This window comes from Poecile atricapillus, chromosome 12, assembly GCF_030490865.1.
Source record: "Poecile atricapillus isolate bPoeAtr1 chromosome 12, bPoeAtr1.hap1, whole genome shotgun sequence".
In the NCBI taxonomy this organism is placed as follows: Eukaryota; Metazoa; Chordata; class Aves; order Passeriformes; family Paridae; genus Poecile; species Poecile atricapillus.
In genome coordinates this window covers 12,174,557-12,308,604 of record NC_081260.1, presented here as the reverse complement: position 1 = coordinate 12,308,604, position 134,048 = coordinate 12,174,557, and the positions used below count along the sequence as shown (strand labels likewise).

The window sequence follows — 134,048 nt, the reverse complement described above, 5'->3', positions numbered from 1 at the left end:
CTCGTTTGCTCTTCTGCCTCTCCTCTTTGCTTCAGCATGGCTGAGATGCTGGAATAAACACCCTGGGAGGAGCCTGGAGCTCAGCCTGGCCTCCTGTGAAACACACACCTCCATGGACTTCATGGGAAAAGGAGCTGACCTTTAAATCTTGTGTTACATTGGGCTTGGAATAACTCAGAGCTCTTTCTGGATGAGGATTTTCAAGAATATTAGTAATATATAACAATTCATGGAGGGCTGTGTTAGTTCACTGCTTTCTTATTTCCCCAACCTCCCAGCAAATGACCTCTTCAACATCTGGTGGTGTCTGGAGTCAGATGCTCTTCAGGTGCTGTGCTCATTTCTTGCCAGGGAGTGAGGGATGTTTTACACCTCACAGTGAGGGGTTTTGTTACCTTTGTAGAGATGTTCTGCAAAAGCTTCAGCTCCTTTTAAAACTAAAATTAAGCCTCTCTCACTGTGTGTTTAATTAACTTTTATTTGCTTGACATTTTATTTTTATTATTTTTAAGCAGTCTGAGGTTTTTCGCTTTAAGAGCACATGTAAACTAATTCAAATGATAGATTATCTTCCCAAAAGACTTCTTTTTTTTTTTTCTATCATCACACCACTAGGAATATTTTTCTGAGGAAAGAAATTGGCTGCAAAAATTCCCCTTGATTGCCTCAGTACAATGGACACTTTGCAAGGCAATAGCAAGGGGGGAGAAAGTACCTGCTGAGAATATGTGGACACTAAATCAGTCATTTTATGTTTCTGGTTGAGCTCCTCCAGGTACCAGTAAGGAAGAGGAGAGGCTGCAGAATATTTATATTATTGGGGGGGGAAAACATTTATCTCCTCAGTGGTTTAAAGCCTGATTTTAACCTGGTTCCCTAAGGACTGAAGGAGAAAACAATCTCTGCACTCCTCCACCTGGTTACTGCCAGGCTCCTCCTCCCTTCCCTTCTATTTTGGGCATATTTTGGGAAGGCTCTGGTGTCTCTGAGATGTGAAGCCTCTTCTGCCTGAGTGGCCATCAGTGGCCCCAGAGGAGCAGGAGCAGGAGCCTGTTATCACCATGGAAAGGGAGCAGGGAGCAGCTGGGCATTCATTCATCTCACCCAGGCCTCCTGCAAGAGAAAACCTTTCACTGCACCAACACCTTATGCAGTGGTCACATCAGCTCCTAGCCCAGGCATGGAAGACCCAAAAAAACCAAACCAGAAAAAAATGTAATCAACATGAAGAGTAAACTCAGTACAAAATCCTCTGCTTTGGATAATAATTGTGTACACACACACACACACACAAACACACCTAAGAAGCAGATGAAGATTTTAGGGGAAATGTTCCCTATTAAAAAAAAAAATAAAAAAAATATAATAATAATATACTGAGCATTATCAAGACACCAGCTTGCTGAAGTGCCCTCATGAGAGTCAAGAAAAAAATACTATTTTTGCATTTACAGATCATCTCAACCCACAATGTTCCATCTATCCTTCTCAAAGCACTCATAACTCAGCGAAGAAAGAAAACCTGGCACTTACTGCATATGAGATATGTTTACAGTGGCACAGTTGGTATATTGATTACATTACTTTCTTTTAAATATTTTAACACAGTCTGTGGCTAATGGAGTATTTAATTAAAGAGAAATAAACATTAGTTTTCAATTTATGGGTAAGAAATGCCCTTACAGTATGGGCTGCAGGATATGATCCTCACTGTCTTTGCAGATTTATCACTTGTACCAGACACGGAGGATATAAATAACATCAGCCTTAGACTGGTGGCTCTCAGTTTCAACCCTTCATAATATTCTGCTGAAAAATTGGTGTTCTCTGAAATCCCAGTCCTGAATTGCCAGCAATGTCTTCTCAGCTCCAATTAAAAATTGTTGGGAGATATACAGTGGGGGTACAGAAATCATTATTAGGCTTACAGACAGCAGTCTGGCTGATAATAAAGTCAACATGCTGGTTTTGAGAATAGAAAATAATGTTTAATAAGCATCATGTTTGCAAACACACATTCTATTCCTTTTTTTTAAATTAATTTTTTGCTTCCATTTCCTACAATCTGATGGATTCAAAATCAAAAATTTAATTTTTCTAATTCGCCTCCCTTTCTGAAAAGAATGGTGTTTTGATCTGCATGGATGTGGAAAAGAACTATTCAAAGAGTTTCCTGCAGAAAAATGGGCTCTGGAGATTTTTCTTTTTGCCAACATCTCCCTAATTTCTTCCTAATATCTGATCTAAACCTACAATCTTCAGCTTGAAGCCACTCCCCCTTGCCCTGTGCCCCCTGCACGCCCTTGTGACAATCCCTGGTTGTTCTCCAAATGGCAGGAGCAGGCATCTCTCCCCAGGCACCCTTCAGCTTTGGGCCTCCTATTTAGCAGTGTCACTGTAACATTTTGAGGGCTGTCACCTGTCCCAGGATTTGCAATGTGACATTTTTACTTCTGCATTTTGAGACGTGGCTTTTCACCCAGCTTCCAGCAGCCTGGCCCAGGTGTCTGCAAGAGCTCTGTGCCTGCGGTTCAAACTTGTTCAAGCTGCTCCCTTCTTGTGCAGCACCTTGCAATTGTCACCATTGATTTTCAAAGCTTCCAGGGCAGCATCAACCAGGAGTTGCTCTTTCTAAGGTATTTCTGCTGGCTGTTTTTCTTCTCCTTCCCTTTATTTTTCTCCCCTCAGACAGATCTTTGGGAGGGAGCGCCTCAGCACAGAATTGCTTTGTTTAGGTGCCAATTCCTCCACACAGTGGGGTGTAGTCAGGAGGCTTGCATCCCTCTGCCAGAAAAACTCTGCTTTTCAGTAGCTCTCAACCCCCTGCATCACTCTGGCAGCCAAGGCAAGAAACCTTATTCCCAACTCAAAGCATTTATTTTTTTCCTCCTTCCCCTGCAGGCTTCATCTCCACCAGTCACAACCCAGCTCAAGCCGCTGCTCTGGTCCAGGTCTCTCCCCACACTCTTCACACAACTGGCCTCCAGGTTGCTGCTCTGGCTCCAAGTGGAGCTTTTAAAACCAAAAGGAAAGCCAAGCATGGAGGGAGAAGGAGCAAGCCAGCTCTCAGTAGGAGCTAGCCCAGCCAGCCTGCCCAGTCCTCAGCTCTGGATCCACAGACAGGGCTCCCCCCACGCTGCTGGCTCACAGCCCCGCTTCAGAGAGGGTTGGGAATCCAGAAACAGAAGAGACTTTTCATTTGCTGCTTCTCTGGAGATCTCTTGAGCTGCTCTGTGAGCAGCTCTCATTTAAGAGCTGGCGTGGCAGCCATTCGATTTCTTTTTAAGCAATCAGTGGTGGAAGCAATTTTAGAAAAGGAACATAATTCTTGTAAGAGGACCTTCTGCCTGGGCAAATGCTGCTGTCAGCAGTGGCCAAATTAAAATGGGAAAAGAAAATCCTGCCTCTAGAGTGGGATGGGAACAGCAAAAGCTGCACCAGTGCCCCATGGCTTTGATCTCCCAGGGGCCACAGCACTGCTCACAGGACAAGTGAGCTACCCTGAGCCAGGGAGGTGGCATCTCATCCAACAAACTCCACTGAATGTCCCACAAGTCTTTCCCACCTTGTAAAACAAGCAGATTATTTGCCTTTCTTTTCAGCCTTCCTTTACTGGCATTTCTTTCCCGATTTTCCTTCCCCAGCAATGAAGCAAAACTCAGTTTTTGCATCAGTGCATCGGGTCAGAGGGTTTTACCCCTTGCACTACGGACCATTTTCAATCATGTTGGTAACTCAGATACCCTGGAGAATACCTGGGTGGCAGAGCCCCTCTGGTTCTCTCTGAAACACTTCTCTTGGGAATAGAAATGGCCCAGGAAAATCCAACACTCTTTTTGTTCTAGTAGCACTTTCTTTTGTGCTTTTAGACAAACACAGTGGTTTGTGTGGTTTTGTTCACATCCCTCTCACTTTCCTACCCCTCTCATTCATTGCTGGGTGCTGCTGCCAGAGAGTCCAACAGAACAGCTTGCTGCTGAATGAGATCTGAATGTGGCAAATAAGCAGCATTTTAGATTATTAAATTGTTGGGGATTATGGGGGGATTTATACATACAATTATCCATTGTACTCATTCTTTCTTACTATTTTCAAGGAATATCTGTAAAAATGTTGAAAGGCAAGGAAAAGTAGAAGAAAAAATTGAAAACTGCAGGCAGAGCTGGGTGTGGTATTCATGACACAAGACAGCCCATGCCATGTGGCACCAGGCAGAGGAGCCCAGCAAGATCCTCCACTGGGATCCCATAATCCACACCCCACAAACAGCCCCAGCAGCCACTACCTGCAGAGCTGGGGCAGCACTGCAGCTTTCTGAGAGGCTTGGATCAAGCTGTTGCAGCTATTCTTTTCTAGAAACAATGCAGAGAGAGTCTTAATCCACACATCCACCTGGGAAGGAACAGCATAGGAAGCAGCATAGAAAATGCCCCTGAAAAATAAACATTAATGTCCCAAGGATTGGTCCAACCTTTTGCATTTGCCAGAGACTCACTAATTAAGTAGTCTAGAGCCATTTTACTTTGCTTTCATTGTTTTCTACTTTAATGGCAGAAATCTCTGAAGATCAGAAGGTGAAGGAAGTCTGGCCCTGATGTACAGCAGCCCCACTCTATTCCTTCCTCATATTCACTCCTATCCCTCACCACTTGACAGCTTCTAGTTATTACTAATTTCAGCTGGTAAAAGAGGGCAGACCTCTCCCTCCCCAGTCCAAGAGCCTGACTTTTAAAATTGTGTGCAATGAGATGAGAAAATGAACCTCAACACCTCACATACCTGATCTGGGCTATGGAGGAAGAGAGCTCTGCCAATGGCATTTTCTCCTAATAAACTTTTGTAATGGTGCGTTTTTGCAAAAAATATATCAAGCCCCAGGAAAGAACTAAAACTGCTCAAGTGGCTGAGTCTCAAACACCCACATTTACAAGGTTAATAGCTGTGAGAAACAGAGCATGCTGCACCATAGAGGAGAAAAAATGCACCACTCATGAAGCCAAACATTGAAAACCAGTGTGAAATTTCACTTTCCAAAGGGATTTGGATATCACACTCTGCATAAAATCTAGGAAAAAAAATAATTTTACACCCTTTCTTTCCCCTTGAAATGCATGGCTCTGGGGAATCTGATGGCACCTGGACCCACCCAGCAACAGCAGCCATGTGAACCTAACAGAGACACAGGCACACAGTGACCAGGCTCTGGACACCCTTCTAGCATGTTTTGCTTGTGGAGATCTTCTCCTCACCCCCAGGCCCCTGAATTCAGCAGATACACTCCTGAAACTACACTGGAGAATTGGAGTTTGCATACTATTTCCTCTCCCAGATGCCTCTGGGAGCAAGGAGTCCTTTGGCAAGGAGTTTGAGAGGTTTTGCCTCTGCTTAGTGCCCACATTAAGCTTATCAGTGAGTCCAGGAAAGATCTGGTGTTTGCTTCAATCCCTCCCTCATCACGCCTGGGGGTTGGCAGCTCAGACCAGGCTTGCCCCAGGCTCTGCTAAGCTCTACTAGTGGTGGAATTTTAAAAAAAATATACTTGCTTCTATCTGCCACATTTCTCGGCTGGCAAAATACAATAGCAGAGATGTGTAGTGCCAGAACGAATTCCATTTGCCAACTGAACCTATTCTGCTCACTAAAACAGCTTTGGAACTGTGTTTGTGTTTTGCTACAGTGGCCAAATTTGGCAGCACAGACAAAGCTGGGTTCCCAGCTCCCAGCACTGCAGACCCTGGAGCAGCCTGAGAGCCTCTCCCTCTCCTGCCTCTTGCATGATTTCTCTGCTCCCTGGCTTCCCTACTCATTCCAAAGGGAAGAACTGGCCTCAGATGGGAGGTTCAAGATTCAAGAGAGGACTTTTCACACCAAAGACTTACTGTTTGTATCAGCTAAGTGTTGCCTTTCTTGCAATTTTGCTAATTAAAATATTCCCCAGTAAAACCCAGACATGACTCTCTGTTTAATACAACCTAGATTCATTATCTTTTTAAGGAAGGCTCCAAAGTGAAGATGTATTTTAGTTAGAGCAGCAAGGACAGGTTTAATCAGTGTTGAACAATTGAGTTTCTCCCCTAGCCCTTGATTAATGAGTGTGAAATACCATGTACCTTATAACTACTCCCAAACACTCAAGTATGTTAAACAGACTTTTGAGTCTCTCCAGCTTCTTGAGCATGTGTGAAGCTGCAGCTGAATCCAATTTGTACCATCAGCAGCTGGAGTTATTCTGCATTTGTCACTGGTGCTACATTTGGCATCACACTTTTCATAGCTGCAATGGGGTGGCACTGAATGATAGATCTTTTTATACTGTGTTAATACTGTGACTCTTCAGGTGTTCTGAATCTGTTAGGGCACTTAAGCTGTGTGTCTGCCAGGACAAAAAGGTAGGAGTGTTTCCAAGGAATTTTGACTGGGCAAGTTGAATCACAATTGAAGCCAGAGATGGCTCTCCTGCACCTCTCCTGCAGGCAGTCAGGAGTGTGTCCTTTGAGGGACTTGCTAAAACTTCTCAAATAAATCTCATTAGTGGGAGCAATACAGGTCTATGGAAAACAGCTTTTGTCCAGAAGCACTCAGGTCTAGTAAAGCCATGCCCTCCGAGGGTGGCTGAAGACACCTTCCTGGCAAATGGAGGGTCCTGAAGGTGAGGGGTGAAGCCTTGCTAAACCCCACAGATGGATGCCCTGACCAATAAAGCAGCTGCAGGATAGACACAGAATGAAACAGTGGACAGGAACCAACATCTGCATGAACCTCTGGCCATAAGCACAGCACGTGCTGCCCATCAAAGGTGGAGGCAGGTAAAGGGAACTGTTTTTAAAATTTCTGCCAGGAAGGGAATCTGTGCTGCCTTCCTACTGAGAAGAGAATGTGAATATTCACAATAAAGCCTGAACAGAAAGAACTACTAAATATTTTAATCTACTCAGTTCTCCTATGAAAAAGAAGTAATTTTCCTCTCTCAGGACCACGTGGATGGGTGCACACTTGCTGCCCAATGTAGCAATGATCATTTATTTAGACTGCTTTAGCTTAACAGCTAAAATTCAGCTCTTTGACTACCTGTGCTTAGGAAAGAAATTGATATACATTTTTTAAACCTTGAAATAAATAGAGGCTAGTATAAGCCATGGAGAGGGGAGGAAAAAGGGAGCATTCCATACAAATCAGCCTAGGGTGATCCAGAGTAGGTTTGAGCATGTTTCCCCTCATGTTACCTATTTCCTTCTGGACAGTTTTTACTGTCTTGTTGTGCACCTTTCACCCAGTGCTTTTTGTATCTCCAGCATTCCCTTGCCTACAGGATTAAATACCAACCTCTTCCACAGTCCTTAACTCACAGCAACTCAGGGAATGCTGTTCCTTGCCACCCCAGGTATATAAATAAAAACAATAAATCAAATAAATAATAAATAAGTAATAAATATATAAATAAAAAACACTGGAGCTCCTTCCCTGGCTTGTTCCAGCTCTTACCCAGCTTTCTTTAATTTGTGCATGTATTTTCTAATAGTTACCATGTGTGCACAGTGTCAGGTCTCCTTTAAAATCTTTAATCTTTCTGTTAATCTAACTTGAGATTTTTGGTTCTCATCTGCCTCTCTATTCCCCATCCATTGCCAAAAAAAGGAAAAGAGCAAGTAGAAACCTACCACTCATTAATTAATCTGGACAGCAGAGCACTTGGAAACAGTCTGTCCAAATGCAAACTACAGGACACATAATTTTCATCATCTTTCAGGAAAACCACATGTGATTCTTACTGGTAAATCTTTAATATTAAATCCATAAAACTAGTTAAACAATAAATGAATGAGGGAAAGCAGAGGTAACGGGAAAAATATATTTTCAGACGAGATACATAAAAAAGACATGAAGTATTCCAAATTTTGGGCTGTTTTCAGAGGTTCTGTGTATGGTGAAGCCATTTCAGCCCAGCTACTGCCCTGCTGCCCCCACTAACTCCAGTGACACCCCATAACACTGCAGAAATAGTTGGCATCAGTATTCCCCAGTGCTAGGCACTGACTTGCATTATTAACTGCCTGTTCTCCACTGGAAACACCAACATGGAAAATTAGCTACTTATCTTTAGAGAGGGTTTCCCTTTCATCTTGAAGACACACATCAGACTTTACATTTTGCTTGGATGATAAGAAGTTTCACAGCAGAATCACAGCTGCAGACAGATTGAAACAAGCTTAGAGAGAGAGCCATGGGCAATGAGCAATCATTCATTGAAATGTTCATTACCAAATTCATGATTTGTCATATGAAATTTAAAAAAAAAATTATCTCTTTATAGTGGATTCAAATACAAATCAAAAATTGCAACTAAAAAAATCCCCCAAACACTACAAAAACCCTGCAACCAACCAAACAAAAAACCTCAAACACTGCAAGCTGCATTTAGAATAACCAGAAACTGGATTTTTAGATTTCCATTTAGGCAAGTGCTCTGCACAAATATTTGTCTATACAGCATGCACACAAACTTTCATTATCTCACTTCGCTGAGGAGAGGATGCTATGGGATATATTCCAATTACATTCACCCAGAGCTCATATATGTCATACCATTATTACTGATTCAAATTTGTTGTATAGTAATATGGATTGCAATAATAACTTTGACTAGAAGGTATTTGTGGAATTCTCTAGTCCTTCCCCTGCTCAAAGGAGAGTCAAAGTCAGAGATGGACCAAGCTCCTGGCCTTGCATGCTCAGAGAGAACATTTCCATTTGAAACCCTGGCAGAGCTGCATTCAGACAACCCTTTACAAGTTGCATGTCTGGCAGATGTCCAAGCAGATTTTCCACCTCACTACCATGTTCCAAGCACATTTCCATACAGGTTGAATAATAAAGCAGGGACAAAAACATGACAGTCACCAACCAAGGTTCTTTCTGCAGAGGTAAGAAAAAAATGCACCTGAAATGTGTCTTACCTCAGAGACCGTGGAAACCAGTCCAAATGGGACTGAGAAACCAGCAGGGGCCAGATGTAAAGCCTATCTCCATAAAGATAAGTGAACCTGAAGATGTAGATAATTAACTTCCATGCAAATGAGACATCGAAGCAGCCAATTTTGGCTTAGCCTGCCTGCTCCTGAAACCAGTCAGTGCTTTGCCATTGGCTGTACTGGCAGTAAGACCCAGCTGTCAGCTCAGTGTGAAGCTCATTGGAATTCCCCAAGGCTCGCTGTGCCATGGGCTGTGTGCCCTGTGGCAGCCCCACACATCTGGACTGTGGCCCCTTGTCCTGGTGCTTACCTGGACCAGTTCTACCTGCTCTCATCAGGCCCCTGGGGGGAATTACTGAGCCTTGGATGGAGGCTGCCAAATCCCTGCAATCCCCTGCCCAGGAACACATTTTATTTTGGCAGCTGCATGGCAAATCCCCAAATGCACAAATACTCAAACCAAAACAAAGCCCTCCATTCTTATGGGGAAAAAAAGCCCCAGAACAAAATGTATCACTTTTTGCTTATTTTTCCCTTTTCCTCTGTGCGAGTCTTCCTTGCCAAGCTCTCTAAAGTCAGTTTTCCCCCTCAGATTTTGCAGCATTCCCAGTTTTCACTAACAGCAGCCAGACTGGCAGTCCATGAGGGACTGCTCAGTCCATGGGACTGAGCAAACTAGCAAAAAGCTTAAGGGCTGTGTCTATAACAGGATGTTTCCCTGGCAACATGGAGAACTTGGTACATCTCATGATTTGCTGTGTGCACAGATTTCCTCACTGTAGCCTCAGCCCAGGGAGCTGCAGGGAACCTGCTGGAAACAGGAAAGCCTCCATCCCAGCACAGGTCAAGGCTCACTGAAGAAGCTTTTGGGGGACACAGCCTCCTGTCATGGCTTGTGTCCTACAGAAAGACTACACAAAAGCCATTAGATTTGTAATGCTCTTTGTCCCAGCACACAGCAATGCCATAAAATTAAGAAAACATAGCTTGAAGCACAGCTTAAACTAATTTCTTCTTAAAAAGATATTGTATATATCTTTACTACAAGGACTTTGAAACCACCTAGCAACTTGGCATTTAGTAGAGCAAAGCCTGTGAGAAAAACAGATCCTGAATCCTTAAACTATATAAATGGAAAACTCAGGCATATATATCATCACTAGGAAATTAGTCCCAATTCCCATAGCACAGCTGGAAGTGTAACAACAACTCCTGATCCAAGGCAAATTACACAGAGGCCTTGGCCTTTGATAATGAGTCCTGGCTTCCCAAGCTATCACGTCAGGCAGTGGTGGTAAATGTGTATTTGGAGTCAGTGTTTGTAGAGGAAAATGCACACCATGCAACTCAGGTAATCAGAAAACAGGAACTGACATGATGATATGCAAGAAACGAACAAGAACTAATCCAAACTCATCTCCTTTGCTGCTTCCCACTGAAGATGTTTTAGCATATTGTTCTTCAATACAATTCAAATTATCAGCTGATAGAACAATTATCTAACTAAAAGATTTAACCGTGATTAAAGTCTAAACAAGCTGCTGAACAAACACCTTACTCAGCCTCACTTGAACTTCATTTCAATTCCCTGCACGTTGAGTGCTATGGATTTTTCTGAGGATCAGGCTGGCAGGGTTCTAGGCAGCATCTCCTACCTGGTCACTCACCATTTATAGTGTAACCCCCCTAGCAAGGCAGGGTCACCTGGAGCAGGTGACACAGAAACAGGTGGGTTTGGAAGGTCTCCATGCAGGGAGACTGCATGGCCTTCCTGTTCCAGGGCTCAGCCACCTTCAAGGTAAAGAAGTTTGTCCTCATGTTCAGGTGAAATTTCTTATGCTTTATGGCACTGCTCCTTATCCAGTCACGGGATATCACAAAAAAGAGTCTGTCACCATCCTCTGGTACCTGCCTTTGACACATTTTAGTGCATTAATCAGACCCCAAATCGTTCTTCTCCAGATTAAATCCTGTGCTAAGGGGCTGTCAGAATGGTGCTTTCCAGCAGTCCAAGGGAAATCTGGAAAACTTCTTGAAGCTCCCATTATAAACCACACCATCTGAGCTAGATCCAGGTGGTCACTGGTACCTGTACACCAGCAGGTCCCACAGAGCCCATGTGCAGGTATCCACATGTGCCATTTTCAGCCCAGTATCTGACCTTAGAAATCACATTCCTATTTTCAGTTTAAAATCTCTGAAATGATAAAGCTGAACTGGACACAAAGGTAAGAGCAGGGACCCAGGCATTTACACGGCTCAGTTGCAGCTGGGAAGAAACCTTGCATTCAGGTGAGTGCAGCAAAGGAGGTTAAGGCAAGACTGGCCACGCAACAAGTTTTTCTTCAAAAGTCTTTCCACAGCCATCAGAATGATTTTAAATGGAAACTTATTCAGTCACTTGAATCTGACAGTGCCAGAACAGCTGCACTCCCCAGCAAAGCCATGATGTCAGGAGCCACTCGCGCTGCCGGTGCCACACAGGGCAGCCAGCTTGGTCATCAGAGCTGAAAGGATGCACAGATGTCACCCACAGCCAAGATGACAATGTTCTTCCCACAGAGAGGCTGCAATGTCCCCTCTGTCCCAGTTAATGGCAGACCCTGTGTTCCAACACCCTTTTCCAGGAGTCCTGCAGAGCTCTGTGGGTCCCTTTGGAAAGGACAGATGCGTTTAAGAGATGGTTTCTGCAGAAAGGGCCACTCTGTGCAGGCCTGAAGCAGAAGATAATTTCATAACCTTGTGTAGTAAACAGCACCCCAATGAGGGCTGGCAGAAGGAGGAAGAGCCAGCACTCCCCTCACCACACCCCAGTGAGGCAGCCACACATCCCTGACCTTTCCACGGACAATGGGAGAACGGGCACAGCAATCTGTCTGTGACAAATGACAGAATGCATTAAATGGAGAGTTTTACAGCAGTGAAATGGCAATATGCCAGCAGGCACTGGTGGGTTTCTGTATCACTGAACAACAGGTCCACATCCAGGAAATGCCCCTGCCTTGTGGCAAGAGCCAGGGTGTTTTTTTAGGCCACACTCATCATTACCTGCCACACACACAGCTCAGCCAGAAGCACGCCAGCAAGGAGCAGGGAATCCACTCCTGAGGGAAATAAAAAATACAAACACAGCCTGGGCTTGCTACAGCTTCTGGGCTAACTCTGAAGCATTTGAGAAAATGCTCAAGTGCTCATATCAACACAGTATTATCTCGTGGGTGCATCAGCTAAGAACAGAGGAGATTAAACTGACAATCTATATCCTGATTTATGACAAAAAAATGGCAGGATCTTTAATCATTGAGCTTGAAAAACAGTTATGCTGCTTGACTTTTTAATTAAATTGTGAAGACTATTTATTATATGACCATAAATTGTTTGTATAAATACTTATGGTTTTGAGGAATCTTAGTGCAAAGGACAAATAAAATAAAAACTAATAAAAATTTATTTTTTACCATTAAATCAATAGTAATTTATGCATGCCAAGGGCCACAATTCTATTTGAGAAAGATTGATCATCCCACAGGAAGAATTGTTAACTATTTGGCTGGTTCCTCGCACTTTCCTTGAATCAGCTTCTCTCAGGAAATCAGCAGCAAAATGTTAAAACCTGTTGATTTTAAATGGCTGAGCTTTTGAAAATCACCCCATTTGCACATATCAGGCAAATGATGAATAATAGATATCTAAACAAAATGGCCCACAAGCTTGCTAAGAAGAGTGGAACACACCACAGTGGCAATAAAAGTAATCTGCAATACCTATTTCCCCATCTCTGAATTCCATAACAGGTATTAAAAATGAATATATCATAGAAGAGGATCTACAGGCACAATTACAGATCTGAATTTGTACCACTGGTATAAAAAAAATCTGTCAACCTACAATAATGTGAAGATACTCTCAGTGCCATTTGGATGACAGAAAACTGTAAGGAAAAACTACAGCTGAAAGAAGCTAATTATGGAAAATCCTGTACAACATACTGCTGAACACAGAAGTGAGTACAGCTTCCACTCTTTTCTGCATTGCAGATGTACAGATTTGTTTAGGTAAATATCCCTGAACAGTAAGGAGAAATTTGAGCATAAAACCAATAAATTTTGGTAGAGAAAATAAGAAGCAGCAAGATAACACTGCTTGGGAATGCCTCCCTTCAGTGCATCTTCACACACACACCAGGGGCACCTTCCCCACAAGGACCATGTCTTGACAGATACAACAGGCTCAATATAATTGCTTATTTATGTGCACAAGTAAATAGAAAGGGCTGGAGGAAACTTCACATCTTACAAAACATTAGATATGCAAGTCTAGGGAGTGCAGCTTGAGGGGTGTCAGATCATTTAGTCCCTAACAGGAACACAGGAATCATTACCACACCTCATGCCTCAGAAGCTGTTATTTATGGGCACTGTGTTTGAAAGCAAACCAGCCCAGAGCACTCACCTTTCCCTTGAACCCATTTCTGGGGTTTGTCTAATACTTCCTATTAGAAATTATGCCTGTCACCTATTTTTGAGAAGGTCTCACACCTCTGCCACTTGCTGCCAGACACTGAAATTTAGTGGGGAGAGAAGCCCCCAGCGAAACAAGTTCTTTTTCTTCAGTTCATTCTGTTTGGGGCTGCTCATGTTCCTTCTGCTCCTGGTGCCAACAGCAATATTTTCTTTGCAGCCTGTCAAAACAGTGATTAAATCCAAGAGTGCAATCTAAAGCCAGCCCCAGCGAGCCACAGCAGAGGCAGAGGGATCCTGCCTGTGCCAAAGGTTTCAGTGGGCACCTTGCACAAGGAGGGATGGGAAGGATGAGGGGATGGAGACCAGAAGCACATCCCACCCCTTGGGTTGATTATCCCGCAGCAGTGACAAATCCACCTGAGGGTCTCACTTCTCCATGGACATTGAACCAGCAGCCCTTTGCAGCCTCACCTCTGCTGCACACCTCTTTATGGATTCCTGCCTGATCCAGACTGCAGCAGAGGAGCCCCAGCCATGCACAAGCAGATTTCCCACCTCACCCTCTGCAGGAAGTTGTCTGAGATGTGAAGAGGGGTGGCAGCAATGGCAGCATCCCCAGGGCATGAGGGAAGGAATACATCTGCCAGAGAAACCTTTTTCAGAGAGAGAGAAGATGCTGCTGGTGGCTTGGGGGGGCCTGCACAACAAGGCAGTGCAGGGGGAGAAGTACTCAGAGAAATGTTGATTTACCAGGAGGCAGAGGCAAAACCTGCTACCTGCAATGATTGCCCCTGGATGAACAGGAGGGTCTGCAGCTTGTCAATCCTAGAACACACCTCAGCAGCCTCTCAGGACATGCCATTCATGGCAAATTATTTGCCAAGGGTCCCAGTGCATGTTGCAGCCCATCTCCGGGTGCTGAGCACCCCCTGATCCCTTTGGGCTTGTGCATGAGCTCTGCACTGCTGCTCTTGTGCCAAGATGCATCTGAAAACAAATCATCTGAAGCAGACCCCTTTCTCAGGCCACAACACTCAAAAACCCACGTGTACTCACTATCCCTCCAAGGTGCCATCACAATAAAAAAATCAAGCATTAGTATAGAAAATATTAATATATAAAATTATACAAATCGTATTTATTATATAAATTATTAATATAAATAGAATTATATTAACACAAATAGAAAGATAATATATAGTAGAGTATATTACAACATTGGAAAACATGGACTTCTGCAAAGCAGAAAAACAGAAAGGGATGCTGTGGCTTCCTGAGCTTCTCTAATGTTGTGATTCCTCCCACAGTTCCTCGTGAGAAAGCAAAGGTTTTGCATTATGCAGGTCACATTCTTACACTAATATTTCTATTCAGAGGCTAATTGATGCACTTCTAAATATCTTGAAGCTGTCTCTATATTCACACTTGTTTTATGGTGTATCTTTCTCCCCCTTAAAAAACTTAATAATGCCAATTAAATTTAAAAAGCTGTGTAAGCTGGATTGGTGAGGCTTAAAAATGTTTTGGATGATTAAGTTTGGAAAGATGCCTTGCTTTGAAAATATTTTCCTTGTCCCTGTGCATAGAGCCAAAGGTGACTCCACTTTGCAGCATATTCCAGCTGAGCTCCAGAGAAGTGGGCTGATAGCACAGCAGGCGTTCGTGAGGAAAATACACATTCAGCCTCCCTCTATCTTTCTTCCCTTCCAGCACCCACCTCACATTCCTTACACTTGCTAAGTCATATCTGTCTATGCACAAAGTCCCATGGGGGGACTGTTCAGCACCAGGTTTACAGAATTTGCCCTTTACCACCTCCTACAGAGATCTAAAAGGATACATGCAAGCCAGGGCTCCAAGGAAAGTGGGCGTAGAAACCCAGGAGTCTCAGCATCATGACAACTGGAAGAGCAATAAGGAAATCATATGTCTTGGCCAAAGTTCTGTGAAACCTTTCATTTTCAATGAATTGGCATTTTCCAAGGAGAAAATGCATCATCACAATATTTCTCTTCAGATCTCGTACAAAGATGCACCACAATAGTTTCATTTGCAACAAATCCCTCCATAAAAAGTGCTGAGCTTGCAGAGCTGTCTGCCTGAGAGGTTATATGGAAGATTTGTAGGAGCACAGTCAAAGATGAAATGACATGTTAACTTCTGGATTATAACTAATCCCTCTGGAAATAATCATTTATTCAATCAACAAAATAAGATCAGTTACATTAACCTTGAAAGATCTACTAACAGCTAGTCTCCAAGCTTCACATATACAGATGATGATGTTTAGCACTGACAGTCCCCACTGTCTGACTTTTCACTCTGTTTTTGTCATAAAACAGTGAAAAATATCCTCAGGCCTTCTCACTGTTTTGCTTACAGGGAATGAAAGTTTATGGTAGGTAATTTTCTTCTCATATGCCCCTCCTTATCTCAGGCTTGGTGTCAGCAGAGTTGCTGTACTTCATTTAAACTCAGCTGGGAAAGAACACAGATGCAATTACTCCATGCAGCACCTGTGCACTGTTAAAAAAAATGAAATCAAAGTGTCTGCTGGAGTTGGATCCTTGTTTGAGGTATGTGTACAATTTTTTCAGGTGTTCAGGAGACCTTCCCAAACTTCTCATAGAAACCGTATCTGCGGCTTCTCCCCAGCTGCCAAAAACCAGGCTGTGCTAAACCAGCACATTCTATAATGTATAACTTAATTGCAGCATCCAGCCTGGTGTATTTTTGTCTGAAAACCAGCTCTGGCTGGAGATAACTTCCTGTGGCAAATGTCTCTCTGCGTTGTCCTTTGATTCTTGGTGTGCTGGTGCTCCCATACAGGTGATGCTGTGCCTTCCCACACTGCACCAAACACCTGCAAAATGAGAGACTTACAGCAATCCCAAGCTCAGCATGGCCATTTCTGGAGTGCAGCCATTCCCAGCACTGGAGCACTCCATGAGGCCTAAAAGGAAGAGCTCTGAGATCTTGGATAGAATCCATCTTCACGGGAGCAGCACACGCAGCTCTGTGAGCCAGACAGAGGAAAAGGAAAGAGCATTCCCCCAGGCATCTCTTCTTTCTTGATTTTTTCTCAGAAGGGAAATTCAGAACAAATGAAATGGAAAGGGTGATTCAGACCCACTGGTAGGCAAACTACAGGAACATCATGGCTTTTTGCAAAATCAGGTCTGTACACTGCTGGAGTTTCACGAGTCCTCCAGAGAAATAGATTGACAACAGAAATTGCCAAGAAAAGGTTGGTTCTAGAAGAGTCAACAACAAACTGGGAGTCAGCATGAAGCTGTGGTGTACTGCAGTCAACCTTGAGCCACACTCACAAAACTGCAGCATTGCTCAGTATTGCTGTAAAGCAATGCCGTTTAGCTACTGGCTGTGAAGAGGCCCCAGGATGGCAATTTCCTGGGATTACCTGGGGAATGGTCACCAAAGTCCAGATCCACAGAAGGACTTGAGTACTGACTGCAATGTAAGCTGACACCTGAGGAGAGTAGGTGGCCACAGGATGGTTTCTACAACAGCTGGGTGGTTACACACAGGAGCTGCATGCAAGAACCTGAAAGAAAAGCAGACATCTCCTGTTAGCCAAGACTTGGCCACAGCATTCTCATGTCCAGGTGCAAGCTGTAAATATTGAAAAATGTTGTATCTCCAGTCTCTGGAGACAGACAACAGCCTGAGCAGGGGCTGGATGTCAGTCACTGAAGTCCAAGCCCAAAGGCTCAGCTCCTGGATGCTCAATCCTGCTCTGACTGAAGCCAAAAGGAAAGCTAGGAGAGCTCTCTGCAATGCACTAAAAAAGCCAAGTTTACTGGTGTTTATGTTTATAAATATATAATTAATGTTTCTGAAAAATTCATTCTGGGAGCCATGGAGAACAGCAACATCAGAAGAAAGCTGACTTGAAAAGAGAAGGGAGAGGTTGAGTCAATAACAGAGCATCTTTATGATCCATATATTTAACAACTGCACCTTTCTGTGCTGTTTTTAAAAATCACCCTCATTTGTTATCTCTGCATTTGTGCAACACCTTTACTCTGCAATCCTCCAGGAAAATTATTAAATTTAATAGAATCCACCCACGTTTTAAAGCTGAGATGGAAAATACTCATATTTAATAAAAAGTACAGTTTCTAAATGGTTATGGTATTTAATTTGCATTCCCTTTGCTATTTTAACTGCAGCTTTATTAGAAGAGCATTGTTGGCTGCAGTGTTTATTTTTCACCACCATTGTCATTATAAGAAAAACATGGAGAGCAGATGAAAAGCAAGGAAAATTTTAAAAAACAGAGCATGAGCAGAGTAGGCTGGAATGTGTGTTTTGGGGAAAAATATCTCAGAACTCTGCAAAGCTCAAATCCCCAATCACCCTCTCTATGAGCTTCCAGGAAGAGAAAAGAAGATGTAGGATGTTGCTGGCTTATTTCCATACCAATTAAACATCCTTTTGCTTTGGCAGAGAGGCACAGACAGTCAGCAGGTGAAAACTCAGCTCTCCAGTGAACTGTGCCCGTTGGCACTTGTGGAGGAGGCCTCTCCCAGCCTGCCTGTTTCCTCCATCCTTAGATGGTGGGAATAAAAATTCCCTTTTCTGCTCTCTCCCCCTCAGGATCCACTAAGCTTTGTGGGTTGGATCTGGTGCCAGATGTCTGTGTTTGCCCACTTCAAATCCCCAAGCAGATGATTAGACACGTCTGCACCGAGAGGATCATCCCAAGCTTCTGTTAATGAAATCATCACAGAGATCAAGAGGTGAGGTTGTAACGCTGGCCCAGAGCACCCACAGGACTTGGCAGAGGTGAAACATGAATTGGCAGGAAGGGAGACAGGGAATGGGGTGGGTGAGCCAGGTGGGGTGGGTGCCCAAAGCCCTCCTGAATCCACAGCTCTGCTTCAGCCACAGGGATTATCAGAAGTCAGAGGACAAACTGCAGAGGGAGAATTGTGAGTAGAAGCAGCAGCTTGATCACAGACCCCAGTAATCACTTTCTGAGCTGGAATCAAGAGGGTATTTACCACTGAGGAGGTAAATAATCATGTGGGTGAAAACGATGCAATGAAATGGTGCTGCAGGCTCAGCACCCACGTTCCCCACTGTTACTGGTTCAGTACCAAACCACAGACACTGTTTACACAGCCCTGCCAGCTCCCCTGCCTGTTTTCCTGCCCAAGGGCAGATGCACCTCTGCCTGCCCCTGGCAGCATAGCACCAGTCCTGTGCAACGCCTGTGCAGCTGCCAGGGGAGGAACATGGATCAGATCAGCTTCCTAAAAACCAGCACAACTCAGGGCTGAGCAAAGGGCCATCACTGGCCAGCATCCTGCAAGCCTGAACCAGGCTGACAGCAAGGAATGCATTTAAACAGGGAGGGTGGAAAGACTCCAGTAAATACCACAGCACAAGACACTGGGAAAACTCAGCCAGAGCACCCCAATAGCATTTACAGCTCAGGATGATCCAAGTGCATGCAGGTGAAAGATGGTCCCTGTCCCAAACCCCAGTAAGAGAGTCTAGTTAAAAAAGGAGGGAGATAAGAGGAAGCATTCTGGAATTACTCAGATCTTTGAATCTGAAGGAAATGTGATACTGCACAATGAAAAACAAACTCATACAGGAGCCTTATCTCTGCTGATTCAGACAAATTAGTCATTAAATTCTCCTTTGACTTCATCCATAGATAAGGATACACTTAGATTCATTTAATCATCTTTGTTTGCTGGATGGAACAAGGAGCACCAATTCACCTTTCTATAGATGTCACTGAGTTTATGGCCCCATGGGCTAGGAAGGCCAGGCACACAAAAAAATGTTATGCCTTCATTTGCTAAGAAATCAGATTCAAATTAAAATGTAATAAAAGTGCTATGATTTGTTAATTGGTTCTCTTTTTAATAGAAAAAAAAAAAGAAGTTACTTTAGTGAATTATTTAAGCTGGTTTTGATGAATAACAGACTTATTGGGAGAATAGTGTGCCCACTGGTTAGGTTTTGGGAGAAGGGACATGGGTTTTTATGTTAACTAGTCCTTTTGCTCACTGCTGTCATGAGTTTAGACAGATCCCCACCAAAAATCAAACTTTGATCCAAAATAATACTTACTAAACATGGAGCAGAGCCAAGAGTGCCTGCAATTACAGGGCAGCAATATTCCTCTGTCCTGGGGTTCCTGTGCTACAATACACACAAAACACTTCAGACGGAGTAATTCAGATAATATTTCAGATAGAATAGCTAACAACAATTGTTTAAATTAGCCCTTGTCAAACATGACAGAACAAAGCACTGTAATACCAAGACTGGTGCAGATGCTTTAAGATTTGCTCAAACAGGTTCAATTAACAACTTTGTCCTGGCAGGAAATTCAAAGAGGAGAGGACAATTAGTACATTTATGCAGAGACACGTGAGCTTGCAGCTATTAAATACAAACCTACCAAAGAGCTTACTCAAAGGAGCACCACGGATTCAAACCAGAATTATTGCCAACTGAAAAGAGCTCTTCAATAGTTCCTCTGTGCCTACTGAATGTCTGTCTTCAGCCCTTCTCTAAATATATTCCATGTCATGTTGGGAGAAATACTAGAAAGGCAAAAAGATCTTCAGTGCTTGTACTCTTTCTTGTGAAAGGGCTGCTACCACCTCTAGCCCCTTTCTTAGATCTGCTACACAAAGTGGCCCTGCTGAGAGGGTTTGCATAGCAAAACTTCTTAAGATGATGATGCCAGAGCATGAGTGCAGTGGGCTCACCCCTGGCCTTTGTTTGGCAGCAAGAGAAAACAAGGTGCCTTCAGCTTTTGAAGTCTTCTTTTAAGCAGGATGGTTCATCTGATCAGAGGCAGGCTAGCTACTCAGATTTTATAGGCAATTAAAATGGCAGAGAAATAAAATTTAAATACCACACTGAAGTTTAATTAATTGATTTGCAATTATGCAGGGTATTTCATCCACAGTTCTGCCAGGATGGCACAGAAGGTGCCTTGGCAGACCAGAGACAGACATGTGTGACCTCAGGAGTGCCCACACTGACCCAGTCAGCCCCAGAAACTCAACTGGGATTCAATCTGAAGAACACAAACCTTGAAATGCAGAAAGGTTCAAATCCTCAGTGTGTCTCCTTCCCATCTCACAGTCTGAGCACCACAGGCCGTTCTCCAGGGCTGTGCTGGGTCCCACAGCCAGCAATGCACCAAATCCCTGCACTGGCAAGGCTGGCTGAGCCAGCTCAGGGGTGCCACATGTGGAGGTGGTGCCTGGAAGGTGCCTTGGGTCCAGAAGAGGTGCTACAATGCAAAAAGACCCTGTTCCATTGCACACACTGCCCCAGTTCTGGGGATCATGGCTGCACCTACCTGGCTCCAGCTGTACTTTGTTCTTTCCCAGCAGAGTTCAATGCTTTGTGTTCCCTTCAAGGTGAGCTCTTCCTTCAAGTTTAATTGGACGTGTCGGTGTGTTTTTGTGCTCACATTAAAGTGAAGCTAATTTTACATGGCAATATGCCAGTTCAGGAAACCAATACGCAAATTTGTAATTATTCATGCATAATTCAGGGATTATTTGCATACAGTAAACAGGCCATCATCCTGATGAAGTGTCAAATGATATAAAGTGCTAATGAAAGAAAAGAGAATAGACAAGAAGAAATCATGAGATGGAGAGAGAGAAAGTGGGAGCGGAATATATCCTCTAATGAACTTTCAGAAGTCTCCCTAGACTGCTGTGCATGACAAGAGACAGTAAAACACCTTTAAGCACAGCTCCAGGAGCCATCTTCTCTCCTGCATTTCAGTCAATCTTCCATCAAGCAAAGGCACATTTTCAGTCTGGTCCAGGGTTTATCTGGGTGTAAATCAGACCATTCCAATCAAACCAGAAATTAGTTCTTCCAAGGCCTAGTAATTCAAAAGGCCCATCATTGTCAGAGGTGTGATGTATCATTATTAAAGGGCTCCTCAGCTGTCCCAGAAGGGTACCTACACTTTCATTATGTGTTATGTATGGTGGGATTATTTTAATCATTTCAGCACAAGACCAAACATTTCCCAGTCTCATTCAAGTACCTTTTTCTTACCCTGGGGTCTATGAGGGAGACAGAGTCCTCACCTCCAGAAACTGCATTATCAAGAGTGCTTGCCAGTAACATGATAGTCACTGAGGAAGAAAGGGAGAAATGGATTCACATGCTGATACTCAAGCACTGGATTCATTCCATCATTTTACAGTGAGTGTTGCATCCACTGGAGAGGCACAACTCTTACTGAAAGCACTCTCTTTGCAAGGAAAAACAATCAAAGGCTTTTGCTGAGAGTAAATTCTTTCTTCTTAATTATGCAGACTTCATTACTATTACCTTGAGCTTTAAAATGTAAATATTTCAGAAAAGGGTTTCTAGCTTTCAAGATTCACAACAAATGTGTTTTTTAACGTGTTATATGCAAATAATATTTCTACCAAACCATAGGTGTAAGTAGTTACTATATACATCTTAAAAAAACCTCTGAGAAGAATTACAAAAACTGTTGTAAGCATATGCTTTTAAAAGTTTTTTTCAATATTTGATTTTAAAAACTTGACTTTTTAATGATAACTGCTAATGAAAACTTGAGCATGGAATAACGTGAATGCAAATGAGAAAGGAGAGCTCCCATCCTAATTTACGCTGCATTAACCTGTTGCTTTGAGCACATTACAGTTGGCATAAAATTCAATAAAGTGGTGATGGTACACACCTGGCAGTAACTCCTGCTTGACTGAAGCTCAGCCAGACTGGTTTAGGCTTCCAGAGGCTATTGGAGCTTCTAGTGCTTTTTGTAAACATGTTATTGTGTGGTTTGCCATTGATTAGGTGTCATAAAACACCTGTCAAAGAGCCCTGACTTTGCTATCTTCTTCCACTGAAGTGGAAATCAGTGAGATCTACCCAGACTTGCCATAGATTTATTACATTTTCACTGAACTGCAAACACACCTATTGTTAATGAAGGGGCAGTCACATTCTCACTAAATACAAGTACCAAAACATTAATTATTTTGATCATTCTGTGGTTTGTTAATTTCTACCGTCACACCAAGAACAGCAAGGTGGCTTTCAGAGGACAAAAGGAGAGACAGGCTTTCTTTGTGTGCATTCCTGTTTGTTTGCTTGCTTCTTAAGCAGATAATATTGCCTCTCCACAAAACCTATTTATAATCAAGGCTTCAGTCTTGCTTTCCACTTGGGTTTTTTTGGGGGGTGGGGGTTGTTGGGTTTTTTCCCCATGAATGGACTGCCAGGGGGAGCTGAGCCTGGGAGATAAATATATCAGCTGCAGTAACTCTTGAGCAGAGCTGAGGCTTGGCACAGCACTCTCTTTCACGCTGCTATATGCATGATAAAAAGGATTTTTTTCTGGTGAAGATGCTTTAGGAGAAAATGTTCAAAGCATGGTGCACAGTGGAGAGAGAGGGAGGGAGACAAAGTCTGGAAAAGAAGGCAGGAGGACTTTGTGCCATAAGAAAAGATTTAAGCTTGTCAGAATGAAAGACAAGTATTTTCAAAGTGCATAATTCCCCGAGAATTACATGGGATGTGGGTGGCTTCAAGGCTATAGCTCCTGCTCTGCCACATATAGGTTTCAAGGTCAGAGTCTAATTTTATCCTGTGATATAACAGCCTGTGCTGGAAGCTGCTGAAACAAATCTGAGTGCCTGTCGCCCCAAGTGATTAGTGCTTTGCTTTCCTTGTTTCTCTGAAGCTGAGGACAGGGTTAGAATGGGGCAATTTGGGATCATTCCATGGCTTCCACATCCACAAGTGACACAGTGGCAGCCACAAACACTGCTCCAAGCTGCAGAACATCTTCTACTGCCAGCTTTTAAGGTGAGCTGAAGGTGCTGGAGGGGAAGGAATGAAAGCAGAAATTCCTGAGGTGGGCACAAGCTGTGGAAGATGCCGGTTTCTTTTTCCAGTTAACCCACAGAAAGCCTCAGCTTCAAAATTAAGACTTCAGGGCAGGAATCAGAAGTGCAAGGCAAGGAGGGAACATGGCAAGGCAAGGAAGCAGTGATTCTGTGCTCATGAATTCAAGGGTTCACCTCAGATGAGCTTGGCAGGAGCCTGGGAGAAGCACTAGGATGAAATCTGACTTCAAGAAAACAACCAAAAATAGGAAAGGATGGAAAATGCAAATTAAAAGTCAGTGAGACAGACCCTGAGGAACCTGAAAAGGGTTAACACTTCTGATGCCTGTTCCTCATAGAGGAAAGGAGGGTTTGACAGGATCACAGGGATGAATAGTTGTGACCTCTGGAAATTGGACCCTCAGAGTTCCTGGGACGGGGTCCTAAGATGAGGGCAGAGATCTGTGCCTAAGCAGTTCCTGCCTTGGAGCAAACACAGGGCAAAATGTCTTTCTGCATTGTCTGCCAGTCCTGCTAATCAATCATTTCACAAATTCCCCCTAATGTATCTACTGGCATCTGCAATGGGAGGGAGGGAGGGAGGGAGGGAGGAAGGAAGGGAGGAAGGGAGGAAGGGAAGCTTCTTCCTTTGTTACTTTTCCTATAAACAACAGAGACACTTGCCAAAAATGAACATGTGGGTTTGGGGCTTTTTCCCCCCACACAAAAGTATGCTGACAGATCACAGAAAATGCTGGAGAGCCAAACACATCTCTACAGCCCAGGGCCACTGCTCTGCCATTATCAGACAGAAAATGTCAGGTTTTGCTGTCACCACAATGTTCCAGGGCTGGATCAAATTATGGATGAAGAGAAAGGCAAATTCTGGCCAGTGCTCCCTTCCCAGTGAAGTACACTCCCATCAGGAGAGGTCTTCTCTGAGCACCCACAGCTGTTGCTCAGTCTTGTGCTTGCAGCCCCCAGATTCACACAGGGTTTTTCATACAGTGCAAGCCCTTTCTCTCCTGTGACCTCACCTGTAGCACTATTAAAGCTGTCTCCTAATGACAGTCTCAGAGACAGATTTTTCCTTGCCTAAGCAACAGCACTGCCAATTCCACCCATTAAAATTATTGACTGCCACAGGGTGACGTGTGGAGTGGTGAGACCACAGAGCTGCAAATTGTAAAAGACAAATTAAGTCCCCACTGCCAGTTCTGAGCACCAGCACGGAGAGAGCTGTTCCTACCAGCAGAAGGCTTTGTAAGAGTTTGCTAGATTGAAAACAAAAACAACACATGGTGATGGTGACCTATGGGCTAAGGAAGAGCCAAGGATGAAGTTCTTGCATCTGTAAAGGCCAGAGGAGGTGCAGGATGATGCTGTGGGAGCACTGGTGGTGTCAGGAGCTGTTCAGCCACCTCTCCCCTCAGCAGCACGGATGAGAGAGCAGTTCAGTTTTTTGGCTCTCACTGAGCAGACACCAGACCCCCAAGTTAGACACCCAGGGCCATTGGAAACACTAAAGCATCTGGTAACTGTAAACCATAAATTTTCCTCTGAAGCACTCTGTTGGAGCAACAAATTCGCTATCTTTCCTACACAGCCTACATTATTTTGCCTTGCACCTTGCCTTGCATTTAGCTGCATTAAAATCTGCTTATTCTACACCAGCCCAATGCTGACTACAAAGTATATTGCTGATGATTATAAATTCTTCATGATGTTTTTTTCAAAGTAGGAAAGATCCACAAGTCTGGGAGGGACTCTCCTACAATCCTTTTACCTTAGTCAATCACATTTGCTATAAACCTGTTACAAACTTGCTATGAAGAAAACAATCAGAAAACCAGTATCAAATTTGTCTGACAAGGTCATCTTGCCCTCCTTTAATACTCTGTTCGTTATGAAGTAGGATTTAAGATAATGATGCCTTCAAGGTACCTTCACCCCTAGCAGATGGCAGAAGTCACAAGGCAAGGGCTGTAATTAGAAAATCAATGGTGGTCTCATCATTTATTGCCTTCTACCTCAGTGCTGGAGAGAAAAAGAGGGGGGGTCTGTTTGTTGGTGCTGAGGGCACCCATTTTCCAGTTTGATGCTCCTTGTCCCTGGCCTCCACAGAGAATGGTAACACCCCACTTGAGTTGCTTTGGAAGTCTCCAAAGTGCTCAGTTGTTTCCAGGACCAAGGAAAGGGGAAGATGTGTCACTTTGCCTGCTAATAAGTCCCCAGTTGCTTTTCTTTAATGCCTTTGGAGCTGATTCATGAAGATTGGCATGGAAAGGGCACTAACAGTGGGACTGTGCCTTTGGCACCCCCCTGACAAGGTACCAGGCTCAGCCCAGATATTTCTCTAACACTAAGGGGAGTATATGCAGAAACCCTGCACTCCAACAAATGCCCTATGTGAATATGGGTCAGACCAATTTTAAATACATCATTCTTTTTTTTCCTACCAGATTCCTTATGCTTATCCTTATCCTTACCAGTCTTATGCTGGACATGCTGCAGAGGTGGTTCATGATTTACACATTTAGAAGGAGCTCTATTCATAAACCATAAGGATGAGGTTTATGCTCCAGGTCTGCTTCCTAGGGTATCCAATCTTTAGTAGTAACATGGAAAGCTCAGGAATGAGCAGCACCTTGCCAAGCTTTTCAGCAAGGGCTGAGACCAGCTGGCCTGGCTCAAAAAGAATGCAGAAGTATCCAGAGCTGCTCTTTGGCTGCAGCTGCCCCCAGCCACAGTCTCCAGCATCTCCTCTTTTTGCAACCTGTGGGCATGACCTCAGTGCACTGCAGGCTGGAGGGGCGGGAAACCAGCCCAGAAGAGGGGCACCAGCTAGCAAAGAGAGCATCCTGTAAGTAACAAAGCAAATGATGCAGGGATACAGGCAGCATTCATTCAGGAGCAATTCTGGAAACATCCCACAGAGTAGATAATCCAGGGAAGAGCATTTTCCTTTAATGGCCTCTTCATTTCTCTTTTATTGCATCTGAAATATGCAGTAAAAGGAAAAACATTTGAAGCCATAAACAACCACAAAGAAACAGCCTGGCATCTCCTGAAATGCACTGCAGGATTGGAAGGAGGCAATTTTAGGAGGGAGCAGGCTGGTAGCACGAAGGAAGAGTATTGATGATCCCATGCTGGGGAAAATCTCATCCTCCCATGGGATGTCTGAATGAAAATCCCACAGTGTACTCCTCATCACTTGTTCTGCTCTGGGAGACTTGCCTGCTGGCTCCATGGGCATCAGACCCCAGGGGTCATGGTGTTCCTGGGGGAAACAGAGGTGGTGCATAGACACAGGGACAATCCTGCAGCAGCACCACATGTTGCAGGTCCTAAGATGTGCTGAGGAGATAAGCCAAGACAAGGTTTGTGCCACTGCACTGCAGCATAAGGAAGCCAGCCGGCAGAATTCCACCCCCATGGACAGTAACAATGCAGTAATGCCAGAGCATCCCTAGCTGAACTGCACCTCACTGGCAAAATTTTGTCCCTATATCTGAAATACCAAGGAAAATGATCTTTTTTTTTTAGGGACTAATAAGGTACCAAACCCCCACAGTGTACAAGATGATACAGAGCCCATCTAGGGGGTTTGGATACCTGCTTCAAGCAGCACCTGAAGCAAAGCTGCAGGATGAGAGCAGCCTGTGCTGCAGATACTACAGGACAGCATCACTAAGGCTCAATGGGATCAGCAAGCTCCAAAAGTGAAAGGTTTCAGATGAAACTCTCAGTTTCAGAGTCCATGCTGAGCTCACTTGCTATTTACAAAAGCTCATCTCTAGCAAAGACATGATAAGCAATTTCTCTGCCAACACACGAAGAACTCTGATGCAGGTGAGGCAGACCTGTTCTCTGCAGCTCCAGCACATGCACCTTCTGGACAGATCATGCAAACTGCAGAGCCAGAAAAAGCCAGAAAAAGGGGAAATTAAGGTTTGGCTCTGCTGTGCTAATGAGCAGTCATTATTTGAAGCACCAAAGCCAAAGGAAGGAAATCCTGGAGCAGGGTGAAAACACACAGAGGTGTCAGGGAGAAGGATGATAACCTTCCCTTCAGAATCAGGCTACTCTCACACTAAGGCTGTCACAGCATATCCTGAAAAGCAGCTGAAATGAGAGTTACCACTGAAGGTAATGAGGAAGTGGATGAACTGGAGATGAAACAGCTACAACCCAGCATTTCCTCTTTCCTGGCTCAGCTCTGCCTTGAGCCAAGGATCTCACCAACTCCAGGCAGTGGGAGAGGCTACAACAGGTGGGACTGAGTGTGGGGGTTTAATCGGTGTCATCCTGGGACTATGAAGTTTGATCTTCTCATACCTTTCAACTACACCCTTTTCATCTATTCTGTGTAGGTGCATTATTATAAAAACCTACTGATTTTTAGAAGAGCTTCATAAATCCAAGAAGGGAGCAAACAGTGTAATTAGCAAGCAAATTACACACTGCAATATGATGAAGAGTGAATATAGAGGGGTAACTTGTTGAGATCTATCTGCAAATAAGTTTCCCATTGGAGCAAGGTACATAAACAACTAGTCAGAAACTTATTACATCTGCATGAGTCACTACTGGCTTGAATGCTGCAAAAAAAAGTAAGAGTTCACTGAATCCTAATTGGTAACAACCATGTGATCAGCCCCAGAGCTAGTATAACAACTTGTCTTGGCATCTGCCAAGGAAGGTGGGAATCTCCCTTGGAAAGGAAAATATGACCCCTTCCCCTCCAAATTATTAAAACTTTGAAATTACGGGGTTTTCAGGCACAGTTCTGGGACAGAAGCAGCAGTTCTTTCCCAGTGTGTGTATGTAAAGCAAGGCGCGGCAGCAGCAGCGCGGCAGCCCCGAGGAGCAGAAGCCAAAGCCAGCCCCAGCCGCTCTGGGCTGCGGCACCTTCCCCTTGGCTGCAGTTCCGCTCCCGGCCGGCAGGGGCGCTGCTGGCTCCCGGCCGGGCAGGCGCTGGCAGGATTCCCCCGCGCCTGCAGGGGGCGCTGTGGCGCGGCCGCGGCTCCCTCAGGCGGTGATGGCGGCCGGGCTGGATGGCGAAATGGGCTGCGGCAGAAGCTCGGAGCAGAGCTGGCACCGCAGAGACGGGCACACCCCGGGGTGGCAAACGAAATGTGGCAGAAACTCCTCAGCCGTAGCAGGAGCTGCGGGGTGTCCGGGTAGGCAGGGGCTGTGGTGTTACAATGTAGTGAAAAGCCCGGAGCAGTGGCAGCCCAGCTCCCAAACACAGCCGGGAGAGGCTCCTCAGAGGGGGAAAGGGCTCAGGGCCCCGGGTTTTCCCTGAGGCACCCGAGTAGATGGTGAAGGTCCCTTCCAGAGAGATCGTGTGTTAATAAGGTCCCAGTTCAATGGCCACTCGGACGAGAAGAGCCTCACTCGAAGTAGAAAACAGAACCCCGTCGTGGTGGCGGTGAATTCTCCCCACAGTGACCGCAGCCTGTCTCCCCTCAACATTGAGAGAAATAGGAGCTGCACCCAGCACCTTCCCCCAGCACAAAACTTGAGGTGTCTCTGGCCCTCCAAGAGAAACCCCTCAGCGAGAGTGGCCAGCTGCACCCTTCCCTTGAACCATGGCAACTTCTTGGGTCTCTCTCATGCACCGATCATTATTGTCTCTTAGCAACAGATGCAAGAAAATTCCCTGAGAGAAAGAAAATGAAAGGAGCAATCCTAACCTCCAGTACAACTCCACATATGTAAACAATGCTGCTTTCCTATAAAGTTTGTAGAAAGATGATTAAAAAAAAAATATATACTGTTTTTAATTTAGCTGGTTGCTGTAAAATAATGCCAAAATAGGTAAAAACCACAGAATCCCAAACAATCCAAAATACCAATTTCCAGTGCCCAAGAGTCAGTAACCAAGGACGTGAAACAGGTTAATAATAACATTTAGTGTAGATATGCATCACACTGCTGGTTGTCCAGTCAGCAACACCTAATTGAACTAAAATTATTCACTGCATATCTAATGAGAAGACACAGTCTCAAGGCTGTGATACAATCAGTCACTCAGCATTAGGCTTTTCTATGAGACATAGCTGATGGCACTCACTTGTGCAGGGCGTGGAGGAAATGCCAGTGCTGGACCAGCAGCTCTGGTTTGCGGCAGATATTACTGTTTATGACGGCCTTGATCTTTTTGTTGTATATTTACAGACCCTACTGCTGTGCACAGACATCCCACACTAAAGCTATCAGAAAACATTACCCACTGTAGCTCTTGGCAACACCAACTCCACTGTGTCAACCAGCCAAAACAGGGCTCTAAACGAGGAGAACAACTCAGATCATATGTTTTGCTAATTATGCATAAGAAGAAGACGTAAACAAGCTCCATTAAGATTATTATGCATGAGTTCATGTTTTTGCACAATTCACAAATTACCTATAACTGCTTTTCTCAGATAAATAAGGTTGGAATGATACAGCTGACATTTTTTGCCAAAGTCTATGACTTCACCACAGCTTTCAGAGAAATTACCCTGAGATTTACAGTCTTACTAACCCATGACCCTGATATTGTCTGACGAGATTTGATTATCATCCTAGTCTGGTGGCTGAAAAGAGTCCTTTTCTTGATCCAGAAGACTCAGAGCAGAAGCAATATGTCTCTAAACTGAATCTGAGTCTGAAATAAACTCTCCCAGCTGTGTATGAGCATGGATAGCTGTGCTCTGTCTAGGAGGAAAGCTGGGTCAATAGGATGAACATATAAGATGTTTTTCTTTTTGGATTCAAGCCAATCTTATACAAACTCGGAGTCCTAAAATAGACAAAATTACTAGAAGACATTGATACCTGATTCCCTGATCACACCAAGTTCACAATGTTCCTGCAGAGAGATGCATGGAGAGTCTGGGGGATCAGGAAAAAAAAAAAAAAGCAGGTTTCCTGCAAGCATCATTTCCACATCATGAACAAACACAACTCCAAATGCATAAAGCCATGGCCTCTCTCTTAGATCACAATAAACATATTGCTTGGCAATGCCATTCCCTTTTTAAAGCTCTCCATTCCCCAGCACTTCTGGCTTCACTCCTAACTGCATGCCCACTTGGGATTTCCTGTTGAAAAATGTTGGGAAGCAACTGCACTCAATTTCTCAGTCCCTTTTTACATTTTAATAGTGCATAATCAGATCAGGGCAGACTTGTTAATTTTTAAATTAACCATATTATTATTTTGATATATTTTCTTCTGGGTCATTAGATGAGAGGAATACCTTTCTAACCCCATGTTTTTCTGCTAATTGCTTCAGTTGTACCTACTGAGCACTGTCAAACACTGCAAAGAACAAATTTGATATGAAGAGGTTGCCTGTTTTTCTGTAGTATCTCTGGGCAGAGATAGAATGAAAATATCTCCCTGAGATGAGAGTAACATGGGGCAAGTCCATTGTTTCAGCCAGCACTGCAGACAGCTTTACTGGGAGGAGAGCAGTGATCAGCTTCTTCCCTTGACCGGGCTGTACACAAGCAGAAAGTCTTACCTTACATCTGCTAGATTTATAAATCCCTGAATGACCTTCATGGATCTCTTTAAACTAGTTTCAAAGCACTGCCAAGTTCACCAACCCTGCATCATTCCCAAAATGATGCTGAGAGCCTTTGCTTAAATCAGCAGTGGGGTAAGAGCACCTTGTCCCAGAAGCTCTCTTCACACCTGAAGTGCTTTAAAAAGGTAATTTAAGGATTTCTGCAGAAATCTCATCCATTTTCCTAAAGTGACCATTATGAAGGACACAACTACTGTAACACTGAGGGCCCAGTGGACTGGAGGGCAGAGGAACCCAACAAGACCTGTGTTTTAACCCAAAATTGACCCACGACCATGAGCTGCTGCTACCATTGAGTCAGAACAGGCATGACCTTTCCTATGGATGTGTTCAGGCATTCAGCTTCCAAATCCAGCTTGCTCAGGGGCTCCTGCTTGTGCAAAACTGTGCCCAGACCACAAATTAAGGTTTGCCAGTGGCATCACGTTCTCCTTGACTCTGACATTCATAGCCTTTAACTACAGGTATTTAGAATCATATTAATGTCTCCTGTATTATGTAAGGCAGATTAGAGTTCTGTTCCATTTAATCTTGCTCATCCATCATTTATTTAACTTTGTGTATTGTCATTCAAGGCAAGTATTTTGAAATCAAAGCTCCATTAAACCTATTCAATTAACTGTTGTTCTGGGTAACTCTTATCACTGGGTGCAATAGCTTTTATTAACTGAAATAGAACGTTATGAAAATGGAAAATATGTGATTGTTAACCTTGGAGCATCCCCAGGTCCTCATTTTAAAGCAGCTCAGGTATTTGTCCTACAACTTATAAATAAATTATTATTAAAAAAAGACAAGGAAAAGTTGCAGAAACAGACAACTAAGCAATGTCTTCCATCATTGATTCTGCTTTTTCAAGCAGGTAGATCTTTTTTTCCATGCAGCACGCAAAAAGGCTTTGATGTTTTATGTAATGCTGTCACTCACTGAAAGGCAACTTGAAGTTCAGTATAAAATTCAGACTGCACAGAGAGCCCAACTTCACAGCTCCTTCTCTCTTATTTGTGAAATGCTTTATATTTAAGGATATTAATACTGCTTGAAAACTATGCTCAGAAGAGACATATTGTGGTGACTTTGTCTTAATCACTTTGTAATTAGATGTACATTTAGTAACTTCAAAGTAAGAGGAAATATTGGTCTATTTCCGTACTATTCTTATTCTATGTCATGCTTGTAAAAACTTCAAAGTGTGTAAAAAATCAGCCTGATTTCATACATAATTAGGTATGGAACTGATACTTCCAAACAGCAGCCTAAGACAATAGCAACCCGCTTCCAGCCCTTGGCAAGAAACAAATCAAGACAGAGACAACAGCAAGAATAGCTGATACCTGAAATCACCTCCTTGCTTTCTAGAGTGAGAAAGCTTAGGATCAGACAACCCATGTGGTCTGTGTATCATCAAATTTCTCATTTGTTCCAGGAAGTTATCTAGGAAATCTTACAGACTGAAATATATAAATTATATTTAAATATATAAATTTATATATTATATATTATTATATTATTATATTATATAATATATTATATAAATTATATTATATTATTATATATTATATTATTATATATTATTTATATATTATATATAATTATTTATATAATTATATATATCGAGATATATATATAAATATAGGCTAGATCCAGAAACATGCTTTAAACAGGATGTTGCAGACAAGTAAGAGGCTCTAAGGGAAGATGCCCAACTCTCCCAAGGCCAAAGATACCTGCTACAGGATCACATAAAATTGCCAGTAACTTGGCAGTAACTAGGCAAAATTGCACTGTGAAATTCCACTATGCTTAGATACAGTTGTTAGCTTTATCCTGGGAGAAGTTTAATCCAGGCTTCCTTGTAATCCTTTTCCTATTGCTGACCAACACCACCTCCCCCAAACAGCCCTTCAAACACTCTTCATGGACAGAAGTGCTTGCACAGCACAGCCTGCCATCCCCTCAGCAGTTCTCTGGTGCAGGAATCAATACAAACTCCTATTAAGGCGTATCTTTTTCTGTTGTTCCTCTGCCACAGTGCAGAGAACCAAAAAATACCATTGAAGAGATGTACACATGAGACTGGATGACTTATAGGCAGCATGAACAACAGATGTACGTGGGTATTGACAACCTTTCTTACTCCGAGTAATTACTGCAGGCTACAGTGAAGAAACTGCAGTCTCTCAAACACCTTCAGACACATCTCATTGGCCTCCAGCCAGATCATCCCACAAGAATCTTTTCAATTACACAATCCTATAAAAACCATTCGGTTTCATGATGGTGATGAATCTGTCCTCTGACTAACCTTATTATTTGCTTGCTTGCTTTGTGAAGAGCCAGATCAGGCAGCTTCCGATTTATCCATACATTTTTAGTGTTTTGTTAATCACCCTATTGCTTTATTGATGTTCCCATACTGGACAATCACCTTCATCTGAAGAACACTTGCTAATTGTCAGTACTGGGGAGCCTGGACATTTGTGTTAAGTCTGATTAGCAGAGCAGCATTTCTGTTGTTCTGTCAGAATGTAATGATCAGCAGTAAAACAACAGGATAAAACAAGTGTGAAACAAAATAAAATGCTGTGTGTTTTCATCCATGGGAAATCATGCCTGATCAATAGCATATGATTCCTTATAAGAAAGCTTCCTTGTTGAGCTGGGGAAACATACTTGTCCTCACCCATCCAGAGTGTGCAGTCAGTGAAATCTCCTTAAATGAGTTACTGCTTGAAGACAGAGTGGCCGGGAATTAAGAGCAGGAACCAGCTCCATTGGGATTACCAGCAGGCTGTGATGAAATGAGACTTCCCAGAGCAAGGGCATCATCCATGATGATGATCCAGTTCATGGTTGTCATTAAGGATCCTGGTCCATGAAGCAGCTGTGGTGTTCAGGGAACATGCCAGGCTCATGTTCAAGGCAAGAGCTGTCTTACAGAGGGAGACATAACATCAAACCTGTGTAAAATTGCACTATATTAGCAGGCTTTTCTTTTTCTAAAACCTTGAAACGGTCAGGCTGGGAGTCAGAGAAAAGGTGACATCAGAGGGACTGGTACAGATAAAACAGAGAATGCCTTGCAAAGAGGCACAGCTTGGCTCAGCTCTGCTTGACATTGAGCAGGCGATCACTGACATAGGCCCATGTGAAGGAAGAATAAAAAATGTACTTCATCTCCTGAAGACTCAAGATCTGGGGGAAAAGAAAAGCAATCAAGAGTGCAGTTGATTCTAATTCCCAAACTTTTGAAGGCTGCTGCAGTGAAATAGTTCATAATGAAGCAATTTCTACCACCACCCTGAAGAGGAGAGATGTATGGGCCAGGAACAAATCAAAAGCCACTCTACCAGAACCATTGCTTTTGAAGAGCCATCAGAATTGCTGCTGAAGTGTCTTCAGTGCACATGACTTTGCATTCAATCGTTGCCCAGGCTGATGCCAGCCTAACCAGCCCTGCACAGGTCAGTGTATTGCTGCTGTTGGGGCTGAGTCTGGGGCCAGGTGACTTTTGAGCTTCTCTGTGCAGGACAAGGAGAATGAGATGCTGTCATTTGACTCCCAGAAACATTTCACCTCTAAATAATTAAGCAGTGGAGGAAAAAGGGGTTCTGAAGCCTATGTCTTCAAGGGCTCTCTCTCATGGGGTGCACCAAAAAGGCTCAGATGTTCAGTCCGTACAGGGTTGACAGCAACTCCTGCACCAAGCCAGGAGTCCCTTTAGTGACCTGTCTGTGGTCACAAAACCCCTGGAAGTTCACAGGATTTCCTCAGCTCAGCTGGGACAGGGATGAGCAGGAGCAGTGGCACAGCCACAACAGGCACCTGGGGCTAAGGCAGGTCCTGCCCTAGTGCCAGGAAGGCTCAGCCAGGGCAGCTTCTGGACCAGAACACCACAGTGAGACAAGCTTGGCACTAACCCTAATGAGCTACCTATTACAGGAACAAACCCCATTAATTTTAATGGTCTCCCATTTATGCTGGAATAATGGTGTTCCCACACTCCCTCACCTGACAGTGTCCACTGAGACAAACAGCAGTTAATTCCTAAAGCAGCAGCACCTCTGTACCCCACGAGCCCTGGGCTGGGGAACCAAAGCTCAGAAAGGAGCTCCCTGACACCCAGATGCAGCATGAGCGATGCTGACACCCTGCTCACTGCCACTGCAGGACTTCCCCAGGGCAGGATTAGTGCCTGGCTGAGGGGAGGTGATGGTTTTGCTTCCAAAATCTCTCTTCCAATCTCTGCAAATTCAAGGTGGTCTGAGGGACCTGAGCAGGATCCCAAACTGCAGAAATCTGGGGTGCTGAGACTCCTGAGCTCTTCCAAGGGCAGGCAGAGCCACCCAGCCTGGTAGAGAACATCTGCTCATCTGAAACTGCAGTTTTCACAGAGAAAAAGAAGAAAAACAGGTGGCATTTTTCGTTCTTTCCCATTGAATTTTTAAACTGAAAATACCACAATTTTCAAAGAAGGCTGAAAAAAAATAGATTACAAGACAGAACATAAAGAGAAATTAATAGAAGTATTTCCACAGGATTTTTTAAGCATGAAAACCTTCTTGTAAATATCTATGGAAAGATTACTGCTATTTTGGATCAGCTGTGGAGTCAGCATCGAGCAACAGATTTTGCTGAGCATCCGCTCCTCTGGAAGCATTTCCCAGGATAGAAAGCAAAACACCCAGAACTTCTCAGCACACTCAATTTGCTAATTTTGTCCATGGAAATCTACCCTCCAAAATGATCCCTTCATGTCTTAGACAGAGCAGTCCCAAGGAAGACCAGCAGCGCTCTGTTCCCATCAGCCCTTTGTACAACACACTGCACATACACTCCAGAGCCTTTCCCTTGCCAAATACACATTTTTATCCATTTTAGTGCTGATCTTCCCTGCAGCCCCTAGGCAGTAATGAGTGGCTGAAGTGGGCAGGGAGGCAGCAACAAATCCACTCTCGAGGTGTTGGGGAGCACTGAATCTCACAGAGATCACTGGTGGGACGTGAACTCCTCCTCGGAACAAGAGTGGAGAAAGCTCAGGGAACTTGTTCCTGCTGCCCAGATGTGTTCAGCATAGCAGGCAGCTGTGCTGAACCAGGGCTATCCTGGAAGAAAATCCATCAGACAGCATGGAGAACGAGACCCTGGAGAGAGGGTGGAACAAACATCCATAGCCATGGATGCTGACTAATGAACACAGATTCATTATGTAAGTCATGCTCAACAGTGTTAAAGCACAAGGCCCGTCTCATTGCACAAGCCAGAGGCAGCAGCATGTCCCTTCAGACCCTACAGCACCCAGGTGCGCATGTAAAGGCTTTTCTTCAAGGGAATTACTAGCAAAGCCAGCAACTTCTACCATGCAGATGAAACAATATTTTTAAATAATCATTGAAATAGTGGAACTAATGAGATTTAACCACAGCTTTGGGTTTTTCCCCTCCTGGATAAAGCCCTTGTACTATAATTTATTTATTAACATAAGCCCTTATTGCAATTGGGATTAACCTCCTGTTTTGAACTGCTGGGAACTGAACAGGCACAGGGGATGTGGATCCAGCACAGGGAACCCATGCCCAAGGAATCCAGGGTTTTGTGTAAGCTGTGGGGACTGGAAGTGTTACCAAAATGGCAATGCTGGTCACAAGGAGGAAAACAGCATCCATGGTGCCTGTGGATGGTGCTGGAGAGATGCTGGCAGATGCAGTTTCACCCTAGATAGGTGCTGCATCTTCTGGATAAAGACAATATGCTCCCCTGAGCAGGGCATTTGTCCTGAGAAGCTCCCCAGGCTCATCTTCACTCACACATTCACGCACATTTTTTGCCTTTACCATGATTAAAAACAACTGCACTACTAATCATCCACATGCACATGTGAACACAGGAGAGAGAACAACTTTCAAAACCATTCCAGATTTTGGGCATAAAAATGCTTTTGGGGATAGAGAAAGTCAGCACACAGAGACAAATCTCCACGTCTACTAGAAGTTTATTTCCTGACAACATGCATATAGCAGAGCAGAACTCACTCCTAGCAATTCCAGTTAAATCAATGAAAATAAAATAATTTAGTTTCAGGAATTGGTTCATATTCAGCCAGACAGGATGAGTGACAGTGTGGTTCCACCCTCAGCTGGTTGCTTGGATTTTAACAAATATATTATCTAGAATTGAGCAATCATCCACCACCTGGACTCTTAGCAGAGTTTTGATGGATTTTTGGTCCAGCCCTGAATCTGCTCAGGACAGAAGTACCATTTTTACTGATTTACTGATTTTGGAAGGTGTTGGTCAGGGCTTACCTCCCAGAGGCTGTGCTGCCCCAGGCACAGGGAATGGGATTTGGAGCTGGTCCATTCACCAGCCTGGGTGAAAGCCAGCACCCACCAGTTTCAGCTATCACTCTGCAGAGCAGGAGATCCACTTTAAACCCCAACTGATTAAAGTTTATACAAGCATACTTTTATTTTTTATATTTTTGCCAAAATTAACTCTGTAAAGTGTCAATGCTACAGCAGAGCTCTGCAAAGCAGGGCATTTGTAAGGCTGTTTTAAAGATTTTAAAAATTGGGAAAGTGAGTTTAAAAAAGGGAGCTTCAGATGAAAACTTTAAAGCCAGATTGCCAGCTAAATTGCACAAGGGGAAAAATAAAGTTATCATGTTTCTAACACTACATTTACAAGACAAGCTAAATATAGCAGCATTAGACTAAAGCATTGTCTTTAGCACACTTAAGTTTCAGCAATTCATTTGCTGATTAGCATCTACATGAAATCACTCAGCACCTTGATTTTTGGAAAAAAAATACAAATAGTGAATTTTTATCTTTTAAGGAAACCCAAATCACAGTGGGCTAAACATAGAAAAGGCGAGCGATAACGGAGAATGATGTAAAACCTAATTAAAGACCTTTGGCTGCCACAGAATTGAAAACCAATTAAAAACCTCTTTTTGCCTAGGAAGGTCCCAGAAGAAATTCCTAAATCTTAATTTGCTTCTGTCCTTATCTGCACTGTGACAGGTCTCTGAAGCCTCCTCAGCCACGTCAGGAAGATAAGAGGGCAGTGAGCAGAGGCACTTGGAGTCTGCCTCCCTCTCCACAGGCAGAGCCGCCGGGACCGTGAGCTTTAATTACGGAGCACAATCGGGTGCTCCATTAGAGAAAGGGTTTTTAAAGCCCCATTTAAAACTTGATACACCAGCCTCAATAGCTCGCTGCCAGGCACAGCCCTGGTGGAGGATGAAGGATGATGCTCAGCCCAGGCCATATCTTGAACCCACCTGCTCCTGCCAGCACTTCCAGATGCTCCCAGCTTGGTCTGTCTCCTGTCCTGCTCCACAGGGATAGTGCCTTGGAACTTTGCCAGACACTTGACACCATTTTGTTTTATTGTTGTAGGGAATTATCAATGACAGAAGCTGGGAACACTCAGAAAGACTTTTTACAGGTTTATACTTAATTTTAAAATCTAATTTAAATCCTTAATAGCCTTTCCTTTTTATAAAATTAACACTTAATTCTTTCCTTGCTACTTGAATGAATTCATATCTGTGGTCAGCCAGAGAAGATGAAATAGGAAATTACAATTCTGGGGTGTCATACTAATAGAAGGAGGGAAAATGCTAAAATACAAATACTGTTTTAATAGTGTGAAGATGAAATATTTAATATATTTCCCTGTTTCTCCAAGCTTGTTTTAGCACTTAGAGGAGAGTAACAATTTTTTTATAACTCAGGCTGAAACTTCATGGATGCTGTTAATGATAGAAATCCTATGAATTAGATAGAAACCTATGAATGGTGTTAATGATAGAAATTAATAAACTGAAATATAAACCGTTTCTTGATAGCCTTCAATTAATGAAATATTCTCTTTTAGTAGAATGCATTTAAAAATATATATTTTCATTTTTATCAGCATCATTAACACATTTTTTAAATTCAGTGTCCATCTTCAGTAACAGAATTACCATAACTGTTTAGCAGAAATATATTTTTAAAAATAAGCCAATCCTAATTAAGAAAATCAAGCATGAAAAATATTTGAATTTCTTCCAAATTCCATTTGGGGTGCAAAAAGCCAGAGTTATTTTATTTATTCCTGAGAAGTAGGAAAAGAAACAAACAAGGAAGGATTTCTCTGCAGTTATCTGGTGCCTGGAGAATTTGGGACCAGTGAAGATGTCAAGATCTTAGGCTTTAAAAGACTTCTGTGGATCACAGAGGACTGACTACACCTCAGGTAAATCAAGGCTCTAGAGAGTCAACACGTCCTTACAAAATTTCAGGATCAGAAATTAATTTACTCATCACTTCCATTGTGAAAAACTGAGTTACAGCCGCCCCTTGTAATTCAGACTTTTACATTCCTTAAATTACAAATAAAATCTTGCAACATGTCTGGACTATATAATAACAATTATATTTCCCACGTTGGGTCTGCCTCAGGTGACACAACACGAGCTCTGTGTTTAACCAGGACACCGCTCCTGGAGCTGGCCATGGGCTCCAGAACCGGCTCCAGAACCGGCTCCAGAACCTGAGCTAGAACCCAATCTAGAACCCGATCCAGAACCAATCTAGAATCTGCTCCACAACCAGATCTGGACCCCCAATCAGGAACCCGCTCTAGAACCCAGTCTAAAACCCAATCTAGAACATACTCTAGAACCCGCTCTAGAACCCAATCTAGAATGTGCTCTAAAACCCGATCTAGAACCCAAATCTAGAACCCAATCTAGAACCCAGTCTAGAACTTGCTCTAGAACCCGATCTAGAACCCAGTCTAGAACCTGATCTAGAACCCAGTCTAGAACGTGCTCTAGAACCCGATCTAGAACCCGGTCTAGAACCTGGTCTAGAACCCAGTCTAGAACCAGCTCTAGAACCAGCTCTAGAACCCAGTCTAGAACGTGCTCTAGAACCCGATCTAGAACCCAGTCTAGAACCTGATCTAGAACCCAGTCTAGAACGTGCTCTAGAACCCAGTCTAGAACATGATCTAGAACCCAGTCTAGAACCAGCTCTAGAACGTGCTCTAGAACCCAGACTAGAACGTGCTCTAGGACCCAGTCTGGAACCGCTCCAGAACCAGCTCCAGAACCAGCTCCAGAACCCAGCAAGAGCTCCCAGCCGTGGGTTCAGCAGGCTGGGTGTTGCACCAGTCCTGTTCCTCAGGGCGAAGGAAAATAACCGGCCAAACCTTGCACAAACCTTTTACTGTGAGTGCAGAGATGTGACCTGGAGCTCCCACATCGCTGCGTTTTGGAGGTGACACGGTGAGAAGAGAAGCCCTGCAGAGAATTATTGTTGTAGTTAATTTATTTAATTTTGTTAAGAATTTGTTAAAGCTTGTTAGTATGTTCTTGTTTCCCCCTGTTGATTGTATTGGTTTAGCCCCAGTTCTGTAAACCCCTCCCAGTTTATCAAGGATTCCTCTTACACCTGATGTAGGAGGGTGTTTCAGCAGTTTCCATTAGGGCTGCAATGACAGCTGCTCCCAGCTGCTGCTCCTGACAGCTCCACTGCACTGGCTGTAAATCTGGAGAAAATGCACCCCTAAAAACCAGCTGGTTACATAAGGGAGAATCCACAACAGCCTTGAAAGATACTAAAATAGGTTCTAAGAGCTTGCTTTTACGATTAGGATATGTATGCCAAAATATATATTACTCATTACATGTTGTAAAGACAAGGTAAGTAGGATATGAATCCACATCCTACGTTACAAAATAGTATTTAGGGCTAAGCTGCCTTATTTCTAGCATGGAAACTTCAAAATCCATCACGCTTTACACTTACGGAGATGCCAGAGAGAAATTTAAGGAATGGAACCCTCAGAAAGAAAGTCTTGTTAAAATGTTTGTAATCAAATTTAGAAATTCTTTCTAAATTATAGTGTGATAAATAAAATTCATCTTATTGTCATTATGGATATATGAAGTACATCACAAATCTCTCCAACAGCTGTTCTTTTACTGTAAAATTATCTGTAAAAATATCTGGATTTGTTTTGTTTGCTCTGACTACCCAGGAGTTTATTTTTCTGAGTGTTACAGCTCTGCATTTATGGGAGGCAGAAAGACAGACTCATTGATATTCTGAGGCCAAAAAGGCACAGATCACTCAAACCTACCACAAACATGCCATGGATAACTTCATTATTCTCATTGAAATTAGGTTCAAAATATAACAATTTGGGCGCTGCATTTGGAAAATCATATTTATGAGAAAAATCTGCTTCATCAAACTAATTTCTTTCATTTTACTTTTTATGGCTGATTTCCCCTAACCAAAATGTCCTTTGTATAGCGTAATTTGACCTGATTTGTGGGAGAACTATTACAGCTTTGACATTCTAAGAAAGACCTCTCTGAAAATTAGCTCCCTCTTACCTTTTTGCTGTCTGCTGTCTTCTAGATCATCTGGGTTTTAAGCAAATGGTGAAGAGGCACTTCCATTTTCTGTAATTGCTGCCTCCTTTTTTGTGGTGCACTTCAAACAGATTTTGAAGCCTTGACTCCAGATTCCAAAGCTCCTTCACACTTAGTCCCCTGGCACTTCAATCACGTTGGCTCCGCTAATTAGTTCCCGTCATTTCTCAGTCTGTTCTTTTGGAATTGTAAACCTTCAGCCACCAACCCGCTTTTGTTTATCCTTCTATTTAACTGGAAATGCACCCATTCATATTCACTCTGAGGTTATTCTCTCTGACCAGCTGATATTTCACCCTGCTGTCAGTTCAGTGGCTGCCCAGTGAGGGGATGGGATGCTTCCAGAATTCCCAGTTTCTTCCAGAATTCCCAAAGTTTCTGGCTCTCCTGGCAGCTCTCGCTCCAGCCGGGACGTGCAGATGTCTGCAACGACAGAGCCTGGTAGAATTCCTCTCTCCATAACATTTAATCTATTTGAATGTGTCCAAAGAAAGTGGAGCAGAACAAAACACTGGATTAGAGAATGCTCTTTCACAACTTTCCCCACATTGGTTTTCTGATTCTCACCTCTCTTAGGCTGTTTTGGTTTTTTTTTGTCCAGCCTGCCACTGCCTCTTTTTCTTCCTTTAGAACCCAAATGCTTAAAAAGCAAGGATTCTTCAATCCCTCTGTTCTCTGTTTGGATTTTGACACTGATTTATTTTCTTTATTAACACTTTTTGTTGCTTATGACAATATCACTGTGACTTAAGGTTTGAGATTCTAAACCACGGCAAGTGCAGAGACCAGAGGGAACCAGAGAGCTCGGCTCTGTTCCCGGTTCTAGCAGTGGAAAGGTTCAGCTTGCCCTCTGTGTGCCCACAGTGGTTGTCCTCCCTAGAACTACCAACACACAGATCAGAAATCCCAGACCACTGAGACTCTGCAAAGCGTGACTTGGGAGCTGGTGCCGTGCCAGAGGGCGAGCATCTGAGGGCAGAGGGCATGCTGCCTGATGTGTTCGTCACCTGAGACATTCTTGGAAAGATATCAAAGAACCTTTTCTCCTGCACATCTTTACCTTTCGTTGAATGCTCCCTTTCTTCTGTTACTGCTCTCCTTTTCCCTTTACTTTTTTAGATTTCTAACATATTCTGTTTTTTCCTTCCCACCAGGGCAGACTCAGTCTTGCCTCCCACAGTGGAGCTGCACAGCTGGGTCAGCTCTCCCTGCTGCAGGCAGCAGGTGACCCTGTTCACACCATTGCTCCCATGAGCTCAGGTCTTCTCACCTGAAGAAGGAGAATTAAAATTATCTTAGCAGCACCCTACACAATGATGGATGACTGATCATGGCACTTTACCCCCAGAGATCCCACAGGCATTGCTTGAGCTGGCAGCTTGCTGGGATTTTCTTGATTTAATGTGTACCCATGAGCTACCTGAAGAGTAGCTTGGGCAGTGCAGGTCCTTTAATCATTTTTCCTGCTGAAGTCCCAGGCTCCATCCAAGTCAGCAGTGCAGAGGAGCAGACAAAAAAAAATTTGGTCTGTCTGTGCCTGTGCAGACGAAAAAAAAAAATCACAGCAGTGGTATTTACCAATTGATTAGCAATGACAAGTGCTTCCACCTTAAGCAAAAGGACCACTGGAGCCCCAGAGCAATCATATAAAGCAAATTCTCACCTTGAGAACAAATTGACATTATTTAAAACTCACACTCCCGGTGACTTTGCTCCCTTTGCTTGTGCCCCTCATGATGGCAGCTGTGGTGGATTGCTGCCTTGAGTCTGCCATGCAAGTGATCTTCATGTTCCACTCTCCCAGAGCCGGGACTCTTACTCCCCATGGGCAGGGATGGGTGCTTTAATTGCAGCCTCTTTCCCCAGGACTGGGGCCTCAGAGGAACAGAGCTGTTCTTCCCAGGGACAGCTGGGATCCTGAGGCCTCACTCTCTGGAATGTCGTACCACGGTGTCCCAGGGCTCTGGTGCTCCTTCTGCTGTAGGTAGATGCACTCATCACTGCTGAGCATTTGCAACCAGCCCTCAAGGATCATTTCCATGACCAAGGGCTATTAGTCATCTGATCGGCTTGCTCACCACGCCAGCAAGTTCTGCTGCTACATGAAAAAAGGCAGCTTTAATTTGGGGGAGGCAGCTTTAATCCTGCTGGAGGAGAAAAGCCATCATTTAGTTCAGGAGTTCATTTAGTGCAGCTCGATGGGAGCACTCTGTGTCTGCTCTCACGCCATCAGATGCTTACTGAGAAGCAACTCCAATTGGGAATTAACCCATTTTGCAGTTACTGCTAAACCTCTGGGTTTAATGATTTTTAAGAAAGTATTTTAATCCCCATTCCTGGGTCTTTTTTTCCCCAGAGATCTCTTGGCCTTAAAGCAGGTTCATTTCTACAATGGCAGCTTCAGAATCTTGTCTGAGATAGGTTGGATTCTGAGCTCAGGGGGCTCCAGGCCATCAGATACATCCAGGTATTCCAAAACCATCAGCCTCAAGGGCTCTTCTATACATAAAAATAGCCTTTGATTTTGCCCCTCCTTCCCCTACTGGTACAGCTACATTTTATTTTCCTTTATGCCAAGCTTTTATTCCTGAACAACAGGAAGGCATTGACTGCCTAGAGAGAAGGATAAAGAGGAACTGTCTAGAGGTTTGTGTATTGTAAGGTCACAGCAGGTCTTCCCTGACGTAAATCACTAATAGCATGGCTAGACACACTAAATGACATAAAAGTCAAGAGTGGACAATTAAATATAATTTCAAAGTGATAGTTATCCTACTTGGGAAGACCACTGGATTTACAATGTCTAATCCTTTGCAAAATGTCTGTATATTAAGTAGCAATAGTTAATTCAACCACGTATCCTCTTGGTGACCTCGTTAGTCTATCCCCTTGCTAAAAATACACTTGGTTTGTCTCTGGGAATACAGTGATTCTCATTAGCAAATCATGGTTACTGTTGTTTAATACAACAGCACAGACTAATATACATTAAAAATACATCAAAGAAACTAAACTATAGCTTTCTGCCTTTCTGAGGGGCAAAAACAGACCAATCAGTTATTTTCTTGTGAGAATACAAAAGAACCACCAGACCACTACATGCAAAACCCAGCAATAACCTTGTGCAGGTATAAATTAGCCCCTATCCCTCCCTGTGCTCAGACCATGCATTGCACCCACAGCTACCCTCTTTTATTCCCTTTATGGCATGTCTTGGAGGTCCTTGAGGCAGGGTTGTGCCACCTGGAATTACCACCTCACTGAAGAGCTCTACACCTGCTTCAGGCTCAGCTCTTGTTTAAGCACAGCTTTCCAATGTCTCTGTCACAAGATGCTGGCCCTGAATTACAGGCTGTTTCTTGTTGAATTTTTCCATGCTGTCACATCACTCCTGCAGAAGTTCTCCAGCCTGTGAGATGCAGCATGAGCCCTGCATTGCCCTTTCACATAAAGGCTCAACTTGCCAAAAAAATATGTTTACAGAAGTGTTACAGCAAACAACATGAAATTCTTAAGACTTTACAAAGCATTTCCCATGATCGTGCTGGCCACAGGGCTGGTCAGGATCTCCCTTTCTCCACCTCTGTCCATCACCCAACCCAAAAGCTCAGCTCAGTGAGGAGCAGCTGGTAACACCAGGGACAGCCCAAAATTGCTGAATCCAGCCCCTGCCACAGATGGAAGCAGAGTCTGCAGGTGAGATGCTCTCCTGCCTGGAGGAAGCTCTGCCCAAGAGGGGTATGAAGCTCTCAGGTACCAGCAGCCTTGCCAAAGGGCATTTAAAGACCTGAATGCTTCCCTGCCCCTCACCATCCTTAAGCAGCAAAACCCTAAGAACCTTCCAAATAGGCTGAAAGATTAGCAGTATTTTTTGAAACATTTTTTTTTTAAATGACTGTAGCTTTTATAGAACTAATTTTACCTGTAATTTTATCAAACAGTTTTGATGAAAACTGTTCACTCCCTACTTGGTGATGGCCACAACTAAAACTTGTTCATGTGCCCATAGTAATGCTGGGAATATGCTCCACATTTCTTTTCTAAACCTAAAATTATTTCAAATCACTTTCCATCAAGACATATAAATCTAATCTGTGACCCACACACAAACATTTCACCTGGTTCCACATTATTCACTGAAGCTGGAAGGAAAATGGACCTTCAATGAACACAAACATCTTTAATGAACACAAACACAAAAAGCATCTGAGTATTTAACCTTGCATCTTCTTCAACTGGGAAAAAACAGTTCCTCTGTTACATTCTTCCTGTTCATCGCCTTTTTCAGGTGAGAACACACAATTATTGGTGATAGAAATTCTAAGAAGTAAATAAAATTAGTTCTAATTAGTAACCAAAGTAACTTTTACTGAATAAGTAAATTGTAAATCTTTCCTCTGTGCCTACAGGACATATTCTCTCTTATATTGTACCAGAGCCCTGCTAATGGGCAAAGCTGGTAAATGAAGCACAGAAATATCAGACATTCTGCAAGGTGTGAACTGGGCAAACGCTGCTGGTGTTGGCTGGTGGGGTTGTACTGTTCGCAAGAAAAACTTGCTACTGAACTGCTGCAGCTCTTTCCAGTGTTCTAATGGTGGGAAAATGGTAAAAACCTGCTACAGGCCTTGAGAAGGAGAAGGGATGAAACTACTTTAGATTTGTCATTGTAGTGCACAACTTTACAACCAAATATTCGTGTATAAATCATCATCATTAGCTATGGTAAAACATGCACTAAAGATAATTTTAAAAAGCAACATTCAGTTGCTATTTATCCAATCAATTTTTTTTTTTTTTTAGCCATTCAAGATGGTTTGATTTTTTGTCCCTTTTTAAAAACAATTCATCCCACTCCACCTTGACATCTTGTTTACAATTTGTTTCTAGCCACAGAGAGCTGACAGATGTGATGTGATTAGCAAGACAAGACAGCCTAAATACAGTGCAGACAGCACAGCAGACAACACGCAAGGGGCCTGCGAGCTCCTCGGCACGCTCCATCATCCCTACCAGCCCTGGAAGTTTCCATCTGACAGTGGAGATGGGCATTAACCCCTGCAAATCCGCACAAGGGTTGGTTTCAAAACGGGCTGCACTCAGGAGTAAACTCAGTTGCTGTTGAATTATAAAGTAGGTGGCTTTCTGCAGCCCAGCTCGTTCAGACAGGAGCATTTCCAGCTCAGTTCCACTATCATTAGCAGAGTTAATAAAATAATTTTGGAAGTCCCGCTTGTGTGCTGACCTTGTCCTTGGTGCCAGCTCAGCAGTGCTATGGGAGCAGGTGCAGAGTCCCACAGCTGCTCTGAGCTGCAGGAGCAGAGCTGCCTGTGGGGAAACCCTCCCCTCCAGTATTCAGAGCTGTCAGACATGGATGACATCTGTGTGTTTTCCAAGAAAAGCAGTCAGGACTGGGAGGGAAAAGAGAAAACTGAGGAACTGTCTAACAAGTCCAAATGAGCATTTTTGGTGTAGGCAAATTCAGATACTTGGGGTCTCTCTTGCCAGGGTCTTTACATTACAATGCTTTGGTTTCTCAAAACCACCCCCCAGTCAAGCAACAGGTAACACATCCAGAGAAGAAGCTGCTTTACAATCATTTGATGGGGTCTTCCCAAAATACTACTCTCCAGTTTTGAAAGGCACACGAGGCCATCCAACATCCACCCCTCAGTAACACACATCTGAGCTGTCCAGAATCTGCAGAAAACAGTCACAAGCCTCTGCAGATGGCTTTACTTACTATGGTGAAGTGTTTTCACTGATGGCTGTCAAATCACATGGATAAAAGTTCACAGTCAGGGAGTAGAAACTAGAAGTTGAACAAGGGGCATCCCACCTTCAGCAGGAGCAGTGCAAGTGGGTTCAGGGGCTGATGGCTCCTATCACAGCAGCCATGCACAGCATTTTGCAGAGCCATTAACCAACAGGGATGGTTCAGAGCCAGGAGGGGCAGCCTGCACTACATATTTTATCACAGCAGACTTCCATTCACTTACTCTTGTGATGAACCCAGTTACTTGCAGCAGTTCAAGAGCTGTTTTCATAAAATAACCAGTGGTCAGGAGGTTCTCCTGTGCAGCCACTTGACAGCACAGTCTTTGCTATTGACACCAAAAATGTCACCTGCCCCACCCCCATCCTCCTTCAGGTAGATCACAAGGCATTAGGGGCTTTTGAGAAAAAACAGAAAGTAATAACAATAAACAGATGAAGAAAACAAGTCTTTCAAACCTTAGCTGATAACTGGCTTCAGAATAAATTATTAATAATTGTAATAACAAATAATAATAAATTGTTTCACTTTATGTGTAAGGGAATACAGGCTTCTGAGGCAGTTTAGAAAAGAAACAGGAAAGATAAAGGTCTTCCTCCAGCAAATGGAACTAGGAAAATCCAGATGTGTCACACCCTCTATCAAGATCCAGCCCCTGGGTAGGCCAGGCCAAGGGTGCCCCTCCCAGACTCTGGCCCTGCTCTCCCCACACCCCCAACCAGACCCTGAACAAGTGGCAGTGCTGGTTACTGGGGAGCAGAAGAGCCATCCTGCTGGGCATCACCTCTCCCTGGAGCTTCATGGCACTCCTGCTCTCAGGGCATTGCTTTTGCCCACCAGCTACAACACTCAGGGCTTCTCCCAGCAGGTCACTCCCTCCACTCCCAGCACTGTGCCTGGAAGATTTACCAACACAGAGATTTCACTTCCCTCTTAACTTTCATGTTTGCATCGCACACACTGAGATTCTTCTGCTTAATCCTGACCCACTTCCAGTGGCAAAGCAGTAACAATGAGCACAGGGTGTAATGGTTTGATGCTGCAAAGTCAGCCCTACATGGGGTGTAGGGAAAAGACTCAGAACTGAAAGGCTTCTGTGAAAAGCAATTCCAGTAATTTTTAGTTTGTTTGCTAATTGACAAGCTGATTTTAGACTGCATGAAAGACTAACTGCTATTTGTTTCAGCCAGTGAGCTGTTAATGAAGCTGGAATTTGTCCTAAAGACCATATGGCACATGTCATCTCTATCAAGTTATCTAAATTCCACAAAGTCCACATTTATAAGTATGTAAATATGGAAGAGGAAAATGAAATGTGATTCTTTAAGAAGCATGGTTTCTGCTGTAACCCTAAGTTCCAAGCTGCAGCTGTTTATTGAATGGCATTGGTCTCTCATGCCACATGATAAGACAAAAAAATTCATCTTAATTTCAAAAAGACAGCAAAAATGAAAAGTGAGATGAAGAATGTGAGGTATTTTAAAGCTCCCAATCTGATGCCTGTTCTAATGAAAATGCTGGTTTACAATGAGGATGGGTTTTCTCTGGGGAGGAAGTAAGGATAGGGAGAGCAAACAAGGTCACAGCTTTTTTCTCATCACCATTCCTGAGTACAGGACACATGCTTGGTGACATGAAGAGATCTCAGTCATGTCCCTAACTACTCAAACCTCTGCATGGCCCAGCCTGCCTGGAATTAAACCTACAAAATGTCTGAGAAATATTTAGGGCCTTGGCAGAAAACTGGGGGGGTAGCGGGGAGGCAAAGAAATCCCCACTCTCTCCAAATCAGTGGCTGGTGAGTGCTAAAACTAGGTGAGATCACTCAGACATGTTCTACATGCAATGATTGCAGCTCAAATTTGTCCTATGCTTTGGAGAGCCAAGATTCAAAGTATTCTGATGAACAACCAAAGATAAAAGAGAAAATCCTTCCTCCATGCAGCTGGGGGAAGGTATTTTTATGGCCCTGCTGGTCCCTGCCCAGAGGGGCACAGCAGCACCTGCCTTCCCAACATCCCACTCCATCCTTCCAGCCCCCCAGAGCCGGGGCTGGAGCCCAGCTGGGGCAGAGGTGGCCACAGATGGCCCCTGGCTCTGGCACAGTGGGGACTGGACCCATCCCCCCAACAGGAGCAGGGATGGCATTTGAGGCTCCAGTGCCTCGGTGCAGACAAGTACACTTTGTTATTCCATGGTGTAAGACAAAAGCCACAGAGCAGGGAATAATGCAGAGATGTTTGGATTTTCCTTTCCCAGCACTGTGTCTCTGCAGGCCAAATGGAAATCTCCTGGGTTATTACACAAGATAAATTTGACAGGATTGTAAATCAAAGTTGTCCTAAATGGCAGAGCTGCCGACAGCAGGCATTATCATTCAGTTGCATCGGATGTTTCCTTTTCTTTGTTTCTTCTTGCCATGGGAAGAAACATCCCTTCCTTAAAAGTTCTGTAGAGTGAAAAGGAGAAGGAGAAACCCCAAAAAGATCTGAATTATGAACCAAAACCTGACATTTCTTGTTTCCTGGGTTTGACTAAATGTAGTAATGCTGAAATAACTAGATACAGAAAATCTCTTTCAAAAGGCTTAGGAAAAAACCCCAGAAAAGTGTATCCTCTAATATTCTATGCATTTTTAAAACAGTATTCAGAATTGACTAGATGGAAAACACAGTGACTTAGGGGAACTAGGGCATCACTTATGTGATATGAGCACTTGAGACATCCCATATACACACAAAGTATTAATAGTGTGGAATATCAACAGAAGTAATCTCTCCTCTCTTGGGGACAGACCTAGGGATTATTTTATTGTCTTTATTTACAGCAACAATCCTTTCATTGTTAATATCCTCAGCTCCTGACAAAACATGCCTAAGGAACAGCAGCTCTCTCTCCCCTTTCTGGAAACTTGGGCTGTGCTTTAACTGCAATTAGGAAGCTGCTTTGATTTTCCTTCCAAGTGCACTGCTCCTGACCCTGGTAGAGGCTCTTTGGTCACACAAGGTTGTTCCCCTGAAGATGGAAGAACAGTCCCAAGGAGTCTTTGTGGGTAGGAAGGGAAGCTCACAGGCAGGGGCCAAGGAAACCTCAGCATCAGTGTTTCACCCACTTAGGAGCAGGGAATACACATTCTATAATAAACAGTAGGCACTCCTTGCAATTACCTATCTGAAAGAGTCAGATATTTAAAACTAAATTACCAAGCACAGGCCAAAACAATATGCATTTAAATATATTAAACAGGGCAGACCTCTTCATCAAAGCAATCTTTTTCCAGAAGTGTTTAATAAAAGAATGACCCCTCTTTACCCCAACTAACAATGCAACACCCATGAGCAGGAATTTTATGATTCTGTGATGGTATTTATTGACAGCTGTCAAACATTTGGGTAAAAATATGGAAAGATACACTGGTAGGCACTGAGTAAGAAACATGGGGAGGGGACTCAGGTGATCAGTGGTGCGTTTATTTCGGTGCATAAAACATGTAAGGAAAATTATTTCCACATTTCTAAGAAAAGGTTACAAGCAATGAAAAACAAATGGAAAAGAAACCAAGCAAATTCTTTTTACAGTAACACTGAACAAGGGAGGTAAAGGCAAAATTGTTAATTCAACAGAAGCTAAGTATTTTGGAACAATCCTGGTTATGAGGAACACTGGTTAAAACAGAGTAAGTCTCCTTTATTAATGAATACTGTTCTGTGAAACAATGTTTAAAATCTGAAATGTTCCTACAGGTGTTTTTCCTGCAGTGTTGTGCAGACAGATGAGAATAAACAAACTTGCTCTCTAGTGAGAGCTGGAAAGTGTGACCCAACCCTGACCTTCCCTCCCACCATCTCCATCTGGGCACAGAAGAAAGAGCAGAACCAAAGGCCAGCAAAAGCTGTGGTCACCCAAGGAGCTCCTGTGTCTGCCCCCTTCCAGAGCACTCAGCAGCTCATGTGCACAACTCTCCTTGCAAACAGGACAAGGACACTCTGGTGTTCTTGAGATGCCTGGGTTACTAAAATTTCCAGCCTGGGAGATTTGCCTCCTGCACACAGATTTTAGCTGGGTTTGGGAATATCTTGCAAAGCAGTGAGGGGCTGGTGGGGAATCAAATGTCAAAGCCATGGTCCTCAATCCACAGCTCCACATGGTCTTTAGCCCCACAGGTACTTTAGTTGAAAGAATCCAAGCTCAGATTTATTTTGGAACTCAATCAACAGGTAGCAGGGAAGACAGGAGGTGCTCTTCCACAAGGAAGCAGTACAGAATGCTGTGGTCTGAGGGAGAATACAGCAATAGGCCAGCCAAGACTGCAAGCAGGTACAAACAACTTGGGCTTTGACTCACTTAAGCCAACTATATTTTAAATATATATATATATATTTATCTCAAAGTTCTAAGCCAAGATGCATTTCTCTTCCAGTCCCAAACACATTTTCATCTGAGATCTTTTCACATTGCAAAATGATTTCTCCTAAATGTTTAGGGAACAGGGTTCCAAATAGGAAGGGTTTAATAACCATGTGGATATCCTGACAGCATGAAGCTCTGAAAGAGACACCTGAACCTTTTGCTCCCACTGTAGACTCAGAGAGGCATTATTACTCATTTCATGAATAAAAAGTTAAAAACTCAAACAGCAGCAATAAATACTCCTAAAGATGGGGAAAAAAAACCAGCACTCGAGCCAAAGTAATACATATAGTAGGAGACCATCCCCTCAGGAATGTCAGCCACTTATGGCTCCTGCTGTAGCACCACTCCCAGCTTATCTGGGCTACATCTTCTATACAAATTACCAGGTCATTAAAGAACTCTGAAGGACTCCTGTATGTCACTGATGGTGGAATTCCTGAAAAAAACAAGCCATGTTGTTTCAGCAAGACAGGTTGTGAAAACACATCCTACCATGTTGACCCCAGAGTGGGTAATCAGCAGGTCCAACAGAGCTGGACATCAAAATATGGAGCCTATGGACTGAGAAAAGAAGTTCACTTAATGACCTGTAAAAGACTGGCAACAAGAACAGCTGAACTGGTGACAGGCAGGAAAGCCATCCGGATTTCTAGCTTGCTCTCAAACTGCAATCACCTTTTCACAGCTGAACTGGTCCTGCAATACTCACCAGACTAAAAACTTCATCAGTTAAGCAAAGTATAACTCTGCCCTTTAAGACTTTTTTTCTGACTGCATTTGCACACAAAGAATCATTATTCACATTTAAACTAAAATACAAAAGAAAAAATACCCAATAAGCTACATATGGTGTGCAAGTAAAGAAGACTTTCACAGAGCATGGAAAGCATAAAGTGCCACAGGAGAGCTTGGCTCTCCCTCCAGATCTCTGGGTACCCACCACACACAGCCCTGCACACACCAAGGTGCAAGCCAGGAGGAAACAGGACAAACGTTACTCCTGCAACATGCACACACCTTTCACTAGCTTAAAACTGATTCTGTATTTCCAAGAATGCACAAGCTGAATGATGAATACATTTATCAACAATGGACTATTTTATCTCTTCATGTAAGGACAGTTCCACTAAAAAAGCTTCAGCTTTACCAGTCCTGATCAGGAGCAAAGTAACAGAGTTGTCAGCTACAAAAGCAAAGGATTAAAAAACCAGTGACCAGCAGAGTCAGACACCAGTGCAAAGCTGAGGTGATCACCAGCTGGAGGGCAAATTAAGAAGGAACAATTCTGGTAGGCAGAATGAACTTTGCAAAGAAAAGTGCCATGATCTTTTCTGATCAGATCATTCCCAACTCTTTGGTTAGAAACTTCTCCAGATATTTGTACTGCACTTGTTGCTGTGGTATCAAATTATTTTTTGATGTCCAACCAGCCCATCAGATTAAGACTATAAACCTTTAGGGAGAACTTTTTTTATCTGGATGCAAAGTACCCTAATCCATGATTGCCATTATTCCACTACAGGAGCAGACTACTGGTTTGAGCTTCTGACTGTAACTAAAATGCTATCCCTTAGAGATCTCACCCCCGCCAGAAACAGAATGGGCAATTTAAAAATAGCATTGTTTATAAAAAAACAACTCACTTTTGTCCTGAGAGCAGGTAAAGTGATTTTTCCACCCAAGGGGCCTGTAGAGCCACAGCCAGGCTGTCAGCCGTGTTCTGCTGCACTTCAGCACAGCTCCATTATCCCAAGAAGCCACAGAACCGGCTGGATCCTAGCAGGAATTGCTTTCCCTGGACCAGGTTCTTGGACTTTACAACTTTCCAAGGGGAGGGGAATTACAGAAAAATGGATATCTGCAGATGATGAACTCACTGATGTTAACAGGGCAAAGAAACTTTAGATGACCTGGATTTTCCCAGGTCTTCTTCCCCATTGTTCCTGTTCTATCTCAAAACACAGACAAAGGAAAATGGAATCTCAGATGTCTGGAGTCAGAGTGCTGAGTTTTGCAGGGATATCAGATGGGCCTTTGGGCAAATGGTATACAGAAATGAGCGCTTTTGGCATTTGGTGCTAATTTGGCACCAATATTTTGCATCACTGGGAGAGGACAGACAGCTCCTGTGGCTCTCCCAGCTGGCACACCATGTAGTCTTAATTTCATTCAAGTCAAATAGCTGTAATTGCTTTTTATCCAGATGCTTTTCTGATTTAGGTACTACAGCTGCAACATGAGAGAATCCAAGACTTATGAAGAGGCAGCCTGACTGGAAATAGAGATGAGAATTTGCTGTATCCATGTATATACCTACAGCTGTGGATTCAGAGATGGAGAGGGGTTCTTACGCTCTGGTTAAGAAAGATGCAATGAGCATCAAGTCATTTTATACTAGACTACAGAAGAAACCAATTTGCAGTTTTGGGCAAGTCTTTGATGTTTGCTTTTCAATCCTAGTGAGTAAATGTTAACTAATGTCATTATAAATATTTTAATCCATGGGAGGTTTAAAAAAACAACAACAAAACAAACAAACAAACAAAAAACAACAAAAAAACCCCCAACGATTAATTTGATTGAAGCACTACATTTAATCCACTGATGACAAAATGTTCAAAAATAATTCTTCCACTTCATGTGTAACAGATAATAAGTCACTTAAAAAAACCCACAAAAAACCAAAAAAGCCTCAACATTGTGGCCACATATCAGCCCCTAGCTATTCAAGGCTCAGAAACAAAACTGACATCCTGGCTTTAAACCACCTCAGAATGATCAGAATCCATGTTAAGCTTCTTCCAAACAGAGAATACCAGTGAAGACACTCACTTTTAAACACTGTGTCCCTCATCTCAGCATAAAAAGAGCAGGATATATTTACATTATCCTAAAGGAATTGAAACTCCTTCAAGTAATTTTCAGTTGAATTAATAAGAGACACTGAATTTGGATTTCAGGGTACTTAAACTCAAGTAGGGTCTAAAATCTTGTCTGGAAAAAAAATTAGTAGCATGTGACACTTAAATGACTGACAAATCCTTAAACAACAGAGCAATATTTTTCTATCCAGTGCTTTGCACAGCATAAGAACAGTATTCTTAGGGTGATGAGTTAATTTATCTTCACTGGCCAGTTTCCAGGACTATCCACTGGTGCCACTAATTCCACCTGCAACAACCTTGCACAGCCCCATGGAATTGAAACTTAAATTTTTTATAGAAGAAGAATTGCTTTTGATTTTAACCAAAACAATTATGAAACCTAAAGCTTACATGTAGCTTTTGGTAGTGACCATTACTGTTGGAGTCCATCAGGGCAAGGGACTTTGGCCCAGAGGCCCTGAGAAGAAGAATCTCCTTTAGTTTTGCTCACCCACAATGCCCCCTGGAAAGTTACATGTTAATAGTACTAGAAGGTTCTATGGTTTCTTTGTTATTATTGGTTTAGATTTGCTGCATTGTTTTACACATTCCTAATCCCTGTTTTTTATTGGATCCTTTCCCTCAGGCTCTGCCCTCAACCTACCTCATATGAGCTACTCTCGTACCCTGGACCCTGGCCTTTTCTGTCACCCTATACATGAGTTTGTTGTTTTGGATATTAAAGTATTATTTTTCAGGTCACTGAATCGTGCCAATCCCTCATTTATTCATCACCCTCTCAAGGACCTCTCACCAAGGATCCCAAGGTGACACCCAGCCAGACCATCCAGGCCCAGCATGCTACACATTACTAGTAACCTGCACAAAGAATAAATATCATTATCCAAAAGTGACACCACAGTAATCCTGCTGCTTGATTATTCAAGCAGGGACAAAACACAAATAGCAAACTCCCAACAAAAGTCTTCTAAGTTTTACTTGGTTATTATTAATAGGTAACACAATAAGCTGGTTTAAACAGTTTTCCCCAGAGGATGCCCCAGTGACTGTGTTCATCAGCAAAATGACTTGTAACATGATGGGAAGTTCAGAACAAGCACAATGACATAATCAGAGCTGCAGTTTGTCAGCAGGGCACTGTATTTTGGAGCAGGCAAAGATTCCTGTGAATTTGCAAGGCTGCACACATAAGCAGGAAAAGGAAAAAACATTAGGACTGTTTTTTTCATCAGTCCACAACAATAAAATTAACACATCAGACCAAAATAGTTTCTTAAAAGTAGGTCAAAAATACCCATTCAGGATCACTTCTGCATTGGTTTCCTAGCAAATTCATCTACCCACATGGATATACGTAATGCGTATCCTGGAGACAGTGAGGCAGAGGAAGAAAACCAAATACATTAATGAGGTAGCTTAGACTGGGTAACTGCAGTTAAAAGTTTTATTGAACAAAAGAAGGTAAAACGTGGTAGTCCAGGTTCACTGAGCAAAAGCAGCTCTCTCACTGAAGCTGCACTTTGTGCTAAATAACCTTATTAATTGAGACTATACAGAGGACACATTATGCAAGTTATCTCAACAGCAAAGGAGAAAAGGTAGATTAAATTTGATTGGATGGAACCTTTTGGTCAAATTCAGTGGCTTAAGTTACTGTTTCTAGCCCTTAACTACCCATATTCAGTACAGCCATACAACAGAATACACTACTGCACTGAACTCCTGTCTGTTAATGGTGTGTGCTCCCATGCAAGTGGAAGCCAATTCCTGAAACAAAAAAACAAATTAAAAAACACAAACACGTTAAGGATGTTTTGTTTGAAGCATCATTCAACTGACTCAGGAAAAACACTTGATATATTGTTATAAAAAAACTCCCGGCCTCTACAAGGTCCGCTCCTGTACAGTGCTAATATTTTAAAATTATTTTATTTCTTCCCTCTGCCTAAGAAACTTCATATGCTCTGAAAGCACCCACAAAGTCAGGTGGGTAAACAGATATGTCAAAAATACTCTGTGTAAAGAGGGAGGTAGCTCAGGCCCCTTGGCAACCTTCAGACAGTTCACATTGATGTGGTCTACCTACCCTAGTAATCTGCAGCCAAAAATGAAAGGAAAAAGGTTTTCAACATGAAATTTAGTGACATGTTCAATACAAATTTGACTCACTAGGCTCCCAAATGTAAGCTATAAGGTACCTCACACCCAACATACAACATTTATAACGTACCTAGCTCATACATTTTATAGACAATATCCTCTCATTTGTTAAACATTTGGCTCGGGCGAGTACATTTTTTTCTGTTAACCACTTGAGAGACATTCTAGGCCAAACAAACAGCACAAATAATGTCAAAGTCTTTTCTTTTTTCCAGTAATTGTATGAAATGCTGTAGGCTAAGCCTAACAGAAACTACTGAAGGAAAATAATAGACCCCATGGTGCAGTGCAGAGGTGTAACTACAACATCGTGAGTCAAGGGATGGTTCTAAGGTGCTGAAAGAGGAGACTCTCTAGACGGTGACCCTGAATTGTCCTCCGGAGGGAAAACAGTGAGAGTGCAGGCTCGAATGCCACCAAGGGATTCTGGAAGGTCAAATACTTTATGCCACTCATCTTTTTCTGGATCGTACTTCTGGACTATTTCCACCATGCACCGGTTATTCCAAGAATATCCTCCAACAACATAGATTTTATTTTCAAAGACAGCAACCCCAACATCACTTTGCCCACGTAACATGGCGGCAATTGGAGTCCACTGGTCTAGAGTTGGTGAGTAATATTCACAGCTTAGAACATCATCATAATCACTTGTTCCTCTGAAGTGATTTCCACCAATAACATACAGCTTGTCTCCCACAGTACACATGCAATGCAGACCTCTGACCGTCGTCATCGGAGCTTTCTGAGTCCATTTGTCTGTGTCAGGGTCAAAACACATGAGTTCCTTTTGGAAAGTATCATGGGTGATTCCCCCTAAAGAAACAAGACACATGTTAGAGTAGTGCTCACCCTAATAAGCATTAAATAACAAAAATACATTTTACAGAAAGAATCCCATCTTCCTTAAAATTTCTTCACTCTAGCTTAGATTCCTATCACAGAAGCACTCCACTTGAAATGACATTTGTTCCTTTCAACAGGAATATGGGCAGAAGCCATGTCTCACACTCATCTCAATATACAATTGATACTGGCAGATTAAAAGAACAAAGACTGTTACGTGTGCTTCTATTTTGCAAAATTATTTTTTTGCATATATTCATTCAGTTTGCTAGTTTTGTTTCTCACCATCAAGAATACATTTCCCTTTCAAATTTTGATGCTATGCCACTGTGTTTTAAGTATCACCTAGTAGAATTTTCATCAGAAAACTTTCTTCATCAACTTCAAGTGAATAAAAAGAGGACACACTTTTCAAATATTCTTCAGTTAATAGTTACCTATGGTTCCCTCTACATTTATCTTCTCCATAGCTCCCTGCAAATTTGGAGAGGTTTCAGGACAAAAAGAAAAGAAAAATCTGTGGGATCTACATGAAAAAAGCACAGCAGACAGCATATGCATGTGCCACCTGCAGTAAAACAAGCAAAATGGGCAAAACACAAACTGACAACAGTTCACTTAATGACACAGCAATTAGGAGCTCAATGGACTCGCTCAAGAGAAGCACCTGTGTGGGAATACAGCTAGAGAGCAGAAGTGAGAGCACTGCTAAACTGGTGGCAGAAGTGGACATGGTAACTCTGCTGGGCCACAAGCCCTGGCAGTAGAAAGCAGTGCCCTGAGGAGGAAGCCCAGGCAGGGTGAGCTTGGCATGCTCGGTTTATGTAGGACCTGCACATCCAGCTCTGTGCTAGCCTGTAGTGAAGCAACACTGGTAAGAAACACAGATATGGTTGTTACAGTGAATATTGCTTAAGCAAGTGAGCTATTTTTAGCTACAGCTGAAAAGGTATAAATGTTAAGCTCTGTAATCAATAAATCAACTTCTTGCATGGAAGTGAGTCCTGTCTCTTCAATCCCCCGACACACCTGTACCTTACAGTAAATTCTAAAGCAAATTCCTCCTGGTCTACTGGCACAAGGGCCCCTAATGAAGCTGCTTCAGCACATCTCCCCACCAGTCCTTGTTAGCTAAGCAACCTTGTCCCACCTTCTGCTCTGAATTTCAGCTTAGTTCTTAAGAGGACGCCCTTTAAAATTTCAGTAGGAGAATATAGGCCTGTGATCTCTGCAGTGATCACTGACAGACAGATTGAATCTTCTTTAAAAATTAAGCTATTAGCAGATTTTCAGGCAACACAAAAATGTTGTGAAATTACAGCCTCAGTGACATACAGGACCAAGCATATTCCAAATAAAAAAAAATTATGAAAGTACAGATATCACTTATATACTATGATTAACATGAGAACTTAGCTCTTTCCATTACCTCAATGAAGGCAAATGCTGCTCTTTAAAGTAATAAAATTTCCAATGCATTCCAAAGTTTATAGGGAAGGTGTGTTTAATTACATTGTTATATTATATCATAATACATGTTATAATTATTTAATACTGTTATACACAATTATAATTATATATTATTACAATATTATATTTAATTATATTGCTATATGTTTTATATGTGTGGCTACAGAAAACTTTATTCTGATCGGTAAAGTGAGTAACTGCTTTGCAATTCAGAGCTATTAAATTACCAAGCATAATATTATCTACAATAATTTTGTCAGAGCCTGCACTGTATGTGCTGTTTGACTGGCTTCACATGAAACTGCATCACTACTGATACCATGGCAATCCTACTGCAACCACAGACTAATTTGTACTGTCTGCTGCTGAAACAGAAAAAGTTAGATAAATAATTGTTTCCCAGAGATGGTATCACAGGCATGATTTACCTGAAATATACATTAATCCCCCATACACTGTTCCAGCGTGACCATAGTGGGGTTCATTCATTTTTGCCACGTAGCTCCACTCGTTCATTCTGGGGTTGTAACATTCCACAGTGGCTGTTGGAGACAAATGAGAGCATAAAGGTGTTGAAATCAGCATGGAAGTTTGGTGCTGAGCTCAGTGCAGTGCCAGAAACATTCACAGAGGAAGTGCCACCAAGTAACACTGTTCAGTCTCAAGGGAATTATTGAGCACTACCACAGAAACACAGAACAGATGGGGTTGGAAAGGGCCTCTGGAAATCATCTAGTCCAAGTCCTCTGCTAAAGCAGGATCACCAACAACAGGTTGCATAGGATTGTGTCCAGCAAACTTGCTGAGAGAACAGTGTCCCTTGCTGACTAATTTTCTATTGTATTGCAGTGTTTTATTAAGGATTTGCACAGCAACATACAGCACAGCATATGCAAACCACTACATCAATTTACAAAAGCCAAACTTAAAAAAAAAAAAAAAAAAAAAATAAAAGATGAAACATCTCTGAATCTGGAAAGGAGTTTGGCGGTGCCTGTGCTGATGGACAACTCCATTTGTGCAGTTTTCTCTGTGAGCTGAAATGTTAAAATGATCAAGGGCTTTATCAGATCAGAAATCGAGAGGACAGTGCAAAGTTAAGAAGAAACCCAAAGCCCAGGAGTCAGCACAGGATGGATTCCTGAGAAGGAAATCTCTCTGACATAAGATGGGAGAGATGCAGGCTGCAGGAAAAGGGCGTGCAACAAGCACAGGGAATACAAATAGAAGGCAGATTCAATAAGGGAGCAAGCTCTGGGTATTGGCAGATTGAATACTACAATACGATCAGAGAGGCACAAGATCCTCAAAAACCCTGTAATATAATGACTTTATGATGCACAGAACAATTGTCAATAATTATCTTAAAGACAAAACTCATTTTAAATAATTAAAGATTGCTTAATCTCTGTTGGATGTTTATGAACTATACATGGGAAAATCGAATCTGTCTTTAAAAGTGGCATTTTACTTGCTCTAGAACAAGTTTTTTATTGAATCAAGGGTAGAAAATATGAGTCAAATTTATGGAATCGGTGATGGTGACTTAACAGTGCAGGATCACACATCAACCGAGAGAGAAAATACCCTTAGAATCTGAGACACTTGCAATTATAAAGGCAGAATCTTTAACTAACTAAAAAGTTAGTGTTAGTTTAAGCCTAATTACAGAATTATAGACCAGCCCAGTAAAGAACATCAGATAGTAAAATGTAGTGAATGTAACTATCCACCCTAACTCCAAAGCTGTTTTAAAAAGATCCTCTGGATTATTTTGGAAGAATTTAGCTGTGGTCTTGGACTACAAAAAAAAAATAAAAATCCTTAGTCATGAAAATGTTAGTATAGAGCACATTAGAGTGACCTTCTGAATTCTCTTTTAGTTGCTGTGTAACATCCTTATTGTTGCAAAACGGGTGATAATACATAACTCCATGCAATTAGTGTCTCAAGTACACACACTGAAAATAGAAGCTTCCAGTTCCCCTGTCAGAAACACTGACAGCCAGTTCAGCATCATCTAAGGCTAGAAGTGAAAAATTAAAAGATCTATTTTGCACATAAGAATTGTTAAATTGTTCCAGCACACTGGATTTGCTTCAGCTTTTCCCCACCCAGGAGCTGAACTTCAAATTTATGAAATGCAGCAAGTGCCAGTCCAGAACATTAAGCTCATGAAATAAGGCGAAACACACTGAATTTCTGCTTTTTTCTAAACAATATTATATTTGTTGATTTGCATGTATGAAATTATTAATTTCATATTCTTGAAACTGTTTCAAAATAGTAATGAAATCTTGAAATGCATCTGGTTCTGTGAGAGTGCCTCACAAAAGGACTCCCAGTTCTGCCATCTCAGGGATGTGTAAGATGGACAAAAAAATAACAAACCAATGCAAAGTAACTCAAGTTGTGTGTGTCCACAGTACTGGTGATGTACCAAAATTTTTTATTAAAAAAATCTGGCCAATATATGGGCAAGTTCCCAAGTCTACTCTAAGAGATCTGCCTTGGTTGTTTGGGTTTTCTGAATAAGGACAGAAATCTCCTCTTAAAAAGAAATTGTATTCTTTTCCACTCAATATGCTGCAGGCCTTCTGTATCCCATCCTAAGGACTTAGCCATAAATCCAGTGAATGCTGGAGATGCTCTCTTGCCCAAACAAAGGTCTGTAGGCACAAAGAACTGATTCCCCAAATGACACCTAAAATTAAATCTGAGTTGTGTTTCTGTGCAGTGCCGCCTTGGCATCACAGGCAGTTTTTGCCCAATCCCCAAATAAACCCATGCTCACTCTTGTAAACATATTCATCCATTCCAATATTCTTTTTTTAAAAAGGAAAGCTCCTTTCCACTCTGCTCTATTTAGCAATCAGAAGCAGAAATTTCAAAACCAGAAAGAAACAGATTTGATGTGCAAGTAATTACAGCTGTCCCAGCTCCACCCCTAGAGCAGCCCCTTCCAACCCGCCCTTCGCTGCTCCTCTGCACCAAAACCACGGCTCTGCTGCTCCCACAAAATCTGCATCCCCCTTCCCAAAGAGCTTCACTCTGCAGCAAGGTGAGGAACTTGTGTTTCTAACACACTCCAAGGACAGGAAGAGCAGAGGGTGCTCAAAGGAAGAGCAGAGGATGTGCAAAACAGCTGCAGAGCCAGCAGCACCCAGATGAACATGACATTCAATGCTGGACAGTTTTATCTCACTCTGCACTCCAAACTGCATTTAAGAGAGAAGCCATAGTCAAAAAATCCCTTTAGCAGGAGAAGAAAAAACATGTGGAATTGGTATCCATTACTACAATCACTATCACCATGTTGTAAAGACATAATTTATCTGAGAAAGGATGATGCTGAGTCCAAGAGCCGTCACTTTCTGATGTGACTTCAAAACTGTCTTGAACATTCCCAGTACAGCTAAAGTACTGTCTGGCACTATTTCAGACAAACCATTCCAACTCAAATCTCATATCCACTGTGCTCTAAAACAAAGCTAACCACTTTCCAGCTGAAAAACCCTACTCTTCTATTGGATTGATCCATATACTTGTTTCCCTGTTACCTTGCAAGGTCATTCAACTTCTCTCTTTTAGCAACATATTCATCTGCACTGAAAAGAAAAAAATATTCAAAATTCCAGCTATTAAAGGTGCCCATAATTTTAGAGAGACATTTCTAGAAAATCTCCAGACAGAGCAGAGTTCACAAAACACTCTGAAACTGCTACTTTAATGCACCTAAGTGAGAGTGATGGATTCATTCTCCCGACACCATGAATGATTCAGACAGGCTTTATTTATGTTTAGCAGTAGAACTTCTGATGTGCTCATTACCATAATCCAGGGGAGACAGGCCTCATTTTAACAGAATTAAGCAATCTTAAAAAGACTCAAAGTTTTGGCAGTCCCAAGGGATGTTCAGCCTGCACTCATTTTATAGTGCCATCTGTGATGCTATTTGAGGAGTATACAGATATTTAACACTTCTGTGTCAGTAGCTTCTAAAGTGTCTTGAGGTCTCTTACAGCAGCACTTAGCAACTCTGTGAAGTCTCAAAACCCAGGCTCTTCATTTTGTTATATTATTTCTATAATACAGCTTGTTCCTGTAAAATTCTAAGCTCACTTGGTTAAATAGTCCTGACTAATTTTGTCCTAGCATAGGCAAGGAGCCACTCCAAAATAAGCTTCTGCACAAGAGGTCCTCGAGTTGACACTCTGGTCTGATATTCACAATACAATTCTGACAGTAAACAGCTCAACTGGATACTGGTGCATATCAACCAACAACATTTAAAATATATTGACTATATATTCATATACATACATACATACATATATATATATATGTACACACACACAGAGGACGTTTTTACATAAACAAGGAGTGTTCAACATCATATAGGGCATCTAGAAAATAAATACCTTCCAAATTGATGGGCAAAGGGTCAAAAGAACAGGTAACTGGCCTGCTGGTTTTCTCTTTCTGTCTTTATTGCAGTGATGAAAGAATCTGTGGTTTAGTCACAACCCAACATCCCCATGGATGTTAGGAAAAACCCATATATAAAAACCCCAAACTCTATTCAAGCTTATCAACAGCAGAGCCTGGAGTATCTGGAAAATACCTAAATGCACAAGTTTTCTAGTACTTACACACACATAACTTCTGCCATCATCAAGCACCACAACTGAACTCTTACAATGAGCTGCAAAAATCTCCTTGTCAGAAGAGCAGAGTCTCCAGTGTTCAGTGGAATCCACTGATGTGCTGTGCTTCACAGGTATCTTTGTGAGCCACTCCTGCTTTTCTCTTTGTCTCTTTTTCCAAAAGTCTTGTTTTTCTGCACACCTGCCTTCTCCAGGCTGGGCTCCTCCCCAGCCCAAGCGCTGTTCTCCTGCCTTCAGGGAATACCTCCAGCAGGTGCCTGCCTTGACATTTAAAGGGAATTAACCAGAATTATCTACAATCCTTCCAGGAGTGCTGCTTAATTCTGCACAGCCCTAAGCTGTCACAGGGTTGATAAATCTGAATTATAATATCATAATTCAGAATATCAAAAGGGTACATTTGCCACATTTCCAACACATGTACCACATACATGGAAATTCACTTGTCCTGTCCAGTGAACAAAACTTTTCTCAGTGGCATGAACTGGCAAAACTGCAGCTCATTATTACACTAAAGCAAGATTACAAATGTAGAAAGTGGCATTTACAAAGTTCTCAGAAAATGAAGTATCTGAAAACTGTTTTCAGAATGTTTGATAGAAAGCTTCAAAAAGTATAATTTTTATTCCTGTGAATATCACAGGGAAAAAAAATTTCATTTTGGTAACTTTAATCCTTTGGCCCTTTTTCATAAGAGCCAATCTTCCAGAAAGCTCAATTCGGGTTTTGGGAATTTTTCCTCTCTTAACAAGAGACTGAAATTAGTTTGAACCCAAGGGCAACTTCTTTAATATCTGTCCAACATACATTTGACCTTCTCTTCTATGAAAAGCCTGAGAGTTTTTCTCTTCTGAATAGAATGGGAAGTTTAAGCTGGATTGCATCTTCCAGTTGTCACAGCTTATGAAAGAAATATGAAAATGAAAAGTGACTCACCTCACAATTAACAAGGAAAGAACCTGCAGCCCCAAATCAAAGCATCAGACAGCTACAGTATTTAGCATTTAGAGTGCTCTTCCCACAGACTGATCCAGTGGCATTTTTCAGGTCTGTGTGGAAATTGCTACAGCATTTTAATGATATCTTTACAAAAGAATTTTAGATAGGTGATAAATTTTGTATTTTAATTAAAGAAAGTAGAAGAGTTGAGGTCAGCAGAATGATACTGCTTGATCTAATTTAAGGTAATGCTGCACTCAAAGCCTCCTTCACACACAGGTTGCACTGGCTTGGTGACAATATTACTTCATATTGATTTTGTCAGACGTGCAACTTTTTCACTGACATTTTTATAACTCTACTCTGTTCAGATTGTACAGTGCACAAGGTCAGCAATCTGATTATCTGCTATTAATTCATACTGTTAGAAAATAGCTCACTGAAGCTATACATCAGGCTTACTGATGCCCAAAGATCAATACATGTTAGTTTGTACATTTAGTCCTTTGGAGGATATTGAGATGGTTTAGGATGCGTTTTCAGGGAAGTAAAGTGATACATAGTAAAAAATTCTGAAAACCTCAGGATCTGCATCAGAAAATGGCTGTCTAGGGAAAACAAGTTATTGCTAAGAAGTTTCCCATCTTTTTAGAACATGAGGTATTTTTAAACATCCCATTTCATCAAACATTGGAATGGATTTTAAATTTCTAGCAAAGCCAGGCCACTTTTGTATGATGGAAGCAGTGTACTGTATGTTTCCTATGAAAATCTGCAACATGACAATGAATGAAACCTATGTATGTGAATAACGGAGGTGCAAGAATTTTAAGAAGCTGCAGATCCTGCAGTAGAAATCAAGTTTTGCATTGTTTCCATTAAAAAAGTTTCTACCTGCACTTACAGGTATCTGCATTTCTGAAAAGCAAATCTTAGTCTCAAGACCACAAAGGGATAAGGGACAGTTGAGTACTGGGCTGAAAGCAGCAAACTAAATAATGAGATGTTTCATCTGGTTTAGACAGAATTCTATCCTGAACTTCCAAGCATAATCTCTGTGACATTTTAATTTTAAGGCACAGACAAATTTACAGCTGAGCCTCCTATCCCAAACTTGACTAAATGCTAGCCACTATGGCTTTGCACAATGCAGTGGATTAACAGAGGTCATCCTCTGCAGACTTTTTCAAATTAAAATTTACCATGTATTTACTCTTTGTTTCTATCTGGTTTCCTGGAAACTGATATGGGGGTTTGTTCTTCTGGGTTTTTTTGTTTGGTTTGGTTTTAAGGTTTTTTTGTTGTTGTTGTAGTGGGGGTTTTTGTCTGTTTGGGGATTTTTGGTTTTTTTCTTTTGGGTTGAAGGTTTTTTTGGTCAAGCTAAATTCAATAACATTTTCAAGGGGGCAAAGAAGAGGCACCAGGACCAAGTCATTTAGTCATTCGTACAAGCACCTGTGTACTCACAAGATCACAGGTGAAATATAACATTTTAATAACGAAAAAGTCCAAAACATCAGAATACTTGAATCTCACTAAAAAAACAAGACAAAACAAAACAAACAAACAAACCAAAAAAACTCAAAAAAATAAACCAAAAAAACTCAACAACAAACCCTTGACATTTCAAGTACTATTCCAGAAAATTTGTCTTTTAAAATGTAATGCTCATTCAACAGTGAGTTTCAGCCAGAGCCACGCGTCCCTTAGGAATGGATTTTGTTTCTCAGCTGAAGCAATGATTAATTTTTTTCTTTTTAAAACTGCATTTATATTCCCCCACACTTACACAGGCAGACATACATGCTTACTTCATGTTTTGTGGTAAAGGCCAAGACATTGAATATTATGCATTAATATACAAGACACATGTATTTGGATTTTTTTTTTTTTGTGGGATGCCTTCTAAAATTAACTTCTAATAGTATCCAGACAAATTTCTCTCTGCATTTGCAGTATTTGCAGAAAGCAGCAGCACTTTCACTTCACTATCACTTCAACTTGTTTCTCTCCACCCGTTCCCTGGGCAGCAGGGGATTTCCAGGCCCAGCAAAAGGCAGGGGGCTGGCTCCAGGAGGACTCACCTAGCTCACCCGCTGCATTCCGACCTCCAACTGCATACAAATGTCCTTTGAGGGCACTTAGGTGGAAGAAGGTCCGTTTCTCGTTTAAAGATGCCACTTGCATCCACTTGTTGTAGCGAGGATCAAACCTGAAGACCGTGTCGACCGCCGTCTTTCCCTTGGTGTCGTAATTGCTCTGGCCCCCCACCACGTACAGGAAGTTGCCGATGACGGCGATGCCGTGCTGGTACCTGGGCGCGTCCATGGGGGCCAAGGATTTCCACTCGTGGGCCTTCTCGTCGTACATCCGTAACTCCTTGCTGACCACCAGCTGCTGCCTGAGCACTCCCCCCAGGGTCACCAGGTGCGTGCTGTCCGAGCGGATCGCCGTCCGCTCCGACTGCATCACCGGCTGCATGTACGGCATCATTTGGTAATTGCTGGCTTCCAGGAGCAAGTTGACACAGGTGTTGTCAGTTCTCATGAAGTCCACTGTCTGAACGTAGTTAATAAGATCCTGGGGTGTCATCAGGGGAAACCTGATGTTCTTCATGAGCTTTGCAGCGTACTCCATGCGGGGTTCCTCGTAGCGCAGCCAGCGACATGCCGCCTTGAAGAGCTCCAGCTCAGTGCAGTGCTTAAGGCTATTACTTGAAAGCACGAAGGCAAGACGTTCAAAGGGGAGTTTCACAAATTCACCAGTACTTAATAATGCAGGGAAGTTCTTCAGGATGAAATTATTAACATATTTATCCACTTCTGTGAGATTGTACGTGTTGGCAATTCGCCCAACCTCAACACAGTTTTCCAAAGAAACCTATTAAGTAAACAGAGAAAGGAATCAAAACACTTTCTTAATTTGGTGTCTAAATGATAATGTAAAATTTAACGAATACTGTAGAATCAGCAATATTTCAGCATTTTGCAGTGCTCAAGGTGATTTACACATGAGCAAATATTCAATGCACTATATATATATTCATGACTGCAAGGGGAGACCAAATTTATTCCCTATTTTGAAGAAGGAAAATAGACAAGTAACAAGCAGATGGCATATATTATGTCAAATACCTTATACAACGATGAGGCATAGCAGTTATATAGCACTTCATCTTTGAAAAGCTCTGAAAACATCTTTGTAAGAAAGACATGTGGAAAATAAAGTTAAGGGAGAGGTGATCACCCCAAGGTCACAGAGAGCAAAACAAAAGTCTCACCATTAGACATTTTCTGACATTATTAAAATTGCATCGGCATAACAAAACCAAAGGGAATGGAACAGCTAACCCCTGTATGCCACATATTTCAGACAACTTATATTTACAGTGTTCAATCTCATGAATACATTCCTTCAAAACAAACGAAAACAGATCTGTAATAAATCAAAGCAGTGTTCTTACAGACTCTGTTCAAAATTAAATACATGTCAAAAATAAGACAAAGGTAGTGATTTTAGCTTACACATAATTTTTTTAAAAGAATGAACCTGGGATGATTTCCTATAAAAATACCCAGCTCATTAAATGCTTTAGCAGTATGGATCACACCCTGATTTAACTCAGTACTCGAGTGACCGTATCTTGGTAATCATCTGTTTTACCCTGTAGCTGCATCTACCTTTTTATATCGTTGGGTCCTGAATTTCTAAGGTCACTTGGGATCCAAGGCACAGGGTGAAAGAAACATGCCAGGCATGGGGGCACAGCTTCTAGTGGGTTTTCAGTGAAGCCAGTCAGCTCATTTAAGAAACTGGTACACCTGCCCAGCAAGTGACTCAAATGCTTCTTGTCGAGAATTGCAACTTTTTTGCATTCAAACCTTACTCCGATCCAAGCTTTGTTTACACTTGTTCTTATCTCTGTGCATGTCAGTCCTACTCAGTGTCAACCATTTCCACAACTTTGTGATTCTCATTACATTTGTCATGCCAGAAGAATTTAAGCTTACAAATCTCACAGTTATTTTAAAAAAGATTATAAAGATTGAGGACTATGACCTGACTGGAGCCTAAGAATTCAAAAACCTTCAAATGACCTTCTGTTCATGACAGAGATTAGAAGATTTTAATACTGTATAACTCAATCTGATCATTGTCCTTTAATACCAGACAATTCAAATGTCTAATGAGTACAGGAATAGGAGATTTTCTTATTTCACTAGAAACTGATCTAACTTGCCCTAGAGTTAAGATCTACAGCCATCCAAAGTCTTCATTCACACATCCTGAAATGCCTACTAATCCTGTAATCAGGTCCTATCTATAAAATGAATGTGCAGCAGACTGTCAGGAGTTCTATTATGAACTGAATTTGTGCTTTACATACACAGAAATAATTTTTATATTACAAGGCAGACCACATTGTTTATATCAAAATATAATCACACCAACTAGCAACAGCCTATAAAATATTCCCTGTCTGGTTTTGAGGTATCAAATAGGTTGCTCAGAGAAGCTGTGGCTGCTCCATCAAGTGTTCAAGGCCACGCTTGATGGGGTTCTGAGCAACCTGGTCTAGAGGAAGCTCCCTGTCCACAGAAGGGGGTTTAGAACTTTGGATGATCTTTAAGGTCCCTTCTGACCCAGGCCATTCCATGATTCTAATTTCTGTACATTTCCTTTTAGGTATTTCAATTTACATAAATTAATTGCATAATGGAAATAACAGCATAGCATACATTAATTAAATTTAAAAAAATATTCTTACTTCTAAAGTTTATTTCAAGTTGTATTAGAAAATAAAACAATGGAAAAATCACCCCTTAGCAAATAGCTGACTTGCAGTATACCACAAATCTTAACTCTTGCTGTGTAGTTATTATACTTAAAAATCACTTTGGAATACATGGGCTGGCACCAAACTAGAGAGATGTAGCACTTCCTCCACATCAAAGTAGGCAGGCAGGTATTAATGCATACGGGAAACGCACGCTTGAACTTATAAGATCAAAGCAAAACCTGCAGTTTTTGTACAGCTTCTGTACCATTGGCACATGTTTAGGATGCAATGAATTATTTGGAGCTATTGCTGACTGGATGCCACTTATCAAGTGCCCAGAGTGCACTGAGTTATGTATTACCATAATTATGTTACACTGTAAATCTATGCAACTGAGCATATTCCTGGACTTCTTACATTTGAGAAATTTATTGACACATTACACACTGCTAATGACTGATAAACATGACATCAGCAGTTTCCAGTCAACCCCTGATTCTCGGAAAATTTACTTTATACTGCCTTTATTAATCCTCTGGGACTGTATTGCACTCAGGGTTATTTTTCTCATATATGATTGCAAGTATTTCCCATTATGCTTATGAAATTGTGCACTATGTTTGACTCACTAACAAATTCCACCACTCACCTCAAATCAGGGCACCATATTAAATATTGTCTTAAAGGTTACTTTCCTTGCAAAATTACTATTACCCTCTTTACTGTGCTCTAAGATAATAAATCAATGCATGAAGCTAAATTATATTACAAAGACTTAAATGTCATAAAAATATATATTCTAGAAATTCTTAAATCCTGAGCCAAAAAATATCCTTCACGGAAAGAAGTGCTATAGCTACTTCTACTTGAATACTCAAAACTGGACAGAGTTCAGAACAATACTGTTATTTAAATATATACTTCAGTTACCCAAACATTGGGGATTTTTAGTTTTTTTACAAGTTTGACTTATGCTATGGTTCTGTCTGGAAGTCAGTCAAGCAGGAGCTCTTGAACTGATACTCTGGAAATCCCACTGCAGTGAACAGGAGGAATGGAAATATCAGGTGAAAATATAAGACCAACTGTACAGTGTATCCCATAACTGCCAAAAATACTCACAAGAGCTAAAATCATAAACATTCAAACAGCTAAGCAGCTCCACAAGGAGCTGAGAATTTCATTTAAATAAATCCTATTTTACACAGACTTTGACTACTGAGCAGAGCTGCTCACTCACATTACTCATTGTAATTGCTCATTACAAAGCACAAGTTGCAGAAAATACTAAAAAGCTTTTCAAAAAAGAAAGGTCAAGCACAGCACCGTGTTATGACAGCCTGAAAAACCCAAAGCAAAAGCCAAAGTACTTTCTTGAGAAAGCAGTTCACTTAATTCTTTGAAATTTTGAAGCAATCACTTCCCAAGCGCTCATAAAAACTTAACTGACTATAAAATACTACAAAACTGGACACAGCAAAATGACTGTGAGTATGGGAGCCTTGGAGAACAGCTCAGGAAAATGAACATGCACAAAAAAAACCAAGCCCTCAAACCCAGGAGCACAAAAACATCGGGTACCTCACTTTGTGTTGTTTCAGAGACACTGAAGCACTCAATGCAGCGCATCAAAGGGTCCAAGTGTAAAAGAGCAAACACACCCCTGAAACCCTCAATTTTCATGTGGGTTCCCATTGACAGAAACCCAGAAAAAAACAGAAATATGACCAGCTCAGAAAACAGAATCCATTGTACTCCTACAGTGCAAAGTCAAATTTCTGATGGCTGTCAGAGCTGGTCCCAGGGTTAAATCCCACACTCCCACAAAACAGATTAACTTGCTGCATCCTCAGACAACCAAGTTCTTTTGACAAGACACAATTTCAAGTATTAAGCCCTCAATATTTGACTATTTCCTAGTAGTTACAAAAACAAAGCACCAAATTATAGAAGGAATAAATTTTTTTTGCAGGTACATCCAAGACATTAATTTTCAATGTTTGGGAATGTTTCTTTATTTACAGTGTAAGAACCCTTTCTCCCATTACCCTGTGATTTTCCTAAGTGCTGTAATTCACTTGGGTAAGTTTCTCATCTTTCTCCATTTTGTACAATAATGCTAGTTTTGCAAAATCAGTGTTGTGTCTAGAACTCACTACTCTGAAAACATTTCCACAGCATTTTTATGAATTTTAATTACATTACACTTCAGTTAAATGTGAACATGAGAGTGGTCCCAGTCTATTGTACAGCTCTAATTATTTAAAACCAATAGTAAGACTGAAAACATCTCAGGAAGTATTCCATTGTTTCTCAGAGTCTGTTTGGTTGCAGAGCAAAGATAATCAGAGCAATGGGCTACTTGACAGGAGGGGTGTAAATGTAGAGCAAATACAAAAACACTTTCAAGTCAGCTACAACAGATTGTATTCTTTAAAGGTCTCATTATTTTTGTTGCACAAATTAAGCTGTTACCTTGAGCTTCGGGTTTTCTTTGTAAATATTTCCAATACCCTCTTATAAAGTACACAATTACATTATGCCTTACATAAACTGGCTTCTATAATCTCTTTAATAATGGAATCCCCAGATAATTCAAAGACAATTAAGCATTTGTCTGGGAATGGTTACCTCAGCTCTCAAGCCAGTTAACTTCAGTAGAAATAAGCTCAATACTTGCTCAAAATATTCATCTAAATTACAGAAATGCTCCTTCAAAAAGAAGCTCATTTGCTCACCAACTCCTGGTTCAACAAATTTAGAAGTCACTCAAAAATTCTTTATATAAGAATGCTAAGAACATAACTAGGCTAACAGAAAAACCTCAATTTTGTACTTCCTCTACAGCTATACCATGAATGAGATTATATCCCCTTCGACATCACTCTAAATGAAAGTCTTCCTGAAAAAAAACCCAATAAAATTAAAAGAATTAATAAAATCTTCCTTATTCTTTGAAAATGCAGTATCAAACAAGATATTTGTTATTTGAACAAAACCAGTGACTGAGTCAAAATCACAAATGAGCACATTTTCAGTAATGAGCATTTTAAACAATAACATGATTTAATATGAAAAAAATCCTTTTCCTAACAAAGCAAAATAAACAAGGCAGCTGCCCTACCCAGAAAGGGGAAAGGGCAACACGGTGTCCCCAGGGCTCAGCTCCCATCAGAGCCCTTTTCAAGTACCTGATTCAAAACAGCACCAAGACCTTTCTCCAAGTCTTTATAGTAATGTCAAACCTGGAGAGGCATCATTTTGGAAGGTAAAAAAACACTGAGCAACATAAAATAGATGGGGTAGGTCTGCAGACTATTAAGTTAAATGAAACATTATCACAACATGATCAGATGACTGGTCAGTTAGAAAATATTTCCAAATTAAAAGCAAAATGGCATTATCAAGCCTAAATATCTCTTAACACGTCGTATGAAACAGATTGCTGTTATTACCAGCTTGGAGTTCTCTGGTTTGCATTAATTTTCAGTTAGGGAGGTCACATTTCTAGGCCTGTACTCTGCAGAGCAATAGGAATACTTGCTTCTTTATTTCTCATTACAGAACTGAAAAGCTGAATAATTCTAAATTTTGTAACTCACATGGAACACACCAGTCTCCCTGTTAAACTCAGAGTTCTAGTGAGGTATATAAGCATTTAACATCAACATTAGAAAATGTCCAGGAAACATTAAAAATAACTGCAGTGTCTGTCCAGGCAGAACTGCTGTGAAACTCAGCTCTTGCACCACTGCTGTTCTACAGCCCCACAGAGCAGGTGCTCCTCACTGCTGGCAGGACAGCATGGCAAGGAAAGGTGCTGAGGGATCCTGAGTGATGCTTTTATGCTGTGTTTGAGTCAGAAAACAGGTGACTGCACCCCCTGTGAGATGGAAGGGCTGTAACTACAGGAACAGAGTGAATGCAACTGAAGCACACCTAGTGAATGCAGCAAGCAGAATAATGCCAAAGTGAGTGCAGTCATGCAGGGAGACCCTGAAACATCAACAATTCTTCACTTCCATGTAAGGGAAGAATTTTAATGTGGTAAAACTCTTCTGTCAAACTCATACTGCACATAATAGTCGGAAGAAAACCAAGTTTTTCAAGGAAACCATAAAGCAAATTTGGCCTCTGTGTATCTAAACTATGAATAATAGCGAGTTTTAGACATAACTTGGACTATTATGTAAGACAGTGTTATTACAGAAGAAAAAACAAAACTACATGCCAAGGCCTTAAACATTGTAAATGGGAAACAAATAATCTTACCCCAGAGATAAGAAATACTTTACAGAAGTCCAAAACGGGTAAAATCTGCAAAAAACTGGCAGCTTCCAGAGTGTCCTGAAGGTTGTCCATGTTAAGGGAAAGTTTTGCAGTGTAGATGAAATCAATGATCTTCTTTAGGCCTATTTTGTTCACACCATGAAGCTTAATGCACATTAAATCTTGTTCCTTCATTCCTCCTGAAACACACATGCAGGCAAATGTATATGGTCATTTTGATGGGGTTAAAATTATCTCATAAATTTAGAGATAATTAAAATACAATTTTAAAATTTAATTTTAAAACCCCACATGCAAAAGTAGAGAGGGATGTTTAGTCCACAGTGTTGTTTGCAATCCTGGACTGACTCATACACAGCACTGAACTTGTGTCTGAGTGTCTGAATGAGGGCAATTTGCAGACAGCAGTACATGGCTTTAATAAAAACACCACCTGTGAACATGGCCTTGAAGTAATCACTTGCAGAAGCCATCATTGCTCTGTGGACGGGAAACACCTCATCACCATCTCCAGGAACGAGAGTCACATCACAGAGCAAACCTTCCACTCGCAGCTGGTCAAAACCCTGCAGGAAAAGCACAATGCAAAGCATCCCTTTCATTTGGGAGCAGAGCAGGAATCTCTTTCATTTCCCTTATGCAAGTATTCATTTACTCTTATGTACATGTGTACTGTAGGTCCAAAAAAGTGATGAAGAAATAATTTGTCATCTCAAAACCATTATCTGTAATATATTCAATGATTATTATTCATTGAAAACAAGCAGAATAATCCTTATTTTCCAGATACAGCTGATGAATGCAAAGTACACCAGGCCTTAGAAAGTATTTTTATTTAAATAGTTAAGTTATTCTCTGAAAGAAGTTTCTTTTGCAAGCTTTCACAATAGCAGTTGCTTCAGGAAGTGACAGCTATCTTTTCTAGACCTACCCCTTTTGATCACATATGCATCCTATATATAATTCTGTTCCACAGCAATTTAAGGGGCTTGCAACCTAACAGGCTCCAAAAGTCTGTGGCCTGAAAGGAAAGCTGTTACCTGGTTCTACGATTATAAAATTTGTTACCAAAGCTGACATGCTAAAAACTCCAAAAGAAGCTCCCATTATACATCTGATCTCCTCTGAATTACTTATAACATTTAACTGTAACAATAAAGTCATCTACAGCAGCATCCTAGAGCAAGATTTCCTCCAAAGATGTACCCAGTTGTGGATACTTGAGGATGGATGAAATACTCTCCTCCTTCATTCTGAAGACCATGGAACAGAAGTTCAAACATTAAACATTTTCCTTCAAATGGGTATTTTTCTAATACTAGCAAGAATGTAAATATTGTCTCTGTAGATGTTCTACCACACAACAGTGCCACAATCAGACCCAGCACAGGGCATTACACCAAACCTGGTAGGGCTCTGCCACCTTAGGGACATGCCTTAATTAAATAATGATATTTAAGTGTGCATCTTTGATACAGCTGTCACATCAGAGTTTAAATATTATTACCTCTTAGAACTTGAGAGTAGTGGACTGGGATATGACCCCAGGAAAAGGCCAGGTTTTTTTTTTTCCAAGTTGCTGCTAAAACTTGAACCTCTATCTCACAGGAAAATAAGTCCCAAGCAAGTGCTTGCTTGTGGGCATTGACAGCACAAGAACATGAGAGTTTTTGAGGCTTTATAGGAATTACCAGACTAATAAAATCTATTGAGTGGACACATTGTTTAGAGCAGCCAAAATTCTCAGTACAGGTCAATACAGGCATGAGGATATTTAATTACCTGTAATACCACAGAACTGTGAGTATTGCTGGTGAAAAATCTCGTGGTTCCTGTCTTCGAAGACTGCAGATGGGCAGAGACGCCCATATCGCTGCTACCAAGAGATACTTTCATATGAGGATCCTCCTCTTCCACCAGTGATCTAAGGAAATTGGAACAGAGAAACCTTAAGACCAAACTCCTTTTCATTCAGTGATCTTTTGTTCTACACCCACAGTCTCCTGGGATGAAATGCAACAGCACAGAAGCTACAGGAAAAAAAATCAGCAGGCAACAGAATCAGTCCTTAGTGGTTCCCTTCAGCTAATTCAAGAAAGTGAAGCGTTTATGGTCTCCAAAAAGGCATAACTACCTTTTGGCTAGTAAGTTTTTCCTTTCCCTTCCATCCCCAGCTCCCAGATTCAGACACTTGCATACTGTATTATTTCTATTCACCAGTATTTTAGGATGCTTGTAGAGGTTTCATCTGGTTTCCAAAACCAAGCATCTTAAGCTTTTCCTTGGCAAACTGGTGGAACACTGGAACCCTAAGTGTAATATTAAAGAAAGTATTTTCATTCTTACAGCTTGCATTACCTCATTCAGGCACGACTATTCCTAATAGAAAATATACATCATGGAGTTTCAAGCTGCAGCTTTAAGCTGCTTTTAGAAACACACAATTAGAACTCCTTTGGTTATGATATCCAGGATTCTGCTACTGTGCAGGCAAATACTTCATTATTTTAATTTAAGATTTGATTCCAACAATTACTGTCCAAATCTAGACAGGACAAGTTAATTTTAGGTAGAATTAAAGAATTACTGCAGTATTATTAGCCTAATATTTTAATCTTGAGATGTAAATTAGATTACATCTGAGAGCCTAACTATGCTGACCTGTAATTATTATGCAATGTAAATAAAATTCTCCTACAGAAATATTAAAAACAACTCGTTTCTGTGATTTCTGTGATCTAATGTGCTACCTCTGAGCCTGCATAGAGGAATGATGAATATGTACACAATTTTAATTTGCAAACATAAGCTGTTAATCCACAGAAGAGGGTATCTCCATTGTTAATCAAGACTCCCTACCTCAAAAAAGGTTTATAGCTGCTTTACATAACTGCTGCAAATTTCAGCTACAAAAAGTTTTCCAAATTTTACACATGCAGGTTAAAACATTGGCCTCCAAGCTAGTTTCAGAAATTACTTTTAAGTAACAAGAATGTGTTAAATAGTCCTCCTTTTCCCCAAATTTGATTATGATATATATATTTACATATATCGATATGTAAAGACAAATTTGGATTTTGTAGGAAAAAATAATTTTCACAATTTCCTTTTTTTAGTAAATATTTTCCCCACCTTCTTCGAGTACAAAGACCATGTAGAGCACTTTCTGAAACTCACATATTACCCTCATAGCATCGATGTGCCTCCTTCAAAGCCATGAGTACAAGAGGTCAGCTAGGAAAACGTATCCAAAACAAATTCACCATTCAACAGTGTACATGGGTTTGAAACAGTGAGATTTTAGGCACACAGACATAACATTGCAGGAACAAGGGTACATCCAAACAGCTGTGACTTCTAATGCATTCAGCTGAATAAACTAATGTGGATGAACTGCAGCATGCAAGATTTGTGCTATTTTTGAAACACAATTATCTCTATTTTAGAAAACAAATCCAGAGTCATTTGAACAAAGTTTACAGGGTATACCTTAGAAAAGGGCTCTCCAGACTATATCTACACCCAACAAATACAACTATGCAACAGAGCTGCAAGCAGTTGCTGGCTCACGACCTAAAATATTTTTGTTCACTCAGTTCTAGGGTGTTTTGGGTTTGGTAGGTTTTGTTTATTTTAGTTTTCATAGAATTGCATGGAGGCAAGAGTCTTATATAATTTCAAAGGACATCCAGTCTCTAAATCTGTGCATGTCTTTCTAAGAAGAAATACAAAATAATGTGAGGAGACTTGCAAGCGTGGGTGTGAAGAACAACAGATTCAACAAACATGAATATGACTCTTTGCTCTTGAAGCATCTTCCCAAAATGTCAGATCAGATAGAAATGAAGGAGTATTTAAAATAGTTTCTCTGAACTCTGAAGAAAATAGAAAGTGAACACATAATTTAAAATCAGTACAAAAAGAAACAGACAAGTAAACCAACCTTCTTGGCTGTTTGGAGTGGGCTTTTTACCATGTTTGCCACATCACTACTTGACTTCCTGACAGACAGTATAATTCATAAGTTTTACAAATGAAGGCAAAGACCTTGAGCATGATTCATTTATTCCAAGAACGGCTGGGATAATGGAAGTGTTTTTTCAGAACATGACACACAAGTTCCCATAGCTCTGTTCTCTACAGGGCATCCTCTATAGAACACAACGCCTTGTTAAAACTGCACAGTCAACAGAGAGGATATAATACATTTTAAAACATTTGCAATACCTAAAAGAAGACATTCTACATGCCTGGTATGGCTATAAGCAGTTATTTTCTCTACCTGACTTTCAATATATAATGATCAGTTCTCCATATCACACACATAAGCTCAGCAGTTCACCACCTGAAGCGCCTCTGCAGACAAAATTTTCACTATTTCTCTTCCACATTTGCTGTTATGTATGGACATAAACTTGCACGTGTGAACGAGGCATTAAAAGCTGCAAATTCCACACTATAAAAATTTACCAAAGTATAACTGTTACAATTCTAGTCCTAAACATTAACTTGGCTGCATATGATTCCATGTGAATAAAGACAAGCAGATTATATTAATCTTAAATAGGTTTCAGCTTATATCTAAACAACTATGACCAAAAAAAAATGTGATGTGGGTTTTTTTGTTTGTGGGGACTTGGGTATTTTTGTTTGATTTGTTGTTAAATTCACCACCTTTCTAACCTACAACTTAGCAGTTCTGGAGGGCAGAGCACCCTCTCCCTTCTGCAGAAAGTGACATTCAGGGGCTGGGTGTGGCAGAAGTTCCAAAGCAAGTCAGCAACAACACCTGACAATAAGGCCCTGATCCCCTGAATTCCAGCCCTGTGACATTCACCAAGAGGGAAAGAGCACTCCCAGAGCCACCACAAGTTCTGCCTTTGTCACTGGCTTTGTAGCAGCTCAGCATTCATCTCCACACAGCACAAAGAACCTGTCTTTGAGACAAACTGAAACTGCAACAGCGCTTAAGCTCTGTGTTAAGAGTTAATACACAAAGAGCAGAACCCAAGCACTACATCACATACCCTGCAACAAAATCTTAAAGCATTCAGACTGTACCTTCTGTTGCAGGGGCTGTAACATTAAGATTCAGAAATAACTCTGCCATTCACACCCAGAACAGATGGGAAATGTGCTGAATGTCCAACTGACTTCCCAACAAAACCACAGTAAGTACATCTGTCTTGTTTGGACACTTACCAAAGGCATTATTTACATTTATTAACATAGGTCTACTAAGCACTATCATTAACTCAATAGTAATGAATGTAAACATATTGATTTTTTTTTTTAAGTACAGTATATCACAATTAAGCATACTACCAAAGGAGAAAGTTAATTCACTTTCTAATTAATTCTATTGTTCTGATCAATAGAAATCATTAAACAAGAAGGGCAGCAGTACCATTTTTAACCAGAGTTTAAAGAAGTTAGGAAACAAAAGTTAAAAGGAGTTAAAACTACAGTAACATGTAGTGAGAATTCACAACAAGCTGCTCCAAACGCGGATGTTCAAACCACCTTCACCACACACTTGGTCCGGAGAGGGTTGAACATCATAGCGGTGAGAAGAAGGGAACGTTGGAGTTGAACGTGAAATGAATATTAACACTACAAGAGGAAGGCAGAGGAGCTGCCTGACTTTCTGTGACCTCTGGGAAGCAGTGGCTTGCAGTTCAGAGAAAGGTGCCAGAGGTTAATTAGCTGCTATCACAAAGTCGGTTGAACCAGAATTTTCTTTCTAACCGCATGTTGATTCTTTCAAGTACAGCACAGTTTTTTCCTACAGGCTGTAACCAAATGTGCTTTTTCTCACGACTCCAAGTACTTCCAACTGTTATTTTTGTAGTGATGAAATATGGAGTGTTCATTATATGGATATTAACGTGCTTTAACTTTCCAGCAAATACTGACAGATTTCACTGGCTGGAGTTACAACATGATTCACAGAGGCAAATTGCTTTCTAAACCACTTAACAAATATTAAGCTGTTAAAACAGTTCAGAGACATCCAGGTGACCCATGATAAGCAAAGATCTGTGAAAACTGTGACAGATTTTATTCTCAACCAGAATACCCAAATCATGGAGTTGCCATTTTGTAAAGCTTAATGGCACAAATGAAATAAACCGATATTCTGTTATGATGTTTTCTTCAGAAATAGTCAAATTTATTCTGATGCAACAGAAACAAGGCAACCAAGAATATTAAGGATTTGTTCATTTCCATCAGTAATCTATTCATCTGTCTCTCAGACTATTGTAGAGACTCTTTGAAGACAAAGTAAGGAGATCAGCCTACAGTTACAGATATTTTAGAGTGCATGTTCTCCAATTTATTTAAAACCCAGTCTTTACATAACTCAGTAAAAGCTTTGCCAAATCCAGATTGGCCAGAGAGTGAGTTCTTAATTTGGCAAAGCTCAATAACTCATTTTTGAAAGGACTATAACCTTATTTTCTCTGTCAAATTACTGTTCAGTGAACCATGACCACAAGTGTTCTGGTCACTGGTAAAATGGTTTCTGATGCAATCACCCCTGGCATGTGCCAGGACTCTGGTTTTTATCAGGTAACAAGGACAGAGATTTCAGTTTCATAGTAGGTTATTCTAATTTTTTATAAATATATTTATATATTTATTATGGCCAAATCTTTATGATTTTATGACCTATCAAAAAAATCCCCGGTACATTCCAGGACTATCCTATGCATGCACCTACACATGTAATTTGCTAATAAACCTACTAATTAAAAGGTCAGTGAAATAAAAAGAAACTTTCATTTGTTATTAAAAATACAATAATTTTTTACTTTGTATGCATAATCTGCCAAAGAGTATTTTAGTAATCTTAGTCTCCCCCCAAAAAAATAAATTATTGACTATATTGCTATCTTCCCATTAGGAACAGATGCTCTAACTTCATGAGTAATGAATTTAGGAATTCCCCAACAAAGCACCAGGCCACGTTGGAGCTCAGGAAGCAGGACTGATATGGCAGCATTGTATTAAAAATATTATGAGATTTTCTTTAAGAAATTCAAATATCAATATCATGTAGATGAAAAAATTATGCAATCATGGTGTTTCACATTTCCATTCTATATCTTCTACTCATACAATTTCAGGAAATCCTTTATTCAGGCAAAGAAGTTACTTTTATACTTGTCCTCCCCTAAAATAACATCCCTTTTATTACTACTTTCAAGAATTTATAATTTAATTCTTTTATGGTATCAGCAACCCAGTAAAACTAACCAGTTTTATCAACTGCTAATGATTTCTTATTACAAAAAAAAACCTATAGGAAATGCAAGTTCCTATTGTAAAACAGAGACATGCTTCCAGCTAGCAGAGAAAAGAAAGAGAAAAAGTCATTTTTGTTCCAACAGGTTGACATAGCAAGTTAACTCCTCTCTACAGAGCAACGAGCAGGCTCAAACTTCAGTTCTTGCTGTGGGGCACACAGGAACTGACACTGCTCAAGAGCCAAATGCAGCACGAGCACAGGAGCAACACTGGAAGGTTGGACCTAAATTGCTTTGCATGGATCACCTCTGTGACACACAGTGCACTAGGACTGGGAATTGTGCCTTTTTTTCCTTTATCACTATGACCAGTTGTCCTACACCATTGGCTTCAGATGTCACTGTTTCTACTGAACAGCTTAAACCCCATGTTTTTATTAGATGAACTTGAGGCTGCCACTGAAACTAAAAACACCTTGTATTTGTCAGGCCACTGAATTTCTTTAAAATGCTGTTTAAATTCACTTGAAAGGGGCCACCACAACCAGAAGTTTACAACCCTTCTGCCTCAAGGGAATTATCATAGCACTGTAACAATTGTAAATCTCCTAAAACAGCTACAGCGGCTAGAGCCGAATTCTGCTCACTTTGGACAACGCTCTGATGTTTGTATTTTATTATTTCACTTTTTAAACCTGATCTTTTTCATACATTAGAAAGGCAGCAGTAACAGCAGAATATTTAAAAATATTTGCTTAGTAACTTCCTACTGAGCTCTTCTAAACCTCCACTCCAGGAGGAAGGCACAAAGTAAAATTTATGTTTCTTAAATTAAAAAGCAAATAGATGTCCCATTTTCCACCTTCCCTCTAAACTGAGGGTGTTCTGTAAAAGGGGAACATAAAAACAGGCTCTATATAATAGACCAAAGCAGTGAGAAGTGGGTTTTTACTTTTACAAGGCTCTGGCCAAGGCAAGCAGGAGATGAGGATACAGGACTTGCAAGTCCCCCAGAACCAGCAGAGAAGGACGAAGGTCGTTTGTGAGCCCGCGCTGGTGGGCAGAGGCAGGCAGTGCAGCAGCTTTACCTGCTGCTCTGACACACTCACAGCACAAGATGCTCATGGCAGTGACCAGCTGAGGAAGGTGAAGGCAAAGTCAGTACAGAAGCAATGTAGCCTGAGCAGCTCTGCCAGCACCATCCCCAAAAGCAGCAAGGCTGCAAGGGGAACAACAACCACAACCTCCCTTGAAGGACACGGACAATGACACGTGCTTGACCACAGTCAGGCTCCAGGTGAACTGAAGCTATTTCTAGAAGCAAAGTTTTGGAGACTGGTATTTAAATGTCAAGCCTTAACCTTTCCGTTCTTTTTTTCCCTTTTGTTTTTTTTTGGTACAGTCAAGTCTCTTTAGACTTCAACATACAATCACCATATTGTGTCCAAGCACACAAGCCCACATCAACAGAAATGATAAGAGATACTACAAATACTCGGGTGATCAAAGACATTGTCGCTGTTCCCAGCTCCAGTGGATCTCAATGGAAATTAGGGGAACACAGAAAAAAAGATACTCCCAACATCACTTAAACCTTTTTGTATCACTTTCTGTTAAGACCACACTGTGACCAAAGCCATCAGAAGGAGACTGAGCAACATCAACTGTTTTGGTATGATTTCCCAAGAATATGCACACAGAAAACATTCTCTTCAAAATCCCTTCTTAAACAACTAAACGATCACGGGTCTCAAGCTGTTTGCAGCATAATTACAGCCCGCTGGTTAATTCAAATTTGTTTTCCACAGAAACAAAGCAATATTTGGCTCAGTCAGTGCAATAAAGCTTTTGTTCCTAACAGCATTTAAGCTCTCTGGGAGCCTTAGTATCACATCCACATTTATCTGCTTGACAAAGGGTTTGCATTCATTGAATCATTCGTAGCTTAAATTTGCGGACTCGCATTGTTTAATGATGCTAATTTAGAGACAGTTCACTAACGACTTTTTGCCAAAGTTGGTGTTTCTCTATTGATTTCTACTATTAGAAACAGAAAAAGCAAAGGAAATACACACTTTTTTAGCTTTTCTACATAAGGAGAACGGTTTTATTCCCTTAATGTTGAAAAAGCTAAAATAGAACAGTCAGAGGTTTCACAGCTTAGGCTGGACTAACACTGCACCTATTTTCTGCTCTTTATATTTGGTCTTAAGTACTCAAGAGTTAAATAAGAATTTTGGCTAGGCAGCTTAATACTTCCTGTGTATTACAAAACACTCACAAAAACCATTCTGCACGCACCAGCAGATTACAGTTGTACCACATGTGTCCTTGGTTTTCACACACAGAAATTAGTTAACAGAATTGCTCCTTAGAGACAAAACTAAGTCTAAGGAGACACCTGCACTTTCAATATTTGGTCATGGAACATACACCCCACTGTATTCCTGTAACCAAATTACAAACTAAGCCTTTCAAGAGTGTTAGAGGGTTTTTCTCTACAGAATAGAATAATTCTAATATCTTAAAAGTCAGTAAGATTTTGACATTAGGATTTGGGTTCTTATCTATCATTCCTCTTGCTCCATCACATCCCACAGATGTTTTAGCATTCCTTTATTGCAGACTCCAGAGAGGATGTAGAGGGGCATTAATTACTTTCAATTTTAAAATATTTTTCCCTTATGTGATAAAACATTTAGATCCATGCATACCAGATAAGAGGGGCATGTGGCTTGTTCATCCCATGAAAATACACATTTTTTGCAGTTTAGACATTGGTACAATCTTACTCATCACTGCACAAAATATTACAGCAATAAGACAGATGTGCACTTCCTCTTCAGTGTGATAGCTACACATTATTACACTACAATTCCCATTATTACCATTTGGAACAAGCAACTACTATTTTAAAACCCAAATATTCATCAAGCACTTTTTGAAAATCCATAGCTAGCCCCATTCAAATGTCAACAGAAAATATCACTTAACACTAGAAAATTCAATGAGTAGAATGTAAATGGAGAACAAGATTTTTCAGAGTAACAAAGAAATAATGGCAAAAATAACAATCTGGCAGAACTGACATGCTGGGAGAACAGGCTGAGTAACATATTCTAGATAATTCAATAAAGATGCTTTACCATGTCACAACATAATGTCAATATTGCAACATCCTGCTGTATAAGGAGAAGTGTGTAATTTTGGAGACCTGTAGGTAACATCATCCCCTATAAGGTCTCCCCAGAAAAAACAGTAGCCCTGGGAGACTTCATGACAAATAAGTTGGAGGTTTTTTCTCATTTTTATGAATTTATTACAGCAATGAAATTTTATATTTCAAACTTAGAATAATCTATTGTAATACCTCTTACATCAAAAGCAGAAGAAAGATCAACTGGCACAAAGGAGAACTCTATACATAAAATTTCTCGGATTAAAAGCAGTCTCCTACTAGTATGATACAAGCCCCTTCTACTCCCCACTCATCCAATTCATCTGTTTGCATGTACTGTCAGATCAGTTTAAAAAATATTTGAGGTGAGCTGCATATTGACTTTCAACACGTTGCAATTTGAAATATCTAGGAAGAAATGCCATAAAATGGAAATGTTGCCAAAGACAGGTGAGTGTGAATATCATGTACTCTGTCAAATGCTCAGGAGCTCAACAAAAGGGTTCATTTACTAAAAATGACAATTGAAGGCAGCAGAGACACATTGGGTGTCCTCATCAAAGAGAACTAATACAGGTGGTCTGATGAATTACATACACCTTTTCCCATTTAAGTATAAATTCAACAGCACACTTCAAAGAGCTCATTGTAGAGCAAAACAGATAGTTGGAAGAAGACACAAAAGCATTAACCTATATAACAATATAAGCAGCTAAAACTAATGCTGCTTACTCCAGAGTATTAAGAATTTATTCTACTTTTCTGCACAGTAACTGATTTCCATTAGAGAAAAACATTTCCTATCAAATTTCATAACCACGTGACTCAGGACAGACTGTGTTGCAAACCCTTTGATAGCAATACATTTGGAATACTGCATTTGTTTATTTCTTCTAACACCAGTCAGTTATTTATGAAAACACATACAAAGGATAGTTTCCATTTAATATTAACATACTATTCCATGTGAAAGGCTAGAAGGCACTAAGATTACAAATGGATTATTCTGAATTAAGAATTCTTTTATTTTACTTATCTTTAAAATTGGCATGCAGGTGACTAAAACCACTTAACTGAACATTTAACTTTCTAAAAAGCAGCTAAGAACACTCTGATGTTATTATGTCTTGCACGACACAACCTTAACAGAACAATCCTCTGTAAAGTGTTTTCGCAAATAGTATTTTTGCATTATTGAATTCTTTGAAGATGTTCATCATAGCACTTTAATCTCCTGAGTTTCCACAAACATCTCTTCCATTTGTATTAATGGAAAATGTGTACTTTTTGTTAAAAAAAAAAAAAGTGACATGACTGGTGTGAATGAGAAAGAATTCTCTTAGTTCTTAATGTATGAGATACCACGCCCCATGAACAATAATTGGGACTCATGTTCCTTTATGCCTCAAAAATGTTAAATACAATTGAGAACTGTTCCTCACCCTCACTGTAGTACTGCTTTAATTCTTAGCCTCTGCTTATGTCAGTCACTGTTGCTTTTTTGTTTTTAAACATTTGGCAGTCATGTTAAATAACAGCTATGATTATTTATTTATATTATGACACCACTTTTTCAAGTGTTATTCACTGTCTGTGTTATTCTCCTTTCCTCTTATTCACTCGCTGAAACTGTCCACATAATACATGAAGTCACGTAGGTCTCTCTCCACATAGTCAACACAACCACAAATATGAATATGATTTGACTAGTGGTGCATAAACTCACTGTAACAGCTTTCACAATGTTTGAAAAACAGCATCTATATTCTAAATCCCAGCAAAATAAGTGCCATGACAGAAAATGCAGCCTGACAAAGGCGTGTGCATGTACCCAGAGCCGCGCATTCCTGACTCGTGCACTAAGCCAGCTGCACTACACCTACAGATATTGGCACATGCCAGTGTTCCAATTCTAATTCTGCCTCATTTTCCCTCAGCAATGCCACTGGATGTCTCCAGCTTGGGGGAGAGTTCCAGCTACTCTGGAGGAGTTTCACCAGAAGTCAGGGAATGTGTGCCTTCCCTGTCAACAGGACCCTTTGCCTTCTGTATAATGTGAAGATTTATCTTTTGCAGTCAGAATGTCCTGAAAATATCCCTAATAAATAGCTGGTGGTATACAAATCCACCTGCTGCTCCTTCCCATTGCCAGGAAAGGGGTACCAGATCCTGCAAACCCAGCAGACTCCCCAGTGACAGAACCACATCCTCACCTACAAACTCATCACACCTCAACCTCTGCAGGTCCTTCATGTCAGGTACTGCCCAGCCACGAGTTCCCCACGACACAGAACTCCCCGAGATGAGCTCCTCACACTCATTTTCCCCATCAGCAACTACCACAAACTTCCCAAGCAGAGACTGAGCTAAGCCTGCAGAGCTGCAGGACAGCCAACATTTTGCCGTGGCACTTTGTACATAGGTGCTTCACCCAAGAAGCCAAAGCTACTCACAACCACCAGTCTCAGCATTCTGAGACAGGGAAACTAAGGCAGAGTTCAGCTATTGGGTACACAGACCAAAAAAACTCTAATAAAAGCTATGTGTCCTGATCATCAGTTTAATCTCTAGATAAATTGCTTGTAAATCATAAGCAGGGTGAAGCTTTTAAAGCTAAGGTCAACTTTACTAGAGGAACCTGAAAAACTGGAATTTCACTTTAAACACAAGAAAAAAAAACCCACTTTTAAGACCTTCCTACTTTACATTCCAAAGTACACTAAGCTCTCTATTTTGTAAGATTGAGATGTCAAGTATTAAAGGGATTAAAAGCTCAATCATACCTTTGTATACCCTAGATCCAAAATATTTAGTAACAAATTGTTCATCTGTGAATTCTAGAGTTTTATGGCCATCTATTTTACACCAACACATGTTCCATTTCACACACCTCCTATTCCTCAACCCTTTACTCAAAACATAAGCCCTTTTCCAGTGTGTAGAGTACTACTTACAGAAAACTTATGAATATGAAAAACATCAGATTACATAAAACAGTATCAAATTTACCTTTATCTCTACAACGAAGGTAATTATTCCCATCACCTATTTCAGTGGTCAACCAAAAGTACAGGGGATTTTTTAATTAGTTGATTTATATCCCTTAATCAAATAGGTGCCATTCTGTAATGCTTCTCATGCTTTATAATAAAATATATTAATAATTTTAGTGTCAGATATATGAGTCCTCCCAATGTCAGGTCTGTGTGCCAAAGAAATGTCTTCATAAACATTGAGATACATTGACTCATTATCAAGAGATGATTAGGGCTGCTGATCACATATTTCTCATGCTCCAGATAAGCTCAGCATCATATAGTTTAAACATGATCACTAAACCTGTTCATACTTTCAACACACTGAGATAATCACACGATCCCCATCACAAAGGCTGGAGCATTCTCAGGGCTAAGATCAGCACTTTAAAGGTGACGCACAAAAGAAATGCTCTGTTTCAGCATCAGAGAGATCAGACTGGGCTAGTTCTGATTTTTCTTGCATTTAAGACTACTACAGTTTAAAAACAATAATGTAAGATACAATATTAATGACACTGTTTCCCTGAAATAGGTTCAAAAGTCTCACAACTCCTATCATCATGATACTATCCTTGTATTTAAGTCATATTTTTTAACAACTCAGAATAGGTAGCAGTTTATAGGAAATAGCTTTTATTTTGGTAGCCTGAAGTAGATTTGATGTTTCCCATAAAAAGAATGAAGCACATCCACATCTTGTCATAAGATTAATTAATCCTAATTGTGAGTGTGCCCAGAGCAGGTTTTGTACAGCCAGGTTTGCTCTCTCAGCCTTTCTGCCCGAGAACAATAGTGACCATGCACATGGCGCTGGATTCTTTCAGCCCCACCACAATAATGCCATGATCAGCAACAACAAAAAAAAAGACATTTAGAGGACCCGTGCACCCCTCTCTTACAGCTTGTACCTACTGTAGCTGATGCAAAAGCCTATCTGCAAGCAGACAATACAAGCTTAGAAGTACTAATACTGTAGGTATTGGGCTGGAACACTATTGGAAAGTAGTAGCCTTTACAGCAATTTCCAGATAGAAAAGTCACCTACACTGCTATCTGTGCATTTTAAAGCAACTCTTCCTCCTTTTGGAAGAGCTGCTTCCTTAAACAAAGGCAGAAGGAATTCAGTACCCTGAATACCCTGAGCTTAGTAGTTTTATTTCAAAGAAGGAAAAAAAGCCACCTGTATATGCCAACACAAAACTCACAGCAAAAGGTGAAAAAAAGCTGCATCAGGATTTGGCAAGACAAAGGCATATTGTGAAGCTACTTTACACTGACAACCTGTATAACTATGTAAGTATTCAGATATGAATGATTCAAATTCATGTTTTAAGCTTTTACTGTAACTTTTTATGAGGACATTCAATTTGTATTAAGGCTAAGACTTTAAAGAATAAAACAAGACCAAAGCAGGATGATTTCATCTCTACAGGAACTCACACAAACAAAAGTGCAGTACAATATAGCAGGTGATTTCAAGCTCAATTTCCAAATGAAATAGTCGGGAGGAGGAAATGTTCACATATACACTATATAGAAAGCCTGCCAGCCTCAAAGCTTAACTTGTCATTTCAAGCTCAGCTCTACAAATTAACACCACCACAAACTTTTCAAATGAATATACACAATATCATTATGAACAGGGCTCAATCTGCACAATTTCTCTACATTTCAACAAAAAGGGAAAGACTTGACACGACATCCATTATGAAACATCCAGGATAAAATCAGGGGAGGGGGTCTACATAGCAAACAAGATAAAATTCTGAGTGCCAATGTCATTCAATATGTAACAGGGTATTTTGCCACAGGGTAGTCTCACGAAAAGAATTCCCACCTTATTATCCTCATTTCTCTCACTTACATGTATGCTGGAGAAAGTGGCGATGACCTGGATGTTTTAAGCACAGGAACTGGGAATTTCCAGATAGCAGGAGAGCTCGTTTTCCATTTCAATGGCATGTTGTCACCACGGTACTACAATAACAGTAAACAGCGTTTCCATAACAGACTACCAACTAGGACTTCCATTCCACACACTACTGACACAGCAGTGGCTGCTGCTAAGAACAAGGAAATGATTCTGCCAATGCCCTTAAACCGATGCTTCCAATCTGTAAAACAGGGCTGTAAGGCATCTCCTTTTAAATCCTGCTGTCCCCTAAAGCAATATGATGATTCTATCCTTCTAACTCAACAATAGTGCCACCTCGTTAGGGAAGCACTGACTGCAGTATACGTTAAGAAAAAAAAGAAAAGACTGCACTCTGCACACCAGCATAATGCAGTTTTATTTAATAAAAGCAGCTAATTTTTAAAGAACTCTTTCTGATGCTATTGTTCTACCTTAACAGGGACACTGCAGCACTGTACTGTATTCTCTTCCTATTAACCTCATTTCTGACCAATGGAAGCAGAAAAAAAAAAAAAAAAAAGGTTTCATATGAAAATGAAACAACATACCTACTCAGAATACACTTGTCATCCTCTGAACATTCTTCTTTTGAGCTGCAACAATACAAATGGGATATAAATCTCAGCATAGCCTTAGGCCACGGCTAATAGAGATCAGTGACTAAATTCAGCAGCCTGTTTTCCTCCTGTGCAAGCTCTGACCAAACAATACAAGAATGCCATTATGAAAAAAGCCCATTGCAAAAATCAGTCCTTCTAATCCATAGCTAGGAAGACAAAATAAAGCAGAAATCGCTGCAGGTTTCTGCATGCTCTTCTAATAGCTTCTGGTTCAGGATGCTCTCATTTTCCTATCCTTATTTCCAAGGAGGAAGAGCAAAATCTCATGCATTTTACAACACGATATGGGAACACAAATCGCACTCTGTCTTCTGCAGTAGAGAAGCAGAGACTAGCAGGCTGTTAATAGCAGTCTTTGTAGGAACGCTATCAACAATCTAATTCTCAACGCCCCCCCCAGCAGCTCCCAAATTGCCTCCAGAGCTGACGAAGCAGATGGTCACGCAGGTCCCCACCAGGGACCACTCCGCAACTCAGGGCTCTGCCTGCTGACCTCCCGGGGCTGACGACAGCGGGGAGCAGGGAAGGCAAGCTATTAAAAAGGGAATGGGGAATTTAATAGCATCTCATGCAGAAGCAGAGCACGTTTCTAGGGAAGACAGAAATTCAGCTATACTGATTACCTTACAGGAGAAAAAATACATCACCTCTAATGTATTGCCACAGCAGACCAAATCAACACTAAATTATTTAGTCGAGAGATTTCAGAATAGTCTCTGTTCAGCATGACAATTTTTCTATTCATCAAGACAACTTAATCCTCTCATTAAAAAGCCAACACCCTGTCACGCTACTTAGCAATAAAGAATTGAACCAGGAGCTCTTTCTATATATTTCTATAACTTTATTCATTCCAGTAACATTTAACAACACTCTGATAGGTTTTTGTAACAGTGAAACACTTTAAGTTTCACTGTTACAAAATGTTTTTCACAGTGTTAAATTCAATTTTGGGAAGAAATACCAGGGAATAACCGATGCTCCTGATCACTATTATTGAAAATGTTTGCTCAAAATAGTTTTGGGCATTTGAAGCTGTTACCAAAACTAAAGGCAAGGAATTAAAATAACACAGGACAACTTCACTCAAGACCAGATCCACCCCCTGGACAAACAATTGAGGGCCTCTCCCCCACTTCTCTGAAGTTCTAAATTACAAATGAGCAGCATTAACCCAGGCAACAAATTTCACAGGAGCTGCTACTGGGATGCTGAATAGACACCACTGTGTATGACAACAGTGTTTATATACTGTGACTAATAAGAAACACTAGTCCTGCAGAAACATCTATGCTGTTTTAGCACAATGATACTTTTAGCAAAAGAATTCAATATTTACATGCCAGCAGGCACACTTGGTCAATGCTGTGTCCAGTCTCTCTCACACACACAACACCTGACTAATACATCGTGCCAGCTCTGCACTGAAGGTCTAGAAATCAGGTTTAAAGATGTTGGCAGGTATTATAATCATAAAGTTTAAAAAAATCAGGAATTTGCATTCACATACTCAACTCTGCTTTTACATTTACCATTTACAGAAAGTCTTACAATACAACAAGCAAACACAGCTACTGCCTTCCTCACACCGAGTGCAGCCACTGCAACCAACTGGTAACTGCTTGTAAAATCTGTCTCACTGCTCTGCCACCCCCAAGGAGATCTTCACATGTTTTATTTATTAAGAGCAGCATGACTAATTAAAAAAAATAAAAAATGAGGCTAAAGACAATCAATGGACCCCTTTTTCAGAAGTAACTCCTGAAATACCCTTTTGATCAGTAAAATAAAACCCAACTCAAGCCACAAAGTCACTCCCAAGCACTGACTGGCATTTAAGTCAACCCACACAGGCACAGAAATCAGAGTTACATCTCAATTTTGACCCCAACATTCACCCTAGAGGGCAACATAAGTCCTCAAATACCTGCTCTCCTTCTCTCTTTTGTGTGCTCCTGGTCCAACTTACTTTTTCACTTACTCTACAAACAACATAAATAAAACCTTTGCAGAAAAAAACTGTAATTTTTTTGAAAGTACAGGATTTCCAAGAACTGCCAACCAAATCCCCTCCCAAAGTCCAGTCCAGCCCAACTACTCCACCAAAAAGCCCATGTACAAAATCCAGAATTGAAGAAAGTAGCAGTGCCAGGTACTCTAAAAATAGGGAAATGCTTGTCACTTGCTAAAGAACAACCATGTGAGAAATGATTCACCTATCCACACATAAGGAGAAAAAACATAAATCAAATCCCATTTTCTTCCTGACAGTCACAGATTGGTTACATATTCACAAGGAAAACACTATTATGTATTTTATGTTTTACATAAACTATTCCTAAGACAACAGAACATCTCAGTATATAATTATGATATTTCAATTAAGATTTCAAAATAACAGTTTAACTGCACATTTAAAAATATGGGAAAAGTAATTTGATCTCCTGGAATGCATTGCACCCACTGAATATGCATTTTCTGTTCTCATTTCACATAGCTTTGCCACTCATCCTCAAATGAAGGACTCTGAGGGCCAAAAGCAGCATTACAGTTCTGTGTAGAATCCTCCTTGCTGAGAAAACAGTTATTCCCAGACAAGTGCTCTGAAAATGTACCAACTTGTCACACAAACTGGAGACGTGCTTGAAGTTTAAAACTCTGAAATGCTGAAAACCCCATGATAAGTGCACAGATTAAACAATTTTGGGACCATTCAAAGGGTTTGTTTTCTATAGTTTTCTCACAAGCAAGTTCACATTCAAAATTAAAAGCATCTACTACTTATAATTTGCTTGAAGTTATATTTTACTTATTATCCAAGTCTCCCACACATCCTTTATTCTGTGTACAAAAGACAAGAAAGTGTTTGGGGTTTAAGCAACTATCCATGCTTGTGTTTCCACAGCTGCACTGAGCACAGACGAAGGAACTGACAGAGTATCACGAACTTCTGCACAAAACTTGGACATAAAGGAAAAGAACAGGTGGCATAAGGAGAAAAAAAAGGGATAATGCCACCAAAGGCAACATCCCAAGGTGTCATTTTACAGACCTGAGATGTTAAGCAGGGCCAGAAGCTACTGACTGGGGCTGAACAGAAGCGCAGCCCTGATCCCACAAAGAGAACAAACACTGAAAAGTGCTTGCGTTAAGAGAGGAAAGCATTTCCTAACCCTCTTCCTCCATCCCTGCATCTACATCCTGCTTCACTATTGACCAACAAGCAAAATTTGGCCCCAGATGAGAAGAGCAGGCACATAGCATCATACTCAGCAAACACATGACCTGATCACACACAGCCCCCTTGCCAGGGCACTGACCACAGCACCTTTTCTTCTGCAAGCTCTGCTGACCTTCAGAGCAGGAACACAGCTAAAACCATGTCCCTTGTGACTCTCTTCCTTTGCTGGGGATATCCTCTTCCTTCCTTTGTGCAGTTTCAATGCTAAGCTGCCACCAAGTTGTGTCACACACACCGACTGTCAACACATTGTCCTCTCACAGCGTTCACATTTCTGGGGCATCTCTACAGCCAACAAAACTTTTAAATCATCTCTGAATTTCCCATAAGACTTCCCTTCACAGTTGTCCAAAAAGGAGAAAAAGGCACAGGCAAAAAGCTGTATCAGAGCCCAGGCAATATAAAACTGTACTAGTCTGAAAGTATTTATTCTTAGCCTTTGAATGTCATTTGAATTTTTCCATGAAAACTAAGCAGAATAAAAGTCAACTTGTAGAGATGTTGCTGAATTTTCATCAGTTTGCACAGATAATGAGTTTAACTTTTTTTCCTCAGTTCTTAAGCTGTTAGAAACAAAATTTTTAAAAAAATACACTTGCTCAGTCAAGTGATTTGCTACAGTTAAAAAAATTGCTGTTCCACTTTAACAGGCTACTTACCTATCTGCTTTTATTCATCTCTTAGGTGTCAAAGGAACTGAAAGCACTGGGTGGAAAGTAGGGTTATGCTATATCACAGCTTTCTCAAGTCTTCCAAGCCCTTTCTAGCATGACCTGAAAAGTCTTCTCACTTCCAGAACCTCAGGCTTCTCAAGCTTTCCAGAAAGAAAAACAGTCAAAGCTACAGTGACAGTATGATGTACATCTCCCATTTTCATCTAGAAATGTAGACAACAGAAAGGTCTTAATATTTGTGTCACAAACTATTTCCTGCTGATACAGTGATTATATAAGAAAAGATGCCAGACTCAACAAAAAGAAAAAAACCTTGAAACAGTAGTGGTAAGACCAGTAAATATATTCAAACTTCTAGGATTCTTTCCCCCCACACCTGTGTTCTAAAACTTTGTTGACACAAAAACATGTTTCCATTTCAAAATGCACATTTGTTATATGAAAAAATTCCTGGTTTATGATATTTGCACTAGCACAAAAAATCAGTTTCACATAGGGAGGAATTGCTTTCATCTTTGCTATATCTTCAAACCACCAGCCTGCTGAGCTGATGCATCCTACACTACACAAGAGCATTTTGATACAGAAGAAAATAAAGCAGAACCCCGAAAATCCAGTAAAATATTCCCAAAGGCATGGAGCTCAAGTGCAGTAATCATTTCAATATCAAAATCATTTCAGCAATTTAAATATGGCTACAAAGGCACAAGTCTAGAAACTGAAAAAAAAAGCAAATAAGAATGTGTAACATTTCTCTACAGGTTCCCTAAAAAACTGACTGTGTGATAATTTAATTAGCTTCCTTATTCAGCTCTTTCCACTTCACATGTGTCCTTCTCACGCCTCTACCTCTGGCTTTTCAGTCTATTAAACTGCTGCTGTTCCAATTACTGGAAGAGAATAATTAAAAGATGCTGTTGACAGTACTGCCCTATATATGAGTCAGTTAATTAATACAATTTCTTTGACCATATATTGTCAAAATATTCACACCAAAATTCATATGAAGGGAAAACAAATTTTTGCCTAAGGAGGAATCCAAAGGAAACCACTGCAGTCACATTTGCAATCCTCTCACATCAACACTGTAACATTCCCCAAATACTCAAGTACAGAAAAAGACTGGCAATGTGCACCTGGCAATGTTTTTACTGAAATGGCAACTTTTCTAGAAATATCAAAGATCTTACTAAGAAACAGTCTTTGACTTATTTTTTTTTCAAATTTCATTAAGAAATTAGCTTTAAAACTGCTAAAGACAGTTCTGACAATTATGCCTGTACTTTGACTTGCTACCTGCTATGCTGTCTCAAATTTTTTTTCTATAACTGGGGGTAAGAAAGCCCTCAGACATCAAATATAAGCAGCTTTTAGAAGCAGTTGTACTGTAGACATCAAGTAACTTCATAAATGGATCAGAGATGCTTATAAAGTAGTTACTACCAAATATATTTAATTCTTTTAAACTGGGCTGCTCATGGAACAAGGAACAATCATAAACCACAAAGCATGAAGAAGTGAGAAACTGGGTTTGCAGCCAACCCCTCCTTCTGTCAAAATGCTGTAAGCAGTGCAGGTTCCTGTCTCTATAGCAATATGTGGGGCACTTTCTCAAACATGAAAAAAAAAAATCCCCAGTCTTTAAATATTAAGTTAAGAAGTCAGAGCATGTCTTATGTGTTTAACAAGAAGTACTACAGTTCTCTATCCACTCACTCAGCATTTTTTCCTGTATAAATGAGGAAATTGCTGCAGTAACATTCTAGGAAGCATCATTTCAGTGAAAATTATTATATATAAATATACATATGCTTACTATATATATATGAGAATGTGTATATAGCATGTATATATAGATACATACACACACTATATATAGACACACATTATTTATATATATATATATTTGACAAATACATATTACCCTGCATCTGATACAATCACTTCCTCTCCACACACCTCAGATAGGAGACATTCAAATTCTCACATGATTTTGAGACTACCAAAGTAAGTATATGTTCTTCAACAAACCAAAGATGCTGAGAAGAAATCATGTTGAGGAATTAGTTTCTCCATTTCACACATTCCTCAAATGTCCATAACCCTGGTCTTTGCACCATTCATAAATGAAAAAAAAACAAAACAAACTGATAAGTCTGACACTTGTGAAATTATTCAGCAACAGCAAACATTCAAAAAAACTCACACCATTCCCTATAAGGACACAATAAACTATTTTTAAAACTATTTAAGTAAAATAATTTTGCTTAAATCTTAAGTCAGGTTCCCAAAAACTTGCAGGAAAAGGGAGACAAATGTACAAATTGAGTCCCTGCAGTAGTCACACTTTTAATATTTGGAGGCACTCATTTATTAAAATATTAAAGCCCATCTCAGGTATATTTGGTATTTACACACAGTCTCGGAAATATTATGAATATCCTGAAGTATATGTTTCTTACCATGAAAGTGGGTTTTATTTCACACCACTTAAGAATGTCATGCATTTTCTTGTGTATATTCTTGAAGAGAGTTTTTTCTAAAATTGAGGCAACATTTGTCAAGATGCACAGTTAACTTCATTACAAGTTGCAGGTTATAATATTTAAAAAAAAATCAGCTTTGCTCAGGTAAATTACTGTTATGTAAGTTATTAGGTAAAATAAGGTCTTGAAACACTTAGTAGGAGGTAAAACCAAAGTAAGCTAATGAAGGTTTCCAATTTTTTACCTAAGTCTGTGTACTCTACCGAGACAGCACATGGCTAAGAAGAAATGCTTTTGAATTAGCACCAATTTATTCAGAGAACTTGGCTCATCTTCCCCAGGTGATTATATTTAATAAATCAACACAGAAAACTGAATGCACAGTCACAGCAACCAGACTGACCCTGCTGAAGATAATTGTCTGAAACAACAGTTATTTTTATTAGGTCAAACTGTGAACTACAAAGAATTTATTTCTAAACCACTTCCCCACAGTTGTTATAATATGTTGGCTGCTTAATTTATTTTAGTAAGGTATGCCTAAACACATTTACGCATCAAACTCAAATGCTGCAAATATATTAAACAATTTAGAAATGGAACAGAAGCCAGGACTGGGCACCAGCCACGAGCAACTTCAGTATTTCCTGCACCACCAACAGCAAACTGCAAACTACAGGAGTCACGTGTTGGGTAAAGTTTTTGGAAATATTGTTAAAGTGAAAGTTTGTAGGCTTTTTCTTTCATTCTTGTATTATTTACATGGAATCTGTTAGTCCTCTTGCATTCTATAAACCTTACTATCTTTATCCACTCGAGTGTTTTTGTGGTCCTGCACACCTACAGAAAGTGTCTCGGATGAAAAGAGCAGAAGAGCAGGCATGGGGAGCCAAGAACAAAGCCCTTGATCACTGCTCATGAGCTTCTGTAATGACCCAGTTTCACTAAATGCCAAAAATACAAACTTTTCCTGAACACAGGAATTCCTACTGCATTGTCACATCTGATGTCTCAAATCCACAGTCCACAAAATCTCCACTGTGGACACTCCTGGCACCTCTATCCAAAGGCCAGAATCCCTCAGGAAGACTGCCAGAGAATGAGATTGAAAAGGTTTTGAGAAAGATGCTGATGCTTCAAGTCCAGGTTGTCAGAAATCATTGTGTGCAGCCTGGGAGCCATAAAAACTGCAGGCATGCTTCTTCCAGAACTGAGGCTGCTGCACCTTGCTACCCACTGCACTGCAGCTGGCTGCATTCCTTCAAGGAGTCACAAGAGACACCCAGATGCAATCAATTTAATTACCTGCCATTAGATACTCTGAAGCATATTAAATACAAATTTTTATGAGAAAGCAATTTGACCTTAAAGTTCAGCTTGGCTTCAAGCAGGGACATGTGAAAGTCTTAAGCAGCAAAAAGTTCAATTTCAAATTTGTCACTAATGCTAATTGTTTATTGCTACTGTTAATTTCTCACATTCAGTGAGAAAATAAAAAGTATAGTTTCTCTACACTAGAAAAGGAGTTTCAGAACCACAGAATTTCAAATAAATGCCATGAAAACAGGTGAAATTAGTACCAAAAGCAGAAGAGCTGAACAGGCATTGAGGGAAAAAAAAGAGAGTCTTGTACTAAATTTTCATTGTACAATCGATGAGTGTGTTCATGCTGCAGAATCAGCCCCATCTTAGGGTCATCATCATTTAAAAAACACCTGCAACTTTCAAAATGCATACCTTGCTTACATTTAGATTTTTCCAGAAGATAAAAAAACATTATCACAAAAACAAGTCTTCATATGAACGGGTTCCATTTCTCTGAAATACACCACTATGTTCTACTTTTAAATCACTAAATGTCAAAACTCCCGTGTAATAATTAAATTATAGACAGAAAATTACAACTGCTTTCATCTTTAGCAGCTCTGAGAACATAAATTTAAGGAAAATTCCACATTTCCTAGGCAAAGTTTTGAAAGATGCCAGTTAGTTATTTAAAATTTTTTATGGTGGGCAAATACACAAGCTATTAATTCATTTCCAAAAAGAGATCTGAAGTTTTAAGATAGTCACTTAGCAGACTGGAAGAACTCTGCAATTGCAATACCCCTATTTAGTGGCAATCTGGATAATTTAGGATCAAATGAGGACATGCTGTTTGCATAAAATAATTGTACAGAGCAAAAAAAGTACAGGCTGATTTTAGAAAGGCCCATGGAAGAATGGCAATCTTACTTGCATTTTTAAAAACCATGAACTATTTAAATCAAACACTTAAAAGTCTTCTGATTATAAACTTCTCATAAAACTTCAGACATCTGACTCCCATTCCAAAGTGCAGTTCAGTGCTTTCACCAATGTCCACGCAGCAGCTTCTACAGGTCATTTACCAGCACTCCTGACAGTTTCCTACGTCTTTATAGCATTGCACAAGTGGCCACATCCCTTCACCTGGCAAACCCCACTTCAGCAACACAGAACTGAAAATAAATCAGTGAAGCTCAGAGGAGGAGCAGACTGCAGAGAGGTGGGTGAGAGGCTCAGCCCAGTGACAGCCACCACCAGCACAACTGCACCACTTCATTCCACCCACCTCATTTGGTCAGGAAGAAAAGGGTCTAAATTCTGCAAATAACTCTAGGCTCCTATGCAAAACAGTCACATCATTCTCATCTCTAGTGAGTCACAGCAGGCTCAGGCGAGACCACATTAGAAAAAAAAAAATAAGTAATTCAAAATCAATAGACGTGCATGGTGTAGAGGTCCTTGGGGTGACATAGCATTGCACACCTGTGATGCACAAAGACACAGTGCAAGAGTCGGCTAAACCAAGAAATATCTTTATTTCAGCACCTTCTGCAGCTGCAGTGATGAATTTCCTATAGCTGAAAATATCTTTTTGGAGCATACACAGAGAACACCAAGCTACCATGATAACTTTGAACGGGGACAAGCCCTGCTCTGAAATAGTTCTGAGTAAAGCAGCTGTAATTCGGGGCTTTGTCTGCCAGAGGGAGCCAAAGGAAAGTGAAAAAAAATCCCATGCATCTCATTCCTTCAAAAGTTTCAGGGTTACAATTACTGCATGTACTCTTACAAAAACGGGGTTTAATGTAAAACCAAGCCCAGCTGTGTCTGGCACAGGGCACCCCTGCACTGACACCCCACTGCCAAAACCTTGCCCATCATGCCCAGTGCACTTGCTCTAGGAGGGAGTCCCTCTACAGCCTTGAATGGCAGCAATACCTCCATTTAAAGTGTATTTAACTACTTTCTGATCAGCACCATAGTGGAGATGATTGCCCCAGAGACAGACTAAAAAGGAAAGCATCAAATGAGATGTTATCTAATACCTTCTTACATCAGCTTGTCAATAAATGCAGGGCAACACTGCACAAAGACTGAGGTTCCAGATAGAACAAGATGCATATTATCTGAAAATAGATTGTCATTAAAAGGCTCATTGGTCTTTTTTGCACACTCTTTTCACATACTGCTTCTAACACTTAATATTGGTACACCTAAAAATCTGCCTATGGTTAGAGGTGCTACCACACAAAACTATCATTTGTATGTTACCATACCAATAATTTATTCTTTTACGGCACTTGTTAAAGAGCATAAAATTAACTGGAATTGATCTCATTTTGCAAATTGATAAAGCAAGCTACTTAAACTGTGTGTTCATGGGTAACTGGGATTCTGTAAATCAACTCAGGAAATAATTTCACTGCACACATACTGGATGACCCCTTTCTTTCCTCCTGCATTTTCATGTAAACTACTTCCACCTTCAAAAACTTTACCTATAAAAACCAGCACACAAGGGCTTTGCAGTTTGAAGAAGAAAAAAAAAAGGCAAATGGGTAGACCTTTAAATAACTCTTTTAAATGCTATGGTCTAAGCTGATCCAGCTTCCCTTAGATCAAAATTTCACCAACAGCTTTAAAATCAGCACGATAGCATCGTGAGAATTTCTTGCAATCAGAATGCTTTTAAGAAAACCAGTTATGCCACCTTCTGGTTTTCACAAGAACTACTCAATAAGATAAATATTTTAATACATTCCCATTTTAAATGGAAAAAAATACCCCAGTACAAACAGAAAACTCACTTTATCTATGAAACCAATGAAAAATATTACTTTTTTTAAGCTTTGGTTGATCTGTGCAACATCATAGCTAGGGCTAGCTAGCTTGGACTAGTTTGTACCCAGCCTCAAAGCTCCTAAAGCCTGTCCTACCCAGGAGATGGATTTGATGCTCCTTAGGGGTCACTTGCAGCTCAGGACAGTCTATGACACTACTGACAAACACAGCACTCTGCCCACACACTACCTGGTGAGACATGAGCGTGGAAAGGATGAGAAAACTTGTGGGATGGCTTCTATAAAAGAATTGACTTTTAGATTGGACTTAACAGCATGGAAAGCAGAGAGGAAAGAAGAAATTCATTGAGAGTATATAGTGTGACAAAAAGCATGGTAAATGTGGGGTCCTTATTCAACAGCTCTCCAACACAATAAAGAAAAAGCTTTGCACGAAACTAGTAGATGTTTGGTGGGAAAAAAAATGAAACAGAGGAAATCTCTTCCCATAACATGCTGCAGCTATCCCAGCAGCAGCAGCTTTTCAATAACCATTTATTACAACACAGATCCACTGAAGCAGAGTGAGAAAAACAGTTTAAAACAGAAGTGGGTTGTAGCCAGTGCTCCATAGGTGACTCCAGCAGTCACATACAAATGTGACAAATTTCTCCACCTTACCTCCCACTACCTTCATACTTCATACTGTAGTGGGACACATGCATGGTCATGGAAACACAACTATAAACCCCTTCCTCCTGTATTATATCTGCATCTATGCAATTAACTGTGTACTGATAAAAACACACAGGGAGATGAATTTGAGCTACGACTTCAAGAAATTTTTAATCATTTCCAACCTATGCCTTCAATATAAAACCATTTCTAGAAGTCAAATTCCCACAACAGTTTCTGAAGCAGAAAAAGGTCAGTGGAGGAAGAAAGAAGGCATAGAATTAGGTATGAAATAACATTAACAAATAAAGTAGATAACTGACTCCAAAGTGTGCCAACTGATACCTCACAACTCCTCCCAAGACAAACATGCAGTGATTCTCCAATCTTAGATAATCTCTGACACAGAAAGTAGGTATTTCTGACTATAGTTTTCCACTGTAACTTTGAACTACAAAGTTTAACTACATGAATTTAAAACAGCATTTGGAAGTTTGGTGTAGGAATCAGACAAACCCAAGACCATGCTCAGGCACTAATGTACAAACAGCAGAAACAACGTAAGACTGCTGAAACACAAGGACATCCATTTGCATGCCCACTTGCTCATCACACCTTCCCACAAACCTCTGCATATTCTTTCAGCCACGTTTACTCAGCTCTCTGCAGCGTGTGTCCCATGGTATAATCATTTTCTGGATCTCTAAACAAAGCAATGCTTACATTAATCAAAGCTTTACTTTGATGTGCCCTTCCAAGCACAGTATATTTTAATCATTCTGAAGTTTGGCAGTTTCATTTTCTGGAGATGCTGAAATTACAATTTTGCCCACGCAAGACAGAATGATAATATGCAGGAGGGTATACACATACCACGAGAAATACAAAACATGATTTTCATCATAAGCAACACCATAAGTCATGCTGCAAATACCTTATTTTGCCTGATTTTACAAGAACCTCTGAAATAACTAATATAACAGCAAAGTTGCACAATAATACTTCAGGAGAACCATAGGAGTAATTCAGAACAGGCCAAATGCAACTGCAACCACCTGAAAACAGTCTTGCTGCATATTGCACAACATGTTGCCAGGAAAATGCAACGCCATAATCCCACATAACCAACTGTTAAAATAGTTTTTAAAAAAGGCCATGCACTAATACCAGTCATGCCTGAGCTGCTCCTGCCTCCCCATGTATCTACAGACATTTAGAACTGGAACTGACTAGATTTCTGCAATTTACCGAAGCATTTTCTCACTCACTTGGAATATTGATTCAAAATTTCAAACCTTACACTGAAAGCAGTATTGGTGTCTGGAGATTCAAAGGCAATCTCAAAGGAACCCAGCACTTTCATGACACTAAAATCCTTGAGAACTGAAGCATTGGAGGCCTTTGAAAAGCATATAGTGAGAACATGAAAAGGCAGCGTGATTAATTCTGGGGACGTGGGAAATGTCTGCTGAGAGAGCCATACACTACTCCAAAAGCACAAGATACAGAGGTCAGATTAGCAAGGGAGGAAGGCAGGAAGGCAGGGCAGTAAAACAGATATTTATTCAGTAGGGTCAGTACTGAACTCAAAGCAAAATGCAGTTGGTAGCCTGAGATAAGACAAACATTTGCCACAAGAGTTTCTGTAAACACTGAAATAAAAACTGTTCAGTGAATAATAAACCTCTGCAGGGAAACCCACAGTTACAGCAACTATGAATCCAGGAGTTTTACATAAACACTGCTACAGAAGACTGTTCTGTCTTTAGTGCTTCTCCTTAAATTTCTGTGAACTTGTGTTCTGGCTCATATCCTGAATCAAGCAACAACATGCACAAACATACCTTCTTCTGTCTGAGTCTTTCACTGAAGTAGAAACATAAGCAAACTACCAACACCTTGCTGTCCAAAAAGCAGCTGCTGGGGAGAAATTTCTAAAACATGACAAAATTTTGCTGGATCTTGAAATAAATGTCCATTCAGGGATTTTTTTTTTTTTTTTTCCTGAGGAGGTATGCAGATGACACTAATCAATGACTGATTTATTAAAAGTAAAACACCTATTTAAACACTACCAAGTATTTTACATAATTACATTCAAGAACTAGTTAAGAACTTTTTCAGAATTTTCAGTCATTATATCAGGCAGCTGAGTGTAAAATAACTAAATACAGAATTTATAGATAAGCAGCCTATTTATAATTGCTTTTTGTCGACACCCTAGAACAACGCACAAGGCGCAGTGTGACTAAGCTTTTACTTCAGGGCTCTAATCTGACGAAAGCCTACAGAATCCAAAGGGCAGAAGTACAATTAACTAAAATTATCGAGCCTTAGCTTTCTGGTATTGAATGCACAAATTCTTTTTCACAGTAAATTCCAGCGATGTGATTCAGTTCATTTACCCTCCTCCCCGCTTTGCTCCCGAGTTCTGCATCAGTCTCCTAACCCAGTTAAGTGCCTGGAGAACAAGGCCATTCCTGTTCTCCAGCATCGCTGCTCATTACTCCTGGAGCATGTAGAGCAGAGGGATGGCTGCTCCCACTGCACATCAAGGCAGCAGCAGCAGCAGCTCATAATTACTGCTCAGCAGCTCAGGTCCCTGCCGCACCCCGCAGCAGAGCCATGGAAAGGATTTCCAGCTCCCAATGACAGACCAGCCATGGCCTGGCAAAGGCCCTGAGCAAAGCCCAACACTGACAACCGTGTACTTTGCTGTATGGGCCGAGCTCTAATTATCTGAAAACAGGACTGAACAGAGTCACACTGGTGCTCTAATTACCGGGAGACAGAACAAGAGAGGAGAAAACCTGGCTGTGAGAGCAAAGAGGAACCCAGACAAAGGCCGAGACGCTGCTCCAGCCGGGAGAGTGCAGCTTTACAAAGCCTGCAAACTCCTCTGCTTCAGCTCTCATGTTCCGCTTCACTCCCACATTGCTCTGACTCACTCAAGTCACATCAATCTAAGCAACAGCAAACACAGCTTTGGCTCCTCGTCCAGCTGGGCTTCTGAGGGACTTCCTGATACACGACCTCTGTGCTCTTTGGGACAACAGAAGCAAAATGAGACCATCTGAAGATTTAACACATTCACTTCAATTTAAGTTTCCTCCTGGATCCTTGGTAGATCCACCTACACCTACCTACCTGGCTGTCAGCTTGGATTCAACCACCCTGTAACAGGTGAGCTGGAGCAGAAGAATGCAAGTAGAATTCAGGAATTTGGAACAGGGTAGTTGCATGCTGAAAACGTTTGGAATCCAACACGATGGAGTTGGATGTGATAACATAGCTTGGGAAAATGGAAGGAGATTAGCAAGATGCTCAAGTTTCAGCAATGCCACAGGAAGGTCAGGCATAAATATACACACAATATTGTGACAAGGCAGAACAGCAGGAGTTATAGCTGAAGGTTTTTTGTGACAGACATGGACATTTAAAGAGTGCACTGTTATCTTCAGTTGTTAAATTTGCCATTATCTGCAGGAATCATACTGCTGTCTGGATTTCAGTGTGTGTTTATTGATGGGATTGGAAGTCACTAGGCTGTAGAAAATACTGTTTGAAAAACTGTTTCCCTTTAAAAGCCTTCACTGGTCCTGCAGGATCCCTGTACAATACTTCTGAAGATCACATGAAAACTTAATAGTTCCCTCAGCTTTTAGTCTCCAGGACAGGACATTAATGCAAATATAACCCAACACTTCTCACTATTACAAGATGTCCTTAACAACATTAGTAAGCTTACAGTGCAGCTCATTAAAACAGATCGGTTTCAGATGCAAAACTGATCTCCCCATACAATGAACACAAGCAAGATTGGTTTTCCATCACAGTCTCCACCACTGTGTGATTATTTTCCAAGATATGACTGATTTTGCATCCAAGTGAACTGCAACCTGAATCAGAGACATCCCAGATGTCCAATGACAGTGGAATAATGGGAAATATATTACCAAGCTGCACACAGAAACACACACAGGCAGAACACCTCTAGCATAAAAAAAAGAGAAGAATGTACACATAAGAGGTTTTAGATTGATTGAGTTTTATAGTGCAAGGGGGTTTCATGTTCAGTTGTGGGGGGGTGTTTCTGTTCAAATAAGGCAAAAATATACATATCCCTCAGTTGTTTTGGGGTGGGGTGCTGTTTCTTTCATTTTAAATGTAGGAAGTACCAAACTATTTGGTAACCATGAAGAAAGGGACACTTTTCTTACCAAAATTAGGTCACTTCTTCTGTTAACAGCAAAATTAAATAAAATAGATCAGACACACACAAAGAAAAGTTCTATTTATATTTGCCCCTTCACTTTATGAATAGCAGTTAATGTAATTCTTCCATTTAGACTAAATGGAGGGACATTGATTAGAGCTAAACTTCAGCACCAAAAAAATTTTCTGTGAGTAAGCAATTTAGACAGCATTGTTGCTTTTCAAGATTACAACTTTCATTTCAAAGTGTTCATTTAGATGATCATCTGGTAGCTAAGGCAGATTAAACTGCATATTAAAATGATTCATTTTTGAATGTTTTGTACATTATCAATTTAAGAACTATGCCAGTCTGTACCTAAAAGTGATACACACAGTTTAAATATAAGGTCACAACAGATAAATTACATGCAGACAAACAAATACCATACTCTTTCCCAAAGGGACAATATACACACTATGTGAGTAGATTATTTTAGATTTAGGACTTTAAATCACCTTACCATAAGCATAAAGTTGCTTTGGTTAAAGCCTTTCCTTTTAACTTGCTGCATTCAAATAAACAACAAACAGAGCAGGGAAACAATTACTCATAACCCTACAGCCACCACTCATAAGGAGGACAACTGTAACCAGCAGACACCCACTCAAGTGACAGAAGACAGAGGAAACAAAAGGAAAAGTGACAATCAGCATGAGATGGCACTGCACTGCTAACAGGTGTCATCAGATGGAGAACTTTCCAAAGTCAGAGCTTTCCAGAAAAATCCTGCTTACAGTATGTTGAACATCCTACAAGCCAGCCAGACCTTCCAAGCAGCCAGGGCAGTTTGCAAGCTCACCTATCCCATTAAAAGCAGCAGTTGACCTCCTTTGAATGAAATATGAGCTATTTTAGATCCACACCTCTCTGCCTCCCACATGAAGTTCAAGTTGCAAACAGTTCATGTGCAAAAGGCACTGGCTTACAAACCAAACCAAAACTGCACTTGGACAGATGGCAGGACCCACAGCATGTCTAGAGGAAACTGAACTGCATTTAACCCAGAAACATGCTCAAACCAAAACCAAAACCCAGCTTTTAAATATGCAAGAGAATGTTTCTGCTTTGAAACACAGTTGTTTCTTCATGGAAAAAAAACTAAACAAAAAACAGGAGGACACCTGTGTCATGTTTCAATATATTCATTAAGCCTGCGTATTAATTTCTAGTCACAGAAGAGCTTTTTTATCAAATATTCCATCACAAAGAAAACATCGCTTTTACCTAGCCAATCTTGAAAAAAAATTCCAGATATTTTATTTTAATACAAGTCAACACTAAAGCTGTGAGTATTCACTCTACTAACCTTTAGGTCATTTTAGTGGTTGGTTAAAAACAAAGGTTATTTGGAGCTAAAAGCGTTTACTGGAGAAAAAACTTTTTACTGAGGAGGTTAATTCTTCCACTGAGATTAAGAAATCTTTTCCCCCTTAACAAGCATCACACAGTGACTAAACTGTCACACACACCATACTGAGACCAGATGTAACTAAAACAAGTGTCCAATAAAAATGGTAAGAAGTTTGTCAACTCCTTTAAAAAAAATCCATTGAATTTTTTTCTAGTTCTTTATCTTCTAATTTTAATTCTTACATGAATAGATTTAAAAAGGCTTCACATGGCAATGCCAACATTCACATTTGAATGGCAATGGACTTCTAAAGTTTTCAAGTGCATGTGCCTGGGAACAAAGGACAAAATCATGAACCTAGTGAGGACTGAGAGTACTTGTAACATCACTGCTATGAACACAGAGATGATTGCTAAATAAAATTAAGTACAAAAGAATAACTTGAAGGAAATAGGAGTGAATAGGTACTGGTTGGGATTACTAGAGACTGGAAGCTTTGAGAGATAAAGAGAAGGCATACATAAGAACTCTGCTCTAAGGAAAGCTTTTATAATTTTTTCTTCAGAATTTCATAGAATAATTCATTAAGGAGCCATTTTTCACACTAAGCAGAAACCAAAACACTGGTGGCTGACCAAAACACTGCTAAGAGCTTGTTTGCACTCAGAGTGCCAGTCTGAAAAGTGGAACTCGAGACTGAATATGCTCAAGTCACCATAAATGCATCTAGGAGACAAAAGGCACTTATCTGTTTTGGAAAAAAAAAAAGGCAGAAAATCCATTGCTTCTAATCCAAGATCAAACATGTAAGGAAAAGTGCCCCTGAAAGCAGTGAGCAGCATACCAATGAGTTTGGTCATTCTTCAAGACTGATTTACCTACAGTCAAAACATAACTTCAATAACTTAAACTGTTGTCCTATGAATTATCTGTTTAGCTTGAGACAAAAGTACAGAAAATCAGTCAATGAAACTACAGAAACTACTAAACTTGCTAAAAGAAGATTGCTTAATGTCAATACATGCCTTGGAACAGAATTGAGCATTTATTCTTCAGATGAATGCTCAAAACAGTTATATTAATCTAGTTAAATGGAAGTTTTCAAATGCCATTAGCAATCCAAAGGAAAAAAAGCAGAAGACTTAAATGGCATAAACAGAAAATCCTAGTCCCAAATGATGCCTCTTGCTGCAGTAATATTCAATCACCTATAAAGGAAAATAAATCCTACCAACATACTGAAACACCCATAGCTGTACTGTCACACTTCATACCGTGCTGAAGAAAGGCACATGATGGATCCCTGTCACTTTCTCAGACAAACACTTCATCAAAACCATCATTCCTGACATGATGTCAGGATGTAAAACTCCTTTACAAAGTAGTGTCAGAAACTGTTGTGCCAGCAGCACATTTCATGGTAAACTTAAGACCACAATTTTACATTTTCCATTTAAGTATGATGTCCCTATTCAACTGCAAAATGCATGAACACTAATTATGATATTTATATTTGAGCTTGCAATACAAACATTTCCTACAGAAACATACCACACTACAAAAATAATTATTTTTTCTTGTTTCTTGGAGGGAATGAACCCAGTCACTCCAACATAAATTAACCAGATCAGCCGAACTACCATTATGGGTATGCAAAGTACAGCACAAGATAACATAAACAATGCTATAGCTTCTATGTTCATGTTATAAAGGAACAATTTTGTTTTGAGTAAAGATTTAATTTCAAGAAAAGACACTGAAATGAGGTTGCTGGAATTTCTATTGGGTTAAAGCAATCAACTCTGCCTTAAATGACTTCTGAAGATCTGCGAGTCCATCTCCTGTTTGCTGTAAGAAATTAGGTCTTGTGGTCTCAAAAAAACGACATCACAGAAAGCCACAAAATAGATGAGACTTTGTAAAACATAGAATCACATCTAATCACAAGTTTCCAATATCTAAGATGTACTTGTAGAAAAGATGGGAATTGTTCCCTTCACAAGGATACACTTATCTCACTTCTTCATCAAAAATCTCTCTTAAAAACATGTTAAGAACCAAATTACTTTCCAATGAAAATCCATATTAAGTCATTTTTGTCACCACAAAGCGTTTCAGACAATGAAAATATTCTGTATTACAAAAAAGAAAAATAAAACCTACTAACTTTAATAGTTTTTCTCTTTGCCAACAAAGCATCAAGAATTAAAATGAAATTCAAAAGTTGAACTAGGTTTTCAGACATTTTAATATTATAAAGCCTTGGATGAAAGTGACAGTATTTATACCAAAAATAATCTTCTCATTTCTTCTGTTCTACCCACATGATATCTCGAGTTTTGGGCAGATCTTTATGCCTTTTATCTTGTCTGCAGCAGTAGATCACTAAGGATGTGCAGTTTTGCCTGGCTGGCAATTTGTTTGCTGGGAGCACTAAAGAAAGAGTGTTTTGTTTGCAGGATCCCATCCCTTGGCATGAAAGTAGACTTAGGAAACATGAAGAGTGCTGTTTCTCTAAAAAACTTACACATTCAGAGCAGCAAGGGCCTTAAATAAATGCAGCTACATTGCTGAATTACTTTCATCAATTTATATCATCAGTTAGGATAAACTGGGGAAAAGCCATCTTCTAGAAGTTTATGCTGCATGTATCAAGAGTTACTGGCAAAGACAACCATTTTCCCAAAACTTTTTCTACAACATCTTCAAGATGCAGCCTTTTCTGCCTTGTTATCTGGTCAGGTACAATCCATCTTTCACAAAATTAAATTGTTCTGGCTTCCAACAAACCTCACATTTAGTAATCTTTAAAACAATTCAACTGTCTTCCTGCCTTGTCTCTTCATCCACATTAACTTACTACAGCATATCCATCCAATACTCCTGCTTCTCCCACCACATCCAGCATGAAAAGCTTCTTTCTTACGCCCTTCAGGGCTCAGCTTTGCTGGTTTTGCAACACTTCCTCCCCTCAATTAGATCAACCTTTGACAAAGCATCCAACAACACTTCTGTGTTCTCTTCCATGGCACCCCTAATGCACAAGGCACCAGAAAAGAAGCAGCAACAATAATTTCTCCTTCAAAACAACACCAAGCTGGCAATGGCCCGTGGCACTCAGCAGTCAGAGTGATGATATATGGCAACTATCTCTTCTTCAGCACTAGAGTTGATTTTCCACAGATCCCAGACAATCCACAAGCTCTTCCAGCAAGAACTGGGAGCTCCAGGCTGGCACAGCACAGGCACAGCATTAACAGTGCAATTAAGCAGCAATCATTAAGGAGACACTTTGCTTCTCGCAATCCCATTACAAAAGCCTGGTAATCTCTGATGAAAGCCACCAAAACTAACTATGAGGAGGGGTGCAAGCTGCCTGTAGAGCACTCTGCTAGCACAGTAACAACAGAGACTCATGCCTTCCCATCAGAGGCTATTCCAATCCAGCTGCAAACACCCACATGCAACATCTGTTGAGTCAGGGCTGCTTAGGAGCAAGGATTAAAGAGGGCATCAGACAACTTTAAAAAAAGATTTTCCGTGGATTTTTCTCTTTAACTGAAAATACTACAACATTGTTCCTTACTACAGAAAGAAAAAAATAAAAATCAACAACCAAACTATCAGTTTGGGTCCTTGAAGTAAAAGCAATTTTTAATAAGTTGTGCAAAACTGTAAAAAGATTAAATTTTAAGAAAGATATGTGAATAAACAACAAAAAACAACACATTTCATATTGCACTGAAGAGTTAGTTCATCAAAATTCAGCTGTAGGCAAAGTAAGCATGTGTTGGATCAGTTCAGACTTCCTGAAATGCCATTTTAAAAGCAGCGAATTTCAGGTATGCCACATACACTAAAAAGGAAGTGAGACTAATGGAACAGGATTCACTACAATGAACTCCATAATACAAAGCTGTATTTAAAATCAGTGCAAGTAATTCTTGTTTTATGTAAACCATTCTACTGCAAAATTAGCTTGTACAGCATGCAGAGCGCTGCTAAAGCAGCGTGAACACCTGCCTTGTGAAAAACACACCCTGGCAAGCAGGAGGCAACCCAGCAAAGGACACATTACCAATGTGCAGAGAGTAAAGCTCCAAAGGATCTATTGCTTTGCCCTCACCATCCTAAAACACTTCCCAAAACAACTCAGAAGGACACATGTACTAAATCAGAATACAAACTGCTTCACTGCATAGCCACTGCAACCTTTAATAAGACATTGTACAGCAGCAAAATAAACCTCCTGTGCTGTTCCTTGGAGAAAGGAAAACCCTTCTACAGTCTTAATGAAATCTAATCTATAAGCTCAAAACCATTCAGCGATTTCAAACCCTGCATAACATTTGCAGGAACACAACTGTGCTTCTGTGTTCCCAAGCTAAACAGGATTATTTCACTGCCTAAGTACACTGGCATCTTGGCTCTCAAGTCAATCCCTGTCTTGGCAGCAAGGGGCCAATTTCTAAACTGAAATCCAAGAGGGACAAGTCTGACAATACCAGAGTCATTGTAAAATTTCAAAGCAAACAGGGTCGCATTTTACATAAAGATTTACGTAACTTAAGTTTCAAAGCAGATCTGTCTGTTAATACATTAAGGGAGATGCAGGACAATACATAGCTGCAACACACTTTTACAGAAATTTTAATCCATTATCTCTTGTCTGCCACATGTCATCTGAGGCCCCTCCTCTCCTTGTACATTACTTCTAAAGTTTATCTGCTCCAAATGAGCTTTTCTGTCCATATTAATGGCCTAGAAGGTGACACTACTTCCATCCTCTGCCTTGTGTCTAAGTCAGACAGAGCAGGGACAGCTCTTCCCACCAACACCTCACCTCAGATGGGGCAGACACCTGAAACTCCCCCATTTCCCCATGCAGGAGATGACCTCAGGTCAGGGCTCTGTGCAAGGAGAGCCTTAAACCTCTGCACTGAACATAAAGTACCAGAAAGCAGAAGTTAAACAATGCTGAGGTATGTGTATTAAAATACTGTCTTAAATGAAATATTCTTCTGAATTTTAAGTCAGATGATCAACATTTTCATGCCTGGATTTGCATTATGAACCAAATTTAAACTCACATATCTATGGCGAAATTAATCAAATTACTAGCTGGCCTAAGAGCATCTAATCAATTTAATTTAGAAGTGTTCTTAAAATGTTTGTGAACTTAGAGATTTCCCACCTCTTCAGTGTTCTCTAAAGGACTTGCATTTCATCTGCACTTTCCAACCCTGATAAAGCCTTTCTCTGATATAAGTCACCTGTGGCTACAACTTCAGCATATTAAAGCTCATTCATCATCACCTACACTTAATAAATCCACAGTGATGAAATAAACTCTGCTGACAAAAGGTTGATTAGATAAGCATTGCATGTAAGAAAAAAACTGTACATAAGAAATCCAGCAAAGCGAAAGAAAAACCCATACTGGCTCCACAAAGACAACAGGACCATGAGACTTGGATCCCACCTTTTCCTCACAACCAAGTGAAAAAAATCCTGGTATGAAACCAGCTGCTGTCAATTATTTTAAGAGCATAAAAAGCTTTATGTGGTTACAGAGAGGAAAGGCCACCAGAACATATTAATTAGTCCATTTATAAGGAAACTGAATAGCTTAGATACAACCTGTCCCTTCAGTGTCCAACTTGCCACATACACCCCTGATCTGCTGACTACCAAGGGCACAGCTCGAGTACCTTTTCCTGTTGTACAAATTAGACTCACTCAGTCATGGGCAGCTGCCAAGCAGAACAAGACACCCTCATTCAGCCTGGCCAGAAAAAAAAATCAGCACTGGGAATGCTGTGCATCTCTGCATTTTGGTTGAACTTCATGTTAAATATTATCCACTACACCTAAGAATTAATATTTCTGAAGTTTATGATTTTAGGAGTCAATACTACATGGAAAAGATTTTATTGTACATTTGTTCTTTATTAGCAAAGCTATTTTTTAACTTAATGGACTCAGCTGCAGTATATATTTCAAGCACTTTAAAACCTGCTGTTTGAGCATTCAAAGGGCAAAATGTTTTTCCATTTTTCACCAGAAATTCTACACATCAAGTACACAGTAATAACCACAAAAATAACAACAGCAACAGGCAAATAGAAATTTCCTTTATACAGCCCACAAATTTGATAAATACTTCTCAAGATATTACAGTATAAAGGTTAAAGCCAAGGTTACGATCATGCAGAACTGAAAAAGGAACAAGTTCCTTCAGCTCAATCCTGCACCAAAAACTAAATTCAATTCTCAACTTACCCCATTATATTTTATACACATTCACCCTTGCAATAATGCTGTAAGACCTAATGGAATCTGTCCACAAAGATATTACCTGTTATTGCAGCTAGTAATGCTGACAAAGAGGAGTATTAATGTAAGAAAATTCCAAAACACTCTTCATGTTGGGTGTCATTGACTGTAAACCTCATCCACTCAAGCATCAGGGCACAACCTGACCCAGCCCAGTGATGAAGACCATGAAAAGCTGACTGCTGTGCAACTGAAAGGCCCTTAACAGTGACCATCTGTACAGATTAAATGCTAGCCCCACAAAATAACTGCTGCCTATTTTACAGAAAGTGTTTACTGAAAATGACCTCACTAAAATATAGTCAACATCTGTAAATAAGCTCCAGGAAAAATGTATGTATTATCAATAATTGTAGCATTACCATAAGAACACTTCAAGGTATATAGACTGATACTTGGAACATTTACATCTAAACTTCTTGTTTAATTAAAGAAAAAAAAAACTATCAAGTTCCAATTTTATTAAACAGATAATATTAAAGAGATCTTATTTTAAAAATAATGAAATAATGAACAATATTGCATATTATCATTGCTACTCAGCCAACTGCAGCTAAGACTTCACAGACTTTGTCCACAAGAGATTTCAACAGAACAGAGTAAATCAAATCAACACTCTCTCCTGGGTAAGTCAGCTGGATCAGGACAAGGATTTCTCCTGTTGCTTCATAAAGAATCAGGCATCTGGCCAGGAGATTGTTATAAAGAAATCCTCACACAGCCTTTCCTGAGCCTGGAAGAAGCCAAGGGAAAGATGACTACAAGCCAATATTATCTTTAAGCTGATTTTCTCTTGAGTGAAAGCAAGACAGGCTTTCAAATCAGGCAGTATTTGCAGATGCCAAACTAGAATGAGGACATTAAGCAATAGTGATTTTTTAAAAATTAGTTACTAAACAGATCACAAAACCATATCTATGAACATATCCAAAAGGCTCCAGGAAGAGGGAAGTCTAAAAACCATTTATTTAACTTTTCTCTTAGATCTAGGTAACAAGAAAGGTAAACCGTGTGTAGGAACCCAAACCGGTTCCAACCTAAGAGCTGAAGCAATTACTAGTCTATTGTAATAAAAGGATTTTTCTTCAATTTAAGAAAAGAACAAAGAAAAAAATTTCACCGTGTAGCTTTAATGCTAGAAACATCAGAAAGCTTAGAAATCAAGGTGCCTGTGGTAAAAGCTGTTCTTCTAACTTCAGCTCTTCCTTGCCAAGAAAAGCACTGAAGTTGTCCACAAAGGCACTGTTCTCCCAGATAATTATCATTAGAACAAAGCAGCAGCTCCAGAGTATCAAAGTTTATGGTTTAAAAGAAAGCACTTGACACCACATTACTCATATTATACTTACACAAAAAAAAGAAGCACAAAAACTATCATGGAAAATCCTAAAATAACATGCTGCTTTAATTCACAACTGTTACTGGAAATCTGGCAAAAAAAAAGGAAACACTGGGACTAATTACTCCAAAGGAATGAGCTGGCTGAGGAGCCTACAGCACTAAAAGTACAGCATTTTTATGGACTCCATCTGAAAAATAAGACATTGCATCACCTAATTGTGCTCTCTAAAAATGGCCTTGTCTCCACAAAAGCAAATCCTTTAAGTACTTAGTTAGGTACAATTACATTCCATCATGGAGGTTCTTCCTTTCCTGTAATATTTTAGGAGTGTGATTTAGCTGCTTGATCCCAGAATATTGTTGTTTGTTCCAGCAGACAAGAACTGAAAACTTTCAGGAAAGCTTCTACTGTCTGCTACTATTCCCAATCCAAAATTGGACAAGGACTATAAAGTGTTAAGAACCTGACATGCAGAATAATCTTCTGTAAGTAACAAGTTAACCCTGCTAAAGGTTCCTCATACCCACCACGTCAGAGGTTTTACTGCTGTCTAGAGCACTTTCAGCAGTTAACAGCAAAAGCCTTTGGCAGACTGATCACCACAGACAAGAAGTGATTGTGGTTAATTACTTATGAAACCATACATTGCTCTGTCCTCCAGCTCTTTCCTTCAACAATGAGCTTTGTCCATGGTTCCCATGAAGGGCTCTCCACTCACAGCTTTGCAGACCCAAATGAAACCGTTAGACAAATGGCACAGTTATTCCAAGTTGGAGAATAATAAAAAAAAATAATAATTCCCACATTAGCATTTTGGGCTTTTTTAGAAAACACACATCAGTTACTCACAAAGAGTCTCTCCACATCATCTCTGATAAGCGGAAATATCTCCTCTGTTCTTCATGCACCTGTAGTCAAACAGAAAAGAACTGAAGCAGAGTCACAGACAGACATCCCCAAATAGCACCTGGCTCTCCGATCCCATGGACTTTCACAACACAAACCAAGATTTGTTCCAAACATTCACACACTGTTTCTGTTTCTCTATCTATCTATCTATCTATCTATCTATCTATCTATCTATCTATCTATCTATCTATCTATCTATCTATCTATCTATCTCCCCATTTCACTTACTTTCTCTGGTAAAATTACAGAGATAAAGGAGCACAAAAGCAAGAAAAGTGCTTCTTGTTTGCACGCATTAGGCTGCTCTTTGCTGTGGAAACAAGGATGAATTATGAAAACTAATCAAGTGAACACAGAGCACATGCCCTAGATTTTCCAAATAATCTCTTGGTTTAACCCAGTTGTTCCTGAGCCTGCCTATCCCATGACAAATTTACTAAAATGGAAGCTGTGACTCATTAAAGCCACCTTTTAAGGGAGAGGGAAACAGCTCAAATTATTTATAAGCAAGATGTAATCACATTAATTTGTATAGAAGAGGCCAAAATCTTAATGACTTCCATTTCTAAAATCCAATCCAGTTGATAAACAAACTCCTAGTTCTTTTTTTTTGCGTGTGTCTCAAGAGTATGGTATCTTACAGCCTTTAACCAAAATGAAAGACTGCAGACTATATTCTGGCTTATAAAATCATACCTCCACTTGAAGAGACAATGAAAAAGTTGTAACATTTCTATTTGCTGACATTTATTTATTGGCAAACATTGCAAAATATAAACTATGCAATACCACCGAAAAGAGCCATGCTTCAGATTTTTGGTCTTTTATATATTTTACATTTATAAGCATAACTGAATGACAAAAACTTAGTAGCTCTATGCATTGGGTATTTCTTTAAAGCAATTTCTATTAATTCACAGCCCAAAGAAGAAATTCCTTTCTCTTAGTCAATACTTTTAAAACAGTAAAGCAAATTTTTAGGTAAGGTCACAGTGGCAGTTTATATATAACAGAAAATAAAAGTTTCTACAAATCATCCTCTCACCTTCAACTGCTCTGTACCATGACAAAATTTTGACTTCCTAGAGTAGGCACAAGCTCTCCTAATTTGAGAGCCTGTCTAAAATCTTATTTTGCTGAAGCAGATTTAGACATTTAGTGGAAGGAAATAGCACACAGTATTTGTAAGCATGAATTATAAATTCAGTGTGTGCTTTGCAATACTTTAAACATGCCACAACTGAGACAGCATCAAACAGAATTGTTTAACAGCACCGAACTTGCCCACTCTCTCCCACTGATACTACAGCAGCTGGCAGAATAAAGTGGCTCTCAAATCTTGGTGTTGCTACACCTCAGGACATCATCTTGTTTCAAATAAATTAGGTTTTCCTCTGTTAAAGAAGTCTGCTGAGTAAAAAAGATGGGTTTTATCCATCCTCCATCACAAAACTAGCATTCAGAAAGTGCCACATCACCTGAGCTGCTCATCACTGCTCCACTATTTGTGAATCCCCATGTGCTGTGCAGTGTGGTTACAGCAATTAGGATGGGTGCCTAAGTCTCAGTCCTTGTTTTGCCACCCTGTGGACATTACAAGCTTCTCTAATGAGACCAATACCTTACACAACAGTATGAAGGGATCAAAAAAATTCTACGTTAAAATAGAATTTTTCATACTCGGAAAAATTTTAGTTAACTTTCATCTTTAACAATAGAGCTTCTATCATCCTCAGTGTTGATTCTACATTCCCAGCATAGAAACAGCAGAAATTCACACCTCTGCTTATACCTCTGCCACAGAAAGGACTAATCTGATCACCAGCACAAACTTGCATCCCCCTGCCAGGAGCTGAATTTCTCACTACTGTGCAAGGTCCTAAGGTCTCTGGTTTGCAGGGTTTGCTCTTGTAGCTATTGTTATATTTTGTCATCATTCTTTCAGAAATGCAAAAAGAAGTACGTATATTAATGAATAAGGATTCATTTCCTATATAAAACATTACATTTGTTCTAACCATCTTCAGCCTGAATACAGGAAGACAATTTAAAAGAGGTGTGGTTGAGACCCATGTAAAATTACTGAGCATTCATGAGAAGTTAAACTACTTCTAGCTCCAACTCCATAAAGCAAACATACTTCATTCATTGTCATACACCACTGAATGCAACTCATGTGGTGAATGCCCTGTGAAACTTATTTTTATGCCTGTAATTCATCTGTCAGGAAGCTCTAGATTACTCAAGGTTGATAGTGCACACTGCTTTTGTAGGTTACTTGTATCATTTACAGCCAGCTCTACAGAAACAGCAGCAAATTAGTGACACGAGACATGCCAAGGAGTGCCAAAGTGTGCAGGGCACAGCCTAGGAAGCCTTTAAATGAACAAGCCCACACATCCTCAGGGGCAAACATGAGCATCCAGGGAACAGGAGAAACACTCGTCAGGTCAGAGGCCAGACCTCAGCAAACATCATTCCTACAGCAGCAAAACTGGCTTTAAATGATTCTCAGAAATCACAAAGCAGATGCTGGGGTTGAGCCTGACCTTCAGTGGTAACACAGTCCTTCCTCCAGCACAGCAGACAACCTGAACCAAAAACTAACAAAACAGAGTGCTCATGAAATCCAAGGGAGCTAGAGGCTCAATTCTCACTTGGAAACACTGCTGAGGGACACAGTCCCATGTTATTTAGTTTCATCCAGCTACCCCTTGCCTACCTTGTGCTGGACCAGGCCACCCTGCTGCAGAAGCCAAGAGCCAAGAGCTGGCAGGGGAGAAGCAGTGGCAGCACAGCCAGGGCTGCCTCCCAGCAGAGGGACAGGGAGCTGCTGCTCTCCGGGAGCAGCCGCAGATCCCCGGCACCCACTGTGCTCAGAGAGAAGGAAGCAGCACTGTCCCTTCCAGCAGCAACTGATCAAATCTGACAATGAACTATGCTCTTAAAAGAATGGCTTTAACCTCTAAAGAAGCAATAATAAGAGAATCTCTCTAAATATGGAGAGTATATGCCTAAAAAGGTACTCTCATCTTAGAAGTCAAATGCAGACCAGCCTGATGTAGGCATTTTCAGCATGAACTTCGTACAGCCTCCCAGTTTTTATAACAGCCATCAGAGTTGCATTACTCAAGAGCAGCATTAACCTATATCAACTATCACCTTATTATTCTATCACCAATTATTCTTATCACCAATTATTCTACTTGGTAAAATCATTACCAAGTAGAATAATTTACTAACTTCCACCCACAAACCAGAAGTATATAAGTACTTAAACACTTTTCATAAAAAACCAGTCCAGACACAAAAGAAACCCCATATTGTAGACTACAGAAAATACAACTGAAGCCACCAATTAGCTTCAGTCAGCCAAAGTCCTGCATTTTGAAAAACTCAGTGTCATAAAGGAAGCCAAGAGTTGGAATACAACTGTAAATAGCAGAACAGATCTTATCCTAATGGAAATTTTGCAATTGCATTATGTGAAGAAGGCTAACCCACCAAAACCAGTGTTACCATGCTTTTCAACTGCAGTTACAGAATGGCCTTCATTCATGTACTTTAAAAATATGTTTGATAAAAGTTTTATTCAACCTATTTTTAAGAACACAAAATAAAACAAGCTTCAGCATGCTCACACAAACTTAGAAGTCTTCAGTAATACTTCAAGTATTAAAAAAACCCCAAGCTTCTTGGTATAGCATTTCACTCACACAGAAAGAGAAAACAGTTCCCTGAAGCAGATGGAGTCATTAATACACCACATATAAATCACACCTAAGTAAAAGACCTGCAGTTTAAAATGGCACCATAGGCAAGAAGAAAATGCTGTGTTATACTGAATAGCTGTGCTAAGCCTAACAGACCTAGGTTGAATGCCCTTATATTATACTCTTAACACTGGGAGCTTCAGCAATTACAGCTTAGCATAATCCAGTCCCAAGGAATGAATGGACTTCTCTCCTAATTCCCTTGAGCCCTAACAAGATCATGTCCCCACACAGCATTCCCAGCCTGGGATCAAAGAGGGGGACAAGGAATAGGCTGCAGATGACACACCACAGTGATAATGAGTCTAAGATGCCAGCACAGAGAGGGGACAAGGATGCAGCAGGGATCAGTGCCCAAAATCACAAGAAAGCAAGCGTGAGACAAGCCAGCTCCCTGCCAGAGCCACCATGACCTGGCAGGTTAGGGGCGACTCCCCTGGGTTCACATCTGCTCTGCTCACTGGACAGCAGCACTGCTCTGTCTCTTCTGCCCTTGGCTCAAACATCTGTACCCTCCTGTCACCCCCAGCTGCAGCTCCAAGCATTGTTCAGAGCTGTGCACAGCACACAGATGCTCTGCCAGTGGCAGCTGCCCAAAATGCTGCTGTTCTCCTGCTGCTGCTCCTACAGCCACAACAGAGCAGGCCCCTACCAGTGACAATGCCCAGCTCCTGCTGTTTGCCCATGTCCAGACACTAAAGCAGCTTCCATGCCACCCCTCTCCTAAAGGCAGTGTGAGCTTCTGTCTCTGTGCTTATAACTGGAGGAAGGTTTTTAATCATTATCTCCCACGAGTGCTGACAGTACAAAGTCAGGGGTCTTACCCTCCATGGATTGCTTCCATTTGCCAGGAAGTCCATTCTGGACAGTCTGTGTCACAGATTTAGAGGCACTGACTACTACTCTGGAAGTATTAGTGAAAAGGCCAGTTCACATCAGACTGGAAACAAGTGATAAAAACAGGAAGTAAAAGCCTGTGAAGGTTCCTAGTAAAACAATGCACATACACCTCAGCACACTGAAATCTTCCAGTCTTCACAAGTGACTCCTGGATAGCCAGTATACATTAACATGATATATACATTATATTATAATGATATATACATTATCATGGCAATGAAAGCAAAAAAACCATAGAACATTAAAGCCCATTTTCCCTTTTTCTGCTGTAAAACCTTTTGGCACCCTCTTCTGTATCACATACCAGAATATCAGAACCACCTGCATCAGTGAGAAACTGAATCCTTGGTATTTCCTTATTGCTACCATTCAAGCATCCCTATGGCAAGCCACCTTGGAATCACTATCCACCTTCCAAGTCTTCCTCCAAGCCTTCCCACCTGCTATTACTTCCACCAACAATGTCCTTTACCTGGAGGCTTCTCCTAAGCTACATCCTTGGGAGAAGAAAAATCTACACATGCAAATAAAGGCCTGAGAAAAATGCTCCTAATCAAGTTAGTCAGTGTGATTTCCAGCACCAACCACTGTCAGCAAGCTTCCTAATTTTGCAGTGCTGTTATGGGCAAAGGTGGAAGATAAGGGAATACCAGGCTGCAGATCAACTAAGAGGCATTAGTTTTATTTTCTTCCTAAAGCTTTTTTTGAGCAGACCTTGAAATGGCACAAACACTGAACTGGCAATTCAGGACACACTAGGTCAGAAATTACCCAGAGCACAACACAGCTCACACCACACACTGCCTTATCATAAGCCTCACAAATTACATGAGACCTGAGTAAGATATGCTTCACATGTTGGTTATTCAGCTTTAGTTAGTGGCACACAGATGTCTTCTAACACAACAGCTTTAAAAGCAAAATGAGATTTGGACTTCTGATGATACTTATGCTAGAAATGGACATTAAGAACCTCCCAAACACAAGGATCTTTAACACCAGTACAACAACAGTCCAGCTTTTTAAACTCAAATAACCACCTTGAAAGGAAAGCCAGAAGAGAAGCCACACAACCTTTAGATAATTGATTGGCAGGGAACAAAAAACCCAGGATCATTCCAGATGTCCGAACCTCTCAAATAGTGAATTTGCTAAATAAGACAGCTCAAAATGAAGGAATGTTTTCCTCTGAGCAACACAGCTTAAACTGTTAGTTCAGTCTATCCACGATCAGAAAAAGTAAATTGAAGCTTTAGCTGCATTCTAGAAAAATTTCAAAGCTATTTAATATTCTACAAATATATAAATCTATCTTTTTCAGGTAAGCTGAACAAACTTCTCAGAAAGCCAAAAGTAATCAGTTTTAGCAGAATCTGTGTGAGTTACATATCCTACTTTGAACAAAGCACTAAGTCCCCTGTGTCTTTATCAGCTTTCCTAATAAGATCTACATTTGATCGACAAGAATTGAACAACTATAGTTTATTCACCAAAAGAGAGTCCTGATATTTTCGAGATATTAGCAGTGCCTAATATCTCAAGTATATAAACAAGCTTTTTAAACCAAAACCAAATATTTTTTCATTTGAACATTTGCATGTTAAGTATTTACACTGCTGTGAAGAGTTTAGATTACAGGAGTTTTCAAGAGATTTCCAATGGACTACATCCAAATTATTATATGTAACAATACAAAAGCCTTCTAATTTCTGTCCCAGTGAAGGCTGACAAATTGTGTAAATTTTCTGCAGACACTGTTGACAATTCACAAATGTGTTACTCACCCACACAGTCTCTCAAGTCATCTATTTTGTACTGGGAAAATTAATCAGAATAATTTTCAATGTGCTAATTTAAGGATGTCTACTGCAACATCTGGAAAAGGCTATGTAAAGAATACAGAGCATGTACATATATGAATATTTACATATTCCTCAAACTAGGAAGTCTCAGGCTACCAACAACACAAAAATATCTGAATATTTAGATCAACACTCAAGAATATCTTTAAAGCTATCTTGCTTTCTTGGCTACATGACCTGTTTAATCAACCTCTGTTACATACTAAGTTTCATATAAGAAAAGCACCACACAAAAGTGAGAGAGGAAAGCTCAGACTGAAGACCTAATCAGCCAGGCTACCTGTCTAACAGCAGTCAATTCAGGAGCAGTGACAGTGAAAGGACACTGCCTTCTGGAGGCTTCCCCCTGCCAGGGTTTTAGGGACTTCCTTCCACAAACTGCATCAGGAATTCACCCTTGAGCACTTCAAAACTCACTCTTTTCCTTCCACTAATTTGTCTAATCACATTTCAATCCAATTTGCACTCAAGATAGCCCATGACAATGGAGTCTTGATATAATTATACACCAGGTAACAATTGTGTCTCACAGTATAATTACACATCACAGGAAAACATCCTTCAGCTACCACCTCAGTCATTTCCTAATGCTCCACCCATAGCAGCTTCCCACCTCCAATGCCACGCTGTCTGCAGACATTTCCCCACTGCAGTGTCCCCAAGAATGCTCCCCTGCTGATCCACCCCTCTGACCTACTGTGCTGCCTCTGTCTGGAGAGCTGGGAGCACCTCCACACCCCGCTACACAGTGCATTGCCTGCTTGTGTTAACTGAACATGGATTCCACTGGAATTCCACATGGATTCCACAGGAATGGTTCCACTGGGGTTTAGTCAATAAAAGAAAACTATTTGCATACACAAAGTATCTCAACTTTCTTACTGTTCATGGCAGGATCCCAGGGCTATGTTTCGCCATTCCCAAGTAGTCCAGGTTAATTTTGACATCTAGAACAAGGTTTGGGAAGAGAAAAAAATTGTCACATACGTTTTGCACACTATTATCCACTGTACATGTTATTTTAAAGAACTGCAGGGTACAGCATCTCCAACAGAATTAACTATTGGCTTCTGCAGCCCTCTGAGCTCTGTCTCTTGTGCAAGTGGAAAATTGGATAGCCCCGCTTCTTGCCTGAAGGGAAAGTTCACATAACTCACTAAAAATCTGTGGCATCCTGCTCTTTTCCATGTGATGGAACATTTCATACAGAATCCCACAAGATCACAGCTCCACATAAAAATCAATTTCAACAGTAGCACAAAAGAAAAAAAGTCAGCTCTAATTTTTCCTCTGAAGCTACTCAGGCAGTCACTGTCTCAGAACCACAGCCACCATTTCCTGTCAATCATGAAATGCATACAAGCCACAGGAGGTACAGAAGTCCTAACAGAAGTAATACCTTGCACTGTGATCCCAAGCCCCCTTCTCACAAACTCCCCCAGCAGCTGTTACCACAGCAGGAAGCTCTGGCTGGGCTTGCACAGGGAGCACCAGTCACAGCAGAGCTGAAATAGCACAAAGTTATAGTGAAAAGTCATCTTACAGTCATGAACAATGGGCTAGAGGGATTTAAGAGGAGACACCGCATTTCTTTTTAATGCTGAAAATATAGCACAACTAATTTGAAAGGGAAACAGCAGGCAGTTACCCCAAAACACAAGGAGCAATCAACAGTGCTGTTATTTGCACTGGCATTAATTTTTTTAAATTCATTCTAACATAAAGCAGGGTGAAGAAATGTTGGCAATAATGCTGCTGGCTTTCGTTTCTTCTGCATTTCCTCTCAGAAATGAAAAAAATGGAAACATTGCACTCGGCAACCCATATTCTCACACTGTTAGCACCAGTAAGTGAGGGTCACTTCTGTAGTTCAATGAAGGAACGGTATTTTTTTAATTACAAGCCCTTGCCAATCAAATTATGCATCCAGTTAAAACAATAAAGCAATATTAACAACAAAATCACGTAGGAAAATGCAGGCTAACCAATAATAATGGATCAGAAGCACTATGGGACGTTTAAATTTCTTAACCAAAACAAAGGGTTTACCTGAAGATGAGAGGCTATGACAGTCTTACTTCATGAAGCTTTTGACACTCCTCCTTAAAATGTGACAAATTATTTTGCTTTTATGTATGCACAGCTATGGATGGCATCAATCAGAATGACTCAAGCTCCAGAACTAAAATATCATTATGTCAGGAATGACACACACAGCTCACCAGGAAGCCTCTTGCACAGTTTGTTTTGGTGAAGAAGGCCAGAAAGACATGAACTTAGAAAGTAGTTTCTGGTGGCTTCTTATTTACTTTAAAACTAGGAGTAAGATCCAGCTCCCCCCCTGCCCTAAGAGCACATTTTTCCCCACCTGCAGGGTGGCAGAGCCGTGTCAGGCTGCTCCAGTGCCACACACCAGCGCCACAGTGCAGGGCCTTGTGGAGGGCTCTTAGTAATGACAATCTCAAACAAAGTCAGACTTGTTAGACACATCTGGGATGGCACTGAAACAATGAAGTCAATACAAAGATAGAATTTTCTCCTCTGACCAGCTCATTTTTTCCTCCTCCCATTTCTTTTTCTGACATTATTTATTCCTGACTCCTTGTAAAGTATTGTCGTGCAACCTCTTACTTGCACATTCACCTTTTCCAGCCCTACTCCCTCCTACCATTAATTTTACTAATGAATAAACAATCTGAGCTAGTAGTGGGAGCTGCTTGCAACCATACCATGGACTCTTCTGTACACACATGGGGAAAACAAGACACTGCTGTACAGCAGCCCCACACCACATGCCCTGGCACCTGGCAGCACCACCAGAAGGGTGCCAGCACTGCCATCCTCTGCTTCCACACAAAATATGTCTAAATTTAATCACTTCTTTCACTCCACAACAGCAGATCATTACAGCCTAACCAGAAAATACACTCATACCCCATGAGGATGATGAAGTGGGATTTTCTTATTTCAGCTGTAATCGCAGGGTTATTTGCAAGGAGAAGCCACACTTCTGCCTCTGAGCAGCCCTTTAGCTTGTGAATCTCTGCCCTAGGTTTGGATCTCCTCTAGGAACAGCTGTGCCATGGAAGAGCTCAGCACCCTTGACTGCTTGTCCCTGCTCTCTGCCATAAGGCTCCAGCTGAGCTGCTCTTAAGTACTTTCTAACCTATTTACTCAGGATCAACCAATACAAAGAGTGATTATTTAGGCTGTTTAAACCACTCCAGCTTATTTTGGTTGACATTCCGCAGAAGAGCTCACATAAATGTCTAAGCTGCCAGAGGTAAAGTTTACAACCCCCTTACTGAAATATTTTCTCCTCCTACAAATTAGGAGTGATAGCCAACAGCAAGAGAAAGCCAGCAGCAGACAAGAAATCCCTGCTGTCATCCCAAAAGAAGCCAGGGCATTTGGCACACTCATTATCACCGAAGAAATCAATTTTAAGAGGAGGGCAAGTCCAGTGCACATCTGCTCAGCCCTTTCTCTCAGAAAAGACAACCTGGAGCTTCATGAGACAGGACAGCCAGGTGAGCACCTACAATAATACTTCACACAAACCTGTGCCTTTGGAGGAAGGCAAGAGATGCTGGTAAAGCCCACCACATCACCCTAAGGCAACAAGAAAGAGAAAAATGTTCCCACCACAGGCTAGACTGCTTGCTTACTAAGGTGTTACCAACAGTGATAACTGTTCCTTTATACAGGCCTACCCAACCCCACCCACTGCCACCAAACACCAGAAAAATAACTAGTGGAAGAAAGACTACAGCAGCACAGCAAGATTTGGGAACAGAAACTGCCTTTTTGTTCTGCACACGGGAGGCACTATCACAACAAGGTCATGGTGCATCAATGTGGCTCTTAATTATCATCAGGCAGACATACCAGCTAGAACACTACCAAAAAAAAATGATAAGGAATTGCAGTAGGAACACAAAACCTCTGAGACCCTACCTTCATGCTAAAGGGAAGTGCTCGGGAGGTTATTTTAAATGAGCCATGGTTCATTTAGAGTCTCACAGCAAACTTGTCCACATATCAAAATTTACAGTAAGACAAGGTACTAAACCATTCCTGAAAAATATTAGCAAAGATAGAGGCCAGGCTCTCTTGTAGCAAGTGATACCATCAACATCACTGAGATAAGTGATGAGCTAACAACACTTCTACCAACCCCAAGACAGGTGACAAAATGATCATCTCATTACTCTTATCCTCTAAAAAACAGAACTCTGTTTGGACATTAAGGACAAAATTCTCAGACTCAGGAGTAAAATATGGCACCAAGTCTCACTTGGATCACAAAACTCCCCATGATAATCCTTTTATCGTTACAGATTTCAGTGTTTGGTACTGCCCAAGCCTAATAAGGAACAAATGACAGTGAATGCTGACACACTTCCCCGTGACAAATCTGAGCAAGGGAGCACCATAAGGCAGCTCAAGCAACCTGGTAAATTTAATACTGCAGATTTATCTAGATTTATCCCTAAATTCCTTTGTAGTTTAAGTGTTTGATTCCTAATTTCCAGCTTCAATGTGTAAGCTTGCGAAGTCTTTTGTTTGTATGTCTCATAGGACATACACCCTGTTGGAAATACTTTAACTCCACTGTATAAAAACAAGCTTTGCTTAGAACAGCAAACACAAGAGCCCAGATTAAATTTCTAACCATAAAATCATTGCTATATTATAAATTCAACATTAAGGAGAGCAAAAGTGGTAACACTGTTACTGTTAAAAGCTTCCAACATAAACATGCAGTAAAATACAGTTGTTACTAAGTGTCAGCAATGCAACCTCACATGTATTTTGTAACTTATAGTTGCTACTACTCAAAAAGTTACTAACACTGAGCTGAAGGATGATAGGGGGGTGGTAGGCATAAACTATTAGCACAAGTCTACAATTCTGGCACCATGGTGGATAATCAGCTTCTAAAATAAAAAGAGAAATATATATTCAGAACACATGCCCACGTCTGTAGGATTCTAGTGCCGCTTGCAGCTTTCTTTAAATAACGGATGTGCTACTCACTTCCTCAATTCTATTCAAAATCTGTGGGCAGCCATAAACTTGCCCAGAACCATGTGTTTTGTAACACTGAAGCTGGTTGAGAGTCAGGCACTGAGAAGCCAGAAGTTGACAAGGCAGAAAAGCAACCCATTTCTCCCTCCTGCTCCCTTCAAGAGCCAGGTGTCTGTCAGCAGGATGCAGGTCAGTGTTTGAATCCTCCAGAACTGAGAAAAAGTTTTCCCCCTACCTTAATGTAGTGTAGAATTTCTGCTTTAATATAAACATTTACCTGAAAACATCAATTTAAGCGTTACATGGATCATTCTTCCTCACAGATGGAAAGCTAATTGGAGAACAGCAATCCCAGGGAGAGCTCTTTAAAGGCATCTGGAAACATGACAAGTTTGAAGTGGGAGCAATGCCCTGGTCCTGCTGAGCTGAGTTTGATGCTTCATCCCCAGCATCTGCCGGGAGAAGCCGTGCTGCTTTCTCTCCACTCACCTCCTGACAACACAATTCCTGCCTCTACCTGTGAGAGCAATAGCAAGGTGTAGCCACAGGGTGAGTTAGCAAACTGATAAAAACATTACTGAGTGGGTAAGTTTCCCATGAGCTAAGCAGCATGAAAGAAATCATCCTGCAATCACTCAAGCATTAGCTCTGCCAGCGGAGCTGCAGCAGGAGATCAGGCACAGGGCAGGACCACCCAAAGGCGCATCTGATGAAGCACCTGCAGCACCAAACTGTCCCCAAAGCCTCCAGCATCAGATTTTGCTGTCTGAGTGTGAATCTTCTGCTTAATTTTCAATCCCTCACAAGTTCATGAGGAAGTTTAAAATTTAAAAGAAGTATTTTGCATTGTTTTCTTACGGAATTATTTCAAAATATAAAAAACATATTGTGATGATGTACAACAGAACCAGAGGTTCAACTTTAGAAAAGCCAGTACAGTAAAAACATGCCAGGTATTTCAGATCATCATCATCATAACATACTGCTGGATACCCTCCCATTAGTATTATCAGATAAGGTCAGTTATTCAAAGGAATCAAAGTTCTCACAGTACTAAATTAAATGCATGTGGAACACATTCAACTTAAACCAGAGCACACCACTTGCATGGAGATCCCAAAGAACAACCAGGAAAAAGGAACCAGGTTGAAATTCACATTTATCCTTGAGGGTTTCTTCAGCCTGTAAGATTCTAATATTTAATCATAATCACTCACACTCATTCTGCAGAATTTTTTCATTACATGGCACCTTCTTTGTAACAATTTGCACTTGACCAGATGGTTATGGTGTGAATTAAGCTCATTTACCATGCACCATGGTTTTCACTTGTCAAGATGCTAAATCCTGGTCTGCAATTTCTGAATAATACACTGATAAAATGAGTTTATTTTCCTCACCAAGAAAAAAGGAACAAAGTTCATCCCCCACTGCCCTGCAAAGATGGAAATTAACATTCATAACAAGAATCACATAATGAGTAGCTGAGCACTGCAATATTTGTTAGAACACATACTTTTAAGTCCTGCAAGCAAGGATAGGCACTCAAATCACCCATCCTTGGTTTTAACCATGAGATCCATGCAACACATTCTTATGAGCTTTGTGCCAACTGTTTTTCTTCTTGCAGGGTGGAACAGCTTAGACAGGACCTCTGTCCTAAAGCAGCTTACACCTCCCACTTCAGGCAAATAAAGAGACTTCTGAGAGGCAGGACAAACAAGTCCATATGCCAGGAGGCAGGAGCCAAAGCAAGTGTCTGACATCATGAGTAAATAGTCCTGCTGCTTTGCCTACTGACAGCCACTTCTGCTCTGGTCCCATCCACACCTGCACACAACAGCAGCAGTTTTGCTCTGTCAGTAGCCTTCCATGTGCATCACTGCCTGGGCCCTCTCCAGAGCAGGGAACCTCGAGAGGGTTTAGCAAAATGTGCAATGTGACAATTCAAGCAGGCACAGGGCACCTGGTAAGACTGATGCTCTTTAGTAAGGAAATGAAGAAAGGTCTGAAATTTTCCCTCAAATTTAAGCAACTGCAAGTCATAGCAAAAGCTCTAAGAACTTATTTAAAAGCAAAACTTCTGTTCACAAGCTATTTTCATTTGTACTTTCTCCTGTACATAAGCATGTTCATATTTTAAATATTTCACATTAAAGAAACCAAGCAGAATAGCTGGCATTGCTGAACAAATCTCACATTTCACAACTACAGAACATACCACACCAAGCAGCTGCATCAGTCACAAAGAAGGTAAAACAAAAGCCCTAAGGAATCATATGACCATTGTCATTAGTATTAACAAAGCACTGTTTCCACAAAAAGAAATCAAATTACATATTTCCTACAGCAAGTTTAAAGCAAAAACATCAATAATACAAATCAGTAGCTGGGGCATTCTTCAAAAAGTAGTACAGCCAACTCACTTGAAAACAGCTTCTCAGAACAGGCATCGAAGACATCAAATTCATTACAGGACACTGAACATGGAAAATCACCCAAATTTTCTTAATTAGGCTTCTGAAAGACACAAGCCAATTAAAGGAGTCAGGTTTAAATTTTGTCACATGTTCAAGCTCCTCCTGGATTCAAATAGACCCCTTCCAGCCTCAAAATCCAAAAGATATCTTCAGGAAATCCACTTCTGAAACACCTTCTGTCACCAATACCAGGTCACACATTCCAATTCCCTGTATCTCCCACCCCAATGCACTTAGAGCCTGGTTCCCTCGTCAGAAGCCCCTGATACAGGACATAACCTGTCTGTACTACCTGGCATAGGCACACTAGCACCCCAAAACACCTCCTACTGAGTACGGCCTTCAGAGACAAAGCTTTATGAAAATAATTCATAATAATGAATAATTTCATAATCATAATTCGTAATAATTCAGATAAAACCGTGAAAATTCTCAATTCCCCTGAATGCTCACTGAAAGCATTCCTTTGCTCCCAGAGACTACAATCTAACATTGTTTAATTACTTCATAGCTTTTCAAAGACACGTTGCTTAGGGCTAGCCAATATACAGAGAAAAATTTCTTCTATAGCAGTGTTGCTAATTTATCCACAAAGCTCTAATCTCACAACTTTAATAAACCTGTTGCATCACAAATAGTTAAAAAGAAATCCATGAAAATGTTTCCAGTCAGTACTCTGACAATGCAATACAGCTGTGAGAATTAAAAAAAACCTGAAAGTAGAGAACCTTGAAAGGAAAGCAGAACATATGTTGCCCCGTCTATTTAAGCTTTTACCTCCCACTCACACTGACACCCATAAACACTATGCCAGATCTGTGATAAAAGCATCCATCCCTGTGAACCCAGCCCCAGGCTGTCAAAATCAACTCTGATAAGCTATTAAGAGTCATTAGGAAAGTTTTGCACTATTGATACAGTGAAACAGCCAAACACTGAATATGTTCTGAGGCTGCTATTCATAAAACACTTCGTAATTGTTCAATTTTCACCATAGTGCAGTTTCACAGAAAGTTTTGCCAGCACAGACATATCATCTAAAAGAGTAAAGGAAAAAAAAAAAAAAAAAAGCCATATACTAGGCATCACAATTATTTCAGCAACCCAACAACCATGGAAAACATAAGCACTTCTGACAGCTTTGCTTGTGGTGTTTGTGGAGCTGATATAGTGCTAGCAGAAGCACTGAACACACTGCAGATTCCTTTGGAATCTCTAGCAACACTTTCTTTGCAGTGTTGATTAATGATCCCTTTCTAACAGCTGGACCACACCAAGAACATAAAGCCCTGGAGGTAACTTCAGTGATCTCTGATTTCACACAACAGAGATTATACCTTTAGATCCAAACAACCAGGGCTTGATCGCCATTGTCAAACACAAACCAGTACCGTGTTACACTGAGAAACATTCAACATGAGATAGCTTGTTGATTTTTTTTTAAGAACTCCAGAATTTTTCTCAGCCTGCTGGAAAACAAAACAAAATAAAACCATGCTTGTGACAAGAATTCATAGAACAATTTAGGTTGGTAGGGACCTCAAAGATCATCCCATTCCAAGCCCCCTGCCATAGGCAGGGACATCTCCCACTAGATGAGGTTGCTGAATGCCCCATCCAACCTGGCCTGGAACTGAGGGGGAAAAGGCAAGGCTTTACTTTGTATGCCCAATCCCACTGTGCCTCTAGACAGGTCATGTGCCAGCAGAAGAACCCTTCCTGCAGCAGCTGCATCTCACTTCCCCTCTGAGGCTCACATGCTGCCCCGGTAGCGATACCAGCTGCACGTACTCCCTGCCCTGCTCTGCCCCCACGGCTGCCAGAGACGATCCCAGTGCCCACCATCGATCCCAGTACCCACCATCAATCCCAGTAACAATCACCGATCCCAGTGCCCACCATCGATCCCAGTGCCCATCATCAGCACACAGACGTGCTCTGCTGGCATCTGGGGGACTCCACCACAAACCAGATCAGGGAGTCTGGGCATAACCCTTTTCTTCTGGCTGGGCACATTTGCTGATCTGCTTCATATATCACCAGAGGTTGTGACAATGATAGTGTGAATTGCAGAATTCTCCAGGCCACTATTCCTGCTGCAGATCAGGTACAGATGAACTACGGCCTCAGATGACATTCAGTTTAGTGAATCTTTTACAGAAGAGCAGAAGAAATTCTTTAAAGTAATAATAATAAAAGAGCTGGCTGGGGCAAAGTCAGTTTAATTCATTTTTGACACCTAGTGTCATTGGCTCACTAGAAGTCGTCTTGCTTCTTTGAAGCAGAGCAGCTTGCTAATTTGTGCTGGCACCTCACTACAATTTTTTGAACTTTAAAAGCGAAGGAAAACGTTTAGATGCACAATTTTGAAAATTACAGAATCAAAGAGATCACAAGAAGTGCATTCGGGATAGCATTTAATCCAAGTTACTACACAATTTATTTTTTTTTACTATCAACACTCTGCAGCATATTCTAGTATTAAACAGGACTGCAGAACAAGCTCTACCATGAAATCAGAGAAGTGGGAAGAGTGCCCTGAAGGTTATTCATTAGCATTATCTCTATGTGTAGCTCACTGGGGAAAGCATAAGGAAAACTCTTCTGTGGCATTCTATTCAAATGTATGAGGCGTATTTAAATGAGTAAGGGAAGTATTTCTGATGCAGATTTCACAGCAGGTCCAAGACAGCATCAGTTTCATTAATACTCAAACATCCAAACTGAAGAGCCCTTTGCCATACAAAATTGAAAAAGATGTGCACCTTGCGTCTCCTGAATTATACAAAGGAGCCGAGCCAACTCCTAGAGTTTCTAAGTTGGCATCGCACTTCTCATTCGGAGACGGAAAGTCCTGAACAGTACCTACTAAAAACAGAGCTTGGCCTAAATTTTATGGGAACAGTGAGAAGAGGAAACTGACAAGTTAATCACAACCTACAGCTACGTCCCCTTTCTAATGGCTGCATCTCAGAACTAATCCCCAAAACTCCTTCCTGCACCCCGACCTCATCCAGGCTATTTAAAGACCAGGGAACAATAAACACTGACGAGCAGAACGGGCTGGGTGAAGGAGGAGAACGATTACAATGGCTGCACAACAAAGCCTGGAAAAGGAGAGTTAAAGATACTTTTTGCGAGCGGCACAAGCGCCGCAGCCCGGTCGGCACACGCCGCCAGCCGCGACCCCGGCCGGGACACTGCCGCCGTGTCCCCGGCCACTGCCAGCCGTGACCCCGCTGCTGCCGGACCCCGTCCCTGCCCCGCCGGGCACGGCGCACCTCGGCTCTGCCCCGGCACCCCTCGCTGGATACCCGCTGAAATGGGGGCACCCTCGTCTGCCCTCCCTCCCTGCCCAGCGGGGTCCCCACACCGCCCCCCGGCACAGGGGGGACCGCCCGCCGCCCCCCGGGCGCAGCCGGGACAGCCCGGCCCCGTCCCGCCCGCACGGAGCCCCGCCGAGCAGCCCGGGAGAGCCTCGGGGCAGCCCCCCCGCGCCGCTCGCCGAGCGCGGCCCCGCTCCCCCCGCGGCCGCAGAGGCCCCGCAGGACGCGGCGCCCCCAGGCGGGACAGAACCGAGCCGGGTCCCCGCGGCTCTCCCTCACCTGCGGCTGCGGCCGCCCGGCCCCGGCCGCGGCCCCGCTCCGGAGCGTCCCCGAGCACCGAGCGCGGCCCCGCTCCCCGCGCGCGCCCGGCCCGCCCCGCCCGGCCCGCGTCACCCGCACGGCGGGCGCGAAACGCGCATGCGCGGGGAGGGGCCACGGGGGCGCGGCCTGGGTGAGCCTCGTGAGGGAAGGGAAGGGAAGGGAAGGGAAGGGAAGGGAAGGGAAGGGAAGGGAAGGGAAGGGAAGGGAAGGGAAGGGAAGGGAAGGGAAGGGAAGGGAAGGGAAGGGAAGGGAAGGGAAGGGAAGGGAAGGGAAGGGAAGGGAAGGGAAGGGAAGGGAAGGGAAGGGAAGGGAAGGGAAGGGAAGGGAAGGGAAGGGAAGGGAAGGGGCCACAATGCACAGGGGTAGCATGTCTGCCAGCAGGGCTTGTCTCCAGCAGCTTGGCACATCAGAAGAGCTGCTGGAATAGCAGGGACAGAAAGAGGCAGCAACAGTCATAAAATCACAGAATGGTTTGGGCTGGAAGGGAACTGAAGACTGTTCAGTTCCAACCCCCTTGCCATGGTCAGGGACGCCTTCCACTCAACCAGACTGCTTCAAGCCCCATCCAGCCTGGCCTTGGACATTTCCAGTAATGGGGCATCCACAGCTTCTCTGTGCCAGTGCCTCACAACCCTCAAAGTAGATATTTTCTTCCCAATATCTAATCTAAACCTACCCCTTTCAGTCTGCATCCATTCCCCCCATCCTGTCACTTCAGTTCCCAAGTAAGAGCCCCTTTCTGTTTTCCTTGTAGTCCCCTCTCAGACACTGCCAGGCCGCTCACCAAGTCCTTGGTGGCCTAGGGAATGCAAGTGACAGATACACAAAAACATCTTCTTGTGCTCTCCAGAGGATTCATTTGGGATCTGCAATATTACCAAGTGAAAGACCAGCCCCAAGCTGCTCTCCCAACCGTAGTGTTGGCTCCTGAAAAGCTCAGAATTGCTTCACCTGCTCCCATAACGCTGAATTGTCTTCACAGTCCTCTCCTCTTTTTCATGTGGCCACATCTTTGATTTGGTAACTGCTGTTCTTCTGCCCTTCTGCCTGTATTGTTTCCTGTAAACACACCTTTAATTACTGAACCCCCAACATTCAGCAAATTTTTGACTGCAGGTAATCTAAGGGCAAATAATGCCTTAGTTAAACCCAGTCAACCCTAATGAAGTTATAGGAATTTTAGCAATGCAGTTGAGGGCAGAACTTGGTGCAAAACTAATTATGAAGCCATAGTAACCTTCCAGCCAAGGCGGCTCCTCATGCTTTTAACCCTGGAGGAAAAGTTGAACAGCCTGTGAGACCATAACACACCATCTGAGACTTGTGAATGTCCAACAGCACTTGCTTTTAAACCTCATTTTTATCTGGCCTTTTTTTGCATTGGCTTATCAAAGCCAGTGCCGCATCAATCTCAGAGAAAAATATA

General features: G+C 41.0%; 1 protein-coding gene across 9 annotated transcripts; it reads right to left on the bottom strand.

Annotated features, from left to right (window-relative positions):
* Positions 1–55,846: 55,846 nt before the first annotated feature.
* Positions 55,847–132,684, bottom strand: KLHL13 (kelch like family member 13). Of its 9 annotated transcripts, none has more exons than XM_058847860.1 (9): positions 132,581–132,684; positions 128,922–129,015; positions 122,347–122,411; positions 75,351–75,492; positions 74,002–74,134; positions 73,551–73,747; positions 66,583–67,378; positions 59,321–59,434; positions 55,847–57,392 (listed from the first exon to the last, which is right to left on the bottom strand). In XM_058847860.1, exons 2-9 carry the CDS (start codon positions 128,964–128,966, stop codon positions 56,905–56,907), a joined length of 1,980 nt encoding a protein of 659 aa, XP_058703843.1. In that variant the 5' UTR covers positions 128,967–129,015; positions 132,581–132,684; the 3' UTR covers positions 55,847–56,904. The 9 variants fall into 9 exon arrangements, with proteins under 9 accessions (XP_058703843.1, XP_058703844.1, XP_058703848.1 ...); XM_058847861.1 differs by lacking the exon at positions 122,347–122,411 and adding an exon at positions 114,870–114,928; XM_058847865.1 differs by lacking the exon at positions 128,922–129,015 and adding an exon at positions 114,870–114,928 and having other exon boundaries at positions 132,581–132,653.
* Positions 132,685–134,048: the final 1,364 nt, after the last annotated feature.

Coding starts and splice junctions, on each gene's coding strand:
- KLHL13 (XM_058847860.1), bottom strand. CDS start 128,966: ATGAATTTGATGTCTTCGATGCCTGTTCTGAGAAGCTGTTTTCAA. Junction 73,748..74,001: donor CTTCAAGGCCATGTTCACAG/GTGGTGTTTTTA, acceptor TGTGTGTTTCAG/GAGGAATGAAGGAACAAGAT. Junction 67,379..73,550: donor AAGTATTTCTTATCTCTGGG/GTAAGATTATTT, acceptor TTTACTTAATAG/GTTTCTTTGGAAAACTGTGT.